The sequence below is a fragment of the Saccopteryx leptura genome, chromosome 1 (assembly GCF_036850995.1).
Source record: "Saccopteryx leptura isolate mSacLep1 chromosome 1, mSacLep1_pri_phased_curated, whole genome shotgun sequence".
In the NCBI taxonomy this organism is placed as follows: domain Eukaryota; kingdom Metazoa; phylum Chordata; class Mammalia; order Chiroptera; family Emballonuridae; genus Saccopteryx; species Saccopteryx leptura.
In genome coordinates, this window is record NC_089503.1 from 97,647,410 (window position 1) to 97,789,567 (window position 142,158).

Sequence of the window (142,158 nt, forward strand, 5' to 3'; positions counted from 1 at the left end):
GGGAGTGGGGTACCCAGGAAATTCAAGGGCTTTCACAACACTATTGGAAACCACTGAACAAATTAAATTCCTCAATCTGCAGATGAAAAAAACAGTCCCAGAGAGGAAAACTGATTGGCAGAAAGCAGCACAGGATGTGAGGTAGTAAATCAACACACTTTTATTAAGTGCCTACCGAGTACCGGTGAAGTTCTAAGTGCTAGGTAGGGAGAAAGCAGAAACAGGACCAACATGGTCCTACCCTAGAGGGGCTGCCAGCCTAGCAGGAAATTAATGGAGTATTATAAGCAACTACTGGAGTGTTTATAAATACACAACGATAGCTGTGAGAGCCTGTAGGTGAAGACTCAACTGGTCCTAAGGGCAGAGTGGGCCACCCTGGGAAAATGACACAAGTACACTGAGCCCTAAAGATAAGTAGCTGGCCAAAAGGAGGAGAAGAGCGCTGGTTCGGATGGAACAGCTTGGGGGAAGGCCAAGGAGGTGAGTTTCTCGGCTGGAATCTAGGAAAGCCCCACAGCTCCTACTCAAAACCCTAGAGCTGCATGAGACAGGCTGCGGAAGCAGGAGCCCCACAGGCCTTGCTGAGGACTCGACAGCAGCCTCAGGGGCTGACAGGCCAAGAAAGGGTTATCAGGTACTTGGGATCATTGAGTTAGGAGACAATCCACTGCTAAATGCAATGTGAAAGTGTGAACTGGATCCAGGAACATAAAATAGACATTAGTGAAAAATGAGAAATTTGAATAAGTTCTGTAGTGTAGTTAATAGTGTTATATATCATGCTAATTTCTTAGTTTTAACAAATGTACCACTTTTATGTAAGAGGTTAACATTAGGAGAAGCTGGATGAAAGGCATACAGAAATTCTGTATCATCGTTGCAAGTCTTCTGTAAAGTCAAGATTATTTCAAAATAAAGTGTTTTAAAAATACATACAGTGCATCCTTCTGGCATCATGACAGAGAGAAGCAAAACTGAACATGGAAAGATTACAGTAATAACAATGACTAACAGTTAAACAGTTCTTCCTGTACACCAGACATTGTTCCAAGCACTTAATTTAATCCTCACAACTCTGTGAGGTAGGTGCTATTATTTCCCCCCATTGTACCGATGGGGAATCCGAGCACAGAGAGGTTAAGTCATTTACCTAAAGACAACACAGCTACTAAATGGCAGAGATGGGGTTTAAGGATTTGAATCCAAGTAGTCTAGCTCCAGAGTCCTAAATACTTGACCATTACGTTTCGCTCCCTCCCTTCAGTGTGCACAGGCTATAGTGCCAGAAGATGTTGCAAGGATCAGGCAGAAATTATGAGTACATGAGTTAAGGTGACGAAAGTACATATGGAGCAATATCACTAGACTTAAGATATATATTGGAAGCAGAAGCAACAGTGTTAGCTTTTGAACTGGAATATGATGGTCAAAGAAGAAGGAAGAGCAAGAACGACCCCTGGACTTCCAGTTTAAGAATAGGGACCAGAACTTAGTCTCCTGATGGCTGGTCCTGTGCTGCCCGCTCTGAAGGAAACCTACTACTAGATAATTCACAGCCTGGCTGTCCCTTTCTCTTATACATCCCCTGAATGCAAAACAAACTGTACCACTTGCTGTTCCCACACAGGCCCTCACCTCTCCCACTTCCATGTTCTTTTACAAGCTGTTCTCTTCACCAAAATTCTCTTCTCAATCTCCTTTGGTTCAAATCCAATCCACCTTTCAGGGCTCATTCCAATGTCACCTCTTCCAGAAGCCTTCCTTGCACTCTACAATGAGAAGCACTCACTTTCTCCTCTAGAGGCCAGCATGTTTTAGTTTTCTTTGGCAGCGACCTTCCATCCTATAATACAGTTACTTGAGTAGGGTCCTGGCTGTTGCTCACGCTCATATCCTCAGCACCAAGCATAATAGATACTCAAAAAGACATCTGTTTACTCTCTGAGTAAATCCACTATACACATATACACGCACATACACACACCCCACCTGATACACATATTGATGCTTTGCATGTTTTAGGGTCTTGTTTTTAAAGATGTTAAGTGGGTGACCATGTTATCTCACTTACTTGCCTCTGTCTTCTCCACCTAATCCACCCCCGGGCAGCCATGCCAATGTCCAGACATACCCTCTCTGGAAGCCCATTTAAGAGCAGAAAATCAAAGAAGCCTTACCCAAAGATGAAGAGGTGGGAGAATGAGAGCCAGAACTGAATGGGCATTGGTGCATCTGGAACTGCCCCCCTCAAATCCATGCATTCAATTCCTCAAGGCAGAGTCTTGAGGACACAACAATGAGCTCACTTCAGCCCTGGCCCTTAAAGTACCAAGAGGCCAGAGGGGGTGGTTCCTGGTTGTGAGACTGGGCTACCACAATTCATGATTAGGCATTCCCCAGTGTAAACTCCTCCTGGTGACTGCCTGGTATTCATGAATCTGCAAGCCTTTCCTTTCCCCAAGTCAGTCTCAGGCTGCAACCAAACATTTTGGGGCTCTACTTACTCAGCTGTTGCTGGCCTTTGTGCCTTTTTTTCATGCTGACCGAGCTATATTAAATCTAGTTTCCTTAATGCCTTTCCCCTTCCAGTACATGCCTTTGTCTGATAGAGCAGTGGTCCCCAACCTTTTTTGGGCCACAGACCGGCTTAATGTCAGAAAATATTTTCACCAACCGGCCTTTAGGGTGGGACGGATAAATGTATCACGTGACCACGACACACGTCAAGAGTGAGTCTTAAAAAATGTAACAGAGGGAATCTGGTCATTTTTAAAAAATAAAACATCGTTCAGACTTAAATATAAATAAAACAGAAATAATGTAAGTTATTTATTCTTTCTCTGCGGACTGGTACCAAATGGCCCACAGACTAGTACCGGTCCGCGGCCGGGGGGTTGGGGACCACTGTGATAGAGGACTGACTTATCCCCTGTGAGGACCCCCACCACCTCTCCAATGCAGTGGGCACTTTCTCTGAGATCCAACAAATGTTGTGTGCACGCACATCTCTGCAACACGCAGCTATGCCTGTTTTCTCTCCTATCCTCAAATTAGACTGAGTGCCTTTAGGACAATGACGAATTCTCCGTATCCTCAAGCCTGGCACAGTGTTTGGTAACAAGAATGTACGGTTATATTGGTTAAAGAGACATATTATACATCAGTGTGGGAGTGTTCCTGTGAGTGCTGAATTAAACTGCCTCAGCCAGAAAGCAAGAGACACTCCAGGGCCAGATTTGAACTAGTGGGAAAGTGGTGCCCTGCTTACCTGCCCTCCTGCTCCTCCTACTTTTTGAAACTAGAATTTATATTCTATGAGGAACAGCCACTTGCCCTCTGCTCCTGCTGGCTGGGCAAAGGGCAGCAAAGGGCAGAGGGCAGCAATGGGCAAAGGGAGCATCCTCTAGCCAGGCGTCTTGGGAGAACTAGGTTCTCTGTGGGAAACCCTGTTTGTCTGCCTCTGTCTGTCTGCCTCCTCCTGGTATAGAGATGGGAATTGGAGGTCCGGAGAGAGGAGAAGAGGGTAAGCTTCGGTAGGCCACTGATACAGAGCGCTCAGCCGCTTTGGCAGGAAGCCAACCACACCCGGATGTGGTGGGTGATGAACGGGATGGGGTGGAGTGCCTGCTCCGCTGCGTACACTGGACGCTGAGCGGAAGGATCACTCTCTCCGGAATCCCGCAAATCACTCAAAACAAAGGTGCCAGCAAAGGGAACAGAGCTCCATTTAACGCTCTACTTGGGAAGGGACGGGTTCAGTTTTTGGAAAAGGAACCCCCGAAGGGAGCTGGTTTAGAAAAAGCCAGTGGCCCCATCTCACCTACTACTGCCCACCGCTGACTGCTCTAGCAGCTTTCCATAGCTGCCTCTCCATTCGGCGTTCAGATGATGCAGAGGAGCTCTGGCTCTGGGTTCTAATTCGAGCTCTGCCACTCTCTGCCTTTGTGCCCCTGTGCAAGTCGCCTTACCGTTTTTTTAGGGCCCTTTGTTTCCCCGTCTGTAAAATGGGACCAGGATTGGAGTAGAGGGCCTGCGTTAGTCCTTTCGGCTTGGACATTGATAGATCCAGTGTTCCGCAGACTGCACGCTCGCTCCTCCACAGCCGTCCCCCACCCCCGCCTCGGGTCTTAACTCCACCCTCACGGAGCAGCTTCCTCCCCGAAGCCGGCCGCTAGGGGTCACTGCCTCCCTGTTTCAGAGACTGAGGACCGCAGCTGATCCTCCCGCCCTCTCCAGAGCTGAAATGCGAAGGAAGGGGCTTCTCCAGAGCCAGTGGGCCGGAGTGGGACGCCACAGCCGTCGCTAGGGATCCGCCTCTGCCTGCAGCCGGAAGGTGTGTGTGGACAGGCGGAGGCAGGGCGGGGCGCGGGCCCCGCGGCCGAGCCAGGAGGGGTTAATGCTAACCCCTCCCCTCACCCTGACATCACCGGGCGAGTGGGGGAGAGGCTGGCGCTCGGCGAGTGAGAGAAAGGGAGCGAGAGGAGGGAGCGCGGCACCATTCGGTGCCCGGCAGGTCCACATTGTTACGGATCGCCGGGGCCCGGCTGAGTAGCGGCGGCGGGAACTCCAGGCGCACCCGGCTGGCTCTCCTCGCCCAATCTCCGGTCCGAGCCGCCCGGGCAGCTGGCCGCCGAGCTGCACGCCTACCGCCTGGGCCCCGAGCCCACCGCGCCGCCCGCGCGCCGCCTGGGCTCGCCCCCCGCCCCCGCCGCTCACCCCCTCCCCACCGCCGCCACTCTCGGAGGACGGCTGGCCATGGACGCCTGCAAGTTGGAGCCGAGCGGGAGGGTGTGAGCGCGCCGGGGCCGGGAGCCCGCGCAGCCCGGCAGCTGGGCAGCGGGGCGCACCGGGGGTGGGTCCCTCTCTCCAGACCTCTCTGCGTGGAAGAAGAGGGCGGGGACCCGCGCGGGGAGGAAAGCCGAGGAAGAAAGGGGGCATGAGTCGTGCAACTTGCGGCGGGCATCTGCCGAGTCTCTGAGCCGCGGGCATCCCCGGACCCGGATTGCGGCCACGCCGAGCCCACCCAGCCCACCCGGCCTCGGCCAACCGCTGCGGCTGACCTGGATCCTGGGACCGCGCACTGGCCGGCAGTGCTCTGCCTTCGTCTTCCTGCTGGTTTCTGGAGCGCGAGGAGCGTTCTCCTCGCGGCCCATCTCGCCGGACCTTCCGCCCTCCCGATGGCTCGGATGGGGCTTGCGGGTGAGGCTGGACGCTGGTGGGGACTAGCTCTCGGCTTGACTGCGTTCTTCCTCCCAGGTAAGCTCGTTCCGCCTCTGACTTCTTCTTCTTATTATTTTCCTTCCAGTGCCTCCCCGGGGCTGGGAGCTGGATGGCGGGCACATCTCTGTAGTAGGGAGTGAAAGGAACCAGAAAAGTTGGGTCACGGCTTAGGTAAGGGGCGGGGGAGGGAGGAGGCTCCGCGGAGAAAAAATGAACAGCCGTACTGCCTGCCCCGCAGGGAGGCAATCGGATGCAAGTCTCTGTGCAGCAAGGGAGCACTTTCTCCTCCCAGTTTTTCACAAAAATAATATATTATAGCGTCCTATTTGTTTAATAACCAGCTCTCAGCTCGGGAAGCAGTTTGGAAACACTGCTTGTTACATAAATGCAAAATAATCGCCGTCTCTGGGAATGAGACAACAGCCCCAGGGGGGAGGGCGTCTGTCTCGCAGCCGGTGGGTTGTCGGTTTGGAGGATGGCAGGAGTGCCTCGATTTTTTCTTCCCAGGCCCTCGCCAGGCTGTGTGGGGCTCCCGGGCCCCTCCCACACCACGCAGCCCGCCAGCGGGCGCGGAGAGCCCGCTACTGCGGCACGGGCAGCGGGTCGCTCACCTGCGGTTCCTTCCCGGGACTGCAAGGCCCGCCGGCGCGTGAGCTCAGCCTCCAGGCCTCTGCCGGGCTGGGCTTCCACTCCGAGCTCTCGCCCGAGGAGGCGCCCGGCGCGGGCTCCGGGTCAGCCAGGTGGCTGCATGACCCACTTTCCCAAGGGTGCCTTTCCTCGAAGTGCCGGCGGCCGAGGAGTTAACCGGACGCTGGACCCTGGGGGTGGCCTGCGGTGGCCCCTCTGACGGGTAGGACGGGGGCGGAGGCGGGGACCAGCCTGAGCGTTTAGTGCTGGGGAATGGACTGGAAAATGCGTTTAGGAGGCAAATCCGACCGAATCCCCTTGCCTGGATTTAACCCTTTGTGTCCCTGGGGAAGCTTCCCGGTTCCCACGGTGGCTGGCGACGCCAGCGCGGGTCGGGTAGGGGTGAGGATTCCTCCGGGAAGAAACCTGAGATCACCTCCCGTTCTAGCTAGGTGGGGGTTAAAGGGGTAGGGTGAGGGTTTGGCTGGAGCACGTGGTCGTGGCTTTAAGGTGGCAGAATGAGGGATTGGAGTACAGAGAGACCAGCTTCACATGGGGCAAGACTATGAGATGGCGGGCATTGCTGGCTGCGACCGAGATAGGACTCCTGCGGTGCAGCAGACTCTCGGGCAGTTTGTTTGAGGGCCAACCTGAGGCAGGAACCTGGCTTCGTTCACCTCCACACCCCGTCTGCCACCAGCTCAGTGCCCGATTTTCGCAAATCTCAGGGAGTTGCCATTGGTACCTAAAGCACTTTGCAGACCGGCCACCACGGTGCCCCCACTCCTGCAGCCTGTGGGTGCTGCCCTGCTAGCTGTGTGGGGGAGAGGGACAATCCAGGGCATATGTGTGTCACTACCCATTTCAAAGCTGCTTGATTGGGATGAGAGGTCTTTGTCTCACACTGGACCTCCTTGGGAAGCTGGCAGGAAATATTTCTGACCACCAGGGTTTAGGCTTCTGGAAAACCTTCCATTTCTAGTTGGTCCAGCACACAAAGGGTTAACCTAATCTTGGGTCAGATAAAGAGATGGGAAGGTTTGGAGGAGAGGGAACAACTCACCCCCATTCTCCCCTCCTTTGTTTATTTCTCCCCCAGATTGGAGTGCATAGTGGTTAATTCTTGTTTTGGTGGCCTGGAGGCCTGCCCTGCTCCATCTCACTCAGGAAGTAGGGGCAGAGAGGTGATAATGTCACCTGGCTCTAATATGGACACACCCCGAACCAAAAATCCAAATGGAAGGAAGGGGTGAGATGCAGAGAAGGAGCTAAAGCCAGAAAGGCACTTAATAAGCGCTTGCTGGATCCATGATTGACGGTAACTGTTATGGCTGGGTAGCATTAGCAGCTGCCAAAAGTTCCTGGACTCACCATACCCCACACCCCGTGCCTGTGCCTGTGCCCCTGGTGCCTCTGTGAGGCACGTGGACATGGCAGTGCCTGTCTGACACTTGGACAGACAGGCTGGGAGACCCAGAGGTTGCCCCCACCCCCTCTCCACCACTGCCAGGCTCCCTCCTGATTGCCTGCTGCTGCTTCTCTCAGGGGATTTGAGAGCCTGATGCTATTTTCTGGGTTCTCCTGAGCATAGAGGGGTGAGGAGCGGAGCCCACAGAGGGGGAGAGGGTAAGGGAGCCCCTGTGCGTGTGATGGCCCTGACTTCAGAGCATTCTCAATGTGGCTACTGGAGTGTAAACACAGAAGTATGTTTTCAGCAGCACAGACTTTCCCAGGCAGGGGGGTTGGTGAAGCCCCATAGGCCTTTGAGATGACAGTCTCCCTCCTGTTAGCACAGAAGAGCCAGTAAGAAGACACAGGGGCTACATCTCAAAAGAGGGATAGGAGGAGCCCAGGGAGGAGCGTCAGAAGCAGGTGCAGAGCAAGTGTCCCACCACACCCTCCCTAATTGGCTTCCCCAAACCTTTTGTCTGGAAAGAAAACACACCCCAGGTGTCATGCACACCCTCAGAAGACCTGTCTGGCCACAGCACACCCCTTCTCTGCAGCTGTGCAGAGCTTGCTGTTATGGTGGCTTCCTTTGAAACTCAGAATGTCAGGGTTATTGGCTTATCCTCCTCTGTCCCCATTTCTCACAGTGATGTACATGGCTACTGTCTGACCCAGGATCCAGTTGTATGCTTCTAGGGTGTCTGCACAGGCCAGAACCCATGTTCTGATGGCTAAGTCAGTGGGCCAGGCTCTGGGGACAGAGGGTAGTAAGCCCCAGTTGCTGTGTCTATCATACTACCATTGTTAAGCAGCTGACTAATTTCCATTGTTCATCACAAACAGAAAACACCCAAGGGAGGTGTGAATTACCTTTGATTTTTCCTGATTGCTTCTTTCCTGGTTAATCTGGTAAATTGAATGGCTCCTACCTGGGAGACAGACAGAGAGGGCATATGTGTTTTGCTGATTTTTTTTCTAAATTTGAATGGCAGAGAGTGTGCCAGGCTAACGTACATTAGCCAGCTGTGGGGCTTAGGCTGTAAACATTTCTGACATTCTACATATAGTCTCACCTTCAGGACAGAGTGGGTACAGGCACACACACATATGCAAGGCTCTGTGTGCTTCTGTTACCTGCACTTCTCTGTGCATGTGTAGGCCTGTGGGGACTAGAACAGGGAGGTGTATGCACTGGTATCTATGGATCACCACAGGACTGGGGCCGTAAGTCAAATGTATATTCTCATTTAACTGATTTCCTGTGTCTTTCCAAGTAGGATTCTGTGAGTGACTCTGAGCCTTCATAATGTTTGTGTTTGTGTCAGCATCAGTGAGGATGACTTTGGGAGGAGACTTAGGATGTGCCCTTAGCCAGCCCCTTCCAAGATGGGCTGCCAGGTCCTTAGGGGGTAGTACGCTGGAACACTGCTTTCTTTTGTTCCCTGCCCTTGGCTTTAGACTGGGCCTCTGCCTCCTTGTGGGAGATGCTTACCTGGAGAGACTTTCCTCTCTTGTCAGCCTCAGAAATGTGCTGGAAACAGATGTTGACTGGGGCCTGGCTTGCCCCGAGGCTTCTCAGATCCCTGAATGAATGGGAGGAACCTCAGGAGAGGTTTTCAGCTACTAATCTCACACCTTTGCTTCTTTCATGGATATATGGAGAAAAGCATCTTCTGAGGGGAAAGGTGGCATACCCTGAGCATGTAAAAAGGGGTATGAGCGTGGGCTTTGGTCCTCCATGAACAGCTCTCCAGAACCATATATGTGTCCAGGTGGTCAGCATACATGTTCCTAAAAGCATCCCTGGTCCGTGCAGCAGAAAGTGGCAGCTCCCTTGTTGGAAAAGGAAGTGAGAATGAGGGGAAAGGAGTAGGGAAGAGAGCTGCCCTGGGAGCCTATCACCCTCTACTGAAGTTTAGCTGGCAAGTGTTTCTCCCCTATGATGCCCACCCCGCTCCATAGAGACCAGGTCTGCAGAGCCAGCAGCAGATGTGCTGGCTTGGGCAGGAGGTAACTTAAGATCTGAGCAGGGATCATCTTGCAAAGGAAATGCCCTGAGCTGAAGATAACACCCCTTGGTCCAGTTAACCCTTTAGGCTCTGGATTCTATTATGCTATTTGGATTTGGGAGATGGGGAAAGGGAAGAAATAGGAGAAAACACATCTTACCTAATATCTGAACCCTGACCCATTCCACAAGGAAAGGTGAACTCAGTGCAACACTGGGACCCAAGAAGGATACAAAGAAAGACTTCTAGACAGCACAGCAAACTGGAGGCTCTTCAGGGAAATGGATAATTGCAAGGTTTATCTTGGGGTGAGGAGGGAGCAATAGGTTTGTAATCTCAGGGGCTTCTGGCATCTGCGCCTTTCATAGTCTTTCAGGGCAGAGCAGCAGTGGTCCTTGGCCCTAGTCAAAAGGGAGCAGCAGATAGCTTGGTTCCTCTCCCTACAATCTGAAGATTACCCCTTTTGACTGTCCAGCATAGTGAGACAGCAAAGTGTGGCCTGGTAGACTGGGATTAAATCCCAGTTCTACCCATTGCCAGCTGAGTGGACTTTGTTCAGTCACCTTGTAGGCCTCAGTGTTCCCACCTGTAAAATGAGTTTCTGTTAATACAGACTTCAAAAGAGGTTTGTGAAGACTATATTGACGATAACGTGTGAAATGTGCTTAGCACATTACCAGGCATGTGATAATGTGTGGTAAGTGGTAGCTATTCCTGTTCCCTATGCTTTTCCTCTGAGTGGTACCCTCTGCATCTGCCAACTAGGCAGTGCCAACTTTGCACTACCTTGAGAAATAGCTACTTAGCTGCCTACCCACTGCTACCTCACTTTCCTTGTCCCGGGACTGCTTTGGGCAAGGAGCCCCTGCCCCGACCGGACATTATATTAGCGGCAGCAGCAGCCCTGAGGGGCTAAGGTTCGCCTGGCTGGCTGTTGGCACCCAACCATGGTGCCTGCATGAGCGTCAAGTGCTGTGCGACCTGTCTTCTGCCCTGTCACCAAGGACCCTCCCCCGCACCACCTCACCCCTACCCCCAGGCTGCGGCCCAGCTGGGCACCGTTGCCCATCAGGAGTGCTCATGGTGGCAGCAGCCTGGGGATGGCAGGGAGGGTCTGGGATCAGCTCCTGTTTTTCTTCAAATTTTCACTTTTTGGGGAAGGGTGGGCAACAGGACCCTCTCCAGCAGTTCAAGGTACCATCTCATTCAGTGAGAGGGTACAGCCAGGTAGGTTCAGAATCCTTTCAGAGCCTGGCCTATGGTGGCGCAGTGGATAAAGCATCAACCTGGAACACTGAGGTCACTGGTTCAAAACCCCAGGCCTCCCTGGTCAAGGCACATATGGGAGTTGATGCTTCCTGCTCCTCCCCCCTTCTCTGTCTCTCCTTCCCTCCCTTTTCCCTCTCTAAAATGAATAACTAAAATCTTTCAAAAATTTTAAAAATAATAATCCTTTCAGAGTCTCCTCATGCTCACTGGCAGCAAGTCCTTCTCTCGGTTTCTCCTGTTGCAGGTTGAATCCTTTCACCAATGATAAAAATGTCTGTGGTTCTCTTCACAGCTCCTAGTCTCAGCTGACCCACTCAGTAACTCGGCGTGAACGGGTTAGTAGAACTTCCATTTCACAGATGAGGCGGGTGAGACAGCTTTCGTGATTTGCTAACCACCACACTTCAACATAGACAAATTAGATGCCAGCTCTCTGACTGCAAATTTAGTAGACTAGAGGATGATAGGCTGGCTGGATGGCACAGAAGAGGCTGAGCTTCTGGTCGGGCTCTATAGACCTTGTCTGGGAGACAGTCCTTGGCTCCACCAGCCCCCCACCACTCTCCACAGTGTAGCAGCTCCCTGGGCAAGTAGGGGCTCAGTTGAGGACATAAGTTGGAGGGTGATCCAGCCAGAACCAACCATGAAGCCCAGGTCCTAGGTTGGCAAAATACAATACATCCAACTACAGAATGGTGGGGGCAAAGGGGGAGAGTGTCCCCTCAGGAGCTGGAGCATCGCCCCCTGGGCATCTGGCCTGAGACAAAGGCAGGGCCCTAAATTGTGAGCACAGAGCTTCAGAGCTTCAGGACACAGGCAGGCACCGGGCTGGGGTGTGGACCTGGTCCTGGGGTAGAGAACAGTACCAAGAAAGTGCTGTGGGACAGATGGAGCAGGGGGTGGAGGGGGATGAGCTCTGGCCTGCAGAGCCAACTCCCTCTCCTGGGCCACCCTCACTCCCCTCTATTCTATGCAGACCCCAGTTTTATTCCTAGTTTATGAGGAGTCTCATTACCAAGCCACAGACAATAAAACCTGCCTTGCCACTCTGTCCCGGATCTCATTAGAGAACATTAGTTCCGCTGGCTGGTGCCTCCGTTGGGACACAGCTGCAGGCGTGGCCCAAGCAGCAAAACAGGCCAGTGGCTATGGGCACAAGAATGTCCTATTGGGAGTTTGAGTGATCTATGGGCTTAAATGGAGCTCTTTCTCCCTCCCCCACCCCCCTTCCCTACCCAGTCCTGGAATTCGAGCTTCAGAGCTGGAAACATGGGTTCCTCTGTCCACTTGGATCCTCAGTCCTGTCCCTACCTGAAGGCGACAAGAACACAGCTCCCTCCAGAGCTATTCGTAAGAATCTGCCGTCACAGAAAGGAGCTGAACGAGAAGCTTAGCAAATCACCATTTCATGGAGGAGAGTCTTTGGGCATGGGAGACAGCAGGCCCACCCCTACCCACAGGTCTGGAGAAACTCTGAGGGACATGTCCTAACCGCAGAGATAGAGTCTGGCATCCTCACAGCGGCCTTGCCTCTACCTTGGTCCATCTTTCTGTTCAAAAGGTGGAGATGGAGACCTGGGGACCTCGTGGTGGAAGCATTATCCTTCCCCTAGAGACGCAGTTTCACCAGCCGGAAGCCTTGGCCAAGGCCTCCTGGTCCCATCCGCTCCCCAATGTGCAGTGACTGACCCACAATTACTATGGTGGAGCCTTAGGTTCCATTTGGGCTTCTTCCTACCAAAGACAAAGTTGTTCTTTCTTAGCAGATTCCAACGCCTGTGACGACCAGGCTCCTCTCTGCACATACTCTCCGCTCTCTGCTTTAGCTTTCTTCCCCTGCAATCCTGCTTACCTGCTGGTGACCAGAACACCAAATGCCACCACGAAAAAGTGAAGCAAGAGCAAAGGAAAGCGTGCCCCTTCTCAGAGCCTCAGTCTTGGGGGGGGGGGGGGGAGTGCCAGTCCAAACAAGTGGTTCTTGGTGCACAGGGGCTGACTTGGTCTGCTCCCATGGAGGGGGTCACACAGTCCAGCCCACAGTTTGGCACAGGAGCTGGTATTCTGCCAGCGGAGTCTAGGGGTGGGAGCACTGGTCTGCAGGCAGGAGTCTGTCTCGCCCTGTTCTGAAGAAAAGAGAACTGGAGACCAGTGAGGCCACTGTCCGCAGCTTGTTCAGAGACAAGCTGAACAAGGCGAGCCCCAAGTGGGCTGGGGAGGCGCCTCCATGGCCCCCTTTCTCTGGCCCCAGATCGGCATCCCAGGCACTCCCTCCCTCACTCCCAGTGTCTTGTGGGCAAATGCTGCCAACTGCTAGGACAAAGGAAGTAGAGAAGGTACCTCTGAGCCGAGCCAGCCTTGCCGCCACTTGATGTGGCTCCCACTGCAGGAGGGGCTGGTAGCAACACCCTTGTTGTGGGACTGTCGCAGCAGCCCCTGGCTCCCTTCTCTCCCTGACTCCTGGCACTCTGCCTCCAGTCTACTTCTTGAACAAATCTACCTAAATCACACCTGAGAAAGCCACTCACAGGCTTGGAAGGATTTGGTGGCTGCTCCTCCTGGCTCATCTCGCACTGCCCTCTCCAACGTGGCCAGCCCACGCAGCCGCACACCCTCGTCCATGCCCTGTGCACTCATTCCCACTCCAGTGCTTTTGCACATGCAATTCCCTCAAAAGTTCCCCCTATTTCTCACATCTAAATACTGAGGTCATACCCACTTCCAGCATGAAACCTTCATGAACCCCCAGCTGGGGATAACGCCTCTCATCTCAGAGCCCCACCCAGGCACCTCACCCATGCTACCCAGTGGCAATATAGTTCTGCGTCTTGTTACATAGTTATTTGGGCCTGGGATTCATCTATAACATAGAGTCAGCCCGGCATGGGCTGGTTGTATATGCTAGGTGGCTACATGGTTACTTATTTGGACAGTTGATGATTAAATAATAGTAGTGAGCTTTTATCAAGAGTCCTTGGACACTCAGACACTGTTTTAAACATCTTACAAATAATAATTTATTTACTCTTCCTAACAACTCACATGAAAGGTACTTCTGTTCTCCCCATCCTTACATACAGAAAAATGAGGTCCAGGCAGAGCTTAGGTTAACTTGCCCAGGGTAAAACAGCCGGTAAGTGGCAGAGCCAAGATCCAGATTTGGGAAGTCAAGTTCAGTGTCCATGATCGTACCACTTGGCTAAACTGCCTCTCTTCTGGGAAGGTGGGTGGATGATGGAGGAAGACAACATACTAAACCTGTACTAATACACAACATTGCCTCCAGAATGCCCACCACCCCTGCATAACTCCTTATCCTTACCCTCCTGTTTCCTTTGATGCCACAGAAATAAGCGGGTGCATCTCTGGAGTATTTAGGAAGTTATTAGCAGTTATCATCAGAGAGTCTCAGTGGTCATTACTGCCATGCCTTGTGGATACCTCACAAGTACTAAAAGCACCATCATTGCGTTCCTGGCATATTCTCCCAGCATCACTGTTGTGTTTGGGGAGTATTAATGTGGCTATGCTGGAAGGAAATGTCTTGATATTATTATTATTCTTTCATCCCCTGAGCCTTTAGGCATCACTTGATGCCATTTGGGGTCCCCTTACCATGGTTCACTGTGACACTAAAAGCAGATGTAATAGCTTTTGTCAAAGAATCTGCGTGGAAGTGCCCTGAGCAGATGTTCCCAGGCTGGCTGCAGATCCTGGACGGGTCCATGGCTCAGTGAGGTGCCCGTAGGCCATGGCCTGTCCTAAGGTTTTGGGTGGCTTCAGTCTTTCTTGCCCTCACCCAGAATCTCAAAAGACAGCAAGGGAGGGGTCCCTACCTGGGGATAGAGACAAGGAAAGGATTTGGGGTGCTCACTGGTGCTGGCTGCTTTGATCTTGGGTTGAAAGGACTGGTGCTGCATCTGCCCTAGTCAGGTGTGGGGCACGGTGCTAGGACAAAGGCAGTGGTACCCTTGCAGCTGGATTAGAGAACTGGCCCAGGTAAGAGGATCATGGGAGCAGAAAAGTCAAAACCCATTCCCAGTGTTGTGGCTGAGAACTAAGAGTAGATTCCAGATGGTCCTGCAGGTCACTATGTGGGCTCAGGCCTCACAAACTCCCTTACTTAATTAGGAAGGTAACTCGGCTGCAGAATAGTCATCTGATATGTGTTGACGCCAAAGAGAAATTCCCCCTAGACCCTCTGCTGTTCTAGATTATCCATGCTCCATTAGCTTGAATTACAGTGCAGCCTCTGTGGCCCAGACACAGGCCAGAGCTACGCAGTCGGTTCCTGGGACTGGAATGTACCCTGCATCCAAGAACTGCTTGGAAAGAGGGCTTAAGACCCACCTGACCTCCATCCAAACCTAAGGATTACCATTTCAGTACAGAGGGACCAGCTTTGCCCAGAGCCTGCCTGCCCCAGGATGGAGCTCTTGAGATAAGTCACTTCAGTGCTCCTCTTCTCTGCCCTCTGGGCCAGGTCTCCTTTGAGGGTTTTGAGTCAATGGCAGAGGCTTCTACAGCAGCTACTGGGTAAGAATTGAGTGGAGGCAGGGACAAGCTTTTCCCCAAGTGTAAATAAAATCAGAGCCGAGCAGCCACACTGCACTGTATTATTTTATTATGCTTGCATTCTCCCCCACCCCAAACTGTCCTGATCTCACTGGCCTCGTATCGCTGCATCTCTCAGAATGATGGATAGGCCTCCTCTCCCTGCCCGAAAAGGGTGGCCAGCCCTGCTACCAAGACACCCTCCCACTCAGACCATTCCCAGATTTATTCCCTGTGTTTATGGTACCCAGAGAGCAATCAGCGTCCTGGACTGGCTGAGCACCCTGATTATCCCCATTCAGTTAATGAATGGGTCTTTGGAGAGCACACAGTCCCCTGCCCCCCCTCCTCCCCTGCCTGCCCCCAGCACCCCTTCCACTCTTGTCACCTCCCAGTAGTCAGATAATGTGCCCTCAGGGGTCAGTACTGAAGGCAGCAGTGATGGAGGAGGAGAGACAGTGACACTTCTTGGCACCTACCTCTTAGCCCTGCTTTGGGGAGAGCTGAGAGAAGTCTCTGAGGCCCCCTTTTCCCTCCAGGGAGCCTGGGGCAGGGGACAGACCGTGCCATCAGGCAGCTTCTCTGGAGACCAGCCCCTAGCTCTGCTCTGCGGCACCCTTCCCAGGGCATGACCCGATTCTCCTCTCCCACCTTCCATCACGCCAGCGCTCCTGTCCCTCTCATTTGTGTGCAGTCTGTGCGGTAATGATCACTTACACTGGTCTATGTGTTCCTTTACAAATGCTTTTATGTACTTTGTATGTGTATGAGAGGTATATGGTTTATGTGTGTGTGTGTGTGTTTATATACACGAGGTCACATGATTGGGGAGGGACGCCTGCTCCTGATTAGAGTCTGAGAGCCACTTTCACCCCTGCAGACTAGACCCAGGCAGATTAAGGTCGGTTGAGGCCCCGAGCACAGAAGAAAATATTGAGCCCCTTATAAAAAAGAGAGAGACAGGGAAAATAAAAATACGTGTTAACCATATTTTTAAATAAATAAAAATATTATGTACTATTAATGTTAAAATTGCACATATGAGCCTGGCCTGTGGTGGCACAGTGGATAAAGCATCGACCTGGAAATACTGAGGTCGCTGGTTCGAAACCCTGAGCTTGCCTGGTCAAGGCACATATGGGAGTTGATGCTTCCAGCTCCTCCCCCCTTCTCTCTCTCTGTCTCTCTCTCCTCTCTCTCCCTCTCTGTCTCTCTCTCTCCTCTCTAAAAATGAATAAATAAAAATTAAAAAAAATAAAATAAAAAATAAAATTGCACATATGAAACCAAACTTGGTGTCATTAGAAAAAAGTGTAAAGCTGAGGTTTTGCGGGCCCTTCAGAAGTCGGCGCCCAGGGTGCGCGCCCAGTGCGTCCACCATTAAATCGGCCTCTGCCCATGGAGGTGAGAGCTGAGGGAGAGGCAGGCAATCAGAGATGATGACTGTTCAGGGCAGAGTCTGCACAGCCCCCAGCAGCCAGTTAGAGAATGGAGAGTCATTCTTAGATCATTGTTTTGTCTATAAGATCAAAAACAACCAGTTTGACTATTTTCTCCCCAGAACATTGACAGAACCCATCAGTTTTTTTGGAGCCAGTGGTCTCCATCATTTACTACTAAAATGTGCTTCTGTGTATATCTCTTACCTTTTCTAAACATAATTCTCTTCACTGTAAAATGGGGGTGTGATAGTTGGACATTTCAAACAAGTAAATAATGCAAGTGATTAGCACAGTGCCTGGTATGAGCAAGTCTGCACACCACTTGGCTGGTATTAACTACTGTGCACCTGGGGACCCTGCCTTGGTTCCCTGGGGCTGGAAAGCCAGGCTCAGGAGCCCTCCCTGCTGTTCCTGACCCAGCATGCTGCAGAGGGAGGGAGGGTTCTCAGCTGGGGTACTGAGACTTCTCCAGGGTGATCAGCTCCAGCAGAGCACACCAGGAACTCGGGCCCATGGGCCCCTGGAAAACCAGCCCATTGCCCGGAAGGTCACCTGGGAAGGTGCATGGTGGTTCTTGGGAGCTATCCTGTGCTCCCTTCCTAAAGGGCTGTTGGAAGCAAGAGTTATACACCCTTGACCAGGGAGGCCCAGGTTCAGGATTACAGCTGCCTTGAGTACTTGGTGTCAGTGTTTTTTGGAAGTCCCCTTCCCTGGTGTGGAATGCTGGGAGAGGAGCAGACAGTTTCATTCCCACACTCACTCCACAGTGCGTGCACCAGCCTCCTGGGATCCTGGCACTGAGTGGAGAGCATGGGCTGAGCAGTCAACATGACGTCCCTGTCCTCCTGGAGCTTCTAGTCCAACATGGAATGACATCAGACATCTGACCTCACATAGAGCAGGTGACACCCGAAAGTGCCGCCTCTTAATGCCCACAGGGCAGTGGCTCGGCTGGGTGATAGGGAGAAGGAGCTGAGGGCTTGTGGGGTAACACCCTCATAAGCATGTCATTCTTCCTGAGCCCTCCATGTTTTAACACTAAGTGACCAGGTATGGCTAGGCAGAGGGCTGCATCCTCCTTCACCCTTAAGATGGGTTATACATACGAACCTACTTGTTCCCCTCCCAGTGGGGCCCTCAGCTGAGAGTATGCCCCACAGAGGAAGGGAAGAGAGGGTAGAAAGGGTAAATCAGGGAATCGTAGAGTCTCAGCAATTGGCAGGATAGTCAAATAATATAATACCCATTCATTTTTGAAAACCCCTCTTTTTCTTGCACTGAGCTGATATCTGTATCCCTAAGCTCTGACTCATTAGTCCTGTTTCTATGCCCTTGGAATCAGGTGGAGCACGTTGGATTTTGCATATCATGTCCTTCAGTCATTTAAAGATGGCCTCTGGCTCCCAGGGTCCTCTCTCCTATTAGTTCCTTCAGTCAGGTCTGACGCACTGACCATCGCAGGAGCTCTCCTCAGAACCAAACTGTCTGGATCCTAGTCGCAGAGGTGCTGCTCCAGCATGGGCTGACTGGCCCAGGGACTCGATCTAGGATTTCCTCACCCCCACAACTGCCCAAGGACCCAGGAGAAGGCAGAGTGGGTTGGCTGCCTTCCTGCTTCCCCACCTCCACCTCACCCCTTCCCAACCCTGTTTGCCTCTGGAGTAACAATAGTTTGCAGTGAAAGTCCATTTTTCTCTGGTGGAAATTCAACAAGTAAGTTGGTCAAGGGAAAGAGGGGCCCGAGAGAGGGAGCAGACTGCAGAGATGCAGGGCATGGAGACAACAGTGGGGGTAATGGGGGCTGAGAAGCAGGACCTCCTGGAGGCAGTGTGGCAGCCCCCTAACTCTCCACGCAGACTAGACCCAGTAGGGATGGGTGTGGTCACCTGGTGGGAGGTCACAGGTGGGGTAATCTGACAGTCCCTCATGTCGCCCACTGATGCTTCACGACATGATGGAGCGGATCTGTGGCAATCACAGCACTGGGCAAGGGAGCCAGGGCACATGGCAGGGTGAGGCACCCCTCTGCCTGATGTTGATAAAGGATCTGCAGCCAGAAGTCCACTGCCACAGGCACTGATAACTCCCAGACAGACCCTTCTGGCTGCTGTGCTTCTTTGGTGAGACTGGCTTAGCTATGGATTCCCACCCCCAGTGATTAAATGAGTCTTTCACCCCTGGAGAGTCTGGACTTCCTTTTATCCAAAGAATAACCCAAAAGCCTCCTTGCTGAACCCCAAAAATGGTGTTATAACTGAGGCTCTGCACCCCCAAAGTGCCTTCACCCTACTCAGCTCCAGGTGGCTCAGCTGGAGTCCTTTTTCCTGTGTCCCCCCGGCTTCCTTAGTGGGTATTCAGACCTAGCAAGGGGGCATACTTCCACGCTTCCTCTTCCCTCCTCCTGGTACCCCAGCCTCCCCTTGCCAAACCGGGAGGTTGAGCAGGGAGAGCTAAGTAGCTGGGGGAGGTCTCTAGCGTTGCCTCCAGGTCACCCAGACCAAACAAGCCCCAAATAACAGTTTAAATCTCTGTCATCCCAGTCTCTCCTGACACTCCCAAGGGCTGGGAGTAGGGGTTGATATTCCAGAACTACAGCCACTGAGAAGGGGAGGGGCGGGGAGGGGGGAGAGGAGGGGGAGAGGAGATAAAGAGCAAGGCCAGGCTGGAGACAGTCTGCAGGGAGGCGGAGGGCCTGGGAGACAGGCTGGAGGTGAGGAGTTGCAGAGGTGCTTGGGATTCAACAGCAATGAGAGATGAAGCCAGAAATTGGGCCCTCAAGTCCAAGAGTCTAGCGGGTTAATAATTAGTAACTCTGGTTAATAAATCATTGGTGTTTTCCCCTCACTTTTATCTCCCCCACTTTCAACCCGGTAGACACTTCTAGGCTCTTTCCAAGCCTCTGAAAAGGAGTCCCCACCTCCACCCTTGCCCTGGGCCACCCCTCCTCCTTCCCCCCACCCCCCTTTTGGTTTCTGGCCTCCAGAGCCAGCCTGGTATTTAATCTCCTAGAGAGATTAGTGACCTGCTTTCACTGGCTTCCCCCCATAGGCTCTTTGGAAGCCCCTAGATATTTTCTGCTGGGAGAGCAAGCCCTAAGACCACCCCAAAGAGCATCTCTAGTTCCCCCCTTGGCAGTGCCAACAGCACTGTTGACTCACTTGGCTAGTCAGATGAGGTCCTGGGGTATGGCTGGGGATAACTCTTTCCCCATCCTTTAGATGAGGTTAGTTAGTCAACAGATATTTTTTAAGCACCATGTGCCAGGTACTGTGTGTAAAGAAAAAGCACTTTAAGCAATGTAAATTAAGGTTAAAGGCTTTATATTCAAAAGCTGGTGGGGAGGGGCACTGAAGACCAAGTAACTCTCTGTATCAAAAGAAGAACTGGAGGTTTAGGGTTCGGAGGAGGAGAGGGGCCCACATGTCCTTGAGGTTTGGCCTTCGGATGGCGTTTGTCATCTCTAACTGCTGGACAGCTTCCCATCGGAGGTTGTTCAGGTTTCTGTGCCTCTTCCTCGGGGTCCTTGGTGCAGCCCACTCCTGATGGCTGTCAGAAAAGTTCTTTCTAGAGCTGTTTTATAGGTCATGTGGTCAGGGGAGGGGGCGGCGGCAAAGAAAGGGCAAAAAGGAAAGGAGGCGAGGGCTGGAGGGAGCAGCACGGGAACCTCTCCTGCCTGTTCTCATCTTCTGTAGGAGCTGGGGCTAAGACTCCAGTGGTGATGCCCCGTACTCAGATCAGGTGTCATCCCTGTTCCCTGGGTGATGCAAGGGCTGTGAAGGAGACACTGGCCCTCACAGGGGGGCGTCCCTGAGGGGAGTGACCTTGATACTGAGGCCTGGAGGATGCTGCAGAGGCATGTGACCAGGACAGCCTGAGGGAGGCCAGTCCTGGGCACCTGCAGAAGGAGACTAATATCTCCTGGAATGTTTTCTAGGTGGGGGAGGGGGAGCATGTGGCCATGGGAGGGTCCTGGAGGCCATGTGGAAGATTTGGGACTTAAGAAAACAAGCCCCCAGTCTGTTCAGTCCAATTCCAGCCAGATCTGCACCCCAGGCCGGCTCTTCTGACCTCTGGCTGCACGCTGCAGCTTTGTGCCATCTGTGAGTTCCAAAGCGGCCTCATCCTTTTCCCAGGACATGGTCCTCCGTAGACTCCTCCATTTTCCCTTCCTGTGTTTGGAACCCCGGTACTGCCGTTCCCTGGAGCTGTGACTCCTCCTTTACCCTCCGTATCTGATTCGTTATCGGTTTTTATTGGTTTCATTTCTGCAGGATTCCTCCCCAGTCCCACCACCACCCCACTCTGAGACGTCTTCCTATGGAGCCTCTCCCTCTTCCTATGTAGCCTGCACACCACCGTCAGAGCAAGAGGTTTAAGTGTGTCATGCTTCTGCTCTGTCTGAGCCCATGTGGCCTCCCCAGTCCTGCTCACTGAAGTACAGACCCCATGATCTAGACCAGGACTTCTCAACTCCAGCCAGCGCCGTTGACATTCGGGCCAAGTGCATCTTTGTTGTGTGGGGCTGTCCTCTGCATTGGAGGGTGTTTAGTGGTATCTATAGCCTCTACTCTCTAGATGCCAGGAGCATCCTCCATCCACCCCCCACCATGAAACAATAAGAAATATCTTTACACATTGCTGAATGTGCCCTGGGGTGAGGGGAGGGGGGAAGTCACACTCAGTTGAGAACCACTGGTCTAAGCTCTTGCTGTGCCCCAAACCTACTTGTCCAAAAATATTTCCCACTATTTAACATGGGCACATTCTAGGTTCCAGCCAAAGTTAGCTGCTCCCAGCTCCTCCACCCCTGCCCCTGGGCCTTGGCTCCTGCTGCTGGCTGAGCTCCAATCTCCAGCATGTCCCCCTGTAACACACCTAGTTCCCAAATAGCTCCCTCCCCTGAGGCCGCCCCGTCTCCTGCTACTGTGTCCTCTGGTGCTGTCCCTCCTCCTTTCCTTCACCCTGGACACTGAAATCTTTGAAAGAGAGGGCTCAGCCCTAAAATCTCTGCGGGTTCTAGCTTAGTGCTTTGTACATAGTAGGTGCTCCATAAATGTCCAGGAGACTGATGAGAGCTGGTTGGCTTCCCATCCTTCTCAACCTCAGAGAGCTATGAGGTTTCCTTCTTCTGCACACATCTCTCTTTTCTTAGCACATGGTTTAACCCCACAAAACCAAGATGGCAAAACTTCTGAAGGTTCCCTCTCTCTCAACACCTCCCATACCCAACTCATATTATTTGCAGCAAACAAAAGCATCTTTTTTCCATGTAATCAGCACTGAGCCCTGGGGACCAGGGGCTCCGTGGCTGTGTGTGTAAAGTTATACGGGGATGTGTGGCTTTGTGTTTGAGTCAGAAATTGTGCCATCCACACCAGGCGTTGTTCTGGGGTGTTCCCTTCCACGAGCCGCTCTGTGGTCCAAACCCACTCCCCCTGGGCTTGTCCCCTCTACATGCTGCCTCTCACCTCTCATTCCACCAGGCCTGTGCTCTCTCTGTCCCCTGTGCTTGAAGGGCCCTGCTTCACTGCCTGGCAAACTCTCAGCCTCCAAGGCCCTTCCTTCTCTAATACCTCTCCAAAAATCCATCATTTCCTCCCAGTATCGTCACGGCACTTCCTACCGTGGTCTTAGTTCATTTATCCTGTGTCCTTGAGTCTGTGACCATATCGCTTGTGTGTGTATGTGTGTGCGTTGCTAATCCCTACTTTCAGGAACTGGATGGATTCATAATAATTATTAAGTAAATTGTATTAAATTACTTGTTTTCCAAAGCATTTTCTTTGTACTGTTCTAAGACAGCTTCTCTGATTAGTGACTTTAGTTAACCTTTCTGCACATGGTCCCATGTGTTTCTTTCTGTGCACGTAACATGCCTGTGCATATCCACACATACAGCACTGTTTGCACACATGGACTTGAGTGTGCACATATGCCTGCAGGTGTCTCTGTTTTGGGGTTTCTGAAGCTCTATATGTATGCCCCCCCAACGCTGCCCTTCTCCAACGTAGTGTTCTCTCAACCTCCAGCCCCACACCTTCGGGAATTGAAGAGGTGTGGGTAGGGGTGACGACATGGTACCTACCCCCCCCACACACACACACACAGGCAGCATTCTCCACCCGCCTGAGATCCCTTCCCCTCCAGGAGATCCTCTGACCTAGCTCCTGGTAGCTGCAGGTGACCAGAGGCTTCCTGTCCTCTCTGCGGTGGGCTAGGTTGTGGGGCCGAGTCCTCTGTGACCTACTCACATCACACCCCCTTTCTGATACATCTCTGCCCTGTTTAATTGGAATTTGGCTAGTGGAGACCATCTGTTCTATTCCGGTCTGTTTCCATGACAACCAAGTGGCTTGAGACTGAGGTTTGTGGTGAGAGAAGTGGCCTGGGGGATGCTGGGAAAAATCAGCAAAGTCCTTCTCAGAAGCCTGCTCCGCCTCACCTGCTCCTCTCTGCTCTGCCTTCACCTCTAAGCCCATAGTGAAAATAAAGTTCCTGCCTGCCAGGGAGTGCCCCCAGCATCATCCTCCCGCTCTAACCCCAGCGCTGCCAGCTCCCGGGCTCCTCTGAGCTCCCCACACACCACTCCTGCACCCTCCGTTCATAAGGTCTTGCCACCATACAGACTGGGGAGCTAGCCCTGCCCCTCTGCCCACACCTGACACTGGAGGGCAACCCTTGGCATGAAAGCCTATAATTTGTGCCTAGACTTTCGAGCCTCAGCTACCCCTGCCTCCAAACCACTTCCTCACTCTATCCAGGCATCTCAAAACCTCCTTCAGCTAGGCATCTCTCTCTCACACACAGACTAGTTTACAAGTATAGGAAATTTCAACCCACTGTGATGACTGATATAGCTATCCCCCCCTCCTCGTCCTGTGTCCAGGGAACCCCAGCCCCCACAGACCTTCCAGGTGACAAGGTCTGGAAAGTGTGGTCCCTTGCGTCCCTGCCCTGAGAATGGATGTTCTCTTACAACACAAAAGACCCTGTCTGTCTGAGCCGCGTGCCCCAGGACCCCCCCTGCCCTCCAGACCCATGAACGGGGTGGGCCCGGCACATGACGGGAGCTCAGCAGGTAGGAGAGCTCTGAGCCCACAGAGAAAATGTGGGGGCTCTGCAGCTGGTGGTCCCTGGATCCCTGTGTCTTCGTCCTTCCCCACCCAGGACGATTCTGTTGGGATGGGGAGCACTGCAAAGATCCTTGCCTGCCCCCGGGCACCCGGCTTGGGGAGCTCCCTCGGCCCCAACGTGCTCTAAAAGGCCCTGACACACTGAGGTGTGAGCAAGGCTGTCCTCTCCTGTCTCTGAACAGACAGCTCTCCTTCCATGGTGTTATTTTCTGCCCTGATTCCCTCTTTAATGGCAAAGCTCTATTACCAGGGGACCCGCCTGTCTTCAAAAATAAGTGACGTGGCTTGTCAGGTGACCTGTTTTTCTTAGGTCTTAGGCATAAGGTGCCACCACACCTCTGACATGTGGGGACAGGAGGGAGCTTGCCCCAAGCTGGGGGCCTCAGGATCTCTGCAGTGCTCCTGTCCCAACAGAATCAGCCCTGGATGATGGAGGAAGGAAGACAACTGTCCCGGACCCCAGGTGGTCATTGCTCAGAGCAGCTGTGCTGAGTGGGGACCCCACGCCTGGGGAGTGAGGCAGCCTCGCAGAGGTCTCCAGTGGCCTGCCTGCCTCCATTAGGAGTGGGCTCCAGCTCCCCACCATGGCTCCTACTTCATGCGCCTCTTCTTTTTATATGGAGATATAACCCGCACCATAAAATCCACCCTTTTAAAGTGTACAATGCAGTGGGTTTCAGTACATTCACAGACTTGTGCAGTCAACCTCACTTCCTAATATTTACATTTTTATCACCCCAGAAGGAAACCGTGTTACCCATTTACAGTCATTCCCCAGTTTTTCCCCCTCCCAACCCCTGGCAACCACGAATCTCCTCTGTATCTGTGTCTTTGCCTGTTCTGGGCATTTCATATAAATAGACTCAGATGCTTTGCGGTCTTCTGTGACTGATGTCTTTCGCTGAGCCTCCCATGCACTTTTTTCCATGTCACTACCCCGCTTTAAGGGCACCAGTGGTCCCCAGTTACTACAGGTTGGCATGCAGACTCTGTCTAATACGAAGCCCTTGTTAGGCCGGTGCCCACCTCTGTCGCCATTTACCTCTGCACCAAAGAGCCAACGCTTTAGCCACATCCGTTCTTTTAAAGACATTCTTTCTTATTCCTGTTCCTTCTTCTCCCTCTGAGGGATTCCTGCTTATTGGGCAAGACCCAGCTAAAAACCTCCTTCTGCGATTCTTCCATCACCCTCAGGATCGCTCCTCCTCCTGAACTCCAATTGCTTTTGGTTCATACTTTAAAAAACAAACAAACAAAGCACAGCACTTGTCATTCAAGAATTATTTGTGTTCGTGTCTGGATCCCCTGCCAGACTGAGTTCCCAGAGAAAAAGAAAATGCCTTATTTTTTTCTGACTCCTCTACCTTCCTACCTCTTGCCACTACCGCCGTCACCTCTCCCCAGAGGAAGCTCGCACAGGGTTGGGCACATGGCATGTGCTCAGAAATGCCACAGATAAAAATGAGGACTAGAAAAGGCAAAGTCAGTGGATTTCATCAGGGAGATGTGACCCCGAAGAAGGACCTGGAGGGAGGGGAGGCTTGGGCAGCTGGGCAGAGAGACGAGGTGGGAGTGGGGGTGGGGGGTGCTGAGCCTGGGCGCTGCCTAATGGGCACTCAGAGGTGAGAAGAGCTGTGGAGGCGTTCCCTCGGGCAGCCTCTGTGGGTGGAGTGCCTCAGTGGTCACTGGTGGGGAGAGATGGGATGGGAGGTTCCGCAGACGAAGTGGCAGGGCTGGGAGCAGAATGTGGGAGCGGCAGCAAAAAATAGAGAGTGAGGGGGTGACCTTAGCCAGAAAAGTAGAGTAGTAAGCGCAGAAGAAGATGGTACTCCCCAAAGTAGGCAAGAGCCACTACGTGCATATCCTGGAATCGAGCCCAGCATGGGCGAGGCAGAGGGCAGCACGAGGCTTAGGGTGGTGGGAGAGCAGGAAGCCGGCTGCCCAGGGAGCTTTAGGACACTGTGAAGGTGGTGGCCTTTACACTACGTCTGATAAAAACATCCCCATCTCTAGGGTCATTTAAGGATGGACCTTAATGGTCAGGACCTTCCCTGACCATGCCAGCCAGCAGGGGTGTCAGTGGTCCTGCTATCTTTGCCAGATGGAAACTAGTAGAAGGCAAATGGTGGATTCTAAAACCCTGTCCCTCCTCACTCAGCCTCATGGGAAGAATTGAGGGATAAGGATGGACTTGAGTTCCCTGCCGCTTACTAGCTTTGTGTCTGGGACCATGTACTTCGCCTCTGACCCTTAGTTTCTCCTCTCATGAATATTGGCCACCTGAGTATAACAGGGGGATTATACCTATTCTAGGAGCTTTCATGAGAACTAACTGAGATAGGGCCCACCAACGCCCTGAGCGGGCTGGGTGAGCATTTATTCTCACATGTGCAGCACAAAGTAACTGAGTGGAGTGAAAGAACTAGAAGTCCAGAGTGTCTGGTTAGAAGGAATCACCAAGGCGCCTTCTCTTGTTGTCTTCTCATTTCCAAGGGATTAGAAACCCTGCTGGGGACAACGCCATGCTGTTTATTTGAAATAAGCTTGAAAGCAATTGGTCCTGTGCTTTCTGTGAGGGGGTGGGGGGGTGGAGTAGGTGACAAATTTAGCCTCCACTCTTCCTCCCAGGGTGCAATGTGTGGAAAAAAGATATGGTGGCACTTGGGTGGGGGCTTTTCCCTGGGCCCCCAGCAGTTCTAGAGCAGAGGGAATTCTCTGTCTGTCCTGCTGCTGGCGCATGGGTGCGGAACCGGAGTGGGGCTGAGGCCAGCGGCCAGCCTTCTCCGCAGGGAATCACCAGAGCCACTGGCCCTCCCCACAGTGGGATCCAGTTCCCAGGGAGGGTGCCAGGAAGACCTTCTGCCCCTGCAAAAACAAAGTCTTCTAATTGCTTTTTAATCTGGGGATGTCGGTTGCTGGTGTTGGTGCTGAATTGTGAGGGAAGATAATATCTTCCCCTTTGAGTGAAAAGTTATTTGATCTCTGTGTGTCAGAGGAAAGCCTGTGGCCCGGGAAGAGGTGGGACAGAAGGGGAAGGTACAGAGAGGGGCTCTGGCTCTGGCTTCCAGCCAACAAAGGGGAGCCCCCCCCCCCCTCGCAGAGCTTGACTTCTCCCAACAACAATCATAAATAAAAAGGAACACGCATCCCTCTTTGTCTTGGCTCAAGGCCATTGTTTTGTGCGGGTTTCTTCCTCACCCTGCACCCCTGGCCCCAGGCCTCGCTTTCAGGGCCTGGACGGGGAAGACAGCTTGTCTGCTGGGAGAGGGAATAGGCTGCCAGCTGTCCCACCTGCAGAGGCGGGGCAGGTGAAGAGGTAGGCTCCTGGGACCCTGATGCACCACCCACCCACCCACCCCTGCCCTGTTTCTGGTCTTGGCTCTCTCTCTCTCACCTTGCAGTGGCTGCTGAGATGTCCCAGGTGATGGCAACAGCCTCTAAACTAGCCTCCTGCCCCACTCCCTACAATGTGTTCTCAGCGGTCTCAGCAGTTGATGTGTTCCTCATGGGCTCACATGCTCCAGGGGCTCCCACCTGGCTCAGAGGAGAGCCTGGGCCTCGTCCCCTGGCCCCTGCATCTCTCCCCTCCAGCAACCGCAGCCTCTAACCAGGCACACTCCCACCCTAAGGCCGGGCACCTTTGACTCCCTCTGCATAAAATATTCTCCCAGCCAGCCACACGGTTGACATTTGGTTCTTTGCTTAAATGTCTTCTCTCTCAGTGTGACCTTCCTGGCGACCCTTGACCTAATATTAAATAGTCCCCTGTAGCCCTGGCCGGTTGGCTCAGCGGTAGAGCGTCGGCCTAGCGTGCGGAGGACCCGGGTTCGATTCCCGGCCAGGGCACACAGGAGAAGCGCCCATTTGCTTCTCCACCCCTCCGCCGTGCTTTCCCTCTCTGTCTCTCTCTTCCCCTCCCGCAGCCAGGGCTCCATTGGAGCAAAGATGGCCCGGGCGCTGGGGATGGCTCTGTGGCCTCTGCCCCAGGCGCTAGAGTGGCTCTGGTCGCAACATGGCGACGCCCAGGATGGGCAGAGCATCGCCCCCTGGAGGGCAGAGCGTCGCCCCCTGGTGGGCGTGCCGGGTGGATCCCGGTCGGGCGCATGCGGGAGTCTGTCTGACTGTCTCTCCCTGTTTCCAGCTTCAGAAAAATGAAAAAAAAAAAAAAAAAAATAGTCCCCTGTACACACACACAGTCTCCTTCAATTCTGCTTGCCACAGCCTGCCCATCCCTGACAGTGCCCCTCTTCCTGAAGGCGTGATAACATATAAAGAGCTCTCTCACCTTGTCCTCCTAGCAACCTCCAAGGTCAAGGTGGTAATTCCTGTTTCACATTTGGGGAAAGTTCAGACAGGCTTCGAACCTGCTAGAGAATTGCACATGGGAGTGTCAGGCCCTTGGCCAGGGCTTTCCACATTTTCCACTGAGCTCCCCTTGGGCTGTCAGTGAGGAACCTCCAAGACCTCCCCTGGCCTCAGGTTCTGTGCCCTGGCCTGAGCGCGCGCACTGCCTTGTCCGTAGCTGCTTCGTACCCACAACCAAGGACGGTCCGGGTCTTGCCCATGGTCCTGCTCACCCAGGCCCCCTCCTACATCCCTTCCCTTCCTCCTTGCCTGAGAACAGGTAGACACAGTTGATCTGTGCCCTATTCTGCATCTGCCCACCTGGCTAGAGAGAACCTCTTGGTAGTGCCAGTGCCAGGGCATTGGTGCCCCCATGGCCTGTTCTTACCCCTAGGAGAAGAGTCCGACTGACTTTGAGCCCTCACAAGCTTAGTTACAGATGGAGAGGTGAAAGCTGGGCAGGCTCAGGGGACCTCTGACTATGCTGGGGGTGGCCCTCTGCTCTCAGACGACCTTCTCTCACAGTCCTGGGCTCTCTGTCTCAGAAACACTGAGGTGGTCTGGGAAGACTCAGAGTGGGGAGGGCCGCAGCCCTGCTCTCGGGTACACTTGCCTGGACGTGATGGCTCCCAGGGAATTCCAGCTCTGTGGCCTTGGGCACGCCACCAAGAGGGCTCCTTTCAACCCAGATCCCTGCCTCTGGGTCCCTGAGCAAGGAGCTGGCAGGCTCACTGGAACAGACTTCCTGGGGGAACCGGGACAGTCTTGAAGGGCCAAGCACGCATTGAGTTAACCTGGCAATGAGCTACCTTGCATTTCCGTGATCCTTTTCAGACCTCACTTTAAGTGAGAGGGAAGTTACTTTAACAATAACCCAGGGTGATGGGAATCAAATGTGGGAGTCAGACAGGAAGCTGGTTTGTGACCATGGGCCAAATGGGCTGTGAGGAAAGAGCATCAGCCTCAGAGTGAGGCGTCTTGCCTCAGCTGCTGGTTGGCCAACTCACCCTAGGCACTGTCTGGCCTCAGTGTCCCTGTCTGGGCAGAAAGAGGACTGGACTAGTGGTCCTCATGCTGTATCTCCTGGCTCATCCTCAGTGCAGAGTGGATATGTGCTGGGGACTGTCTTCCACTACGGGGCCAAGTCCAAGGCACTCAGGTACCAAGAAGGGCACAGGAGAATAAGATGCTGTGACTTCCCAAGGTCCAGCTGGTCTCTGAGCTCTGGAGATGTCTGAGTGCCCTTGCTGTAAAACATTTCTTTGTCCCCTTGGCAACCAACATGAGGCCTTCTCTGACTACCTTTGAGCCCCCAGCATGTAGGACGTAGAGTGAAATCAAGAAGGGGAAGTTTATGGTTGGACCTGGCTCCTCTGCCCCTGCCCAGAAGCATTATTCAAACATGTGTGGGTCGCAGATCCTGTCCAAGGAGATGAGGGGAGCTTTGAAACACCTTGGCACCCCAGTCGTGCCAGGCATGAATTCTGATGTGATAGGTCACTCTGGCAGGGCAGCGGGGGACTCTGCTGGAACAGCCAGGTGCCATTTGTGTTTTCATGGATCTCGTGGTCTAGTGAGGGACAGATGTTGAACAGGTATTATGGACCAGTGGAGACGGCCTAGTGAGATCAGGCAGCAAGGAGGTTTAACCCAGTCTAAGGGGCATGAAGGATAAGGGGCCCAGGAGAGAGGACAAAGGAAAGGGAAGAGCACATCGTGGGGGCCCTGCATCAACAGAAGGCACAGTGCCCGGAAGGGTCGGCACCACACGCCAACACTGACGCTCTGTCTCTCCAGAGCCTGCTCTCAGTGCTTTGCTTTAGAAATTCACTTACTCTTCCTAACAATCTACAAAGAAGTTACGACTATTGCTCCACTTTTATATATGAAGAAACAGGTACAGAAAGTTTAAAGTCACACAGCTAGCCAGTGGCAAAGCTGGGATTTGAACCCAGAAGCCTAGAGTCAAAGCCTCTATGCCAGTGCTGGTCAACCTGGTCCCTCCCGCCCACTAGTGGGCGTTCCAGCTTTCATGGTGGGTGGTAGCGGAGCAACCAAAGTATAAATAAAAAGATAGGTTTAACTATAGTAAGTTGTTTTATAAAGATTTATTCTGCCAAACTTAGCGAAAATCCAACATAAAGTACTTGGTAAGTAATTATTTTTATATGCTTTAACTTGCTGTAACTCTGCTTTATAAATTTTATAAAGTAAAGGTACTTCCCTACTCTATAAATCACCATTACTGTGGAACCGATGGGCGGTTAGGAAATTTTACTACCAACAGAGATACAAAAGTGGGCAGTAGGTATAAAAAGGTTGACTAGCCCTGCTTTATGCTATGCAACTAGAGAGAACATAGGTCTCCAGCAACGCCCCTGGTGGGGTAGCACAAGGAAGGGGCAAGCAGCAGGGCCAGGCCCAGCCCCGCCCAGCCCCGCCCAGCGAAAATCAAAAGGGAAGAGGAGACACTTTCTCTCAGCACCAGAGCTGGTGTGGCAGTTCACAGAAGCCTCTTTCCCCAACCCTGGACTGGCGGGATGGCATCCGGTGGTAGCACTGACCCTTTCCTGCGCTCTGTATCAAAAGGCATGAGGAAATGCACTTGCTCCTCAGCAAAGGGACCAAGATTAAACAGCAGGAATAATTTCCCAGCTGTTATGACCAAACGCTATTAAAGCAGGCAGCCGAGGGAGATGGAGGCCCTCCTGGAGAAGGGCAGCGCCGTTCTTGCTCAGAGCTGCAGAAGACATAAGTGGAGGCAAGAGTACAGGACAAGTCTGCCTGCTAGGTCGCAGCTTGGCACTGAAGGTGAAATAGTGTCACCCAAAGAGAAGATGCCGTCCCATAGAAAGAGAAGCTGTCAGCCATCCCCCAAGCTGGTCCCACCCTCTTCCTGGGACCCTGCCGGCCCCAGCCCTGACATCAGACTTCGTTAAATTGCATTTTCCCAGAGAAAGGCTGGCTTGTGACAGGATGACTCACGCCAGCTTGCCACAACTGTCGCTCCTGGAGCAGCAGGCGTACAGGGAGATAATTGGGAGTGGTTTGACAGCTTAATGTCTGGGGATGGCTTCCTGGAGCGGTGGGGGGCGGGGTGGGTGTGGGCAGCCAGCCAGGAGGAGCACGCTGGTCCGGGCGGAACCGGTCTTCAGACTGACCCACCACCACCACCCCCTCCCCCCCCCATTTCTCTAGCAGCAGCGTGTTGGGCAGGAAAATAAAGCTCAGGGAAGGAAATTAGATTTAGAGAATAAATTAGGCTCTCTATTAATTTGTCAGAACTAATTAACATCTCCCCCAGATTTATCTCCTCTTCGGATCCCTCCCTGAGCAGGAAGAAGGGAGAAGTCTGGAAGAAGCCAGATTTCGAGCTTCGGGGTCCCATGCTAGGGACTGCAATCTGAGAGGGACCCCACAAAGTCATCTTGTTCACTTGCTGAGGTGCCGAATCCCATCCTGGATGGCACACCTCGGGGGTGGAGCCCCAGGTCACCTCCAGTATCATGTCTCAGCTACTTGACCTCTCTGAGCTCCCATCACTCCATCAGTGAGACCAAGGCCATGCCTGCCTCATCCAGGGGTGTGGGGAGAAGGCGAAGCAACAAGTTACCTGCCTGGCGCGAAGGCAGCTCTTTGGGACTTTACTTTGGGATATGGAACTTAAGTAAAGTACTGGTAGGGTGTTGGGCAAATAAAATGTATTATGCTCACTTTGTTAAAGTGGAGCTGCCCACGTGGAGGCTGTTGCCCAGGTGATATTAATGTGTTTGTAGCCTGGGGCTTGGTTTTGGGATTAAGCCTTTCCCACCGGTTTTGATGTGGGGTGGTACAATCCAATCATGCCTCAGAGAAGTGACTTTGTATTAGAGACTTCCCTATTTTGTATATTGGATTAAGAGTTTGGATTTCTACACTATAAAATGGGGACGGAGCGGGAGCTTGTGCTCTTGGTTCCTGAGATTATCATTAGAGGAGAGAGCAGAGCAGAGAGCAGAAGGAGGCCACGTGGAGGAGGCCAGGAGAAGCAGCCAAGATGGCGGAATGCTGAGTGAGATGCCAGTTTGTGTAGAGTTTGTATCTGGGATAAGGAAGGAGATGGGGAACTGTTGGGCAGATAAAATGTATTATGCTCACTTTGTTAAAGAGGCCGTTGCCCAGGTGGTATTAATGTGTGTTGGGGTGGGCTAAAGGCAGGCAGAATCCTTTAGCCTGGGGCTTGGTTTTGGGATTAAGCCTTTCCTACCCTTTTTGATGTAGGGCAGTACAATCCTATCATGCCTCAGAGGGTGACTTTGTATTAGAGACTTCCCTATTATGTATATTGGATTAAGGGTTTGGATTTCTACACTATAAAATGGAGGCAGAACGGAACTTGGCTCTTGGTTCCTGAGGTTAGCATGAGAGAGCGGAGAGAGTAGAGCCAGCAGCTAAAGGAGGCCACGTGGAGGAGGCCAGGAGAAGCAGCCAAGATGGCGGAGTGCTGAGTGAGATGCCAGTTTGTGTAGAGTTTGTATCTGGGATAAGGATGCAGATGGGGAACTGAGGAGAAGAAGGCTGGTGAGCTAGAAACCTTTGATTCTAGGAAACTCGGATAAGTCAGTGGCTTTGTGAGCACTGAGTGTGACTGGGTTTTGGAGCCCAGTGTGTATTTTTACTTGCCCGCCGGGTGCAAGGTAGGATTAAAGGCTATGGCCCATCAGTTTTTGGCTCCGCTGTTTCTTTACCGACTGTCCGAATCCAATGCGAACCTGCATGGGCCAGGCGGCTGTGATAGTGGCCCTGGCCTTGTTTACTGGCTTTACATTTGGCGTAGTCTGTGGCAGGATTCGATACAGATCGGCAAGGAACCTTTGAGTGGTGGAGTAGAGGACTGGCTAGTGTTAGGGTTCCCCATGGCTGTACTTTTGGGGATTGTAGGCTGGCTGACTTTTACAGCCATGCGTGAGGAAACTGAGAGCTCTGTAGAAGAGGCTGCCCAGGACCTGCAAACCGAGCAGCAGAAGGAGCTGGAGCAAACGCAGGAGAAACCGATGCTGACCCTGGAGCTGGAGGAAGTGCTGGAGGAGGAGGCCGACCAGGTGTTCGAGATTCGCCTGGAAATGGAGCAAACACTGGAGGAGGATTCAGAGGTTCGTGAGTTGCAGCTTGCCCTGGATGTTGCGGAGAGCCAGCAGCGGCAGGAGGCCGGGGCTGAGGCTGAGGCTGAGGCTGAGGCTGAGGCTGAGGCTGAGGCTGAGGCTGAAGCTGAAGCTGAGGCCGGGTCCGGAGCTGCAAGGTCTGTGGAGCAGAAGGCGGCGGCAGACGGAGGCTTGAGCCCGGCAGACGGAGGCTCGAGCCCGGCAGCCGGAGCTGGTGTTTTCAGTCCCTCTTTGGAGGATGAGGAGAATCGGACTGGAGTTGCAATCCGCAGTCTCCAGAAGGTGAAAGCGCAGCTGGAAGGAGCACCTACTTCGGCCCTGGTAGGTCTGCGATTTTGGGAAGTATGGCTGGACATGCTTTCCGGAGCAGAGATGGAAATGCTGACTGCCATTGCCACGTGCCCCTCTTTGGGACAGTGTAAGACCTGCCAGGACGGCAGGAATGAGGGGGGTGGCTGATGACCCACGTGCGTGGACTGATTTCCTGGACTACGACCGGAGTGGGCATTGGCTCCTTTGTTGGATGGACTTTCGGATTACGGATTTTGGACAATGTAAAATACCCTGATGGGGGTGGGGGGTGGCTTTGCTGGAAGCACTCCCCTACCCCGGGAAGCTTTTCCCGTGGCTAGAAAGAAGACCGAGGACATTTTGCGCTTTGGGCAAAGTGCTCAGAGACTGGTGAAGTGTACCTTTGTAATTGTTGAAACTGTATGATTTTTGCTGTTGTAATCTGTGTAATGTTCTAATTTCCTTGCACAGGAATGCTGGTGATGTAAATTGTGGGTAGTAAAGTGAGCATAGGGGTGGATTGTTGGGCAGATAAAATGTATTATGCTCACTTTGTTAAAGAGGCCGTTGCCCAGGTGGTATTAATGTGTGTTGGGGTGGGCTAAAGGCAGGCAGAATCCTTTAGCCTGGGGCTTGGTTTTGGGATTAAGCCTTTCCTACCCTTTTTGATGTAGGGCAGTACAATCCTATCATGCCTCAGAGGGTGACTTTGTATTAGAGACTTCCCTATTATGTATATTGGATTAAGGGTTTGGATTTCTACACTATAAAATGGAGGCAGAACGGAACTTGGCTCTTGGTTCCTGAGGTTAGCATGAGAGAGCGGAGAGAGTAGAGCCAGCAGCTAAAGGAGGCCACGTGGAGGAGGCCAGGAGAAGCAGCCAAGATGGCGGAGTGCTGAGTGAGATGCCAGTTTGTGTAGAGTTTGTATCTGGGATAAGGATGCAGATGGGGAACTGAGGAGAAGAAGGCTGGTGAGCTAGAAACCTTTGATTCTAGGAAACTCGGATAAGTCAGTGGCTTTGTGAGCACTGAGTGTGACTGGGTTTTGGAGCCCAGTGTGTATTTTTACTTGCCCGCCGGGTGCAAGGTAGGATTAAAGGCTATGGCCCATCAGTTTTTGGCTCCGCTGTTTCTTTACCGACTGTCCGAATCCAATGCGAACCTGCATGGGCCAGGCGGCTGTGATAGTGGCCCTGGCCTTGTTTACTGGCTTTACAGGAACTGAGGAGAATAAGGCTGGTGAGCTAGAAACCTTTGATTCTAGGAAACTCGGATAAGTCAGTGGCTTTGTAAGCACTGAATGTGAGTGGCTTTTGGAGCCCAGTGTATGTTTTTACTTGCCCGCCAGGTGCAAGCTAGGATTAAAGACGATGGCCCACCAGTTTGTGGCTCCGTTGTTTCTTTACCGACTGTCCGAATCCAATGCGAACCTGCATAGGCCAGAAGGCTGCTGTGATAGTGGCCCTGGCCCTGGCTTCTGGCTCTACATAGGGTCTTCAGAGTTCCTTCATACTCACAAGGTCATTTTGGTTTAATCCTAACAATAATCTCAGGAGGAGTTAAAAAGTAGTCGTTGGTATTCCCATTTTACAGATGCCAAAAAGAAAGCACAGGGTGATAAGTACATTACTGAAACCACACAGAGAATTGCTGTAGAGGTAGGATCAGAAATCGGTTGGGCAAGAGCTCCGCTCCCTGGCCTGGGACTGTCTCCCTTCCTACCCACAACCCTGGGCTCTGCAGAGAGTTGACTCAACTGCCAGAGCCTCACTTATTAACAGACACCTCACTTCCTGGGTGTGAGTTTGAGGTCTCCAGCCAAGGAGCCTCTCCCTGCTCCTTGCTATCAAAGTTTGGGAGCTTCTGCAGACTCCACTTGATTTGGGCAAAAGCCTGGATTTTTTAGTAAAATTGGTACCTACCCTCCTGCACACACCCCACTCCCCCACCCCAGCACAAGGCAAAGCCTTGTCGTTTCAGAGAATCGCCCGCTCTGAAAAAACGCCTAGCTATGCAAGGTACATGGGAAGCCCTTGAGAATCAGCCACACCTTATTTGTAAGTTTCAGAGAATTGCAAAATCCAGTGTGTTCTCTATCCTGCCAAAATGTGATAGCATCTCAGAGAGTCCATTTCTGCCAGCCAGAAGCTCCCAGATCTCTGGGGGGAACATGGAGACAAACACCCCTGACCCCAACTGCCATGAGCCAGCACAGCTAGTAATTCCAGGTCTTGAGTGGGAATGGCGGGGCAGAATTAAGAAAAATAGGCTTAAATAGAAAAAGATGGGATTGGGATGGCGAGAATAGAGCCGGGCTCTCCACACCCGCTTCCTGCTTTATTTATAAGGCAAAGTGGAGGGCTATTAGCAAATCAAAGAGATCTCTGATCACATTTCTAAGGCAATCCAAGAATTCTACCAAGTGCAGAAAACCCCCACCATACATAACATCTTAACTTCACAAAACAAAGGATTGCCCCCCAGTCTTTCTGCAAGCATAAACAATCCAGCACCACAGCTAACATGAAGGTGTGGGAAAAAATAGCCTTTAGCAACTTCACAAAACAAGTGAAGTGGGGGGTTGGGCAGACTGTCAGCTTACTGCCAATTCCCCACACCTCTGTCCCCCCAAAATCTAAACTGTTGGCTTTGGGTCCCTGACACCCAGCAGCATCTCCCTGATGCCCAAGAACCCACTGCTTCTGCACATGCAGCCCATTGGGGGCCGATACAGAGCAGTGCCTCCCAGACTGGCCAGTTGATGTGTTTTAAATGAGGAAACTGAGGCCCAGGAGAAAGTCACATGCTTGCTTCTCTGACTCATGGCAGCAGCACCAGGATTAGAACCTGAGTCTCCTGACTCCTAGCCCAGCCCTTTTCATGAAGCAGGAGTTAGTGCTTGGTGAATTCATCGTAACAAAATGAATTTGTCACTTCAGGGACCCTCAGAGCCAAGAACGGGCTGAGAGGCTAGTGGCAGCCAGACAGTGCAATGTCCTGGGAAGGTAGAACATATGCCCAGCGGGGCCAGATTGCAGGTCCCACCCCCTCCAGGCCTCCTGGCAGAGCTCTCAGGGGGGGCCTCCCCAGCACAGGGGTGTGCAGTCCGCTTCTGTGCATTGGGATCATGAAATGGGAGTGGCGAGGCACCTCTTCTCAGCAACACAGTTCTCTTCAGAGCGATCCCATTTGACGCCGCCACAAGCCTGCAGTGCAAGTGTGGTAGTGGTTGTAATTCCCACTGTACAGAGGGGAACAGGCCTTGGAGAGGCAGCGAGTCAGTGGGCAGACCTGGGTTTTCATCCTGGCTCCAGCGCAGTCCTTGGTGCCACTGAGCCTTGGTGTCCTCAAGTGTTTCCTGATGCCTGCCCTGGAAGGTCATGCTGAGGACTCATGAGCTAGGTGAGTCAATTCCCAGTGAGTCCACTCAGTGTCTTTCAAAAAGCCCTACCCCAAGTTTCTGCAACTCTCCATCACATATTTGTGGGTGGTGAGGGAGAAGGGAGAGACGTTAGAATAGGGCCCTCCCAGCCATCCTGCGGCCCCAGCCCGGCCCATGACCCAGCCAAACCTGCCCTCCTGAGGTGCCAGGGTGCAGGGGTGTGGCACGCAGCTGGAATGGGGACCTCTGCTCTTCAGGACTCGGGGCTGGGCACTGACAGAGCTGGGTGCGGCTGGCCTGGGGTGGCAGAGAGAAGGATGCAGGGAAAGGGAGGAGCTGTCATAGTTGGCATCTGCTGCTGGATGTGGGAAAGAGCTCCAGAGTTCCTGTGAGGACACTCAGAACTTTTCTGAAGTCCCCAGAACTGGGAAAGAAGGTTGGTGCAAGTCCCTCAGCCCACGTCAAATCTGTGGCATCTCTGGTCCATTTCCCTGCATCCTCAGAGCCCACAGTGTGAATACACATCTTTGCGGGCTCTCGCCCAGGAGGTCAGCCGTTAGGGATACAGGGCTCTTCCCTTTCCCACTTCAGGCAGCACGCCGCAGGACTCTGTGAAGTTCTGCTTGGTCCCCCTAGCCCACTTGCCATGGGACTCCAGGACCAGCCCAGGCAATGAGAGTACTACTTTGGGAGGGAGGGAGCAACCAAGCAATCTGAGGCATTATTGTGGAGCTTTGAGGCTGCTCATCCTTCTGCAGGAGGGTACAGAGCAGCTTCTAGAATCCAGACAAAGTGTAGCCTTGGCCTTTGGGGAGAGCCTGGAGCGCACTTTGAGGTACAGGAAAGGGCCCGCCCCAGTCTTAAGAGATGGTCTCAGCTCGTTGGCTCCATCCACGACCTCCAAGTACCTACATAGCAGTGGCTACCTCCTGAGCAGTTACCCTATGTCGCACTAACCACGGACATGCGTTATCGTATTGGATCCTTGCAGCCATTTTGTAATGAAATACTAAGTCCATTTTACAGATGAGGAAACTGAGGCTCACTGGGGCTTGCTGTCAGGGAGTGGAACTGCCCAGCCCAGGTCTGTCTGCCACCCAAATTCCCTTCCTATGCCTCCTGTTCTCTCCTTAAAAGGAGGACTCGTCTGATCTCCAGCTCCGGTACCTGATCCAACAAGCCCGAGCACATCACAGGACGGAGTGTGCTTCCATCGCAGCATGCAGAATTGAGTGAGGACTGACATCAGGAAGAATTATAGAACATTTCAACAATTTCCCAGGGGAAATGGTAGACTCCCCTACTGAGAAGGAGGACTAGATTTGTGTGGTCCTGCCTGGGTGGAGTTGTTGGGGTAAAACCATGCTAGAGGCAGAGGGTAGTTTATGATGGTTCTCTCTAACCTCTGGTGGGGCCGTTTGGAGGCTCAGGCCCCTCAACTCCGGCCAGGCATGACTGCCCTCTGCTGCTGCCACCTGGCCCAGAGGATCAGGCGTGGATGTCGCCTGTCCAAGCACATGCTTCCTTGTCCAAGTCCACTTGGGAGCCCTTGCCAACTGGTGCCTGGGGCGGTATGTCAGGCAGGGCAGGGCCTGGGCAGGTGTGGTCCCAGCTGCCTGTTCGGGCACCAGTTGGCTTCATGGGCCAGAGCTCAGCCTCTCCAAAACCCCAGTCTTTGCTCCCTTTCCCTTTTCTGCTTCCAGGACAGGGCTGGGAGGAGATGAGGACTGGGCAGGTCACCAAGGGTTTCAGCTGCTAATGCTCACCTTGTCCTCTGGGGAAATCCATCCTATTCACTTGAGCAAATCTATGGGCAACCTAAGAATGGCAGCCAGAGAGTTAGGTGCTGTTTGCTTAGGTCTTAGGAGAGGTTCTAATCAAGCAGGCAAAAACAGAAGGTAGTCTCGTTTTTAAAGCAAGTGCAATGCCGAAGCAAGAATACTATATAGCTCAGGGTCTGGAGTTGCCACTTTTTAGCTATGCAACTTGCAAATTTCTCAGCCACTTTGCCTCAGTTTCCTCCTCTCTAAAATGAGAATATCAGTACTTGGTCCAAAGGAGAGGAGTAAAAATGAGATAGATCCTACCCGGGAGAACCACCCCAGTGCCTGTTACGTAGGAGCTATTTAGACAATATTGGCAGAAATAAAATAACTTGCTGCTAGAATTCTGGGAGGCAAAAAGCACAAATGCTGTTTACCCGTGGGGTTTTTTTCAGGGATGATGGAACCTAAAAGGAGGAGTCTGAGTCTTGTTAGAGTTTAGGGATACACTCAATCTGACTAATCACTTTGAAGATAAAAAGTTGCTGTGAAATACCAATCATTCTGTTAGGACCAAGGCTGGAGCAAAGATGAAGGGACACAGCAGGGCCGGTTGTGTAAAATAAATGCATATTTTAATTGCTTGAGTTCACATCTCATAAAAGATAAAAATAATAAAGAACAAGCCCTAGCTATCCCCTCCCCCCTTTTCTACCATGAGTCAAGAACCTGTTCCCTTCAGTGTTTCTTGGGTTCAAAGCATCTCCCTGCCCTAATCCTCACCTGGACCTCCCCACTGCCCACATCCACTGTGGATGGGAGGGCCTGGGCCCAGCTCCTCGCCAGGCTGGCCTCTGAGCATGGTGGGCAGCACCCAGCAGCACCCAGAGCTGTCAGCTTGATGGGCGGCAGGGAGGGGGCTGGGAGGTGGGAGGTGAAGGTAGCCACCACCCCTGCCTCTGCCTATCAGGCCTCCTGTTGATTGTAGCTCATTATGGGGTGAACTGCTGCTGCTATCTCACTACTATCAGGCCTTGGGGAGGTTCTGCTCCAGACAGTGGAGCGAGATGCTGCTTCCCACCTTGCTCTCTCTGCAGCCAGCAGCCCTGCCTCCAGGACCTGTCTGAGCCTGTCACCAGGGAGGCAGGGGACTTGGGCCAAAGACTCTCTGAGTCCACACTGCTTCATTCTGACCCCGGGAACCTATGCTCTTTCCCGGTTTATGCCGGTCACAGTCCCCACGTCCTCTGAGGCGGGACAGATCCCCCAGCCCCTGCCCGTCCCTCCCTGTCCGCCCCCTCACTCCGCCAGCCCCCGGCCCACACTCACTCCCTCACTTCACACTCAAGCTGTTTCTCTGGGACGTGTCAGGACAGGGAGCCCTGTTCTGGTCCTGCAGGCTCTGGCTCTGCCCGCTCTCGGCGGTAGAGGTGGGGCACGTGGGAGTATTTGCTCTGACCTGATTTTTCAGGCTTCCCTGCCTCAGCCACCTCCACCCCACAGGGCAGGCAGGGGTGAACACCAGAGCACTTTCAGATTGCACCCAGAAAGGGGCTCGGCCTGGGGCTGCTGAGGCCCAGGGCAGAGGCGACAAGGCACAGGGGTGCTGCACGCCTTCCCCTCAATCTCGGCCAGTCTGGGTCTCCGAGGACCGGGCATGGGACATCAACCTGCCCTCCAAAGAGCCCTCCAGAAGGCTTCACTCACCAGGGTCTGTCTGTGCCCACCCTCTTCCTCGTCCCTTGGGGACCAGAACAGGAAAATAGCAAGAGACTCAGATTCTCTGCTTGGCTTTTTAGTTAATTTATTGTATAGCCTCAGGTAAGTTGCCTCACCCTTCTGGGTCTCAATTTCAACATCTACAAAATGGGTGGCACCTTCCTCTAGATCGATGTCTTTCACCCGCCAGTCCCCAGGCCGGTACCGCTCTGCCAGAAATTCCGAGCCGGTCCACGAAAGAGTTAACCCACCCTGATGTTGCGTGAAGATTATACTCTATAATACTCTATAAGCTTTATACAGCATCAGTTAAAAAGCACTGCTCTAGATTATTCCAGAATCTAGCATCATCAGGTTAAGTGGGGCTGGAAGAGCAGGGTATAGGATTAGCCTGGCGGGCTGACAGGGTAGTGCAGGAGCCATCTCCCACCTCCCACTGGGGGCTGGAGTCAAACGCAGGCCCCACATATGGAGCCTCTCAGCCTTTCTCTGACAGAGAAACCCTCACTTTTTACAAGTCGCCATGACATTCTCCAGGGAGTCTGCTGTCCCTTTCATCATGAGGTTCCCAAGGAGTCTTGATAGAAAGTGTCAGTGACCGAAGAAGTCAACAGAGTTCGCCTTCCTGAGTCAGTTCTCTGAGGCTGGACTGTCTAGCCTGGCTCCAGGTCTATTGAGCAAACACAAATCAAGGTCCTACCATGTGGCACGTGTTGGGACTTCAAAGGTAACATGTCTCCCGGCAGAGCTCAGCACTGTGCCCAGGGCGAGCTGGAGCTGGGGTTGAGCACAGAGCTGGCAGCAGTGTGAGCCCTGAACGTCACATAGGAGTTTTCCACAGGGGCCACTGTGGAGGATGGGGACATGGGGGTGGGGTGGAGGTGACATGAGAAGCTGAGAATATAGACAGGGACAGACTAGGAAGGCTGATTAATAGCTTAGATTTGCCCCAAGGCAGTGGAGAGCTGAGACTGGTGTTAGATCTGACTTATATTCTAACCTACTTAATCAGTGTGGCTTAGACCAGTGGTCCCCAACCTTTTTTGGGCCACGGACTGGTTTAATGTCAGAAAATATTTTCATGGACCGGCCTTTAGGGTGGGACAGATAAATGCACAAAATAAAATTATGCGACCGGCGTAAAAACTGTGGTATTTTTAAATATAATTGTCGAACTTACGAGACAAGCGTCAAGAGTGGGTCTTAGACAGATGTAACAGAGGGAATCTGGTTGTTTTTAAAAATAAAACATTGTTCAGACTTAAATATAAATAAAACGGAAATAATGTAAGTTATTTATTCTTTCTCTGCGGACCGGTACCAAATGGCCCACGGACTGGTACCGGTCCGTGGCCCGGGGGTTGGGGACCACTGGCTTTACCTGTCTGAGCCTCAGTTTCCCAGCGCTAACTGCAGGACCCCTCTTGGAGGATTTTTATAAAAATGAAACAAGATTTGGTGCCTAACAGCACCTCTTATAGAGTGAATGCTCATTACTGGTTCCCCAGTGCCATCAGTGCCTGGGTTCCGGACAAGAAGTGGTGGGGGCCTGAACTCCTAAGTTGATCTTCAATGAAGATCAGGAGATCAAGGGAGCTGTATTCTAGAAACTGAGGAAAAGAGCATCAAATGGATATAAGGAGGTAACTGATGTGATTGTGTCCTGGGCTGGGGATGGAGGTGAGGGAGCAGCTGGAAAAAAAGAGCTCTCAAGAGCTCAGTGTGGACACCTGCAGAGGGAGAGGCCCCTTTGGCAACTGAACACACGAATTTGGGGTCTTCTACATGGAGGCATTCTCGAGGCTGTGGGGGAATGTGGACCCAACCTAGGCTGGACCAGTATTCACTCCCAGGCAGATAGTCCTCTCTCCCCCATTCTTCTCTCATACTTCTCCCCCCATTCTCCTCCCACTCCCAAAAAGTACAAACTGATAGGCCACCATGAAGTTCCAGAAGCAGATATCTTACCCACCTTCATCCTCATCACTTCAGGAGGAGGCGGGGCGGAGGGGGGGCAACCAGGAAAGATAAAAGAGATATTTTAAGAGACGCTTCGTCCAGCCCTTCCAGCGTGAACCACAGTTAGAGGCAGTGTCGGGCGGTGGCCCCACTACCCACCCCTCGTCCAGCCCTTCCAGGGTGAACCACAGTTAGAGGCAGTGTCGGGCGGTGGCCCTCCACTACCCACCCCTCGTCCAGCCCTTCCAGGGTGAACCACAGTTAGAGGCAGTGTCGGGGCGGTGGCCCCACTACCCACCCCTCATCCAGCCCTTCCAGGGTGAACCATAGTTAGAGGCAGTGTCGGGGCGGTGGCCCCACTACCCACCCCTCGTCCAGCCCTTCCAGGGTGAACCACAGTTAGAGGCAGTGTCGGGCGGTGGCCCCACTACCCACCCATCATGCTTTCTACACCTGGCTGCCTCCTGGCTTGATGAGCTACTCGCTTATCTACTGACCCAGAAGCTCAGCCTCTGTAGCCATAACAAAAGAAACCAGCCCAGAAATGATTTCTGTGGGCTGGTGTCTACCTGAGAACCTTCCCCAGGTGTGCTCTTGCTCATTATCACATTATTAAGTCAATAACAGGCTAAGGTCACAGGATCCCACCCCTGTTGTTCCAGGACCCAAATCTACCAGTTAGTTCCTCCTTCCACATGCCCACCAACTCCTTGGCAACCTTGGATGAGCTGCTTTTTTTTCTGCACCTCCTTTTCCTCATCTGTACATGGGACTGCTGAAGGAGTCTCAGCCTGCCTTCACTCCACGCTCTTTCTTGGTTCCACTGGGAGTTCTCTGTCCCTTTGACTTTCCTATCTATGCCATACATAAAATTTACCCACAACATTTCAGTTTTCCAATAGAATCATTAATTACACTAGTAATTAAACCCAATTAGCATTTGTAGGGGACTTTCTGAGCGAAGAGCCATTAGCCAGGGAGAAAATGCATGTAGTGAGAGAAAGGAAACTCACATTCCCAGCGTTTACAAGGTAAGCAGGAGATGCCACTGCAAGGCAGAGGGCCCCAGTGAAACCTGGGGCCTCGCTCAGGAAGCTATTTTGACATGCTACCCCAGCAGCCTCTGGTGAGAAGCCTGCTGGTGGAGCGGCCTGGACAGTGTGTCCCGGGCTCCCTGCTCACCTGGTGGGCCTGGCCCTGTTCAGGAGTGGGGGATAAAGAGTCTCTGCACATTTTTCATTCGTCCCTGCTGTGCACTTACTGGGCTCCAGGGCAGCTAATAGCCCCGAGTGGGTGGGCGCAGTGGGGCTGGAATGGGGTTCGGGCGGTGCATACTAAGTAGGAGAAGCTGGATGAAAAATTAAAAGGAAAGGAATAACAACCTCACATTTCTGGTGTGTTAGGAAAGGGTAGAGGTTGTGAGTCACTCGACTCTCTGGGCCCTCCTGGATTCATTGTGAAGACTGAGATCCGTGTAAATGACTGACACGCCAGAGGTGCTCAATCATGTCGTCAGCCCTTTGACATCTCCCGTTTCCGAAGGGCCTGGGCCTACCCTGTCGTTCCAGCCCCAGAGACCTGGAGGCATGAGGGAAGATGTGACGCCCGCCTTTCCCAGGGGGAAAGCCCCGGGGACAGACAGGGAAGAGCCACAAGCAGATTGGCAGAGTGTGAACTGAAAATCAAGTTTCTTAACTCTTGGACCAGGAAGGAAAGGGAGCGAGGTGGGAATGGAGGTTTTCTGTGTTTGGAGTACCCCGTAATACCCCCTTGGCGGGGCTGCCCTGGGCCCAGCGGCCCTGTAGTCCTACAGCAGAGGGATGGGGATCTCGGCCTCACCCAGAGCCAGGGTGAGAGGCAGGGGGGCGTGGTCTTCCCTCCGCACAGGAGACCCTTTCCACCCCGTCTCCATGGCTGCTAGCAGGCAAGGGTCCTGCACGGTGTGCACCCTCACCATGATTCTGGGGCTTGGTAGGGCTGTGCCAGCCACTTGTGTCCCCAGGAAAAGAAGGGGAGGCCATGAGCAGCCAGTGTAGTGGTGAAGAATGTAGCCTCTAGAGCCAGACTGTCCCTTGTCCAAACAGCTTCACACAGACTATGTGGCTTCGCATAGGTTACTTGACCTCTTTTTCCTCTTCTCCAAGATGGAGACGATAATGGGACTGGCGCTCCTGGAGTCATGAGGATTAACTGAGTTAGTATATGTAAACATTCAGATCTGGCCCTAGCACAGATAAGTATGTTAACTGTTCTCACAATCCATTAGCTGGGGCCAGCAGGGAGCATCATCCTTCCTCACTCTCTCTCCTGGGGAGGCAAGGGAGCATGTGAGGTCTCTGGCTTCTGTTGCTAAAGGACTCAGCCCCATCCTGGGGTGGTTGAAGGAAGTAGGCAGCACCCTTCCCAGCCTTGGAAGAACATGGGGATCTGCTCTTCTCCCCACACACATGCCTGCCACCAGTCAGTCCTGGGCTTTCAGAAGCCACTGTGGGCAGTGTGGTAGGCAGAGCAAGGTGTTGCATGGGAATGGGGCTGAGAGGGATGGAATGGAAGGAGGAGAAGCAGGTGGCCCAGAGGTGGGGCTGCATCCCTGCAGCTGCACGCTGGGCCCTGGTGCCTACGTGCTTGCTGTTTCTGCAAGGCAGGACGAGAAGCAGGTCTTGGCATGCCGAGCCCCTACCCAGTGACTCCTAAACCCCAACAAGTTTGAGCTGGAAGCAGGGCTGGGCAGGGCTCCTGATAGATTCATCATGTTGGGCAGTAGGAAGGCAGGGAGGAGGGGCCAGGTTGGAAAAGACCCCACACTGGAGAAGATGACACTGCCAGTGACCAGGAGAACTGGGGGGAGGGGGGCAGGGCTGGGGAAGTGACCAGGGCTCAGGGTTTTCACTTTCTCCCTCTTGGGTCCCCTCAACCCACATGCTTCTTGCCCAACGGGGCAGAAAGAAGACAGGCTACAACATAGGCAGGGACTTGCTCCGCTCAGCGTTTGCCAAGAAGAGGGTGATGATCTCAGTGCTTCTGAGAAAGGGAAAGGAGGAGAAGGGAAGGAGGAGGGAGGAAGGATGGCAGCCTGGCAATGGGAACACATTGAGACCAGGCAGGAGGGGTCTCAGGAGACCTCAGGACCATGGAGGTCACTATATACAGATGCCTTCTCTTCCTCGCCCCAGCAAATGAAGTGGCTGATTTCAGCCTATTTTACAGGTGAAAAGACTGGGTTCAGGGACCGTGGCAAGACTTGTTTGTGGGTCCTACCATTAGTAAGTGCAGAAGCTGAAATTAGCAGGACAAACTAGAAAGCCTGTGCCCTCCCACCACCCATTTCAGCCTCCTGGGTGATGGGGAAAGGGCCAGCCAAGAAGGGCTTTCCTGAGACTGGACGCGTTCACAGGCTACTGTGGGGCGGCAGGTGGAGGAGCCTAGGGCCCCCAGTCAGGGAGGACCCCCACACACAGGGACAGCCTTCCAGCTCATACAGCCTCTCCCTGCACACAGCATCAGGGCCCTTTGAAGATCGCACCTTCTCTGGCCACCCCGAGGGGGAGGACTATTAGGTAGAAAGAAAGCTGTGAGCCGTGACTGCCTTACTTCTGGGCGCCACCATGCTGTGGCTGAGTTCAGCCCTGAAGTGAGTTAAGATTAGGGCTGAAATTATGGCCACACGTGGAGTTTTAACCTCATGGTTGAAACCAGGAAAAGGTTAGCCCTAGGATTAGGATCATGACCCCAGTTTTGTGGTATAGGTTGGCTACAAGACCTAGATTGACCTTGAAACTGGGCCTAGGCTGCTATTGGTGGTTGGAGAGAATATTTTCAGGATTAACATTGGAGTGTGTCCAGAAAGGTTGGGAAGTTTGTGTGATCCAGTGCCTGTTGCTTCTATTTGGAAGAGAAATGTTCCTTTTTCGCTTGAGCCTTAGACTGGGCAAGAATTAGGGGTGGTAGCCAAGCCAGGTTGAGTGTGGAGTTATGTAGACGAGGTGGATTCTGAGTGTGATAGGAGGACTGTTGAAAGACTTTGCCTTCCCTTTTCCCTCAGTTCCACTCACTTCCATCTCGTCCTATGATCCATTTCACCCCAGCCCACTCAAATGCTACTGAGGCCTCAGCCTGAACTTCAGAGGCATTGGGAGGTACCTCCTCTGTGGGTTTAGGTCCTCGCATCAGCCAAAGACCAGTGAGGACTAAGGGCTTGCCTCTGCCTCTCCACCCTAGCAGTCCTGAGACCCTGATCTGCGGGAGCCCGGGGTGGCGGGGGCAGGGGAGGCTGCTCTCTTGGCCTACCTCCAGCCCCCCCCCCGGAAACCATTTAGAGGAGGCTCCTGGGGCAGCTCTAGCTAAGGAAAGCCAATCAAAGAGAAAATGGGGTGTCAAGCCTTTACCCATACCCTTTTTCCTGCTTCCTCCTCTTGTCTGCTTGCTCTACCCTGCCCGTTAGAGAGGTTTAATGCTGCCCAGAGTACATAGATAAAGACTGCCACCCTCCCTCCCGAAGTCCAGCAGCAGAGCTCATAGGGTTGCAAGGAAGGCTTTTAGGAAATGAACACAGCCCTGAACCAGGAGGAGTGAGAAAGGAGGCTGAACTGCTGGAGTCTGGGACCAGGCTGAAGCAACTACGATATCCTGGGAGGAGCTTCGCTAAGGAGAGGCTGTGTACCATTGCTCTCTCTGCTAGCACCTCATGAGTCCAGGGCCGGAGGAGGCCGCTTGACAGGCCCGAGAACACCCTGTTGCACTGCCCCCTGCAGAGTCCCAGGAGCTGGTCCCCAAGTCCTGCTTCAGTTCTTGCATCATGTGTACAGTGAGGGTTCAAAAAAGACTCAGTTCTTCCAGCCCCGCCTGGCAATCTTGTTTGACCCAACCTTGGGCTGCAGTTTGATTGCAGTATCACTCATTGGGTCCAAACCAGTAAGTCTTATCCTGAACGGAAACAGCAGTTTTGGTGCCTGCAGCAGACCCCTTCTCGTCTTGGGCACCTTCGCTTCTGAAGCTGCTTCAGAAGCAGGTGGAAGGGAAGAGATTGCCTTAGGCTCTGATCCACTTCCCTGTCCGAGAGTCCAGGATCACTGTGCTATGGCCACAGAGCATCTTCACGGAGATCCCTCCATTTCAGCGCTTGGGACTGGTGAGACCAAGGCCTTCTGGAAGGGTGGGGTCAGGAGGCAGTCTCTGCCACCCTGTCCCAGTCCCCGTCCATGGACCCTCACACCACACTAACAGTGCGGATCGGGCCCGAGCCCCACTGCTTTGTTGGACTCTGTGGCCATGGCGTCCCAGGCTGTGGAAGTCCTCTCCATTGTCTCGGCGGCAGCAGCGTCCCTCCCGGCTCGCCCCCTGAAGCCTGCATGGCCCCGCCCACTCCAGCCCTACAGCCCCTCCTGGCAGGAGGAATTCTGACCAGCAGCCTTGCCCAGGAGGAGCCCCCAGAAGCAGAAGGTGGTGGGATAGGAGGCTGATGCATGGACAGAGAGGTGCTAAGAGCAGCAAACACCAGCCCAGGGTGGGACAGGCCCAAGGGCTGGTGCTCCAGGGTTCGAATGCCACAGGGAGGGGCCGGCATGTGTGTGTGAGGCTGGGATCTGCCACCTGCGTTAAAGGAAAGACAGAGGAGAGCCAGGCCTGGGGTGAGAAGAGCAAATGTAAAACTTAATGACTTTAATATGAAAGGATTTGCCACTAATTAAGCACAAACACTCCACTAATGCAGAGAACACATGTTGTGGCTTTCATTTAAGCAGGAACCAAATGAGATGAAAATCCCTCCGAAATGATAGCAGTTTACCAGCCGAAGGAAGATGCTGCCTGACCTCATTTTTGCTCTCAGAAACAGCCCCCTTGTCCTTGCAGCCCACTGCCTTCCTGTCCCTGGGTTCCAGCCACACTTCCGCTTTGCGTCTCTCTGTCTGCCTTGTTCCCCACTCTTCCTTCCCCGTGCTCTGCCTCCTCCGAGGACAGTCATGCCACTTCATAACCCATTCAAACAGCAGCCGGTCCAAACTCCCTGGGGCGTCCTGGCCTCTCAACCTGTCTTCCCCAAAGCACCCCTCACTGCCCTCCTCCCGCAGAGCCCAGAGCAGGAGATCCAGCAGGAAGGCCTGCGCCCCTGCCCTGGGCCCGCCTCCAAACCCTCCTCCCCTCACGGCCTGCCCCAACCCCGCTTCCCACTCACCTCCTGCACCCAGCCTGCCCAGGTCTGCCCTCTACAGCTGTCATGCCCTCCAGCACCCCCGCCTGAGCTTCGTGCCCCTTCCCCCAGGCCAAGGGTCTTAACCGGATGCCCTTTAACCTGCCCCAGCCCCACCCCTGAGCACATCTGGCAATGTCTAGAGACATTTTTGGCTGTGACGACTGAGGGAGGGTGCTGTTGGCGTGGAACGGGCAGAGGCCAGCAATGGTGCTGCACATCCTACAGTGCACAGGACAGCACAGCAAGAATTATCCAGCCCCAGGTGTCAACAGTGCTGAGCCTGAGGAAGTCTGCCCTAGCAAAGTGGCCTTGGGACATACCAGGGACTTGCTCAAGATCACATGATATACTGGTAGAGCCATGACGGAGACCCATTTACCTGGTTCCTAGGCAGCTTCTTTCCTCGTGACTATAATACAGCCACTTGAGTAGCATAAGCATGTGCCAAGCACTGTGCTAAGAGTGTATACGAGTTATCTTATTTAATCTTCATGTTAGCCCTAGGAGATGGCACTATCTATAATTGACCCTATTTCATATGTGAGAAGACTGAGGCACAGGAGAGGTGGATACCGTTTACTCGGTCACCCAGCTAATCAGTAACAGGTACAAGCCAACTCTATTTGAATCAAACTCAGTCCTCATGGATGAATTATTTTATTCACCACCACCCTTCCCTATTCGTTTTCCACCTGACCCTTTCCTCTTAGAATGGGCCTCTAAAGCAGGTGCCGTACACCCACCTGACGACCCTCCCCCTGCTGCACAAGCCTAGCCCCCTGCCACTGTGCAGACAGCCGCCTGGAGCTGGACATGGCCCTGGCAGAGGTCAGCACGAGTTCAGCAGGCCCCTCCTGATCGGGGGTAGATCAGGAAACCTCCACTTCCCACCAGGCAGTGAGCATCAGCACAGAACCCGCTGGGGAGGCCTAGGGAACCCCCCTCTGCTTTCTCCCCACCCCCAGCCTCTCCCACTGCCTCACAGGCCTTCGGAGCAGGGTGCTGTCTGCAGTCCCCAAAATGTGTCATTAGAAACTCCCCCTTGCTGACACACAGGCTTCCACATGTATCTATGTGAGACAGGATCATCTGCTGCAGCTGGGGTGGAGAGAGTTGACATTGGCTGCAGAGATAGGACTTGTCTAAATCCTGGTCCTAGAGCGAGGCTTTCTATGTCATCAAGACCTCAAAGAGCCAGGCCAGGAGACCCATAAGCTGTGCTAGGAGGGGCTTGGAGTGGGGGAGGGTGCAGGCTTTGCCCGCTAAGACCTTGGGAGCAGGGTCTTAACTACAGCTTGCTTGGGTGAGCCTATGGTCTGGAGTGAGCAAGGAGGTAGGCCTGGGAGCTGGGAACTGGGGCAGAGGAGAAAGGAAAGGAATCAAGAAGTGGCAAGTGGGAAAAAAGCACTTGGGAAGGGGGACAGGCAAGAGATCAGACAGACCAACACCATTGTGGGCTGTAGCTTTCTGGTTTCAATCAAGGAGTAGAAGATTCAGGGCCCTGGCCTGCTTCTCTGCCATGCAGATATGAAGCCTCACCTCTCCTCTCTGTCTTCACACCCTACCTGCTCATACAGCGCCATGTCCTGTTGTATAGGCCAGGCCTCTGAGCTAACACGCAATTTCCAGGAAGCTGCAGTCAGACCTGAGAAATGGTTAACCCTGGCCCAGGACCCCAACTGGCTCACAGTCTTCTCCACCAACCACTTGGGACCCCCTTATGCTTGCTGCATGCCAGGCACTGAGCTGAAGTCCTGGCCTTTCCCCTCAGCAAGGGAAATGCAGGGATAATGTATGTGGCCCTCAGGGTGCAAGAACACCTATGGGAGGAGGGTTCCCAGAAGGTCAAGAGTCGAGGCTAGCATCATTCAAGACAGATGAAGAGGACTAGGGTGAGGGACTGGGTATGTGTTTTCAGCAGAAGGAATTGATGGCATTGTTCCATGTGGCAAGAGAGAGAGCGAGGAGAGCAGATGGCTGGGACACCCCAGATGAGGTCTAGAGCCCAAAAGGACTTTGAACTTGATTTTGAGGGCTGCAGGGAGCCCTGGAAGAATTTTGAGTAGAGAAAAGTTTCTGTTTTAGAGCATGGAGAATGGGTTAGAGCAGGGGCGCCGGGGGCAGGTGTGTACGCTTGGCATTATTCTACCTCGGACTAGGTAAGCGATGACTGTGCCTGTGCCGGGGGCGGGGCCTGAGAGAACAGCGTGAGAGGGATGAGATGGTGGGTGCTAAGGTTCTAAGGGAAGGAGCCAGGAGTGACTGAACTGGGGTAAAGTCCTGGCCCAGAAGTGTTGAGAAAATAAGGAAGTGAAACTCTGTGGGGGGGATGGGAGAGCTGAGCTCCTGGGAGAGGGCTGAAGAGGAGTCTAGCTGGAGGCCAGTGGAGATGAAGAACAAAAATGAATTGGAAAGCATTTAAGAGCCAGCATCAGCAGTGCTTGGTGAGCCCTGTGCACCCCGGCATTTCACTTACTCTGGGAGGTCTTCCGAGAGCTGTGGGGCAGTGTACCCAGGTGGAGCTGTGGGGCAGCGTACGCAGGTGGAGCTGTGGGGCAGCGTACACAGGTGGAGCTGTGGGGCAGCGTACCCAGGTGGAGCTGTGGGGCAGCGTACGCAGGTGGAGCTGTGGGGCAGCGTACACAGGTGGAGCTGTGGGGCAGTGTACACAGGTGGAGCTGTGGGGCAGCGTACCCAGGTGGAGCTGTGGGGCAGCGTACCCAGGTGGAGCTGTGGGGCAGTGTACCCAGGTGGAGCAGCCACTTGGCAGAAAAGTTCCAAAGGCTGATCCTGGGAAAGTGTAGAGCTGGGACACAGGGAGAGCTAGACAGTTGACATCCAAAGTATAGTCCTCTAGGGTCATGTGGTCCAACACTTCCATTTTACAAAGAAGTAAACTGAGGCCAAAGAGGGGAAATTGCCCAGCCTAAGGCTATAGAGAGGAGAGCGGCCACGTGGCGGAGACCAGAGCTTGCCTCTCCTAAGGTTCTGTGGTGCCCTTCCTCCAGGCCGCCTGGCCTCAGGAGAGGCGGCAGGTTCAGGGTGCGCAGCCCAGACAGGACCAAGAGCTGGAGCCCAAAGGCTAGAGAGGGAAGGGGCAGAGCTCAGAGGCTCTCTGTCCCGGGGCGGGAGGTAGAGTCAGGCCGCTGAGGACCAGCCCTGTCCTAGCCTTGGGGACGGAGCCGCCAGTGTGGAGCAGGCCTGTGGGAGAGCACTCCAGGTGTCCCCAGCCGCTTGCTCCCCAGGGAGAGAAGGCAAAGCCTAGCCCCGCTGATTCATCCCTGTCCCCCAACCTGTCCCGCCAGGTTTCAGAGAGAGACAGAACTTGCCAGAGCAGCCCCTACTGCCACCACCACCCTGGGGCTTCCGTGCCGCCGGGAGCAGGTCCAGCCCAGCCTGTCTGGAGGATGCTGGGCTCCCACTCCCGCTCCTTCTTGGGGCTTTTCCCAGGCGGCCGCGCCCTTTCCTCTCCCACACAGTGCGCTCACCCACCTAAGGCGCCAGGCGCCAGTCCGTAGCCCATCATTAACCAGCTCTGTGTGGGGGTTTGGGGGTGGGGGTATCCGCCAAGAGGAAAACACTGGCAGTTTCTGTGACCCCAACTGAGAGTTAGAGGTGCCTCGGTTTGGACAGTAGCAATTAGCCCCTGACTATGGGTTCATGGGATGAATCACCTCTGCTGGTAAGGTGGACGTGGAAGGGATTCAAAGCCCCAGGATACCTGGAGCCATCTAGCAAGCACTGCTCCCAGAGAGAATCCCCAGGCTCCATTCCCGCCAAGCAGGAGGGAAGGGGAGCAGTGCTGCTGGGCTTACCCTGGCACAGGGCAGGGGCACTCAACCCAGACTCCGCCCTCATGCCCTCTTGTCATACCCAGCCCCAGCGAGGAGTGTTTGGAGGTGCAGGACAATAGCTGGGTCAGCTGCTCCTTCTTTATCACTCTGGCCTGGGTCCCCTTGGATGCCATCCTGGGTGCAGAGGGGAGTCTGGAGGCTGGAGATGCAGCCTGCTCCCTTGGGGAGCTCCCCAATAATGGGGAGCCATGCCTGCGGTGTAGAGAAGAGACAGGACAAGTCCGAAGGACTTTAAGTGAGAACCCTGCTCATGTGGGTTCTTGCTGGCAGAACACTTGAGTCCCAGCGACATTGACTGACAAAACTTTCCCGAGAAGGGGACCCTAGAAGGGAACTTCCGACCTGATCTCACCCTTTTCCTTGATGGCCAGTCCTGAGTGTTGATATTTGCAAAGGAGCTGCATTGGGAGGAAGGACCTATAACCTTTGCATTGCTGTGGTTTCAGCTAGAGTCCCACCCCCTTCTTCACCGTGAGTCATTTCCACTTACCACTTAGCTGGTTCTTCACTTGATACCCTGTTCCCTTCTGCCAGTTTGTGGGCTGTCGGGGGGAGCATGTAGCATCCTTGGAAAGCCCTAGAGATGGATGCCATGCCAAAGGACTTTGGTTTCAGAGAGGCCCTTTCTTGGGAGCTCAGTTCATCTCCCCCAGTGCGCCCCACTTCTCTCCAGGCCAGGCTACTCTGCTGCTCTGCCCACCCAGCTGAGGGAACCCAGGACAGAAGAGGTGGTCCATGCCAGAAATTCCTGAGGCCCCCTCCCCTGGACCCTTCCTTTCCCCCACACCCACGCAGGGGCTGTTCAAGCCTGCTTGGCAGGGAAGAGGGGTCTGAGGTTTCAGATGGCAGGAAGAGGGACTCCTCAAGGTGGCTGTGGGAAGCAGAATGCCACCCCTCACACTCTGGGCTGCACCCTGCTGCGTGGGAACCCCGTGGCCCAGGGATTAGCTCCCTGGTGGGCAGGGCAGGCGGGCAGGGCCCTGGGGAGCAGGTTTGTTGGCCATAACTGAGGAGCCTTTGTGTTTTATTGCTGAGCTCGGGGTTTTGCAGGTCCGTGATGTCTCAGGGGGCCAGTCCAATGCTGTTGGCTCAGCACTTCTGGGAAGCTATGTAAGCAGCCTGAACTGCCCTACCCGAGCTCTAGTGGGGAAACTGAGGCACTGTACACAGGCCCCGAGAGCCTGGGCCCCAGATCCTGGAGCTTATAGGGTGGTCAGGGAGAATAAAGGCAGTGTTTAAAGTAAGGAAACAAAGGAAGTCAGTCTTTGATATCCCCAGGATGCAAGAACCCCTCTGCTGAGAGCTTCCCGTGGGTGTCTCCACCCTCCAGTCCTCACCTCTCTGGCTCCTTCCTGCTCTGAATATAGCAGCTTCTTACAGGTATCCTGCCCCTGGGCTCTCAAAAGTCCCTGATTCTGACCCATCACCTGACATCCAATCACAGGACTCCAGCTGGAGCTCCATGGCTGGCCTGCAAGCACTATGGCTGTGGTATTATAACTTATTCATGTGGTTTCTCCAAAGGAGTGGATGGAAGCTCTGAGATTACATTTTGGGAGGAATTCCACCCGGAATGAGTATGAAACTGAGAAGCTGAGTCTGTTTTTATGGCTGGGGCTACTGTTCTATGTCCTTGAGCAAGGGGCCCAACCCCTCGGGACCCTGGTCTCCATGAAATGATAGATTGCCACTGAGCTCCAAAGTGCTGCCATCTCTGTCGTCCCATTCTCACCTCTGGGACAGCCTCAGCACCCCATGTAAGAGGGAGCCTGTGGGCAAGGAGAGCTGGCACCTTCTGTGGACCAGCCCTGACTACTTGGGGAACCAGGGAAAGCCAGCAGGGCCCTCACCGCTCTTTGGACCCTGCCAGTGTCAGCTGTGACATGATCAACTCAACCCAATGCCAAGACTGCTTCTTCCCTCCTCCACAGGGGCCTGCAGTCTGTTGGGAGATAGGAAACACAGTAGACACACATTCCAGAAAAAAAATAATAACAGAGTACAAAGTCAGGTTATATGTGATCGGGATGTAAATAAGAGATGTCAGCTAAGTAGGAAAGGATGAGAGTCAGGAAGGGCTTCCTGGAAGAGGGGTATTAGGAGCATCCAGTGGAACTGGGGAGGGGCTCAGTAGATATTTGTTGAATGAAGTTCCAAGAAAGACAGCCTACTGCTTCATAACGGAGAGATGGTTATGATAACGATGATGGTGGTGATGGTGACGGTGATGGTGATGACTAATGATAGTGATGATGACAAGGATGGATGGTGGTGGTAAAGATGGTGGTGGTGATGATGGTGATTGTGATGATGGTGGTGATGATGATGATGATGATGATGGATGATGGTGACAATGATAGTGGTGGTGGTGATAATAATGATGGTGATGATGATAGCAACTAACATGTATTAAGCATCTAATTTTTGCTAAGGGCTGCTTCTCTAAGTTTCACACATACTCTCTCATTTAATCCTTACAACAATTTTATCGGGTGTTATTATAATCCCCATTTTACAGATGTGCAACATTTGTGCAAATTGAAGTACAAAGAGGTTAGGTCATGTACCCAAGTTTTCACAGATGGCAAGTGGCAGAGGTCAAACAGTGCAAACCCATGCTGTTTGGCTCTTCACAACCCCACTACACTGCCTGAGAGAAATGGTGACTGAACAACCCTTCAGAAGGTAGGGAGAGCTTTGACAATGTGGGTGAGACACAGCATCGGTTTTCAGGTTGTCAGCCAGAGCGGCTGGTGGAAAGGACTGGACCTGGGAGAGAAGCTATGATGGTGCTGATGATGCTCTTCATCATCAGTCTCCAAGGGGCTTCTCTCAATTCCCATCCCATCTCCCAGGCTTCCAGATAAGGCTTCCTGCACACCTCTTTCTGCACAGAGGAGGGTCCTGTTTCTGGATTCCTGCCCCCATATCAGCCCTATCTCTCCCTTTTCAGTGATGAGCCCCATTCCCTTATTGACTAGCATTTTCACCCTGCATGTCAGAATCACCAAGGGTCTGCCCCCATCTCTGAAAGCCTCCCAGTCTGCCCAATGTAAAAAAGAGGGACATTCTCCATGATCCTGCATTGACAAAACAAGACAGGCAGCCCCAAGCCAGAAGCCTGGATTCTAAGTTCCTAAGCATGGAGGGTGAGGGTAAGGGTGGGTCTTCAGACCCTGCCAGTCTTCCCAGCCTAACCCAGTTCCATAACTCTGGATCCTACCCTAAGTGACCCCAATGATCATATTCCAAGAGCTTCCTTATGCCCAACCCCAGGTCCACATCCCCTGGCTCCGCTAACAGTGGCTGTGGGCACAGAGGACAACATCCAAATGAGTCTTCCTGCTCCTTAGAGGTCCTCCCACCCCCCTGGGCCCTGCCCACCCATCACTGGGGCACAAGGGACAAGGGCCAGGAGAATCTACTTTTTGTGCAGTGAGCAAGCCCATCAGGCACTTCCTTCACTGCTCCACCATAGGGTTGCTTCTGGGAAAGTTCACCAGAGACAAGGGAGCAGCCTCACCCTAAAACAGACACGAGGGTGGGGAGAGCTACCTTTGTGCCTGGTGAGGCTTGTTTGCTTATTTATTTATTAATTTATTTATAAGAGAGAGAGAGAGACAGACAGACAGACAGGAAGAGAGAGATAAGAAACATCATCTCATAGTTGCGGCACTTTAGTTACATTGATTGCTTTCTCATACATGCTTTGACTTGGGGACTCCAGATGAGCCAGTGACCTCTTGCTCAAACCAGTGACCTTGGGCTCAAGCCAGCAACCATGGGGTCATGTCTGTGATCCCATGCTCAAGCTGGTGAGCCTGCGCTCAAGCTGGAAGAGCCTGTGTTCAAGCCAGCGACCTCATGGTTTCAAATCTGGGTCCTCAGCATCCCAGGCCAACTCTCTATCCACTGTACCATTGCCTGGTCAGGCCTGGTGAGGCATTAATGGATGAAATGTGGTCTCTACTATGCCTAAGCCCCTTCAGTGCCCTCCCCAACCCACACCGAGGCTGCTGTCCACCATCTCCTGGCACTCACAGCTTTCTGAAGAGTGAGGCCACTGCTGAACATGGCACAAATGAATGTCAGCCTGTGTGCCAGACACTGGACCCTGCCTGTCCCCACATCTGCAGGGAGATAAGAGGAGATGGGGTCCCAGCAGACTTGGTGTCCTTGTCCCACTGCAGGCCCCGCCATGCCCTGTCACCAATCCCAAGATGACTCCTGGTATCCACACCTCATCCCCACCCCCCAACCTGCACCCATGGCCCAAGCTCTCCCAACTGGCTCTTCCTGTTCCTGGCTTTGTGTGGTGAAAGTTCCACAATTATACCCACATTATCTCAGCTGCCGGACAAGCTTGGTGAGTGGAGGCTGGGGGCAGCATACAGGGAGCACCCACTTATTCTGCTGGGAGGGCCTAGGGCTTAGCTGCTTGCCACCTGGCCAGTCTGCTGGAGAACTGGGTTATCTGGCCCACTGACCTGTGGGACTGTATCTGGGGTGGGTCACAGCTGGGCTGGGCTACACTTCAGGGAATTAGATGCTTAAGGCCATTGAGATTGGAGAGCTAAGCCTGCTCCCTCATGGAGAAGGAAAATGGGGCTCAGAGGGGAAAGTTCCTGGCTAAGGTCCCCAGGTGAGATCAAGATGGAATGGCTAGCACAACCCAGCCACCCTCACTTCCTGGTGGGTGCTTCTCCATCAGACTCCCATCAGCCCACAGGGCGTCCGTCCAGGGGGCGTGTCAGAGCCCCTCAGCTGGGCCAAGGGAGCAGCCGAAGGGGTGGAGTTACGGATAGCCCAGGCGGCCCTTGAAGAGCCGTGGAGCTGTGTGTAGGCGTAAAGAAGGGGGAGCATTAGGCAAGTTTTCAGAGCGTGGCATGGGCCGGGCTTGGAGAGACCAAAGAGGTATTTATTCAGGAAACATTTCTGTAGTACTTACTCTGAGTCAAGCACAGGGGATACCTCAGTGACCAGTACCCTCTTAAGGGGAGAGTGAGGGGCACCCTGCTTCACTGGTCCTGGGTTTTGGAGCCCTCAGAACAATGTATGTGGCCTGCTCCCCATGTCTCCCCCTTGCAGAGGCAAGTGAGAACCCCAAGTTCCTACTCTTGGACCCTAGACCAGGGGTCCCCAAACTCCGGCCCACGGGCCACATGCAGCCCCCTGAGGCCATTTTTCCGGCCCCCGCCACACTTCTGGAAGGGGCACTTCTTTCATTGGTGGTCAGTGAGAGGAGCAAAGTTCCCATTGAAATACTGGTCAGTTTGTTGATTTAAATTTACTTGTTCTTTATTTTAAATATTGTATTTGTTCCTGTTTTGTTTTTTTACTTTAAAATAAGATATGTGCAGTGTGCATAGGGATTTGTTCATAGTTTTTTTATAGTCTGGCCCTCCAACAGTCTGAGGGACAGTGAACTGGCCCCCTGTGTAAAAAGTTTGGGGACCCCTGCCCTAGACTTCCTTGGGGAGCCAGCTAGGCCCTTCCTTGGCCTCTGAGTTAGGACAAGGCCTGGCATTGATATTACTGGTAGTACCCAACAAACTGACTGACTGAAGTAAGGATGCAAGGACATGGTATATACCAATGCACGGCCAATGACCGAGCTCAGGAATGAGCTCAGGCCGGAGAGGGCTGAAGGCACCCACTAGTGGAAATGGCTGCCCAAAGGTAAGGGAGCTAAGCCAAGTTCAGTGTTAAAGGAAGCTCAGACAAAAGCCATTTTTAGGTGGGATAAAACAACTGGTGGGGAGACTAAAGGGAATATATTTATTCAGTTTCATTGGTCACTCCTTTCTTCTTACAAATCTTCACTCTCACTGCTTCCATGGTAATCTATAAAAATTTTAAAAACAAATATTTACTGAGCACCTACTGTGTGTCAAATGCTGGGCTGGGCATTGAGGATACAGAGATGTAGAAGTCAGGACTCTGGCTTGGCCTGTGGTGGCACAGTGGGTAGAGCATCAACCTGGAACACTGAGGTCACCAGTTCAAAACCCTGGGCTTGCCCAGTTAAGGCAAGCAGTCAGTGAGCACTAAAGTGAAGCACTATGTGGATGCTTCTCACCCCCCCCCCACACACACACACACATACTCCTCTCAATAAAATCATTGAGTAAAATATTTTTTAAAAAAAGTCACCGACCCTGCTTTGGACAAGTTCAGTCTTGTGGAGGAATTGGAGGTGTTAAAACCAATTCCAAGATAGAAAGGAATTGTAATGGAGGTGGCTAAGTCAGCACAGCTGGGAGGATTGGGGAGACTTCCTAGAGTAGATGGCCCGAGTTGATTATCCACAGGTAGAGGAAGGGAAGGGCCTTCTAGGGAACCACTTGGGTAAGAGTCAGGAAGTATTGCATCGAAGGGCTCTTTGCTCCTTGGGGGCTGGGGCTGAATTGCTCATTAATATGATTCAAGTGCTGATGAACAGACTCACCCGTGGGTTGAATAATGGGATAGGAGGGAAACAGAAACATGGGCTGGGTAAGAGGGGTCAAGCCAGGATATCCCAGGGTACGGGTCTAGCTGTGAGGGGAAGAGAGCAGGGCTGGCACAATGACAGTCCCTGTGGGCCCGTGGGCTCCCCCAGCGCTTTCTGCCTCCTGGCACACTTTCTCACCCATCAGACCACTTGGCTCTCCTAGCAGCCCTGTGAGGTGGAGACACTGGATTGTCTGCCCCACTTGTCAGAAGAGGGAACCACAGCCCAGGAAAGGGAAGCAGCACATTCGACCCTCCTCATTAAAAATGAGGGTGTGGACACACACTTACTGGCGTGAAGCAATACTGATAATATATCACCAGGTGAAATGCAGCGCATGGAACAACGTATATAATATGGTTCTGACTTTGTAAAAGAAAACTTTAATTAAACAGATGGCTCCACAGATATAGAGCAAAAAGTAAAAGGACACTTCCTATAAGATTATCAGTGATGTTTCTGAGTGGTGAAATTGTGGATTTTTGTCACTTTCTTCTCAGTATTTTTCAGTGTTGCCCAGAGTGTTTTTATAACAAGGAAATAATTCGTTTTATAACCAGAATAAACAGAATAGTACCTGCTAGAAAAGACAAGACCAGTGCACAGGGAGTTTGGGTGGGAACTTGTGACAGCCGCTGACCCCTCCCTGTCATCTGCCCTGCCCAGGAGCCCACACCCAGGTGGTCCAGGTGAACGACTCCATGTATGGTTTCGTCGGCACAGACGTGGTGCTGCACTGCAGCTTTACCAACCCGCTACCTGGCGTGAAGATTACCCAGGTCACGTGGCAGAAGTCCACCAATGGCTCCAAGCAGAACGTGGCCATCTACAATCCAGCGATGGGCGTCTCCGTGCTGGCTCCCTACCGCGAGCGTGTAGAATTCCTGCGGCCCTCCTTCACTGACGGCACCATCCGCCTCTCCCGCCTGGAGCTGGAGGACGAGGGTGTCTACATCTGCGAGTTTGCCACCTTCCCTGCCGGCAATCGAGAGAGCCAGCTCAATCTCACTGTGATGGGTAAGCTGGCCCAATCCCTCCCCCACTGCTGTGGAGAGGCCGGTGGCCTGGGCTGGCCAGCCTCGGTGTGTGTTTTCAAAGGCCCCATTCTCCTTCTGCTGGCGTGCACCCAGAGCCCCAGGAGTGCCACTTCCAGTCCCTCTAGCCAGGCCGTCCCACAGGTCATAGGGGCTGGGGGCAGAGCCTTGGCTGTGGGCAGAGCTGAGGATCAGTATTCACGTGGTAGCTCCACCCTGGGGCAGTTTGTGGTGGCCAGGAGGCATGCAGAAGCATCAGACACTATGGTTAGGAAAAGAGCTGATTGAGCCATTTGCCTTGATCATGACAAGTCTCCAAGAAGGCCTGCGCGTGACACAAAGGGATGCAAATAGCAGAACAGGAGAGTAGACATGACAAAGTTTCTGTGAAAATTGCTGGGTGGGGGACTTCGATGAAGCACAGCTGACAGGGATGGCCAAGGTCACCTGAAGCAGGGCCTGGCAGGTGCATACCCTCCTGGGCTTGTGCAGCTTTGATCAGGCAGCAGAGCCAGTCCCATGGCTCTCTCTGGTTCCCCGCAGCCAAACCCACCAATGGGATAGAGGGCACCCAGGCCGTGCTTCAAGCCAAGAAGGGGCACGATGATAAGGTCCTGGTGGCCACCTGCACCTCAGCCAACGGGAAGCCACCCAGTGTGATGTCCTGGGAAACGCGGCTGAAGGGCGAGGCAGAGTACCAGGAGATCCGGAACCCCAACGGCACAGTGACTGTCATCAGCCGCTACCGCCTGGTGCCCAACCGGGAAGCCCACCAGCAGCCCCTGGCCTGCATCATCAACTACCACATGGACCGCTTCAAGGAGAGCATCACCATCAATGTGCAGTGTGAGCGGGGCAGGGTGCCAGCGGGCTGGCCTCCTGGGGTGGGCACCCTGCCCTGCTGACTGCCCCGCCCTCGCCAGTTCCCCCTTCTCCTTTGCTTCTCGTCCCCTGTCGCTCTCCTGGCCCCCTTTCTTCCCTCGCCCCCTCCAACCTTCCTTCTTCCCTCTTTTTCTTCTTCCTCCCTTTCTCTTTCTGGGGGTGCTTTTTCCTCCCCTCCTCTCTTCCCCATCACCTCCTTTTGCTCATCCTTTCTCTCTTCCTTCCTTGTTCCCCTTGTTGCTTCTGTGATCCTCACCATCCCTCCACTGTCTAAGATTCCCCTGCCCCACATCCTGCTCTCCTGACCTCATTCTTTTTAAACATCGTCCCTTGCCCCACAGACGAGCCTGAGGTGACCATCGAGGGGTTTGATGGGAACTGGTACCTGCAGCGGACGGACGTGAAGCTCACCTGCAAAGCAGATGCCAACCCCCCCGCCACCGAGTACCACTGGACCACGTGAGTGCCGTGGGGCTGGCCGGTCACCTTGCGGGGCCCCTTGCTAGTCACAGAAAGACCCGCCCACCCTACCTCCAGGAACCTGAGGCAGGGAGGAAGTTAGGTTCTAGGTTCAGGTTTCTCAATGAGAAGGGGATGGGCCGTGAGAAACCCCACACACCATACACCCACATGTGTGACAGCGTCAGGGTCAGTGGGACAAACCACTCTGCCAGAGGAGGCTTACTTTGTGATCTGCCTCCCTTCTGCTCCCTAATAATTTTGTCATTTACCATGGGTGATTCAATCTGAGTCACTGCCACCCCAGCCTCAGTATTTATTTTTATCAAGGTTTCCCTAGGGAAGCTGGCTTTTGAAGCATTCCAGATCTTTCTTTGTTCCTATTTCTTCTCTCCAACACCCCCAGATTCTCAGGGAGAAGGCAGCAGTCAGCCCAGAATACCTATATTCATAGATCACTCATTCCATGTTTCATTATTCCATTCATTGGCTTCCCTGTCTTTAGAATGGGCCCCCCAAGTGTTCTGTGTCCCCTCCGGCCGTACTGAGGGCTTGAGCTGGAGCTCTCCCCAGAGAAGGGCTGGGTGGAACTCTCAGAGAGATGGGGGTGCAGGTGAAGCCAAGAAGAGTGACATGGCTGGCCAGAAAACAGATTAGACACCTACCCTTCTCAAACTATTTTAAAAATTTCAAGAGAAAGGAAGACTTCCAACCTCTTTCTATGAGGCATGCATTATCCTAATTGCAAAGCCAGGTAAAGACATTGCGAAGAAAGAAAACAATAGACCAATATCCCTGATGAGCATAGATGCTAAAATTCTCAACAAAATATTAGCAAACTGGATCCAGCAATACATTAAAAGGATCATAAACCATGATCAGGTGGGATTTATTCCTGAAGAAAGGCTGGCACAATATTCATGGACCAATAAATGTGATTTATCACATAAACAAAATGAAGGATAAAAATTACATGATCATATCAATAGATGCAGGAAAAGCATTTAATAAAATCTAGCACCCATTTATGATAACAACTCTCAGCAAAGTGGGAATAGAAGGAAAATATCTCAACATAATAAAGGCCATCGATGACAAAACTACAGCTGACATCATACTCCATGGGCAAAACTAAAAGCAGTCCCCTTAAGCTTAGGAATAAGACAGAGGTGCCCCCTTCCACTACTTTTATTCCACGTAGTACCAGAAGTCCTAGCCACAGCAATCAGACAAGAAGAAGTAAAAGCATCCAAAATGGAAATGAAAAAATAAAACTGTCATTATTCACTGATGACATGATACTGTATATAGAAAACCCTAAAGTCTCTGCCAAAAAAACTACTGGACCTGATAAATGAATTCAGCAAAATGGCAGATAGAAAATTAACATTCAGAAATCACTGGCATTTTTATATACCAATAATAAACTGTCAGAAAGAGAAATTAAGGAAACAATTCCATTTACTATTGCAGAAAAAAAATAAAAGTACTTAGGAATGAATTAACCAAGGAGGTAAAAGACTTATACTCAGAAAATTATAAGACATTAAAAAAAGAAATCAAGGAAGATACAAACAAGTGGAAGCATATACTGTGTTCATAGATAGGAAGAATTAACATCACTAAAATGTCCATACTACCCAAAGCAATCTATAGATTCAATGCAATTCCTATTAAAACACCAATGGCATACTTTATAGATCTACAGATCTAGAACAGATATTCCAAAAATTTACATGGAACCAAAATAGAAGCCAAATAGCCTCAGCAATCTTGAAAATGAAGAATGAGGGTGAAGGTATCACACTTACTGATACCAAGCTATACTACAAGGCATTATAATCAAAACAGCCTGGTACTGGCATAAGAACAGGCATACAGATCAGTGGAACAGAAGAGAATCCAGAAATAAAACCACATCTTTATGGTCAATTACTATTTGACAAAGGAGGCAAGAGTATACAATGGAGTAAAGACAGTCTTTTCAATAACTGATGTCAAAAAATTGGATAGGTATATGCAAAAAAAAAAAAAGAAAGAAAATGAAACCAGACCATCAACTTACACTATTCACAAAATAAACTGAAAATGGATAACAGATTTAAATGTAAGTTTTAAAACCATAAAACTCCTAGAAGAAACCATAGCCAATAGACTCTCAGACATCTCGCATAGCAATATTTTTGCTGATCTATCTTCTCAGGCAAGTGAAATAAAGGACGAAATAAAAAAAATGGGACTATATCAAACTAAAAAGCTTTTGCACAGCAAAAGACACTATTAACAAAATAAAAGACAACCCACACAATGGGAGAACATATTCACCAATACATCTGATAAGGGGTTAATAACCAAAATTTATAAAGAACTTCTAAAACTCAACACCAGGAAGACAAACAATCCAATTTAAAAAATGGTCAGGCCAGCCCTGGCCGGTTGGCTCGGCGGTGGAGCGTCGGCCTGGCGTGCGGGGGACCCGGGTTCGATTCCCGGCCAGGGCACAGGGGAGAGGCGCCCATTTGCTTCTCCACCCCCCCCCCCTTCCTCTCTGTCTCTCTCTTCCTCTCCTGCAGCCGGGGCTCCATTGGAGCAGGGATGGCCCCGGCGCTGGGATGGCTCCTTGGCCTCTGCCCCGGGCGCTGGGGTAGCTCTGGTCGCAGCGGAGCGATGCCCCGGAGGGGCAGAGCATCGCCCCCTGGTGGGCAGAGCGTCGCCCCTGGTGGGCATGCCGGGTGGATCCCGGTCGGGCGCATGCGGGAGTCTGTCTGATTGTCTCTCCCCGTTTCCAGCTTCAGAAGGATACAAAAAAAAAAAAAATGGTCAGGCCCTGGCCAGTTGGCTCAGTGGAAAGAGCATCTGCCCGACCTATGGACGTCCCAGGTTTGATTCACAGTCAGGGCACACATGAGAAGTGACGACCATTTGCTTCTCTCCTCCTTCTCTCTTTCTTCTGCGGCCAGTGGCTCAATTGGTTGGAGCCTGAGCCTCAGGCACTGAGAATGGTTTGGTTGGATCCCAGTCGGAGTGCGTGCATGCGGGAGTCTTTCTTAATATCTCTCCTCTCACTTAAAAAAAAAAAAATGAGGCCCTGGCCGGTTGGCTCAGTGGTAGAGCATCGGCCTTGCGTGCAGGAGTCCCGGGTTCAATTCCCGGCCAGGGTACACAGGAGAAGCGCCCATCTGCTTCTCCACCCCTCCCCCTCTCCTTCCTCTCTGTCTCTCTCTTCCCCTCCCGCAGCCAGCCAAGGCTCCATTGGAGCAAAGGATGGCCTGGGTGCTGGGGATGGCTCCTTGGCCTCTGCCCCAGGCGCTAGAGTGGCTCTGGTCTCGACAGAGCAACGCCCCTGGTGGGCGTGCTGGGTGGATCCCAGTCGGGCACATGCGGGAGTCTGTCTGACTGCCTCCCCATTTCCAGCTTCAGAAAAATACAAAAAAAAAAAAAAAATGAGCAAAGGACCTGAATAGACACTTCTCCAAAGAAAACATACAGATGGCCAATAGGCAATGAAAAAATGCTAAATGTCTCTATCAGAGAAAAACAAATTAAAACCACAGTGAGATACCATCTCACGCCTGTCAGAATGGCGCTCATTAACAAATCAACACACAACAAGTGCTGGCGAGGTTGTGGAGAAAAGGGAACCCTCCTACGCTGCTGGTGGGAATGCAGACTTGTGCAGCCACTGTGGAAAACAATATGGAGTTTGCTCAAAAAATTAAAAATGGAACTGCCTTTTGACCCAGCTATCCCACTATTAGGAATATACTCTAAGAATACCAAATCACTGATTCAAAAGAAGAAATGCACCCCCATGTTCATTGCAGCATTGCTTGCAATAGCAAGATCTGGAAACAGCCCAGGTGCCCATCAGTGGATGAGTGGCTAAAAAAGCTGTGGTACATATACACAGTGGAATACTACATGGACATAAAAATGAAAGCAGTCTTACCTTTTGCAATAGTACGGATGGACCCGGAGAACATGCTAAGTGAAATAATGCAGTCAGAGAAAGACAAGTACGATATGATCTCACTCATATGTGGAGTCTAATGAATACAATAAACTGAGGAACAAAACAGAAACAGAGGCAGGGTCACAGGGAACAGATAGATAGACCGCTGTCAGAAGGAAGGAGGAAGAGGGGACGATCAAAGAAGGTGAAGGGATTGGGCAAAAACATGTATACATTACACATAGATACAGACAATAGGGTAGCAATGGCCGGGGGGGGGGGGGGGGTGAAGTTAGGGCGAGGGAGGCAAAGGGGGAGAAATGGGGTGGAAAGAGACTTCGCATGGGGTGTGGGGGGACATGGTGTGGTGGGTAGAGGGTGTTATATTGAGTGGGACACTTGAAACCATGTCAACACACAAATTAGAAAGTAAAAATTATTTCAAAAAGAAAGAAAAGAGATTATATTCTTTTTTCCAGGAAGTAGAGGGCACTGGATACCCTAGCTATTAGCCTCTACTTCTTGGAACCAAAGGTGCTTCTAAAGGTGTGAATGGGCAGGACCTGCTTGCCAATTTCAGCTCTGTGGACCAAGGGCCTGCTAGGTCCCTCAGAATAACTGCTTTGTGGCACTGGGGATCAGAAGGAAGGAAGAAAGTTCCCTATGTTCTGGAAACTTTCAGAGTGCTCCTGACATGAAAAGGGCCTGTGACATGCCCAGCAAGAACATAAGGTAGTGAAATGGAACAATTCCTAAGCATGGGTCACGTCTCATTACCTGATTAAATACAGATTCCCAGGCCTTAGCCTCAGTGGTCCAGCTTTAGTAGATCTGGGGTCAGAACCCAGATATCTGTGTCGGTAACCGGATACCCAGGAAACTAAAGATCAACAGCCAGGAATCATAAGCATTAGCAGGAGCACTGTGCCAGGAGTCCAAAGATGATCTGGCTAAAGCTCCAGTTGTGCCGCATACCAGCTGTTTCCTTGGCCCTCCATCTCAGGTGCCTTATCTGTTGGGTGGACCGATATCTACCTGTCCTATTGACATTTCAGTGCTGTGATGATCAAGTGTGAAATGACAAATAATATAAAACTGCCAAATGCAAGAAATTAGTATTGTTACTGTTCTCACTTCTTCCCAGGCAGACCTACCTATTAACTCAGAAGAAGGGCAGGTGGGCTTAGAGCCAGGTGGGTGACCCAGGTGAGTCATAACCCTCTGCCATGTCTCCCAATCCCCGCAGGCTGAACGGCTCTCTCCCCAAGGGCGTGGAGGCCCAGAACCGAACCCTCTTCTTCAGGGGACCTATCAACTATAGCCTGACAGGGACCTATGTCTGCGAGGCCACCAACGCCATCGGTACCCGCTCGGGCCAGGTCGAGGTGAATATCACAGGTAGGAAGATATGCCCTCCCCTGCCTCTCCCCACTACTGCTTCCTCTGCAGCCGACATTCCCCACTGTGGGATTGCAGCTTGTTTCTCCTTTTCCTGCTTCTCTCATCCTCCCTTGAGCTCTGGCGAGTGGTCTGACTTCACCTTTCTCTTTCCTCTGTGAGATAGACAGGGTAACCTGCAGTCAGGGGGGGGAAGTCAGTGCTATTTACAGCAATGTTGTTGGTAGCGGGGGTGGTAGAGCCTGCCCACGGGTCTGTCACAGGAGCCACCGTGTGGTGCTAGCTTGGTGGCGGTGAGTGGCAGGTGGAGCCTATCTTCTCCAAGCTCTGCTTCTGCAGTTCAGGGAACCCCCGTGGGCTGGAGGAGGAGGCTGACCTCAGCGGGGATCCCAGAAGAAAAGCAAGGACGTAGCCTAGCGCTGTGGCAGTTAGTGTGACTCGCCTCTGAATCCACGTTTCCCTGCAGACAGGAGGTTCAGCCACTTTCAGGGCAAAGGGAGGACATAGCCTAGGATGTTCTAGAGGAGACTTCACACGGGACAAGAAAGGAGCATGGCTTCATGTCAGGCAGTTGGGATTCTGGATTAGCCCTCATCTATAAAATGGATAATATGAGGTAACTTGAAGGGTCAGATTGATACATAACATCGGCCAAGTACTTCCTACCAATAGGTGGTCCATCCTCTATGGTTATCTCAACCTCTGTCATTATCATTATTAAGGGAAAGATTAAAACAAGCCAGCAGAGGGGTAAATTGCCATCGCAACTTTGCAACAGGAAGAGGGTGTGTCTTTAACATTGTATCTAAGCTAGCCGCAGGGTGAGCAAGTGACAGAAAGACCCTTCTGGAAGAAAAGCGGCATTGGCATCATGCTTCTGCTGAGATGAACAGGAGGAAGTGACATAAGAGGGTGTGTTTTATGCACAGGAAGTAACCTCAGAAAATTGACCCAGGCTCAGGGACAGGAGACGGGGGCAGGTTACAGGGCTCCAAGTGCAGGGTTTGGGCAAACGCTGAGGATTTATTAGCTCAGAGCCTGCCTTAGGATCGCATTCGTGGGTATACTCAAGGCACAGCTGCAGAAAGAGCCACCCAAAGCTGCTCAGGGGCGGCACTTAGCTAGCCTCAGGGTGGTTCTGTCACTTCTTTGGGGGGTAAAAGGTGTGTGGAACCACTTGTCACTTGCCCTTTCTTAAAATTCTCTGCCCTTGGCCTTCAGACTGCTTAAGTTATAGGAAGTGTCGGAGGTGGAACCTGGGGAAAGCTGAGGCAGCCCCTCCCTGGGCTAGTGTTTAGGGTTCACAAAGTTTGGCAAGGAAGGGGACTCAGAGCCACACGCTTCTCCCTTCCTCGAGACAGTTTGAATAATTCTCAATCAGAGCCTCATAGGTGCCTGGGCGCGGCCCTGGGGCTGTGGAGGCAGACAGGGTGGGAGTAGTCACGAGGGAGCATGACCCCCCAGAGAGAGGCCTGTCACACGAGGGATGGTAATAGTACCGACGTGGCCTGAATGTGTTCACACACTGGCCCTTCCTGGCTGGTGGCCTTGAACAAGTCCCTCACCTGTCTTAGACTCAGCTTCCTAGTCTGCAATATGGAGATAATCAGGTTTTTGATGGTAAAACTAAATCCGTATTCCACTGCCTGGCACATGGCGGGTACTCCCGACATGGGGCTACCCTTCCCTCAATGGTGGACTCCCGTACCACCAAGGCACACCTCATCCCCCTCCACTGCCCAGGCTCGCCTGGGAAACTACTGACTAGAAAATAAAGGGAGGAAGCCAAGAAACCCAGGAGCAACTGCTGACCCTAGTCCCCAATGTGAGCGAACCAGCCGGAGCCAGAGCCCCTGCTCAGCCCCAGAGGCAGGGCTGGGGCAGGAAGGCCAGGCCTCCCTTTTCCCGAAGCCCAGGAGGGTGCAGGACGACCACCACTGCAGGCTGCTTGTCCGGAGGTCACACCAGGTCTGGGAGGAGGGGAGAAGGCGAGGGGCACTTCCCAGGCCCTGGCTACAGAGAAGAAAGGAAAGGAAGGGCGGGAGACCAGCTCTAGAGATGGCCATCTCCTAAGGCCGGGCCTCGGCAGCTGGTCGGGCCTTATGGGCAGGTAGGCGGGGCTGCCCAGAGCACACCACGTGCTGTCCTGTGCTCCCTGGAGCTACAGAGTGGGACAAGGGTGGAAACTAAAGATGCACACATGGGTGGGAGAAGGGCCTTGCTTAAGGGGACTCTATTGTTGGCAACCCAGTTAGGGAGCCATGGAAGCATGACACTCACTGAATCATTGATGGGCCCAGGCACTGTCTGGCTGGCCGTCCTCAGCAAGTGTCTCAGCACCGTCAGGGGACTCAGCCCGGCAGCTCAATCCTTCTCAGAGACACTTGTTCTTGTGCAGCTCATGAGCGATTTCCAGGAAGTAGCCAACCCACTAGCCTTCACCCCACATTGACTAGTGCCTGCCCATTCTCCGGGGGCCCACTCTTGAGGGGCACAGCCATGCCCTGTGCTCCAGCCTTACTGGTCTAGAGGAAATGCATAATAAGCAAAGACAGATAAGTAGAAATTTACATTTTCATCCTGTTCATCCATTCAGGTAATAGCTTTACCCTGAGCACAGGTGGAGAGGGAAATGAAGAGTAAATGGGGCTGGGACAGGACAGGTGTACAGCAGGAAGTGTGCTCCATGTCCCTGGCCACGGCAGCATCTGCACAGACGCACTTCAGCACAAGCTTCTCAAGGTCCCAGCTCCCGGAAGAGGTGGTATTTGAGTTGCCCCTACAGGAAGAGTAGTGGGCAGTGGTGGAAGGTGGGGGCTCCCAGGCAGGGGGAGGGCGTGGAGGGAGCAGACCTTTCTCTCGGTTGGCCCCGGCGCCTCTGAGATTCCCTGTAGAGAAGCAGTGTGGCAAGGCTGGTGGGTTTAGGTGAAGCATTTGGGAGGTTTTGTGGATGGCCGGTACAGTGAGGGTTTTCCTGCTGGGAAACAAGAAGCTAAACCTGGGCTATGGTCACGGGGATGCGACAAAGTCCCCAGGAGTTCCATAGGGCCTGGGGGCCCTCCTGCTGAGGAGCGATTTCATGGGGTTGGCCAAATAGTCACAAAACAAACCAGTGAGCTCCCTTCCTTCTCCCTGTGGGGGACATGCTGAGGGTGGAGAGCAGGGCTCAGGGTGTGGCCTTGACCTGACTGAAGAGGCCACGTTAGGCAGCGTCTGTCCTTGGGACTGGGGAGGACAGGAGGAGAGTGTCCAGGCCGCTTCCAGAGCAGGGCAGGGAAGCCACTGGGATGTGGGGTGTCTACCCCACTTCCCACTTCTGGTGAAAGTAGCAGGGTTTGCCCGTTAGGCAAGGAGTTCTTCAGACCAGGGTTAGTAGGGCTCCGAGGTCCCTCAGGAAGGGAGGGAGTGTGTGAGCCCGTGAGTGTGGGTGTGCCTCTGAGCGAGTAAATGTGCACCAGCAGGCAGGTGAGCGACTGTCTGCATGCTGAGTGTGCAGATGGGAGCCGTGGCTGTGCTGTGGGCAGATGGGCCTTTCTGGGCTGGCAAATAGCAGTGTACTGGGGAGACTGTGAGAAGCCAGCTGCACCTGCACCTCTGGAAGATCCGGTTCTCCTCCAGCTTGATAAGGCCCGTCTGATGGCCTGACAGACGCACAGCTGCTGCAGCTGCAAGCGGACTAGAAGGGCTTCCCAGAGTTTGACCTCAGCCTTCCCACTCTCCCTGCGGCTCACAGCACTGCATGCTGGGAGGTGTAGTTCTTGCACTTCCTAGCCTATTCTTCTGAAGCCTGAGCACTTCCTGCCTCCCTGTGTAGGTTTTAGAAGCAAGTCCAAACATTCTTTTTGACTCCAAGCCTCCTCCAGATCCTAGATCCAGATTGAAACCCAAACCCTTTCCTCTGCCTCGAATACATCCAAAGTCCCCACACAGTCCACTACCTCAGCCAGGACACTAGACTCCAAAGAAATGCAGAGTCCCCACTGCCCCAGAGGGAGGCTGCAACCCTTCAGGAGTAAGGGCCAAGCTGCCCCTTTGTAAGAGGATATGAGGGCCCTGGCTGGTTAGCTCAGCTGGTTAAGAGTGTGTCATCCGAAACAACAAGGTTGCAGGTTCGATCCCCAGTCAGGGCACATGCAGGAAGCAGCCAATGCATGCACGACTGAGTGGAACTACAAATGAATGCTTCCCTTCCCCTTCCCCTTCCCCTTCCTCTCCCTTCCTCTGTCTCTCCGAAACAATAAATCAAAAGAAATCAATCCTTGGCCAGATAGCTCAGTCGGTTGGAGTGTCGTCCTGGTGCGCCAAGATTGCCAGTTCGATTCCCCGGTCAGAGCACATACAGGAGTGGCTTGATGTCCCTGTCTCTCTCTCTCCCTGCCTCTTAAAAAAAAAAAGGTCTGAGGGATGCAGGCTGGACTCCTGACAGCAAGCTCAGTGACCCACCACTCAGCTCTTTTCTCTCCTCCCAGCTGCAGCCATTGAGGCTGTGTTCCTGGCACAGAGACAGCAGCTACTGGCTGAATGTGACAGCTGGAGGGACAGATTGGAGGGGTGGGTTCTCCATTCCCCAAGCACACGAGACAGCCCCCTCTGCTTACAAATTAGTCAGGTCCCTATGTCTACCACTTCCCTCTGCGCCTTCACTTAGCATCTTCGCTCTGAAGTCTGCTGGGCTGGGAAGTCCTCGTACCTGTTCTTCCTCTATACAGACCTGATCCTAAAGCTGCCAACACAACCAGGCCTCCCATTGGTCCAGAAAGTTCCCTAGGGTAGAGTAAACCTCGTTAGGACCTGGAAAAATAAGAAAGTTAAACAGAAGTTAACCTAGAAAGGGATAGAGACACAGTATCACCTGTCCCCAAGCTACACTCCATTCCCGCTGTCCCCTGCTCCAGGGAAATGAGGTCCCCAATGCGTGCTTTTATTTGAGTGTCTCCTGAGAATTTGCTCTGCCTAGAGCAAGGCTTACCTGTTAGACATGCCCTTGCCTTTATACAATTCATGCAACTAATTCTTGAACTCCAGCCACATGCCAGGCAACCTAGGTGCATGGGGTCCATCACTGAACCAAACAAAGTCCCTGTCCCAGTAGAGCTTACATTTCGTCACAGAAGGACAGACAACAAGCAATAGATAAAATGTATTTTAAAAATTACATAGTCATTTTGCAGGTTATATGGAGGAAAAAAGAGCAGGATAAAGAGGTCCCAAGTGTTGGGGGTGAGGGTCCGTGAGCTGCAATTTTAAGTAGAGAAGTTGGGGAAGGCCTTGGTGAGAAGGGGACATTTGTGCCAAGCCTGGCGGAGGTGAGGGAGTGACCATGGGACACCTGGGGGGAGAGCCTGCCGGGGCTGCAGAGCAACCTGAAGGCCCCTGGGCGGAGACAAGCAGGAGACAGGGCAGCGGTGGAAGACAGGGGCACAGATTATGCGGAGCCTTTAAGCTCCCCAGATTTAAGAGGATGTGTGGCTGTTGTGTTAAAAATAGTCTCTAGAGGAAGAGAGTGGAATCAGGGAAGACGGGGCTATTGCCGTCATCCAGATGGGAGATGGTGGTGGTGATGGTAAGAAGTAGTCAGTTTCCAGACTGACTTCGGGTTCCAACATACAGACCAGTTTAGAACACCAGCCACTCACGTGAAACAGGTAATACTGTAAACTGTACCACACTGTGATGAGTAGGGTCCAAGAAATTCAATCTAGTCAAGTAAAATGCAGGAGAGCTTTATTTTTTGTTGGGTCTCAGCCATCGCAGAAAGCATGAAAGTAAATGTAGTGGAACTTGCATGTATACAACCATAACACACTACACTGAGTCAACCCTAATTACCATGAGACTGCCACTCCCTCGGCCCCCTCAGCGTCCCTGCAGCAGAAAAGAACTTCAGCCGTTTGCACACTGGCAGAAGGACTGGAGCCAATCATGGCTGATTTGCATTTCTTGCAGATTCTATTATAATGTGTCCCTATATGATTAGTGGAATAGAAGTAACTACTGTTTGTACCAGAATGAGAAGTGCAGACCATTGGTACGTAAAAAGTCCAAAGAGCATAGGTGAGTGTGAGCTGGAGAAGAGAAGGCCGCACAGAGAAGGGACTGAAGAACTGAAATAGGCAGAGGTGGTGACGAGGGGGCTCCTGGCGGAATGAACAGCGTGAGGAAAGGTGCAGGGAAGAGTCAGCTTGAATGGGAAGGACGGTGTGTTAGCCAAACCCAAGATCAAGTTACGAGATGGAAGCTTTGAAGACCAGACAAGCATGTGTAACAGGTAGGAAGAAGTCATTACTAGTCTTGAGAAAGGGAGTGTTCGTGTCTACACGGTGAAAAAAGAAGCCTAGTGATTGTGGATGGGATGGTTAAAGAGGGGCTGAGAACAGATGGAGGCAGGAGATGCAGGGATCTACTACAGCCGCAAAGCCTGATACATAGATACATAAGATACTGAATAGGAAGAGTCAGCAAGATTTGATGGCAGATTTTGCTCCAAGAGATGAAGAAGAAAGAGTCAAAGAGAAATGAGGTTCTGAGCTGGAAATGTAGACAAATGGTGGTGTGAGTTGTGTTGAATGGAGAGGGTTTGGAGGGAAAATGGTGAAGCAGCTTGGGACAGATGGGGTGACATGATGGAGAGTATTCTAAGTGAGGATACGCTAAAGAAGAGTTTTCAAAGTGTGTGCCCAGATGCCAGTCCTAGGAGTGGCGCTCGAGTCTCGAGTCGGGACGAGTGGGGTACGCACTCCAGCAGGTCGGGAAGCGCTGCATCCTGCACGCTCCTCTTAGCGTTCACGTGTGAGTGGAAAAGGGGAAGGGCTCTGGTGCTTTGTCTAAACCAACATTTCCCAGAGTGTTTAGTCCCAGTATTTCTGCAGACCCTCTGAGCCAATGCTTGAGGTCCCATGGGCCACAGTTTGGGAAATTTTGTCTGAGCATCCTTTAGAGATAAAGTCCCAGAGTCGGTGAGAGCTAGATACCTGACATATTTGGAGAGTCAGCAGGACAAAGGTAACTCATGACCCTGGGCCAGATCTGTCACTAGGAAAAAAAGAGAGGGTTAGGGTGGAAGATGGAGTCCTCAGCCAGGCAGCTAGAGCGGAGCAAAGGCCCAGCTCTGTAGCCAGAAACAGTCCTCAGAGAGGAAAGCCAAGGATTGAGGAACCCTTGTACTAGAAGGCAAGGGAAGCCTCTTCTAACTGCAGGCCACGGTGCCTTCCTTCTGCGTTCCTGGGGCACTTCTCTGCCAAGGCCCTCGATGTCTGCACGCCACTTTTTCTCTAAGTGTCATCTGGTTCCCCAACTAGGCTGTGAGTTCCTTAGAGCCTGTGACTAGGAGCAAAGTCGATGCTCAGTACCCGTGTGCCAGTTGGGTGGAAGGGTGGGTAGATGGGTGGGTGATGGAGAAGAAGAAAGGAGCAAGCCTCCAGTACTGAGTGAGAACTGGGAAGGTAACAGGCAGGTGGAGTTGCGGAAGAGGCAAGCCGCCTCCCGGGCTCCCCTTGGGGAGGCCATCCTGGCGCACAGCCCTTTTCCAGGCAGTGAACAGGAGAGCTGGTAAACCAGAGCAACCTTGACATTCCAGAGATACTGTCCTGGAAGCGGCCGTGAGGACAGATACTCAGTAAATATTTATTGGACAGGCCACTCAGGGAGCTTCACTGAGGACACAGTGGTGATGAGCGGAAAGCTAAGTCCTCAGTGGGTGAACTTTTCTCTGCCCATTTCTACTCCTTCAGAGGCCGGAAACGGCAGCGTCTGGGTGGCCCCAGCCCAGCCATGTGCCTGGGCAGATCACCTGCCCTTCCTCGACCCCATTGTTTCCATTAGTCCTTCCAGCCAGAACTCTTGGCAGGCCTTTTCTCTTCTCCGCTGGAAGCTCTGCCGTGCCCCTGCCCCTGCCCCTGCCCCCGCCCCCGCCCCCGCCCCTGCCCCTGCCCCTGCAGGCAGCACCGCACACTCTCACACTCTCACACGCAGGGTCTGGCCCCTCCCCTGGGAGAAGGGAACGGCTCAAAGGAAACAGCAGGGTTCCCATGGAGTGAGTGAGGCTAAATCAGGGTTGAGCTGGCAGAAACCAATTCCCAAAGGCTAGCTAGAACATATGCCCAGATCAACCCTTCGCCTTGACCTGAAGAGAGGAAGAGTGCATGAGAGCCTGAGCACTGAGCCGCCAGGTTTGCCCTGGTGGACCTGCCCATCTGCACCTTCTGACCAAGGCCAGCTGTGGTCTCTGGTGCCACCCTGTGGTAGTGTTAGGAACTGCCTCCCTCAGCGTCACCTTGGCCCCCTCTGGCCTTCAGCCTGGCGCCACTGGCAAGAAAGTCACCCACCCAGCCTTCTCTTCCTTCCCATTCACTTCTTTTCTCTTTTTTTCACCTCTCCTGCCTTCCTGTTTCCACTCTGTCCTCAGCGTGAACATATGTGTGCACACACACTCGTCACAGGCATATGGGCTCACCAAGAGCATAGGGAGTGTGTGCCTGTGTGTGTGCTCACTGTGTATACACATCATCTTTACTGCATACACCCATGCTGTCATGCCCATTCCTACAAATCCACATCGAGCATGTTATGCACATGGCCCTGGCTGGCAGCTCCCCGGGTCCCCACCTTGCCCTACAAGGCCAGATCACAGCCAAGAACCACGGCTCTGGTTTCTGACACTCATGGAGCACCTATGAGGCTAGCACCTGAGAACCTGCCCTCTTCCCTGCACCCTAGGAGCAGTTAAAATTAGGGGGGCATCCAGTGAGCTGCAGGTGTTGGACAGAGGGGCAGCAGTGATGTTTGCACAGGCTTGACCTGCAAGAGGAACCAACATTGCATCGTTGGCTGATGGCCCTGGCTAGTTAGTTAACATCTCTAAGCCTCTTCTCCCTGTGTGTTAAGTGGAAATTAATCACACACTTACTTTACAGGGTGTCACGACAGTAACTGAATCTAGTGAACCCTGGGTCCCGGGTGGGGCGGCACCTGTGCCTCTGCACTCGTAGTGAGGGCGGCGGCTGGAGCCACATCCAAGGAGAAAGTCAGCACGGAGGCGCTGGGGCTCTGCTACTCTCTCTGCCTCTCTCCTCCCGCTCTCGCGTGGGCCCCTGGAGGGGTGGGTTGCCGAGGAACTGGCCTTGGACCCACCTCCTGGCCGTTCCCTTCCCTGCCTCCCTCTCTCCCTGCGCCTGCGCAGACACTGACACGGCCCCTCCGTCTCTTTTCCTCACCCAGAGTTCCCCTACACCCCGTCTCCTCCCGAACACGGGCGGCGCGCAGGGCCGGTCCCCACGGCCATCATCGGGGGCGCGGCGGGGAGCATCTTGCTGGTGCTTATCGTGGTTGGCGGGATCGTGGTGGCCCTGCGCCGGCGCCGGCACACCTTCAAGGGTGACTACAGCACCAAGAAGCACGTATACGGCAACGGCTACAGCAAGGCGGGCATCCCGCAGCACCACCCGCCCATGGCCCAGAACCTGCAGTACCCTGATGACTCGGACGACGAGAAGAAAGCCGGCCCACTGGGAGGGAGCAGCTATGAGGAGGAAGAGGAAGAAGAGGGTGGAGGAGGGGGTGAACGCAAGGTGGGAGGCACTCACCCCAAATACGACGAGGATGCCAAGCAGCCCTACTTCACAGTAGATGAGGCGGAAGCTTGTCAGGACAGCTACGGGGACCGGACCCTGGGCTACCAGTATGACCCTGAGCAACTGGACTTGGCCGAGAACATGGTTTCTCAGAACGATGGGTCTTTCATTTCCAAGAAGGAGTGGTACGTGTAGCCCCCTCTAGAGAGCCTCTATGTGTGCCCCTCTCCCCGACACCCACCCGCACGCCCCCACCTGCCCCTCACTGCCTAGTCCTCCAGGAGCTCAAAGAGACTCACAGAGCTGCCCAGGGCCAGCCCCACGCTCCCTGGGAGCAGGGAGTCCGGGCATGTACCACCTGGCTTTGTTTGGATCTCCTCCCTGTGCTCTGTTCTCCCCGTGGTGCTGTGCTCACTGTGGCTTTGATGTTGCTGTACCTCTCCTCCCCGGCTGCAGCCTCCTGCCCTCTGCGCAGCAGCCCCGTTCTGTCGTGTGCACCTGGGCATCCGGCCGCTCCCCTCCCAACACTGGAATTTCTCTGTATTCTCTCCACTGGGGGTAGGAGGCTGAAGGGCCTCCGAGGGGGAAGCCTCGCCCTCAGATGCTGCTCCTCTTCCCGAGAAGAGGGAAGCTGGCGCCCCTACATGCACTGACGCAGCCAGGAGTTTGAGCCCGGGTCTAGAGAGCAGTTGCACCGAGAGGTAGGGGCGAGATGTGGCTTCTCCGAAGCACCAGCGTGGTCGGGGCGAGTCCAGCTGAACAGAGTTGAGTTCCCTCCCGGCACCCCGGGCAGTGTTTTCCTGGTGAGGTTTGTTTTGCCTTTTTTTTTTTCCTCCTTGTCCTAGAGTAACGTTGTATGTGACCCTCCTCCTCACCGTCCACTCCCTCCCCACGGTGGGACTCCAGGTGGACTGTGGCCCACACTTCCCATACACCTCTACCGACACGTATGCGTACCCATATACACACCACTCATGTCTGCTGTGCCCCCCGCCCCGGGTCCACCTGCCTTCCCCGGGCTGGACACTGCCCGAGGCTCGGCCCCTGCTCCGTTCTGTCCCTTCGCGGCTGACAGGGAGGCAGCCTTCAGAAGCGTCCAGGACACCTGGGGCTAGGCCCCCAGTGCCTCCACCGTACACTCTCAAGCTGGCCCTAAACTACTTCTTACAGCATGGCAGTTTCTCAGATTTCTTTCTTATCGATCAAGTGACAGCAGCTCTTATTCCCTTGGGGAGTCAGGGCTGGTATCCCAGAAGAGAGATGCCCCCAGGAGTTAGAGGTGAGCGAGCCCCAGTGTGGAGAGCGTGGAGCAAGAAGCTGTGTGGTCAAAGCTCTGCAGATAGTCGCAGAGGCTGACGGGTGCAGGGAGCACCTCACCCCCCAAGGTCAGAAAGTACAAGGGGCATAGGGGAGCCAGGGGTGCTGTGTCAGGAGCTCCTGCCTGGTCCTGCCCATCACTCTGCCCCGGCTCATTCCTCCCGTCTCTGTCCCGGAGGAGGGCGCCTTGGAGAAGCTTTCCCGCTGAGTTGGAGGTTTCCTCCTTGAATAGGCCTCTGAGTTCCTGTCAGCCACCCAAGATGTGGGCTTCCCCTCTCTACAGTGGAGGAAGGCCACTCCCGACCCTCTTGGCTCCCCAAGCTCAAAGTGCCTCCATTCCTCCGTCTGTCCTCGCATTGCTACCCACTCCACCACCCAACCCTGGCATTCTAGATGGGAAGGACCCTGGGGTGGGAGAGGCAGGTTCCTGCCCATCGGGATTCTGGTTAACTCAGCCCAAGGGTGTCAGGAGCTCTTTGGGATGGCAAGTGTTGGGAGGGGACGGCAGACCACTCTGTGCCCCGTGGGCACTAACCTGCCTGCCATAGGCTTCCCAAGGGAGCCAGCAGCCCCGCCCTGCTTCTCCCCTCCATGGTGCTGCTCCGTCTCTGCTCTGGCAACCCTGGGCCCACCAGGTGGGCTACTCTCGCCTGGCCCCCACTGCCCTAGCCCCAGCCCAGACCACCCAGTAGCCACGTAGCAGAAGTCTGAAGCCATGCCAGCCCTAGGCCTCTCTCTTGGCATTAAGGGCACTGGATGGAGTGAAGCTGGGAGAGAAAGTTCTGGTTCTTTCTGACCACGGTGGGGGGTGGAGGAGCTGGGCTGCTTCTCCCAGCATTATTAGTGTCACCGGGACAGAGGACCTTTCTCCATGTTATATCACTGTCCCAGCCCCTTCATGCCACCCTGACCCCTTTGCCTCGGCCCTTTGCCCCCAGGCAGGAGGAAATCCCAGGGAAATCCCAGGAATGCCTGCCTGACAGAGGCATTCTCTGCCCCCTTGAAACCATAAAACGAAAGCGATCCCTCCTGTGTTGATCTGGCCCTGCACTGCCACCCCGTGTTTCTCTCTTTCTGATGGACTTAGGAGGCCCCTGGGCCCAGCCAAATCACTGAGTCCCCCTCAGACTTCTCCACATCCTCCCCACAAGCAAAGCACAAAGCGGAGCCTGAGCCACTTGCAGGGGCTGAGCGCCCGCCATACAGGAGCCCGGCTACCGCCTTCCGGCAGGAGAGCTGTAGCCAGGGCTGAGCGTGGGTCTGGGAGCGGAGGTAGGGTTTTCTGGGCCCCACGTTTGTGAGGAGGTGGGCACTGCCGCTGGGCCCACACACACAGCCAGCTGGCGAGGGGAAGGTGTGGCCCAGCAAAAAGAAGAGGAGGCTTTGCTTCCTTTCCACGACACCAGCATGAATTAAGCTTCTGCCCTTGCTGGAAATGAAATAAACTTGGTATTCACTGTGCCAAGACCACCCCAGTTGTCACCCTGCCTCTTGTCGCCCTCACTGTCCTTGCCTACCCCCTACTCTACCTACACCCTAAGATTTTGATACTGTTCTAACGAATAACAGACCCATCTGAGTCCCTTTCGTCAGAAGGCTTTGAAAAGCAGCAGCGTGGGCATGCAGGTGCAGCCCCGCGGGCCGCACGCGAGCACACGGAGGCGCGCCCCTCCGGCGGACCAAGCACAGCACCCGGCACAAGCACAGGCGCGCGCGCGCGCGCAGACACGGCAGAGGCCTGGCCGGTCCTGCCGAAAACCCCGGGGGCGGGACGAATGGTCTCCCCGTGCTCGGGCCACAGAGAGACTCATTCAGGCCATAACAGAGACTCACGGGAGCTCTGTCTCCTGGACATTTGCCCCCCTCTGCCAACCCCCTCCATGTGCCCAAATCACTGGTGCAATAAGTTTTCTGCCATCCTCCAAGCAGAGGAGCCAGGGACTGTGTTAAGGGGTGTGGCGGGAGGGCTCCCAACCCCCGGGGGGCCAGACGGAGCCCTCCGGAGTCTGACTGCCACCGGTAACCTCTCCTACTGAGCAGCAGGCGGCCTTCCCCGGGCCCACCAAACCCACAGGGCGCCAGGGCAGCCCCCAGCTGGAGCCCGGGTGAGGGACGGAGGCCCTGCTGCGCCCCGGCCGCCCAGAGGAACCCTGCCCACGGCTGCTGCTGCTCTTCCAACTACTGCTGTGAGAAACGGGATTCTCGGCCTGGGAAAAAAAATTTTTTAATGGTGTTCCTTTTTGTACAAATGAAAACAAAACCCAGGAGAAGCTGCGACCCCTCCCCTGAGTGTGATGCATTAGTTTCTTCGTCGCCATTTTCATCTTTGGTCCTAGGGATGGCCCGGCAGGTTCTCCTGGTTCCGACCTGGGGGTGTTTGCATCACCCTCTTTTACTTGTATTAAAAAAAAAATTAAAATTAAAAAATTAAAAAAAAAACTAATGGGTTGGAAAATGTACTGAGGAAAAAAATAATGTACTTTTTTATAATAAAGTGTTTAAAACAGTGCTGGCTGCCTCGCATCACCCCTTTCATTTCCCGGGAGAGGCTGTGCCCTCTGCTGGGCAGCCAGGGCCGTGGGTACAGGGCAAAGCGGGGTCCTGCCCAGCGCTGTGTTGAAGGCAAGGCAGCCAGGGGCGTGGGGACAGGGCAAAGCGGGGTCCTGCCCAGTGCTGTGTTGAAGGCAAGGCAGCCAGGGGCGTGGGGACAGGGCAAAGCGGGGTCCTGCCCAGCGCTGTGTTGAAGGCAAGGCAGCCAGGGGCGTGGGGACAGGGCAAAGCGGGGTCCTGCCCAGTGCTGTGTTGAAGGCAAGGCAGCCAGGGGCGTGGGGACAGGGCAAAGCGGGGTCCTGCCCAGCGCTGTGTTGAAGGAAAGGCAGCCTCCGCCCACTCCAGATTCCATGGCTCGGCCCAGTGGTGCAAACCCCTGCCGGTGTCCCCGGGCACACGCCCAAGGAACCCTGCCCACCATCTTGCAAGAGCCCCAAGGGGGAATGTGCGTGTCCAGCCTGGGTCCTCACCTACAGTTTGCAGGTGTCATCAAACCGCCTTCCACACAGACTGGAGAGTGGCGTTCAAATGGCATGTGCAGGGAGAGCTTTCAGAACACATTTCCTGAGAGGTTGGGGGGTGGGCTTGCACTGGCTGGAGGCCTCTGCCCTGCTGAGTTGGGGGCCTTCCTGGCCCAGAGCTGCAGAGCTCCCCCTCAGGCCCTCTCCAGTTTCCCCTCTCCTCCCCACTCCCCACTGGCCTGATCCCTCCTGCCGAGTCCCCTCCTGTGGCCATTTGGAGAAGAAAGCAAGCAGTGTCACCCTGCTGTGTTAGGTCCCTTGGACAGGTAAGAGCTGGGAGCGTCACACTCCCGTCTGTTTTGAGGATCCTGCCAGGCCCCATGCCTGCAAGCTCCCTCGGAGACCCAGCCCCACCCTTCCAGGGGCTGCTTATGGGGAAGGTTTTGTAGTCCCTTCCCTCCGCCCTCTGCAGTCCTGCACCATCTGCTTCCCATCTCCTGGGCTGGAATGCAGGACAAATCGATCCTGGGCTGGGAGTGGTGGGGGCTTCAGTGGCTGCCCCTCCCAACCACCCCCAGTAGCATAGCATTTCCTTTCACTGAAATTCACACCATACACCCCTGAGAAAAGGGGGTGGGGATGTTGGAAGCCAAGGTGGCTAACATCAGAAAGCCCTCCTGCCCATCTGGGGCAAGGCCACTTCCTCTACACCTAGGATTGGGACAGGATGGAGAGACCAGGGCAGGTGGAATCAAGCATGAAGAAGCAGCCAGCAGCTGTTGGCAGCTGGCTGGACCCTTCCCTGGAAGACCAAATCCAGCGCCCTCCACTGTGTTTAGATGTTGATACCCAAATGAGATACAAATTGGTTAAGCGGTTACTTCCCCAGTTTTCCAGGCTGTTCGCGTGAGTTCATTTTTAATTTGCACAGGCTATAAATGCTAATTGCATTATTAATATATTGGAAGAAAGCAGTGGACAGAACGTCCTAATTGGCATTTAACTAGAGTGTTTCAGCAAATTAACTAAGACTTCCTCCCGCAGTAGGAGAGCAAGCCAATTAATCCCAGGCACAGCCTCCCTGGGCTGGAAAGCCAGACCTGGCCCCTTCCCTCAGGATACAAGGAGTGCAGAGCACACCTTGCTTCTAGTTGAGCTAAACTTAGTAAGAACTTTCTGCTAGTCACGCTCCTTCCACCCAAGTCTCAACCCTGTCCCCAGCCTCCGCTATCCGACCCTCAGCAGCGCAGAGGACCAAATGCTGGATGTCCTGGAGACAGGACCCACCTGGGGTGTGCCTGTCATCACCCTACCTTAGCTGGGGCCTCCTCGGACCAAGACAGCTGGGTGACCGCTGCAAATCAAAGGTTCCCACAACCCCCTTTGGTGTTCAATTAATTTGTTAGAGTGCCTCCCTGAATTTAGGCAACCAGATTACTCACTAGATTACTTTATTAAAGAAGGATATTACTGGGGAACAGCCAGATGGCAGAGGGGTACAGGGCAGGGTATGTGGGAGGGGTGCGGAGCTCCCCTCACAGCACCTCTGTGTGTTCACCCGACCCAGAAGCTCTCCGAACTCTGTCCTTTTGGACTTATATGGGGATTTCATAGGTATGATTGATTAAATGATTGACTATTGGTAATTGAACTCGATGTCCAGTCCCTCTCACATCCCTGGATGTTAGAGGTGGGGCTGAAAGTTTCAGCCTTCTAATCTTCTGGCTGGCTCCCCTGCCGCCAGCCCCATCCTAAGGGGTTTCCAGAAGTCACCTCATTGACGTAAACTCAGGTGCGGTTGGAAGGGATTTCGTAGGACTGTCCAGACACCTTTATGACTCTTAGGGCTTAGTAAATTCCGAGGGTTTTAGGAGCTCTGTGCCAGGAACCAGGACAAAGAACAAATATATGCTTTCTACTGTAAATCACATTGTCACGGTTGGCATCTATGATGTTTTTGAAGACGGGAAGGCAAGTGGATTGGGGGCAGAGATGGAGGAGGAAAGCCCTCTCAAAGCCCCAGTAACCAACCACCTCTGCTCTGGAGAGAGCAGCTGGACACTTCTGGAGAGCAGTCCTTGGATCCACCTTGGTACTGGTTTCTGTGGCCCCCAAACTATTTTCTCGCTGGTTTACAGGCTCGATAGTAGAGCCAGGCCAATTCCACTTCCCAGCCCCACCACCAACTCCCAGAGGGGAAACCACAGCCGCGGCCCTCGTCCCTCCCTCCCCTCTGCCAACCGCTCTTTCCCTGTGTGTGCAGTACACACGCACATGCACAGAGTCCATTGCCTAAGGCTCCCGTGAGCTGGCCCCTCTGGCCCTGGCGCACTCAGGCTCATCTTGAGCTCCTCCCTGGGAAGGGCACAGGAATAGTCTTGCATCAGGGCATCATCAAATGCAGCCCAGGTTCCACTGAGCCAGAGAGCTAAACCTTGGGCATGTGCCAGAACCACCTGGGGATTAAAAAAACAACAAATGGACAGTAGGGTCAGAGCCTTTGGGGTTGGGGCCCAAGCAGGTGTGTTTTCAACAAGCTATCCAGGAGAGGATCCAGAGCCCCTGGTGTGGAGGCCGAGGCCGTCCCAGGAGTCAACCCTGAGGAAGAGATGGGTCCTGAGATAGGAACCTGGGACTGAGGGGTATACAGTTGGGGATTTGAAGAGTTAATGCACATAGGAGTGTGAGTGCAAAATACGCTATTCATTGTCATCATCATCAGTCATTTTCATCATCACCATCATCACCTTGGAGGTTTGGGATGCTGGATGATAGGGACCACAGTGGAGGCCAGCACCTGCAGGCAAGGGCCAGGATGGAGCCATACTTGTGATTCTAATGAAACTGGCCTTCTTGTTTTAGACGATTCCCGGGCTATCGATTTCCGGCACCTGTGGGAAGGGAAAGCGGGATTCCGAGTTAAATATCCAGGCAGGCAGCCCTGCAGCCCCGCCCCGGACGCAGATTCTAACTCCAGAGTGCTATCACCTTGGAAGAAGTGAATGTGTTTTATGAGGACAGCAACCATCTCCTTAGAGCCCTTCTAGGCAGATGAGGGAGAGGCCTCTGAGAGAATCAGTGTAGAGGGTGGCAAGCATATGACTTGTAAGCTCTTCTCTCTGCCTAAGGATTGCTAGAGAGCCTTCTCTGAAGGAGGTGTTCTATCCACAGGGAGCAAAGATCTTTGGGGGAATGCCTGGCTCAGAGACAGCAGGCTAGGGTTCCCTCCTCATGCTGACTCTCCTAGGTTAGTGGCCAGCTTCTTTCCATTTTACAACATTCTGGCAGCTTCAGCCCCGAGAGAGCTTCCATGGATAAGTAGAGTCCAGAAGTAATAGAACCCTAGGCTGTAAGTAAGTCCCTTGAGGGCTAGGATCACATCTTATTCATCCCAAGCACTTAGATTAGGGTGAGCACAGAGCAGGTGCTCAATAAAGGTTGAACCAAATTGAATTTATCAAAGCAAGACTCAAGCCTGACCAGTGGTGGCATAGTGGATAGAGCCTCGACCTGGAACATTGTCCCAGGTCCAAAACTCCAAGTCTTGAGCACAGGGTGGCCGCTTGAGCATGGGTTCATAGCAAAACCCCATGGCCCCTGGCTTGAGCCCAAAGGTCACTGGCTTAAAGGCCAAGGTCACTGGCTTGAGCAAGGGGTCACTGGCTCGGGCCCCCCGGGTCAAAGCACACATGAGAAAGCAATCAATGAACAATCAAAAAGTGCCACAACTATGAGTTGATGCTACTCATCTCTCTTCCTTCCTGTCTATCTGTCTGTCTCTTGCACGCACTAAAAGAAAGAAAGAAAGTTTGAAAACCCATTATCATGCATCCATGCATTCCCTGGAGGAGAGGTTGGGGGGGGGGGAGGCCAGGATGGGTGGAGCCAGAAGAAGGGGGAGGATGGTGTGTGCTCTGGAGGAGTCCCAGAGTACCAGAAAAGCAGAACTGTAGATCAGGAAACAGGAACTCCAACATAAATCAGAGAGTAATGCTCTGTGGCTATGGCGAGGTGCTGAGGTGTCAGGATGACCGCACTGGATGGGGTCACTGGGAAACCTTTCTCCATTTCCCGGATTGGTTCCTAAGCAATGCAGATTTCCTGGGGTTCCACAAAAAGAAGGGCAAGGGACAGCGAGCCACACCTAGATGGGGTTTTCACTGATGACTGTAATGGTTTGGAGGGGAAGGGCAGGTGGTCAGGGCTGGACCGCGGGTGGGAAGCCTGCCCGAAAGAGGTCTGCCCTGGGAGTTAGGAGGCCGGGCCTGCTTCTCTGTCACTTCTCACCCAGCGAGCTTGAGCAAGGCCCTTAGACTTTCTGGTTCCAGATGGACAGTCTGTATATGGGACAAAGAGCCTGGGCACGGCAGCCTGGAGGCCTTGCCTGGGCTGCTCCCAGAGGCAGAGTGGGCTGGGCGGCAGGCCCTTGGGGCACCCCCAGCATCCCCGACAGTGAGGAAGCACCACACTCCATGCCATCCCCTCAGTCTACTGCAACTGAGCCTGCAACCACGTGCCTGGGTGATGGTGGCCAGGGCCAGCTTCCAGGAGAGTCTGTCTGCTGCAGCAGTGGGAGTACTGCACGAGAGTGGGCAGCAGCCAGTCAGGCTGCTCTTACCCTCTTACTGGTGAGAGCACCCCACACTGCCGTCCTCTGCAGGGAAGCTGAGGCTCCGCCCTGCTAACAGGGCAAAGACCCGAGCCCCCCCATGAGCGGAGAAGAGAAGCGGTCCCAGCGAGGAAAACCACAGTGGGAGTGAGCTCCCCATTTCTCTTCTGACAGCTCACGTAAAGAGTCCTGGGGTGGGGGGAGGCCAGACCTCCCCCCTATGTAGTTCCAGGATTTTCTTCCAGGGAAAGATTTGGTGTTTTGATCTTTCGAACTCAGGGATTTGGGTGTAGATCTCTTATACATAGCTCTTTTAGGAGACACCCCAGGCCCACATGGGAATGGAGGCCTCAGCAGGTTGGTACTCTGGATAAAGAGAACATATGGCCTCCCTGACTGGGAAGGTTCACCCTCCAACATTGCTGCATTCCCTTGGGTGTTTCCTTGCATTCTCTTTCAAATATCAGATTCTCCTTTCTAAAGCCTGGACCCTGCGTGTCCCACCCTGTGCCCTGTTCTTTTGCCCCCATGACACAACACACGAGGATGCCAGGCAAGACATTTATAACCCATTTCAGAATCACAGACCATTAGAACCTCAAAGATCATTTGTCCCAATCCTCAAGTGGGGAAACAGTCTCAAGAAGGCTGACAACAGCAAGAATTTCTTAAATTTATACAATGTTTGGCCATTATAAAGTGACCCAAAAGCTTTTAATAATAGCTAAGGCTTACAATCACTCACTATGTGCCAGGCACTGTTCAAAGTACTTTGTGATATTAAATCCTCACCTCTGTCTTGGGAGGTAGGAATTCTTATTACCATCATCACAAGACACAGAGAAATGAAGAAATGAAGAGAGTTACCCAAAATCACACAGTTATCCGATAAGGATTCAAACCCAGGCAATCTGGCCCCAAAGGCCATGCCTCCAACCACTGTACTACACTTCCCACTATCTGCAATCACAGAGACCCTAAAACGCAGAGCCATGTCCTGACAACAGAGTGGGAGGAGAGCCAGGAAAGGGGGCCACACCAGCCTAACTTGTGGGGGGCCCTGAACCTGGTACAAGTTTCAGTACACCCACCAAGGAACAGGGGCCCTAGCGAGTCCCACAGCTGAGCTGTGGGAACCATGTCTGACATCAGCTGGAGGCATTCAAGGCAGGAAGGGCTTCCTGGAAAAGATGGTATGGGAGTTGACTTTATAAAATGAAAGTGACCTGGCCAAGTTGTAGCACACCGGCACGGGGGAGGACCTCCGCGTACATTTCTGCAGCTAGAATCAAGTAGACTAAGCCAGGCCCGGGCTACAGGAGGAACCTCAGCGGTCCAGGAGGAGGCAGGTCTTCCAAGACCCTGACAACTCAGAGATGTTAGATATCTTACCCAAAGTTACGCAGGGGGTGAGTCAGCTCATAACTTGGACCCAGGACTTCTGACTCCAAGACCAGCACTCTTTACATTGTACCAAACCTTCTGTGAAAAAGAAATAAAATGCTACCGTGGTTCATAGGTTTACAATAACTTATAGCTCCAAATCTTGAAGCATAATCTAGATACCCACAAACACTGGTGTGTGGGCCCCGTTTGGGAGTCAAATAGGCCTAGGTCCTGTCGCCAGATCTGTCTCTTACCAGTGTGGTGATTTGGGGCACGTGGTGTAAAATGGAGACGATGATGCCTACTTCGCGGCTGCAGTCAGGGGCAAGTGAGATTCAAGACACATTGCTGGGGCAGAGGAAGCTCCGCCTCCATGCTGCCCTCGTACCCCATCGAATGCTCACTCCCACTCCAAACCAGACCTTCCAATACTTCTCCCAGAGGGACCTAGAGTTCAGTGTCCTCGACTCTCCTCTTGAGATTGTCTTCCCTCAACTTGAGAGGAGTCAACAAATAAATCATCTTTCTGAGGCTTCCCATGGTGCTAGTCATAGAACTTGCCAGAACTGAACCACCATTCCTCCTCACCTCCCTAAATGTGTCCAGGTCCTGAAGTCTTCCAGGTTCTTAAGGCTTCCACACACCCGATCCCAGGGTCTTGGAGCCCATCCCTGCCCCACACCCACCTGCTGCTTCTTAGAACCAGAGTCCCTCCTGAGGGCGGTGGATTTGCTCCTTTAACCTCCTCAAGGTCCAGGGAAATACTGTGGAATTCAATTGCATTTTAACATAAGTATTTCCATGTCCCCTCTCATTTGCATACCACTGGTCCTGCTGAGGAGACCTGACTGAGACCTTAGGCAACACTGAGCCCAAGCCAGTGAGGTTTGGTTTCTGCAGAGACAGAGGCTGGGACCCCTTGCTCCACTCAGCAATCCTTCTGCGTGCAGGACAGTGACTCCAGGGACAGCAGCAGGGGTTGATGAAGAAAGATCTTACTGTGCTGGAAGAATCTAGAACTATATACACAACTGGCCCCAACACAACTGCCCAGACAAAGGAAAGAACCCCGCCGCCACAACCCGCCCACCAATGCTATACTTTAATATTAGGCCACTAGTGATACTGGTACTAATAGTAGTGCTAATGGTAGGATACTTCTACTGCAGCTACTGAGACTTATAGAGGGCACTTTGTGCCCGGCGTTTAATGTGCATTATCACACTTATTTCTACTATTTCTCCATTCTACAGAGGAGAAAACTGAGGCTCGGAAAAGTTACAGTCACACTGCTAGAAAGTGGAGAATGCAGGCCATCATTGTTCCCACTGCATTGCGTGCCTGCTCAGATTTGGTCCCTCTCTTCTCAACTCCAGAGCAGCCCCGTATGGGAAGGAGAGGCAGAGGGAAGAGGCGGGAGGAGGGAGGGGAAGTGCCCAGCCCACAGCGGGCGTGACTGACAGTGAACCGGCTTCCCTGTGCTCCCAGCTTTCCCCAGCTGGCCCGGCAATATCCTCACTCATTTCTCTCCCTCCTAGAGGGCTAGGGGTCAGGTTCCTGCCTGGCAGGGTCTCCAACAAGAAGACAGTCCCTCTCCCCAAAGGAATGTGCGTGAAATCCCAGTAACTCCTTCCAGCTGGGCCAAACCTAGATGGGGGCTGGAGCACACTCCCTGTGGTTGGGGGGCGCAGGTGGGGGGCTCCTGGGAAAGTCAGGCTCCGTCATGTTCCTTTTTACACCTAATGAAAACTCAGGGTGTAAAGGACTGGGTGGGAGGGGCTTGGAAGCCCAGGGACATTGGGGGAAAGCATTTTAAACGGTGGACCACTGAACGCAAAACGGGAAATGAGGGAAATGATTGCCCTCAGCCCTCCCCAAGGAGTGTCACAGTCCACACACACACAAGCAGGCACGCACTCACACACGGGTGCCCTGATCCCTGGTCCTAAGGTCCATGCAGGCCTAGACAAGTGGAATTTATTTCTGGATCATACCAGCAAGGGTCTAGGGAAACCTGAGAGCAGGGATGAGACAGAGCAACAGGCCAGATTAGAGCAGAGGACCCAGGCCCCTGTCTGGGATTTGCAGGGAGCAGACATGTACCTTCCCTCCGACAGCCAATGCTTACCAAGCACTGATTAGGCACGGGCACTGTGCTAAGGGCTCTAACATGCATTACCTCATTTACACCTAACAACAGCCTTGTTGTTATTCCCATTTCACAGACAAGTGCTCTGAGGCCTAGAGGGTCTGAGTGACTTTGCAAGATTATATAGCTAAGTAAGTGGCAAATTCAAGAGTGAACTAGCCTGTCTTCCTCTGAAGATGACCTGGGAGACAGAGCGGCAGGAACCATCTCCATCAAGGCCATTCAGAGCTCTGCACTGAGGATCTTAATGTCTGGGTTCCCGTCTCACCTCCATCATCACTGAGCTGTGTGGTCTTGAGCATTTTACTAAACTTTTCTGAGCCTCCAGCTGCACCTGTACAGAGCAAAGGGGTGAAAGCATCAAATGAGGTAATTTAAGTAAAAGCACACGTAAGATGTAACTGATATTATATTAACGTGACCACAGGTATGATTTGGCCCAGAGTGCTGGCGTAGGTGCAAAAGCCAAGCTTCCAGGCAGGAAAAGCATCACCATCATCATCAACCACCATCATCAACGTCATCACCACCATCGATTTGCATTTACTGAGTGACTAATAACAAAAATAGCAACCATGTATTACAAACTGAGTACATGCTGGGCACAGTGCTAAGCACTTTCCATAATTTATGTCTGCTCCAGACAAATTAAATGGAAGTCAGGGCAAGAGAGAAAAGACGGCAGGTGCAGAGCCCAGAGCCCCCAGCCACCATCCAGAAGGCCTGAAGGACTGCAAAGTGACCCCCACCTGAGTTTAAAACCAGAGCAAATTCTGTAGCCAAAGAGAAAAGACTTCCTGCACTAATACTAACACATCAAGGCAGAAAGAAGGCTGAAGTGTGATTCAGCCCAGGGCGGAGGGATTGGCCAGGAGCCCACCCCGGGGAACAAGCAGGTTGAGGATTCTGGCAGATTCGGTCCCTAGGGCAAAGCCTCCTAACCCTGTAGCCCAAAGAAACGAGAAGGCAGTGGCCTGGCCAGGTCTGAGCCATGTGACCAGGTAGTCACTGGCGGCATCCAGCCAAGCAAAGAGCTCTGTAACTTCTCCTGCTCCAGGCTCTGGTGTGTTCCCAGAGGCGGATTCAACAGCAGGCACACCGGGTGTGAGCCCTGGGCCCCGACTTCTAAAGGGCCCCGCAAAACCCAACTTTACACTTTTTTCTAATGACACCAAGTTTAGTTTCATAGGTGCAATTTTAACATTAATAGTACATAATATCGGCCCTGGCCGGTTGGCTCAGCGGTAGAGCGTCGGCCTGGCGTGCGGGAGACCCGGGTTCGATTCCCGGCCAGGGCACATAGGAGAAGCGCCCATTTGCTTCTCCACCCCCCCCCCCCTCCTTCCTCTCTGTCTCTCTCTTCCCCTCCTGCAGCCGAGGCTCCATTGGAGCAAAGATAGCCCGGGCGCTGGGGATGGCTCCTTGGCCTCTGCCCCAGGCGCTAGAGTGGCTCCGGTCGTGACAGAGCGTCGCCCCGGAGGGGCAGAGCATCGCCCCCTGGTGGGCAGAGCGTCGCCCCTGGTGGGTGTGCCAGGTGGATCCCGGTCGGGCGTATGCGGGAGTCTGTCTGACTGTCTCTCCCCGTTTCCAGCTTCAGAAAAATACAAAAAAAAAAAAAAAAAAAAAATAGTACATAATATCTTTTATTTATTTAAAAATATGATTAACATGTATTTTTATTTTCCCTGTCTCTCTCTCTTTTTTTAAGGGGCCCAATATTTTCTTCTGCACCCGGGGCCTCAACCAACCTTAATCCACCCCTGTGTTCGTTCCCTCACACCCCTGGGTCAGAGGAGAGTGCCTGAAAGAGTGCCCCCTCTATGGACTGAGCTGAGGCGAAGAGGATTATGTCCTCTCCTAGGCTGGGGAAGAAGAGATTACCACACCCCAAGTGTGATAGTGCTGCAGCCACCCCTTTGGAAGCCCTGGGAAGAAGGAATTGACATGAGAGAGTAACAGAGACAACAGAGGGCGGAAGCAAGCCCAAACACACAATCATACACTTGCAGAAAGGGGTGCTGACCAGGCTGTGAGCACATGCAGGCCCTTGGTGGGCAGGCTGGGAGCTTAGTCTTGATGCTGAAGCCACAGGACTTTGGGGACACCACTCTGGGTCCCCAAGCACAGAAGGCTGTTTCAGAGGACCCGCTGCCTTCCACAGTCCCCAGCTCCCAGCCTCAGTGCTGCGCTGGCCTTCACAGTAAGAAGCTCCCTATGGCCTGTGGCCCAGGTCCTGGGTTCTCACAGCTGGGCTTAGCTACAACAAGATTAAAATGGGTCTTAGGAGCCCTGCCTCCATCTAGGACTTGGAGATGCAGCGTACCCAGTGAGACTGCTGGACTCTGCCTTCAGGCCCTCTAGAGCGAGGAGAGTTGGCCCAGAGTGCTCCCACTCAAACCCTTAGTGCCTGCCTCTGGCCAGCAGGAAGGAGCCGCTCCAGCGTGCCTGGACTGGGAAATCCAAACCTCCAAGTCAGGTCTGCCCCCTACCTCGCCCCAACTCTAGATTCCTGTTCTGTCTATTCCCACGTATAACCCCACTCCCCACCTCCACCAGAGAAGACCAGAGTGTCTGGGGCTTCTCCCTCCTCAGGTCTTGTCATGCTCGTGAGAAAGAATTCAGGCGAGAGAAAGGGTGCAGAATTCAAGGAAAGCAAGCAGTTTATTAAACAAGGCTATACACTTGGCACAAGGCACAAGCGGGCAAATTCAGCTAGTCTGAATGCTCCACCTGTTGGGGTTTTAGGACTTATACACTCTTAGCTTCGAAGTTTTGTTACCCTGTTATCAGGGTGAATAAACAGGGTTTCAAGTTTCCCTTTGTAGTTTGTCTTAAAACTTTTGGGACACCCAGTTACCGTGTTTTGTCTGGTCTCAGGACTGCTGACTCCCTGATTCAGTGGGTAAGATATACCCCTCACTTCCCCCTCCCCTTTTGCCGCCCTGGTAACTGTCTATCCTAACTAACAGCTATATCCAATACTTGTCATTTCCTTCATGCACCCCACATTTTACACACACATCCCTGCAGCCCTCCTCATTCTGCCTAAAATGTTCTCCCTTTATTCTCCTGGTGAACTCCTACTATACTTTCAAAACCCTGCTCAGAAGGCCCCTCCTCTGTTAAGACATTCACCCCAGAGCTGACCACTCTCTTCTCTACACTCCCCTTAGGCCTTGGGCAGACTTCTCTCAAGGCATGGGTCACGACACAGGTACTTATATGTGACCCTCAGCACCTGGCACAGTCCTGACACACAGTAGGTGTTTGGGATGTTAATTTAATTGAATGGGGGACAACAGCCAGGGAGAGAGCGTGCTGTGAAGCAGGATGTCTGGGTTCACTTTCCACCACTGAGCCGCGGTGAGTTCAGGACCGTGAAGGTCTGGCAGAGAGTAGGTGTTGGAGGGAGAGCACACTGAGATTGTTGGTTACCTGGATGGGATCCAAAGCTGCTCCCACTCCTCACCTGGGGGTCTCCATGGAATGGGCAGTGTTAGGTTCAAGTCCAGGACCAATAGCCTCAACTCGCCAGGTTGAGCTCTCAGTGACGCAGGGCCCAGGCAGTTCCCGTGACTCTCCGCCTGAGCAAGCCTGACCCTGAGACATCCTGATGGTTAGTCATTGCCCATCGCTTATCTCAGGGGTCCCCAAACTTTTTACACAGGGGGCCAGTTCACTGTCCCTCAGACCGTTGGAGGGCCAGACTATAAAAAAAACTATGAACAAATCCCTATGCACACTGCACATATCTTATTTTAAAGTAAAAAAACAAAATAGAACAAATACAATATTTAAAATAAAGAACAAGTAAATTTAAATCAACAAACTGACCAGTATTTCAATGGGAACTATGCTCCTCTCACTGACCACCAATGAAAGAGGTGCCCCTTCCGGAAGTGCGGTGGGGGCGGATAAATGGCCTCAGGGGGCCGCATGCAGCCTGCGGGCCGTAGTTTGGGGACCCCTGGCTTATCTGAACCTTCTTTCCTTAGTCAGCACTGCCCTCCCTCCCCCACTGTTTAAACCACATGAGGTAACAGAGGTTTTTCACCTGTGATGAGAAATACAGCCAAACTCAGTGCTGTATAGGATGAGCGTTGCATCCTCTCACTGCTGACCCCACTAAGGTCTCAGCCCATCTGTTCGCAGATGCATAAACAAACTTCTTATAAAATTCACCGGGCCTTGTGCGTTCTTCCTTTGGCAACCTAACAGGCAGGTCTGGTTCCAGGAAGTGCCAGGAAGCCCTTGACTGGCTCTGGCATCAAGAGCCCCCAGATGTTCTCTGAGGCTTAGGGGGTATCACTGGTGTGACCCCAGAAACAGAGAGGAGGGAATTGGTCAGAAGCCATCCCTGGGGTGGGCCTCAGCCAGGAAAGACGCTGGCTTTGCCCAGAGAGAGGAGCCCCGGGAACATGGAGAGTCAGGCCGTCCTGACAGTGGAAGAGGAAGAGAGACCTCAGAAGTCTACCCGGACCCAGTCCCAGCTGCAGCAGTCCTGGCTATGGTAAGCTAGGACAAGTGGAACAGGGAAACTGTGGCAAATAGTTAAACAGTCAAAGACCCCTTACCATCTAGTAAGCAATTCACAGCCCTCTAGTAAACCCCCAAATCCTCTCTTCCCTAACCAAGGACACAAGAATAAATGGTTTACACTTCTCCCCAATCAGAGGGTAAATGGCTTAAATCGCCCTACTCAGGGGGATAGACAGCAGAAATCGAATCTGCCATGTGTGCCAACCACAGCCAGGGACGGATCACATTAAGGGAATAAATCCCATCTTTGTGCATCAGCGTAAAGCTAATGAATATTCTATTGAGATCTCCCCCTAAGACGTCCCTTAAGCTTCCAGCCTTTAAAACCCTCAAGAGGGAGGACCCAGCTAGCTCTCTCCCTCCTGGTAGCACGCTCATCCCATGCCTTTCCCTTTCCCCTCCCCCTTTCCTTCCCCCACAGGCGTGCATCCCCTAAACTAAGGGTCCTCATGAGACTGCTCCAGGGGAGCAGTGGGCAGCGGCAGCTCATCTCAGGTTTCCCCCCCTGAACTTGGCTCTGAGCCCCGCCCCCACTTTTCTCTGACTTCCCAGCATGGACTCATTTCTTTCCCATAAGGCAGGAGTCCCCAAACTACGGCCCGCGGGCCGCATATGGCCCCCTGAAGCCATTTACCCAGCCCCCGCAGCACTGCGGGAAGGGGCACCTCTTTCATTGGTGGTCAGTGAGAGGAGCATAGTTCCCACTGAAATACTGGTCAGTTTGTTGATTTAAATTTAATTGTTCTTTATTTTAAATATTGTATTTGTTCCCGTTTTGTTTTTTTTACTTTAAAATAAGATATGTGCAGTGTGCATAGGGATTTGTTCATAGTTTTTTTTATAGTCCGGCCCTCCAACAGTCTGAGGGACAGTGAACTGGCCCCCTGTGTAAAAAGTTTGGGGACCCCTGCCATAAGGTTTCTGAAGAGCCCACAGCAGCCCCACCTGGCCTCTCTCCTGTTGCTTCTTCTACTCAAAGTCCTTCCTTTGTCTCACTGTCCCCAGCTTTAATAAACTTACTCTCAAGATCACCTAGACTCATGTTGTGACATTCTTCCTGCGTGAAGTCTAGAACCCACACACTACCAGTGGCCCTAGGCAGGCCCAAAGGGCCAGATCCCCCGGCCAGTCATAGTGGGACTCCAGACAACTGACTTGACCTCTCTGAGCCTTCTCAGTAGAATGAGACCAGCATGAGCAAGCCCAACCCAGAAGCCAGCCTGGCTCACAGGAGGCTCATCTCCTCCCACATGATTTCCAGTTCACCCTACCCTACCCCCAGCCTGGCCCCAGTTCTCCAAACCCTAAAGCCTATGAAACTGGGGCTGGGGCTGGGGCTGGGGCTGGGGGTAGGGTGGGGTGGGGGGGTGGATTTGTCCTAGCGTAACCGTAACCGGAGAGCATCTGGGGGCCCGAGGCCAGAGCTCCAGCTGGGGCCAGCCCGGGGCCCCCTCCTCACAGCTGCCAAGCGGAGGCTCAGAAACAAAGCAACCAGGGGTGAGGTGAGGCCTAAGCAGGGCTGAGTCTGGGAGGGTTGAGGGGGGATGGTGGCTCCATGCTGTATGAAGGACCAAGACTAGAACACCCTGAAGACTGATCGAGAAACTTCACACAGGTTCAGGTTCCTGGCCCGCTCTGCCACTCACTGTCACAGCCTGCACATGCTCCAGGCTGCCGCACGTGACTGAGCTCTGCCTCCAGAGCAGCAGGGCCCGGGCTGGGAAGGGCCTCCAAGCCTCAGAGCTCTGGCGCGTCTCTGACGGCTGCAAGGACCTTTTGGAGGATTCTAAGCAGGAACAGGGTCTCATCAGGTTTGTTTTTAGAAAGGTCACAGGCTCAAGGGTGAAGAACACCTTGGAAGGGACAAGACAGTTAGCCTGTTGCAGTAGTTAGGGGATGCCACTGGCTCGGACCAGGGTGGAGGTATGGGAGACAGCGGGAGGAGCCATGCCTGAGAACTGTCCAAGAGGCAGAAGTGAGGTGGAGTTCAGAGGCACGTTTCTGTTGCCTAGAGCCAGATCAGTGCCTGGAATACAGGAGATGCTCAGTAAATGCTTGCTAAACCAAGGGACAAGCAGAGTTGGGAGACTGCAAAAGCGGAAGCAGGAAGGTTTGAAGATAAATAAGAGAGAATGGAAAGGAGATTAAGGTGGGCACTAACACGCTAAGGCTTAGATAGAGAGGACACAGCTTGTTTAATTGACTGTGGTATCCCAGCCCAAGAAGTGTATGAAAAGAGAGAAGAGAAGGCACTGACAGAGCATCAAGGGTCCAAGGAGGAGCCTGAGGTTCCTGAGTCCCAATGACACACACACACTACTCAGCCCTGGAGCCACGACTCTCCCACTAGACCAAGCCTCTCAGCAGGTACTGTCCTCCCAACAAGGCCACAGCCCCCAGCTGTGGATGGATGGATGGATGGATGGATGGATGGATGGATGGATGGATGGATGGATGGATGCTGGGGCCATACCTCTGCAGTGTGCTCCCTGTGGTACTCAGATAGGGGCTTCAGACTCACTGGGGGCCAGACACCTCTCATTCAGGGCCTAGGGATGGAGCAGAGAGACAGGAAGGTGTTTGTCAATCCTGACTAGAAACAATGCTCCTTGCGTTTATTGCAAACTGCGATTTAGCACCTCCATTCTGGTGCTCCCTCTGTTCAGTTACATATAATACGCTGTGGGGAGGAAGCACAGGAGGGAATGAATATGACTTTCTTCTCAGTCTCTTCCTCCTGGGTACCGTAAAGGTCAAAGGTGAGACGTGGAGCCCAGCACAGGGAGTCAAGGGAAAGTTCTGACACTGTCTCATGACTTCGCACGCTAAGCCCGGGCCAGCGTGGTCAGCCAGGAAGCCGCTGTGCCCCCGGCCGCAAGCTCAGTCCAGCAGCCCTGTGGTGCTCTTGTCCTCGGGGACAGCCAGCTGCTCCAGCTCAGACTGAGAGACCAATCAACAAACCTTCACAAACCTCCCAGGCTCTTTTCTTTCTGAGGCCCAGAGCGATGTAGTGACTTATCCCACTCATCTTGGAGTAAGTTGAGAGGGGCTCCCCTGTGTACCCCAGCTCTATTTCCCACCCATGAGGCCACTGCTCCTGGGGCAATGGCCAGGCATATCCAGAGGTGGGCTTAGACCACAGCCCTCCAGGGTTCAGCTCCTCAGTACTGGATCGCCTTGGTTGCCCCCAGGGTCCCGATCCAATCCTCCCATCTCTGATCCTTGCTCTCTCTCCAGAGCTGGTAGGGCAAAGCAGCAGTTAGTGCATTTGCTTATTTAATTAGGCAGGAAGGGAAGGAAACTAACCTCCTCAACAGAAACCTCCCCTGCAGATCCAGGGATGAAATGAAGGGGTAGGGACCCCCATCTCTGAGCATCCCTCTGTCTGCCCTGTGCTGCTACCCTATTCCTACCTTCACGCCCCAGATCCCAAGATGAGAGAGAGAACAGAGCATGGGTATGTAGGCCCTGGGGACCCAGAGAATGAAGTCTGCCCACCCCAGCTGCTACAGCCGCTCCCAGACTGAGTGCGGTAAGGAAGGGGGCAGAGGGGAGGTCCAGGGGGTCAGGGTCTCACCCCCTTACTTTTTGCCCACCTCTCTGACTCCCTGAGACCTTTGCCTCTCGCTCTTCCACTCTTCCTTTTTCCTTCTGTCTCTCCCTCTACCATTCTCTGACTTGGTCACTTGGCAGAAATGCCCTTCCCCCAGGAGAGCCCAGGAAGTCCAGCCAGGTTCCTGGAGGGCCACCAAGGCTCTTTCTGTCTTCTTTCTTCATCACCTGCAGCAGAAGAGCCGACCAGAAATGGATGATGGCAGGTGAATATCAGTAAGCTTATCCATCTGCCGGCCCAAATGCCCTTCCCTGCCGGCTCAGAGTTGTCCCAGCCTCCAAGGTCTTATTGTCTCCCAGCCCCTGTGAGGTGGAAGGGGCACTAATCCCTGAGTAGGAAGAGATAACCCTTAAGTGAGCCAGCTTGCTGTGTGCCAGGCTCCCCCAACTGTTTACACCGGGTTGCTAAGGATGCATTGTATCCTCTCAACTCTGAGCAGCAGGTGTGCGACTATCACTCAGTTTATAGATGAGGAAACCGAGGCACAGAGAGATTAAATACCTTACACAAGTTGACCTCTTAGCCACTGAAAAGTGGCGAGGGCAGGACCCAGACCAGGGCACTTGCCTCTGGCACAAAGTTTAATGAGATGCCAAAAACCTCCGTCATCGTGACGAATAATATTTAATAAAGGTGAGATTAGTATTACTGATTATTCCTTTTGCCGCAGGCTCCGATATGACTTGGCATGGCACCATTACTGATCCTGTCTTTACCTGAAATGTTGGTATTTTGTTCATCATAGATTTTTGCATTAGTTTTAATTTTTAACATATTGTATTAGAATATTATTTATTGTGATAACGGAGACTTTCACTGTCCTCATAAGCTTTGCACCTGAGGCCTCACTTCCCTCACCCTGATCCTGGTGAGGGCCCACATGTACCCTCTGGACGTCCCACTGTCCTCCATCCTGGGACACTGGAAACTCACGTGGTTCCTGTACCTGGGCTGGAGGAAGGGCTGGGCTGGCCGGGGCAGAGACACCTGGGAAGGAAAGAGAGCACTCTCAGCCACCACTCGCTGGGCTGGACAACCACACCCCACGCTCTGGCAACTTCAGGGGCCACCTGGGAGCGGAGTTCTGGGGCCGCCCCTGTGAGAGGGGCTCAGGGACCAGAAACTGTCGGGCGGTCTGGCTAGGAGACCCTCGTGTGAGCCTCGTTCTGTTCCCCAGCACTGCCCTTTCCCTCTCCCAGAAGCCGGAGCTTCCTCCAGACAGGCAGAGCCACTTTGTCCCTGAGGACCTCCAGGTGGGCCTGAGTTCCTGGAATGAGGGGGAGGGAGATAACGATGGGAGATGGCCTCAGGGAGGGGACAACCTGAAGCAGAACCCTTCCTCCTGCATGGACCCTTGAACAGGCCCCAGCACACCAACAGCCCTGACTGGTTCCCACAAGTCCAGTGCTCAAGCTTTCCCCTCCCCAACCTGGAGAAACAAACGAGGCACCTTCCCACCCAGGGCTCCAGAAGCACCTCTTCCTCCACTTCCCACTGCATTCATTTACTGAAAGAAAATCAAGCCCTGGCCAGTTGGCTCAGTGGTAGAGGGTCAGCCCCGTGTGTGGAAGTCTCGAGTTTGATTCCCGGTCAGGGCACAAGGAGAAGTGCCCATCTGCTTTGCCACCTCTCCCTTTCCCCTTCTTTCTTTTTCTTCCCCTCCCAGTTCAAGCAAAGTTGGCCCCAGATGCTGAGGATTGCTCCATGGCCTTGCCTCAGGCACTAAAATAGCTTGGTTGCCGAGCAATGGATAATGGCCCCAGATGGGCCGAGCATCACCTGGTTGGGTCCTTGACAGGTGGATCCTGGTCAGGGCGCATATGGGAGTCTGTCTCTGCCTCCCCACCTCTCACTTAATAATAATAATAAAGATGAAAGAAAAAATAAATAAAAGAAAAAGAAAATCACTGAGGACCCAGCAGCGGCCTGGCCATGTGCTCCCAGCAGGATAGCCTGCAGAGCTGAAGGCTCAGCTGCCCTTGCACCTCCCAGATGCTCAGCTGTGCAGCTAGTCCAGGCCGGGTGCATAGGAACCCAGGGAGAGAACTCCAGTCAAACTGGGGTGGTCTGAGAAGGCTTCTGGAGCAGGGGCGTGGAAAACTCTGTGGAGCTGCTCACCTGCTTCTCTTCCAGATGCTGCACCTGAAGCCCAGAAAGCAGCCACTATAGCCCAGAAGAGGAGGAACTGCAGGAGCTGTCCCTGCAGGCCCTCTGCTATGAGCTGGGGCCTCCGCCTCTCAGTAAGGACCACTGAACCTCAAAGATGGAGCCCCCAGCCCAGCTTCTCCCCGCTGCCTTAGAAGGAAAGAGGACAGAGCAGGCTGAGAAGGCAGGACAGGGAGGGCATAGGGTGTGGGGAGGCCCCCGAGCTGTTCCACAGCAGGCACTCTGGGGAAAGCGGGTGTGGAGTCCTGACACACCAGGGAAGGAGGGTGAGGTTTCTAATGAGGCAGGACCCCAATCTGATGCCCAGCTCTATCCCCAAGCCCCTCTTCCAACCCTGTACCCAACACCCCAGTCCCCAGCCCCAACAGTGACCACCAGAAAATCGGCCAAAGCCCCTTCTTTTGGCTCCACTCCCAGCTGCTCACAGGGCCAGCGTCCCCTTGAATGACTGCCATCACTGCCTGTAGCCCTGGCCTGTCGGCATACTCGAGGTGAGGGTGGCACCCGACGGCGCTGGCCTGGAGCTCCAGGACAGACGGCCTGGGCCCCCAGGTAGCACAGGCCCTCCTGGCCCTGGTGGGAGGGCCAGGCCTTCCTCCCCACAGCACAGCCCTCTTCTCTCTCACCTGGACGTGCCAATGTGAGCCCATATTGAGATGCAAATCCTGCCCCCAGAGGCAGCATCCTTATCCCAGGGTGCCAACATCGGAGGACCAATTCTGGGCAGGGGTAAGAAGATCACCAGCTGTTTATGATTCCTCAACCAACCTAGAGACTTGGAAGTGAGTTGAAACTCACTGAGAACACAAGGTCCATTCTTCGAACAGCAGCTGGAGAGCCCCCTCCCCATCTGAGAATATACCTCCCTCACCCACCCACCCCTGCATCCCAGGCTGGACCCCATGGCCCTGTCAGTTCCCATGAAAGGGGTCATAGTGGCAGAGCTGACCATACGCTCTGCACCAGGAGCTGACTTCAAACACTATTTCATTTAATCTTCACAACATTCTAGGTATGTGGTGGTAAGGCCTGTCACTACTCCCATTTTATGGATGAGGAAACTGAGGCTCAGTGGAGCTAAGAGGCTGCCCAAAATTACCCAGCAAGGAATTGGGGAAAGCATCATTCAAACCCCTGGTCCTCTGGCTCTCAAGTTTAGGCCCTAAGCATACGGCAGCCACTGATGACCGGGGATTTATCTGAAGACAGAGGTAGGCAGTGAGGCTTGAAGAGCCTCAGGGTGGGCACTGGCAGGTGGAGAGCTGTCTTTGGCCACAGGTTTCTTGTACTCAGGAGAGGGTCCAGCTCTGCGACTTGGCTTCCCATCAGCTCCAGGGGCCCAGAGGACAGGCAAGACAGCCCTGAGAGTTTGAGTTGGTGTCCTGAGTTGTGGAGCAGGTGTTACTTTGGGCCACATAAGCACTAGGCAGAGTGGACTTTCTGGAAAACCTCATCTCACCCTGCCTTGTTATTGGAGACCAAAAACCAACAGGGTCTTTGCAGCTTAGATTTTTGGGGACAGAGGTGTGGGGAACTGGCAGTAAGCTGACAGTCTGCCCAACCCCCCACCTTACTTGCTTAGTAAAGTTGCTAAAGGCTATTCTTTTCCACACCTTCATGTTAGCTGTGGTGCTGGATTGTTTATACTCATCATGCCCCCCATGTCCCTCGGAAAGACTGGAGGCAGTTTATTTTTATCCTTTATTTTAGGAAGTTAAGATGTTATGTATGGTGGGGGTTTTCTGCACTTGGTAGAATTCTTGGAATGCCCTGGAAATGTGACTTTGTTTTAATAATCTCTTTGATTTGCTAATGGCCTCACTTTGCCCTATAAATAAAGCAAATAGGGGGGTTGGGTGAGATAGGATTGGGCAGGGGCAGAGATCCTGATATTTCCAGAAAGGAGAAAGCCATGCCCACTTAGGATTCCCCAAAGCAGCCCTCTCCCTCAGCTCAGCCCAAAGTCAAGCATCAATAACCTTGTCAGAGCCCCAGGTTGGAGGAGAAAGGGAAAGAACAGACCTGAGGACAAAGAAAGAGGTGAGATGATAGAAGTTAGCAAGTTTGAAAGTCATGAAAGACTCCTATGTGATCCCCTGAAGAGTGGGCCTAGGCTCAGCATAAAAATCACTGTGATGTAATGGGACAGCTGCAGCTGGCCCTAATCCCCACTAAAGACTTCTCTCAGTCTCCTCTGACTGCTGGCCCCTCAAGCCTGGCATGCACAGCCCTCCCAGGGGGCACAGGAGGAACCAGGCCAAGCCTGGCAGCTCTAGCTCAAGGGCAGCCTCCACCACTCCACCTCCCCCATGCACATCCCCCTCCGTTCCTCTCATACAACTCTGTACCCAAGGGCAGCCCCCACCACCTCCATCCCCATGCACACTGCTCCCCACCTCCTCTTATACAAACCCCAGACCTAGCACATAGCTCTGACCCTGTCCCCTCCCTAACAGCCCTCTCTTCCTGGTCTCACTTGTATTAGATTGATGAAAACCCTGACTGAGCTTATGCATTCAAGAGACACAACGTCATTTGAGACAAAGAAGAGAGTGAGCCAACCTCTACCCACCAGCCCTGGGCAAGCAAGGTGATGGGGACATTCTATGTCCTGAACTGGGGGCCATGTGATGAGGGCACCGGGGTGGACAGGTGCATATGAGCATGGTCGGTGGGGTAGTATAATAAAGGTCAGCTCAAGGCCTGAGGAGGCACTGGTGTTGTTGCATAGAGAAGTATAATTCCTTTTGGCTGGCTTACACAGAGCAATTTCTGGGCCAGGAGAGGATTTACCCCCAGCACTCAGGTTTGTCAGTGGTGCAGCTTGTATACAAGTCACATTATTGATGTCGTCATCAATTCTTCTTCCCAAGAAGTAGTGAGAGGGAGCCAGGCAAAGAGAGTGCACCATTCGTCAAAGCAGGCCTTGGGAGAGGGGTGAGAAGGCTTCAGGGGTCCGAGTGGGCCATCAACAAGAGCTCACCCAAGCTTGGTGGGCCCACGCCCCACACATATCCAAGGGCACCAACTAAGACTATGGTACAGTCCTAAGGTTTCTGGGCTAGGAGTCCACTCAGGCAGGTACAGTTTGAAGAACTGGGTGGCTCTAGGCTAGCTCCCAGGGAGAGTTTCCAGAGAATCCAAAACAGATGTCTAGAAGCGGGAGAAAGAGGAGACATTGCCTTACCTTTAAGGAAAGGGGCTTCCATCTCTTCAGTCTTGTGAGGACAGACAGCCCAGGCTAGAAGCAGAAGACAACACAGTGACCATTGGAGGGATGGAGTTCTGAGGCTCTTATGCCTATTCAGGTCTCCCAAGCAGGAGATGCAAGATGGAATTACATGCAAAGCCATTGGGGAAACACCTGCGAAGGACCGAGGAGGGAGCAGGAGTGGCAGGATAGCCCTTAGCACATGACCCAGGTCTGACAGCGAAAGAGGGAGGGAAGGAGGATCGGGTGGGGAGAGTTTCAGACTGCCATTCTACAAACATTTGGGGCAGGCCACAGAGAGTCCCCAAACCACAGGTGCCCTTAGAGGAGTCGTGTCCTGCAGAAATGAGCCTGCACTAGATCCTGTCATGGTCAGTCATTAGCGGGAGCAGTGTGGGGGGCATGGTCTCAGCACAAATGCTGTAGGGCATCCGGAGGGAAGCAGTCTGGGCAGCAGGCGATCATGCTGCCCGGAACATACCCGAGCCGTGCCCGTCCACAGCTGCGCAGTCCACCCCGACACCACAGGGCTCTGTCCTCTGTGTTTGGTGGGCCCCTGCCGCAGTCCACCCCGACACCACAGGGCTCTGTCCTCTGTGTTTGGTGGGCCCCTCTTCCTGAAGGGTGTTGCTCTAGTACAGCGGTTCTCAACCTGCTCAACCTGTTGTATTATTATACAATACATTTTTAAATAAAATATGTATCTTCGATGGCTTTAGGCAACCCCTGTGTTTTGGTCGTTCGACCCCTGCCGGGGTCGTGACTCACAGGTTGAGAACCGCTGCTCTAGTAGATCTCAGGGCCACAACTGTCACTCGTCCTCTCTTTTCCACAGCTCCTGTGAATTCCCCTTACTCAGCTATCCCTTCAGCAGGTCTTGGTTGCTTACCTGGTGCTAAGACAGAAGTCTACATTCCTAAGTGGTCTGAGCCCTTGATCAGCTACTGTTCTCAGGCCAGGGCTGTTGCACGTGTTCATTCACCATTAAAGCAGAAGGCCAAGTAGTAACCTGTGCCCTACACATCTCTCTTTACCCCATTGTCTGACAGCAACCTGACCTGCCCCTGCTGATCAGAGCCAATTACCCTTGCCAAGAGTTGATGCTTTACCTGTAGGCCCCTGAACGCCAGGATCCTAAGTGCCCTGGCAGCAGCCTGAGCTTATAGCTCCACGGGGCATTCTCCCCTGCACATGTCAGAGCTGTGGGATGGGAAGCACCAAGTTCCCCCACTGAGTCTTTGGGAGTGACGGAGAGTGGGGCCACTCTTGTTTTCACCCTTTGGTTCCTGGACCAGTGCATTCTTCCTATTGAGACACAGCTCCTTATAGAGGCCTTTTCAGAGCGTTGTCATCGCACAAGCACTGCTGGCATTAAGAATACTGTTCCAGCCGCTGTGGTCAGGGCTGCCATTTGATTAAGCCTATAGTGGCCACGGTCATTGTCTGGGGTCCATTCAGCTTCTGTAGGGGCCAGACTCATAAATTAAATGGAGACCAGTTAGGGAGCACCACCCCTAAATCTTTTCATGATGGCATTAATGGCTTTTAGTGATCGCACTAATCTCTTGCCAACCCGGGGTCTGACGTCACTTTGGTTTACTCCTTTGGCTGTTGGGGGCACTTTTGGAGGTTTTCACTTATCTCTTGTCCCTCAGACCCAGAGCCCAGTGTGGTGCTAACATGTCAATCCCAAGTCCTCACTTGTGACTAGTGAAATGTCGTGCCTTGTAGAAGTGAACCTGCCCTATTCTCTGGGGTCCTGGCCAGGGTGTTGAATCCTAGGTCCTAAGTAAGCATTCCCAAGTCAGTGCATTCTTACTTATCCAGTCCTTGTTCTGGCCCCCTTGATCAAAAATCCCCAAAACCTAACCCAGGAGAGCTCACTTGGCTTCTGCTGGAACATGCCAGATAATTACCACCACTTCTTGCTCCTTGGGTGTGATCCCTCGTCCCTCATAAGGTCAAGCTGTCCGAAGCTGGGTCACGCCGGGCTTTCTCCTCGGTTATCAGCCTGGCAGCCAGGAGCCGAGGTGAGGCTCCAAGGGGGGCCCGACGCCTCACCAGGGGTGGGCCTCCATGCTGCCTTCCAGCATGGAATGGTGTCAGCTCTCGCTGTGAGGGGACAGGCCACCTCTGCCTGCTCTGAGGGACACATCCTCAGGGGCTCCAGCCACTCCTCCTTACCTCACTCTCAGGGTCCAGATACTCCAGCAGGAGCCCTTACCTTACCACCTCGAGCCTGCCTCAGCTGAGCAGCTCCAGGCTCTGTGACTCGGGCTCTCAGTCCCCGTATTTGCTCCTCTGCTGTGCCCACTCCTCTGCCACAGGGGAGACAGGACTTTTTTGTAAGCTACCTAAGGGGACATCTGGCTCTCGGGTTGAACCTTAGTTGTTGATGGCCCTCAGTTTTTCATTATCTCTCAATGCATGCCAATATAACTAAAGACAGTAACAACCAGCCAAACTCCTGGCCTCCTGGCGCTGTCTCCTGCACATCTCAGATGCCGGAAGGGACCTGAAAGTGCAGTCTCCTCAGCCAGTGTGTCCCCCCAGGCCACCACTGGGGAAAACGTCACCGGAGGCTGCCCCCTCGTGCAGGACTCTCCAGGCCTGGCTCTCCAGCAGGGTGGGTCCTTGCCACGAGGCCGTGAGTGAGCCAAGCCCAAACTCCATTTTACCTTCGGCTGTCTTTCTCTCCAGACCACCTCTGGCAGCACTTGTGTCAGGTCAAGGCCTCCATGATGGGACAGCAAGACAAGATTTGATATACCAGAGCTTCACTGGGGCAGACACCGTGAAGGGTAAAGGGGAGGGGACAGGAGAAGGCTTTAGGACACAGGCCTGCCCCTGAGGGTGGGGGGGAGGCAGGAAGGAGGAGCACGTGGGAAGAGCCTCAGACAGTGGTGCAGCTCTGGAAAAGCTCCAGGCGGGCCAACAGGGAGTCTCCACGCCTGAGCTGCCCACTGGGGGACTCCTGCCCCGCAGGAACGGGGCTACACTCGCGTCCCAGCTATGCTCATTATAGAAGCAGCTGGGGGAAGTGTGGTCTCAGCGAATGTCATGGTGGATCCAGCCGGGCGGCAGCTGGGGTGTCAGTCAGCCATGCTTCCCGTGGAGGGTCTGAGCGGTGCACGTCCACGGCTGCTGCAGCTACAGACACACCGAGAGTATGGGAACCCTCGCAGCGGCGTTCGCTAAGGGACACTCAGGGTGTGACTTCCACCAGCTCCCTGAATCTGTGCTGGGAAATGCGTGCCCTCTGGTGTAAAATGGAGTCGCAGTGAAGCTAGTGCTCAGGGACACCCTTGGCCTACAAAGTGCCAGCTCCCTGACCCATCGCCAGGGCTTCCCCAGCTCCAAGTGGGAGTATCAAGTCACGGCTCACTTTCCACCTTTGAGACAGGTTTTATCAAGGCTGAATGCAGAGCACCCAGGGTTCCCCTGGGCAGCACTCTATCCTCGGAACCTACAGAATGAACTGGAAGATTCCCCTCCACCCACGAGGATGAGATGATCCCTAACCGCCTTTCACCAGCACTTCCAATCTCTCAGGCCTCCCTAGGGTCAGAACCAAAGTTGCTCCAAAGATTTGGTGTTCAGGTGAGCAGGGCCCATGAAGACAGGTGTTCTGTACACGGATGGCCTCCCAGCATCTAGCCTCAGTGAGAACCCAGAGTGTAGGCAGCCCCAGGGCACCCCTAGCCTCCCAGGTACTTAAAGCACCTGTCCCCTAGCACCCTTATGATAATGGGAAGGACAAGAGGCGGACCCATTCATCCTGCCACACCACTGGTATAAAGAAGGAGGGTCGGTCAATGTATTCATCCCCTGCCTCTGCACGATAGTCTTCACGCCATCCCAGATGCGCTGCAGGGGGAGCCCAAGCTCCTCCTGCCTCCAGGGACCTCGGGGACCAGGCAGGTCTGGGATGCTTATGGAGGCTCTCTCCTCTCAGCAGCTCCTACTCGCTACTGCTCTGTGTGCCTTGATCCCGACTTCATGTCCCTCGGCCACCCTCACAGACCCTCCAGCTTGTGGCTTGGGAGCCAGACCTATGGTCTGTGCAGCCCCCTTCCCCATTCTTCGTCCTCTAACCTAGTCTCCTCTATGCCTAGTCTCCTTGTCTAGCCTCCTTCCTCTGGAAAAGAGAAGTTTCTGTTGCCCTCGCCCCCAGGCCAGCTCTGGAGACCTGCAGGCTGGTGGAGAAAAGGTGCGAGGGTGTGAGTTTCACCTCTGAGAAATCAGAAGCTAAGTGTTCTAATCGTAACCCTGCCACATGTCCCCAGCTGGAGCTACTGATGGGGATGAGATGGGCATTGCTGAACGGCAGCTGAACTGAGCATATTTAGCCCTTCTGCTACACAGGCTGCCCAGCTTAGAGGAAGAGTGGGCACCAGCCCAGTCGCAAGGGTCTGCCACCCATCACAGGGATCGCTCCTTCCTTCCTGTACTCCGCCCCCATCTCCCGCTCTCCTGGCTCAGAGAAGACATCTCTCTCTCCACTCCTGCTCTGCAGACAGGTCCATCTGCCTGTCTGCCTAAACAGTGGCATTGAGCTGAGGAGAAGCTTGTACTGGGATATGTGGTCTCCCTGCTCTAACCTGTCCTCCGGCTCGGTGAGGAAGAGGTGCTGTAGGCACAAGGAAGCGGCTAGGTGCCAGGTGGGGGTCCCTGGCCTCCCCACACCCCATGACCAAGGGAATCGTGCCTAGCTTTTTATGAGGTCTGGGTCCCTAGGAGAGGCCCCCCAGGAGGTCATGAGGCTTGCAGTGAGGAAGACAGGCTACCGGGTGGTGTGTGTGTAGGGCGAGGGGGGGGGGGGGGAGGAGAGAATCAATCCTATTAATCCTAATTTGGAACCCTTCCTAACCTCTTTTAAGTAGGGAGTTGGTGCGGGTATAACCCTCGGTGCTCCTGGAGGAAACCCGGACAAGGAGGGGTTCTGCTGCCTCCTTCGCGGGCTTTCCCTTGGCTCCTTCCCCTCAACTGTGCCCGGCATGTTCGCCATCGGCAGAACTAAGAGGTGCCGTCCTGGGTCCCACAGAGACTTCTGTTCGGATCTGAGTGGTGATGGGCCAGGATGCCTAATACAGGACAGAGCAGCTTCTGGGGAACCTGGGCAGGCGGGGTGGCTCGGGGCTTGGGGCTGCGAGGGGGGTGGGCGGAGAGGAGGGAGGCAGGGAGGAGGGGATGGGGGAGGTGGGCAGAGGGGAGGCAGGAGGGGGGCGGGGAGCAGGGAGGCGGGGAGGGGCGGGAATAAGCCTCTCCCAGCTGCTGGCCTGTTCCCACTGCAACCCTCACTTGCCTGCTTGTAGCCGCCCCCCAGGCGGGAACAGGTGTACTGCCACTCAGGCTAACCCTCCCCCTCATCTCCAGCCTGGGCCCGGGACCCCAGGGAAAGTCCTAGATGTGAGCCCCTCACCTCCCTTTCACCCCATCCCTGGGCCACGTGACACCGTCAGTGAGGCCTGGGTCAGAAACTTGTTGGAACCTCCGGGACATTAGACACCAACAGTGAGCCCTGGGCAGAACTAGCCAGAGAGCGGTGGCTGCCTGGGAGGAAGGGGCTCGCAGGTGAGGGCGAGGCGGGCTCTGCTGCGTCAGCTCACCCCCATTCCAGGCAGATGAGGCTGGGAGCTGGGGCCCCATGACCTGCCCCCCCACAGCCCATACACTCAACTCTCTCTGCCCAGTCTCTAGCCCTGGGCCTGGCGGCCCCTCTGTCTGCCCCCAGACCTCCCCCCTTCACCCTCCCTCTGCCCACCAGCCATTCTCTCCCTCTCACCAGATGCCTCATTCACGCATCTGTTTCTCTCTCCCGTCTGGTTACACTCCCTTTCTATACCCCCCTTCTCTCTCCTACCCTGGCTTCTGCTGCCCTTCTGTCTCCCCTTCCCTGCGGTCTCCCCACTAAAGTTGCCGGTTCAAGAGGCCAGGACTTCAAAAGAAGATCAAAGCTGGGCTCCCCCATCAAAGACCAGGCTCTGCCAGGAGCACCCGCCCCTTAGACTGTAACTCTCCTTGACAGGCCAGAGTCTCCATCCCAGCACCTCAGGAAGCACATCCTGGGTCAGAGCCCCCAGCTAGAAAGGCCAGTGCCTGGTGGAAAGCTCCCAGCACTTGGATTCAAAGAACCAGCTGGAAACCTAATATAGCCAGCTCCTTATTGGGCCTTGGGCAGATCACTGAACCTGTCTCACCCACAGCCACATTGTGTTTAAGTGGGACTGTTGCCTACCTTATAAAATTGCCGAGTGGATTAAAAGAGAGAGTACAGATAAAATATCTAGTACTATGCCTGTCTTAGTAGGTGCTCAATATACTGTTTCTCTTACTATTCCTGCTATGACAAAGTCTGCCAGGAAGAGTAGTATGTAGTGATGACAGCAGAGGTGTCCAGGGCAAGAGGCCTGCGGCTGCTCCAGACAACAGGAGTCCTGACATTCCATGTCCAACCCCCCCAGGAGCCACTCCACCTGAGCCCTCTCTCTGGGCCTGGGCCTTGCCCGGAGGCAGTGGCCACTTAGAAGCAGCCCCCATCAACCCGCCAGATGCTCAGCTCTGTCCCCAAACTGGGCTCTTCTGCCCAGGCGGCCACCTCTCCCTGAGCCTCTGGCCCGAGTTTCACCCCAGCGTCAGCCCAGCCCCATGTCCCTCAAGGGGACGATGGCATTGGGATGGGGTGAAGTGGGGCTGAGAAGCCAAAGTTGCATTTATGGAATTTTCTTGACTCCAGATATCAAGGAACTTCAGGGACAACACGACTGAAGTAAGCCCCTAAACCTCCTGAAGGATGTTTTCTCATTTTTAAAATAAGCAGTTGGCTGCCTCAAATCCTCCTTTGGTCGCAGACTCTGTATACATTATAATTTTTTTTATTATTATTAATTTGAGAGAAAGAGAAGGAGGAGAGAGACAGGAAGGGAGGGCAGAAGGAAAAAGATAAGCATCAACTCATAGTTGTATAACTTTAGTTTTTCATTGATTGCTTCTCAAACGTTCCTTGGGGGGGGGGGCTCAAGCCGAGCCAGTGACCCCTTGCTCAAGCCAGCGACCTTGCGATCATGTTGATGATCTTGCACTCAAGCCAACGACCCCCCACTCAAGCTGGCAAGCCTGAGCTCAAACCAATGACCTCAGGGTTTCAAACTGGGGACTTCAGCGTCCGGGTCCACACTCTATCCACTGTGCCACCATTGGTCAGGCCATTATCATTTTTTTAATTTTTTTTATTTACTCATTTTAGAGAGGAGAGAGAAAGGGAGAGAGAGAGACAGAGAGAGAGAAGGGGGGAGGAGCTGGAAGCATCAACTCCCATATGTGCCTTGACCAGGCAAGCCCAGGGTTTCGAACCGGCGACCTCAGCATTTCCAGGTCGACACTTAATCCACTGTGCCACCACAGGTCAGGCAGACCATTATCATTTTAAAGAGCCAAGGAAGCAGGGCTCAGGGCTCTGTGACGCCCGCCCGTAGAGACTAGAGAGGAGGAGCTGATCCTCAGTCTGCACTGCTTCCCACAGCCAGCAGCCATGGGCGCTCACATTCTCTCCATCTCTCCAGCACCTCTGCAGTCCACTTTTACCAGTAAGTGACTGACGTGCTGGGAGGTGAAGGGACCTGCCCCTAGGTCACACAACCAGTAGCGACAGAGCCACAAAGCTAGCCCAGGTCCCTGCCAAGCTCCCTTCCCTATGCCATCTGACGGGGATTCTTCTTTCCAGGTTGTAAGTGGCCGTGTGGAAGATCAGAGCCAAACCCCAAAGCCAGCAGAGTGCTGCCGGCCTGCTCGGCAGCCTGACACCCACTTGCCTCCTCCTCACTGCCCAGCACTGGTCCCTCCCCTGGATGTCTGCCCTCCTTCTCTTGAAGTCCCTCCCTGACTCCCTCATTCCGTTCCCAGGCTCCAAATGGCAGCACCCGCCCTCCAGATCAGCAGCCTGACACGCACTGTGAGAAGAGCAACCTGCTCTCCCCAGCCTCCTGGCTCAGCACGCTCCCTGACGCCAGGGTCCCCAGGCACGGAGGGGTCAGGCGAGAGCTGTCCAGTGGGACTGTCCGCAGTGACAGAAGCAGTCTGCCTCTGGGCTCTCTAGCACATGGCCACTAACAGTATACTGGTTTGTCGATGTAATGCGATTTCATTTCCATTTTAACTTAGACACACATGGTCAGAGGCTGATAAAGTTACCACCCAAATGTCTGGCCTCTGCTCTTGTCCTTAGCAGGCACGTTCAGCTCAGCAGTGGATACTTCTGAAGCCAGCCTGGGAAATGTGTCAGGTGGGCAGGTGGGCAAGAAAAGTTCTTGGCTCATGAATTCCCCTCCCCAAGGCTGAGCCCCAAGTTGCCATTGCCCAGATGTGGCACAGGGTAGGGTGGGCCAGTGGAGAGTGGAGAGCTGCCCTGAGAAGCTAGTTGCCACCTTCTCTGCAAGTCCCTGAGCGGTGGTGTGCAGAACAGAAGCCCTGCTAGCCTGAACTCCCCTCCAAGGCCTCTGGTTAGTCTCTCCTTCCCTTCCTAAGGCAGCCTTTCCTCCTGGGGCCCCTCAGCATTGTAGCCTTTCTCCCTTCTCTCTAAACCCGGAGGAGGCGGGAGGCCCAGACTCACCCTGCGAGAGGCTTGGGAGCCCAGGGTCCTGAGTCTCAGGTCCGACCTCATGTGAAGTCTGCTGCCATGCAGGCCGGGCAGCCCTAGAGACAATTAGACGCTCTGTAGGAAATGTGGGCTGGTGGGGAAGGGCTCCCCCTGCTGGGAATCTCCAGAAATGTGCGCCAGCCACACCCCGTACAACTTCAGGTGGGGAGTAGGAAACAGGATGAGGTGACTGGAAGGAGACTCTGAGACATCCTAACTAGGGCTCAGGGATGCGGGGAGCTAAGTGAAGGTCAGTTCAGGATCCCAGGAGTAATCTCTTTGCCCCACTGCTACTCACACCCCTCCCCAGAGAAACCCTTTTTTTCCCTTCCTCCCATCTCTCCATTCCTCTGGACCCTTCCTACTGCAAGAGAGAGATTAATGGACAAACCTGAGTCCAAACCCTGCCCCGCCACATACTTGTATGTGACCTCAGGTGAGCAGGTTAGCTGCCCTGGGCCTGCTGGAGTGGGGAGAATGAGGACCACCTCTCGGCACTGTAGAGAGGATGAGTGGACTAGAGGAGATGGACCGTGAGCGCCCGGCTCACAGTAGGCTTGGTCACCACCAGTTCTCTTTCTCCTTCTCTGTTTCCGTCGAACTCCAGGATGAGACCCAACAGGCCACTGGTTCTCCAGAAATACCCTTACATCTGGTTGCACCACTGCCTGGATCTGGCTGTCCACCCATCACCCCCATGACCACTTTCTCCAGCTTCTTTTCTCTGGCCTTCCTGGGCTCTACACCTGTTTTTAATGGCCATCCATGTAGAGGACAACTATTCCCTTCCCATGCTCACCCGGCCCCTGCTACTGCTCTAAGCCATATCCTGGAACAGAAGCCACACCCTACACCCCAGCCCCCACCACTCAGACTGCAGAACCCACAGACTCCGCTTCCTTCCAGCTCCATACATGGTTAGGCACAGGGGTGACGTTGTGTGTGAACCATTGAGCATGACCCCCGCCATGAGCACACACAGTCTGGGTAGAGTGAGTGGGTGTGCCTGAGTGTGTGCAAGGGTGCATCCCTCCCCACCACCACACACTCCATTCTCTCCGAGGCTTCCAGACAGAGCTCCACCCCTAACCCCTACCTCAGCCACCTGAAGCTAGGCTGGAGACTGCTGCCCCTCCTCACGTGCTGGGAAGCTGACCATTAGGGCGCCTGGAAGAGTGCAGCAGAGCTGATCTTACGAGGTAGTCCCCCTGCTTTCCAGAACTCCCTAAATCACGTCCAAACTTATATACCAAGTTCCTTCTTCCCATTCCCTACCATTTCAGGCATTGTTGGAGAAAAATAGCCAAGAAACCACAGCCTCTGCTGTCCACTCAGAGCCTGGGATGCCTCTGTCTGGCCAGGTCCAATTGCCACCATCAAAGATGATGAGGTCCAGGAGATTTGGAGATTATGAGATTCTCCTCCTACAGCACCTTATAAAGCTTGTAGGCCAGTCTAATTCCAACCTGGCTCTCTTCTGGCTGAGAAAGGGCCAACCCAGGGACCCAGGAAGGTTCCCACCTTCTAGCAATCCCAAACCCTTGAGCCTGGCACAAGTACATCTCCAGAGTGAACTGGTGTGCCATTGACTGAGAGGGCCTTGGACATATCAGAGCTGGGCCACCTGCCCTCACTACTAACATCTGCCATAGCCTAGCATGCCCTGTGAGAGCTGGGACGGACAGGCAGAACCTGGCAGTCAGAGTGCCCAGAGCACTGGACCAGGAGGCAGTCACCTCAGAGTCAACCTTCTCCTTATTCCCAGGCCAAAGGATGCAAGAGAGTACAAGACTGCTTCATGTGGGCAGTGATGGGTGGAGAGTAGGAGTAGGTCACTCCAGGGTAGCTCAGGAAAAACCCTATCTCCCAGCTAGGTAAATCTCCCCCCCCCCCCCCCCCGCCTCACTCTTTCTCTCTTTTTTTTTCTGAAGTGAGAATCAGGGAAGCAGAAAGACAGACTCCTACATGCATCTGACCAGGATCCATCCAGCAAGACCACTAGGAGGCGATGCTCTGCTTATCTGGGACATTACTCTATTGCAACCTGAGTCATTCTAGCTCCTGAGGCGGAGGCCATGGAGCCATCCTCAGCGCCTGGGCCAACTTTGCTCCAGTGGAGCCTTGGCTGCGAGAAGGAAAAAGAAAGATAAGAGAAAAAGGAGAGGGGGGAAGGGTGGAGAAGCAGATGGGCGCTTCTCCTGCGTGCCCTGTCTGGGAATCGAACTCTTTACATGCTGGGCTAATGCTCTACTACTGAGCATCTGGCTAGGGCTATAATCTCTCTTAATTACCAGTCTTGTCTAGGCCCTTATAGGCTAAAGAGGCCTCATGGAGCCTCCCTCTCCCCTGCCAATGCTTCCATTCTCAAAAGCCCCTTCAATATCTATTTTTGGGATTAATAAGATTGAGCTCTACCCTGACAGAGGGTCAGGGAGCTCTGGACGAGAAAGGCTCAGTGGAAGGCTATGACAGCATGAGTGAGTGTGTAGCTCATCTGATGGGGTTGAGGACCTTTCTAGCCTTTGACAAGAAAAAAGCATTTCAAGCCTTTAGCCCTGTCCCTGCCAACCAGATCTTAGTCCTCATCCCCAAGCCAGACTGTGAGCACAGAGAAAAGAGATGTGGAGAAGGGCCACAGACTGACCATCTCTCCACATACAAAACCTTGTATAGATAGGTCACAGTCCTGGGAACACAGAGATCCAGCATTGGTCTGCTAATTTTCACTCCAGTTGTATAAGGCAGGGTGGATCAGTGTACCACGGTCGCTACAGCCTGATTTCAGCCAGGCATTTGTCCAAATGTGGACAAGACAGAGAAATATGGGCTGCAAGTTCAGCTACGTGAGCTCAGAATGTCTGTACGTTGGTACGCTGAGGTTCCTAGTGCAATGTTACAGAACCCTCTCTGCATCCTGGCTTCTGCTCGCCCATCTTTTTTTTTTTTTTTTTTTAGTGAGAGATAAAGAGACAGAGAGAGGGACAGACAGACAGGAGCAGACAGGAAGGGAGAGAGGTGAGAAGCATCAACTCATAGTTGCATCACTTTAGTTGTTCATTGATTGCTTTCTCATGTGCCTTGACTGGGGGCTCCAGCTGAGCCCCTGCTCAAGCCAGCAACCTTGGGCTCAAGCCAGTGACCATGGGGTCAAGTCTATGATCCCACGCTTAAGCCAGTGACCCCTCACTCAAGCTGAGAGAGCCCACGCTTAAGCCAGTGACCTCAGAGTTTCAAACCTGCTTCCATCATCCCAGGTCGACACTCTATCCACTGTGTCACCACCTGGTCAAGTATCCCATCATTTTTTTGAATGAAGAAATTGTACATATTAAAACTTTATGGATAAAGCAGATAAAGTAGAGCACAATTAAGAATATTTTCTATAGTTATATTAGTAATCCAAAAGGCCTATTAAAGATGGAAGAAAGTTAGATCAAAACCAAAAAAATTAACAGAGATGAATGTAAAGTCTTGTATTGAGGTTCAAAACTCAGTCACATACATTTAGGATGAGAGATTCCTGGTTTATTTTATTGACTACCTGTTTAAAATGAGTAAGCAGCTTTTGGGGTTTGCTTAAATCGGTAGACACAATCCCATGGACGGTTAATTTAGCTGTTCGACTACATCACTGCCCATTTCTTTACTTGTATGTTTGTCTTTGTTTTGTTTATATTATTTTGTTTGTTTTGTTTTGTTTTTGCATATTTCTATGTTGTTAGTCTCAGTCTGTTCTTCTTGCCTTCAGGTTAGCTCCCTTCATGGTCACAAGATAATGGCCACAGTTTCAAGCATCACATGTAGGCTCAAATTTCTAATAGAAGAAGAGGTCAGATCTTCTTTTTAAAATGGTGAAAACTTTTCCCAGAAGCCCCTAGCTGGTTTCTTCTCTACTACCCATAGCTAGAATTGTGTCACATGCCCCTGCCCATGTCGAAGTCGTTCAGAGTCCTTGCTTATTGGCCCAGTGGCTAGAGAATCAGCCCAACATATGGACATCTCAGGTTCTATTTCCGGTCAGGTCACACTAGAGAAGTGGCCATCTGCTTCTCTCCCCTGCCCTCTTCTTCTTCCCCTCCCACAGCCAGTGGCTCAATTGGTTTAAATATCAGCCCCAAGCACTGAAGATAGCTTGGTTGGTCCCAGTGTCAGTCTCAGGCACTAAAAATAGCTCAGTTGATTCAAGCATTTGTCCCAAACGGCAGTTGCCAGGTGGATCCCAGTCAGGGTGCATACAGAAGCTGTCTCACTATCTCCCTTCCTCTCACTTAAATACATAAACAAACAAACAAATAAATAATTCATCAGAAATGGAAATAGGCTCACCACAACTCCTTAGATCAGTTGTGATTCTCCCTGTGGCACATGGAGGAGGATGGATACTTGATTAAAATTAGGTTCTGATTTAGGAAGAAGGAAACGGGTGACAGATATGATTAGGTAACCAAAAGCTCCTGCTCTGATGGTAGAAAACTCTCCATCACTAGAGGCATTCAAGTAAAGATTGAGTAAAACTTGCCAGAGATACAAGAGGCGGTTCTGGCAGTGGGTAGAATTGGATGTGGTCCTTTCCAGGCTCGAAGATGTCGGTCTCCTATATTTCAGTAATTCCACCTGGTTCACATGTAGACACATTTCCTCAACAAGGGATCATGTCTTCAGCTGAGATTTCATAAAGTTTTGTAACTACAGTAATTGAATGCAACCTTCAGGCCCCAGGCTGTCCCTCTATTCACACTGCTCACCCTTCTCTCTTAAAGACCCTCTTCCTGTCTCCTTCTCTCCACCACGTCTGGGAAGCTCAGACTGTTCAAGAGACTGAAGTGAAGATAGGCAAAGACAGAGCAGGAACTTCTGTGCCAGTCTCCTGCCCGGTTGTGAGCTCCCTGGGCCCAGTCAGGGATGGGATTAATACCCACAGCAGCAACAAACATCTATGGAGCCACTATTGTGTGTAAGACAAAAGGAACCAAAGGAGAACTGTCCATTTGATTTTTAACTCAGAGAGCTTGCAGTATAATTGGAGGAAGGACACAGAATATATGACGGAAACAAAAAATAGTAATTCTAGAAAGCACATGTGAAACCACAGCCAAGTTTCTTATACCCAAGTAGAAAAACAGTAACCTAACATTAGTACTCAGCATCAGAGGAGTGGAGACAGACAGTAAACACCCTGAAAACAGTGTTAATCATAAACAATCATAGCTGACAATAACAACAACAAAAATGTATACTCCCAGGTATGGTAGGGCCATCCCGTGCTTGGAGGGTGTCCCCAGCAGTTGTGTACCCACACCAGGGAGACTTGGTGCCAAGGGAAGATACAGGGCAATGGCTGCCCCTGCTCCTGTGATTGTGCATACACCCGACTCCTAATGAGATGTTTGTATCCTTGCTATACATAAAACAGGGCATTACAGTGTTTCTTTTTTGTTGTTGTTGTTTTTTGTTTGTTTGTTTGTTTGGACTTTTCTGAAGTTACAAGCGGGGAGGCAGACAGACAGACTCCTGCATGCGCCCGACTGGGATCCACCCAGCATGCCCACCAGGGGGCGATGCTCCGTTGCAGCAGGAGCCATTCTAGCTCCTGAGGCGGAGGCCATGGAGCCATCCTCAGTGCCCGGGCCAACTTTGCTCCAGTGGAGCCTTGGCTGCGGGAAGGGAAGAGAGAGACAGAGAGGAAGGAGAGGGGAAGGGGTGGAGAGGTAGATGGGCGCTTCTCCTGTGTGCCCTGACCAGGAATTGAACCTGGGACTTCCACACACCACGTCGATGCTCTACCACTGAGCCAACCAGCCAGGGCCTACAGTGTTTCTTTAAAATACTATCTCTTAAATTTCTAAGAGTATTTTATGTGTTGAGTCCTGTGCTAGGAGCATAAAGTACATTATCTAGTTTAACTCTCAATAATCCACATTCTCTCTCAAAGTCCCTTTAAGCTTTCTGGAGTCACCCTTTCCTTTAATATTCAGATAAAAAAGGTTCCATCCCACATACTTTCCAAGAGCATTTTCAGGGTTCCTTCTCATTCTTATTTCCTCTTCTTTCTCAGTTCTGTTCTGACTCGGCTCCGAAGCTCACACCTGTTTCGTCTTCTTGTTGACCTACAGAAGTGGGGACACCTAAAGCAGACTTGGGATGGGGTGGGGAACGTCCAGACAGGCTTCCTAGAAGAAATGACACATGAGGCGACTCTGCTTTTTCTTTAACTTCACCCCAAACATGACTAACATAAGGCAAAACTTATAAGAGAATTTTACCAAAATTTGAGGATAAATTAGGAAGAGGTGGGGTTTTCCTACGCCTAGTAAACAGTTTGAAATTTGAAAGCCAGACCTCCTAACCTTGAAAGTTCCCCCTCCACCAGCCTCATCTCCTGAGTTCTCCCTTCAGCCTCTGTCCTCCAGACCCACTGCTGGGCGCCCCCTCACACCTGCCCCACTTTGGTCCTCTCTTCCCACATTTCACTTTAGGGTAAGCACTGGCTGGGAAGCTTTATTTGTCATAGTCCAAAGGGTCGTTTCCAAAGCAAAGATCCCTGTTGCTCCACCAGCAACTAGCACCTTTTTCTAGAATGCAAAAGCATATACAGACACACACTTGGTGCACAATAATCTGTGACACAGCGACCATCATTTACGCAGGGGGAAACCGAGGCTTAGAGTGATTAAGAAATTTGCCCAGAATCACAAAGCTAGTAAGTGTTGACATCTGGACTTAACCAGGTATGTTGGCTCTAGAACCACCTCGTTTAACCGTGGGAGTAACCTTCAAAGAGGTGAAGCTTGAGGGAAATGTGAAGGAAGGGGACATGTCAGACAGAAAGCAGAGGCGGGAGGCAGAGCTGTGAGCAGGGGAGTGAGCAGAGGAAAGCCTGAAGGCAGGGGTCCGGGGGCGGGGGGGGGGGGGGGGGAGGCTGGACCCGGGAAGGCCTCCAGGCCAGGGCGGGGCCACGGGACAGGAGATCAGTGGGTGAATCAGGTGACTAAGTCGGAGAGGAAACCCAATGGACAAGTGGGCCAAACTCAATAAAAGGACTGGACTTGGAAGGGGAAAGAGAGGGAAGGGCCAAGAATCACATTCAGACTTCTAACGGGCAGAACATAAAACAGAAGTGACCATGGTGGAAAGACAGGGAAGAGCCGTTCAAAATGTGCTCAGGTGTGCGCATGAGAAAAGGGGGTGCCTCCGCGGCATCCAAGCGGAGACGTTCCCAGCTGCTCCAGGTAAGAGTTTGTTGCTCCCGAGACAACCTGCACCGAAGAGGCAGTCCCAGGCCTGTAGATGGTAATTCCAGCCACGAGGAGGGGGAGCTCACACAGGGAGAACGTGTGGAAGGACAGGAGGCGACAACCTTGCATACAACCTGAGGAGCACCCTCGGGAAAGGGAGGGGCCTGGCAGAGGAACCGGAGAGAGGCCAGGTAAGTTGGAGGGAAAGGAGGGGCCCCGCATTAGGGAGTCCAGCAGGGCTGCTGACAACATGGACTACGAGGCAGTGGTTTGTGTTGTCAAGTGCTGTTCAAATCAGAAACATCTGAAGGATGCCTAGTGGAGGGCATTAAAAACAGGCTGTGGGGGTATTGATGACCTCAGAGACCACTGGAGAGTCTCAGAGTAACATCTGGGAGCCAATTCTTATTGGTTTGAAAGTGAGTGGGAGGAGAGAACATAAGACAGCGAGATATGGAGGCAAAAAGATAAGATGTTACCTGAAGAGACAGGTGCAGTGAGGGAGAGAGGGTTTTGTTGGTTTTGTTTTTGTTTGGAGAGGAGAGATAGTTGAGCAGGTCTAGTGATCGTGGGAAGGAGCCAGGCAGTGGGTGGAGAGGCTTAGAGGAGGCAGAAGTGGAGATTCAGAGGAAGACAGACCAGAGACTTCTGTGGCTCAGGGACAAAGGGTTCTACTAGCGTCACCTAAAGATGCTTATCAGAAATACCTGCAAATCTGTGAAAGATTGGACCTGGGCACAAACCACGGTCCCAGGAAGCTCATCGAAGGAGCAGAGATGGCTCCTGGGAACATCCTGACCCCTTGTGAGGCCTGGTGGAGGAGGGAGGCAGTACTCAGAAAATTCAGTGGCAACCTGGGTTCTTCTGGGCCCTCTCTGACCCACAGCCCCAGGACAGGGCCACAGCTAAGCTCTCTCTGCTTGCCCTCCTGGGGGCTGGCTCGCTGGCTCTTGGACCACTCACTTGGGCTGCCTCTGCCCCTTCTGTCTCCCTCTGCCTTCTGGAGTTTCCCTGTGTGCCTACATGTTCTGCATGGGTGCAGAGTATCCTGGTTCCTGGCACCATGATCCAGGCAGATACCCCCGAGCCCTGGTGCCCTAAGAACCCAGCTCTTCCTTGAGCCTGCTCTCCCCACAGCCCCTGGAAGATGTCTACAGACCCAGCTCCTCCAACTTCTCCGCACCCCAACCTTAGTTAGCCCCACCAATGATCTCATTTTACACCACAGTTACAGTGGTGGTCATTTATTGAGCATATGCTGCACATTTATTCATCCATTTAATGAATTCTTATAGAACACCCACATGTATGCAGCCCTTTACAGATCGCTGGAGGTACGATGGAACAAGACAAGTAGAAGCTTGCAGCCTTCTACTCTTGTATGGTGCCTGATACTAAGCTTATCCTGCCCTATTTATTCTTATAGCAACCCTATGAAATAGGCATTGCTATCTCCATTTTATAAAAGAAGAAACCAGACCCAACATAGTTAAAAATCAATCACACAACTGGTATAGCACAGAACTTTAATCCGCCACCCTCGGTGGCTCTGCCTCCTCCAAGCAGATCTAACTTTGGGCTTCTCCGAGTCTAGAGTCTCCAAATTCCCTTCTAGAATGACTCCTTCCCCTCCCTCCTTTTCTCCTTTCTTTCTCCCTTTGGAAGAAAGGGCAGCTTGTTTGAGTCCGGAACCCAGGTCTGAGGCCTGGCCCCCTGCTCACGAGCTGGATAACCTTGAGCTGGCTGTTTGTTTCACTGCTCAGGGCCCAGGGCCCCTGTCTGTGAAATGAGGGTGATCATCGGGGCCCTGGCCTCTCCCGAAGCCCCGGGAGGATAAAACAGATCAGAGATGTGGCAGTGATTTCAAGGGCGCTCCCAGGCACGGGGTTATTCTCAGCCAGACCCTCTCCCAGCAGAAGCCCTGGCATCAGCAGCAGGTGTCACATCCGTGTGCATTGTAATCTCTGTACTTCCTTTTCCAGGCTGTTTACACTGCAAGCCCTTCTCTAGCCGTTTAATAAAAGGGTTTTCCTTTTCTAAAAGAAACTCAGGTGTTACCTAGTAGGGAGAGAAACAAACAAACCCTGGGGACTTCTTACTCCTCTGAAATCACAGGAGAGAAGAGAATGAGAAAATGAACATTTACAGAGCGTTTATTACACACCACACACTGAGCTAGGCATGTGTGCGCGCACCTCATTTATTTCTCACAAAACCTTAAGACTAAAACACAGCTCTTTTTACTTTCTAGGTAAAAAAATTAATTTATCTGAAGTTACACAACTTTGAAGTGGTGAATTTAGGACTTGGACTTAGACCTATCTGATTCCAAAATTCATGCTTTTCCCACTAAGAAAAACCATATCCTGCCGAAATTCCTGCTGACAGTCATCTCCCCCAGCCGCCACCTCAGCAATGTTCCTCCATAATCACCCCGACCTCTCTCCCTGCCTGCCTTGGCAATAGATACGCCATGGATTAAATTTATCTTGTGTTCCCAACCACCAGCCCAGAGACTGGGTCACAGAAGGCATCATCAAGCATTAGCCGAATGTTTGAATGGTCAAAAAATAATTTTTTGCCTGAGGGATAAAAATCATGACTTCCATATATAGAAATATAAAATCAACCTGTTTCAAAATCTTATCTAACTCATTATTAAATGGGGGAACAAGAAAGATGTTGCTATTGGTCCAAAGGGAAACTCAAAGAACCTCAAGTATAAATGTCTCAGTCTGCTCAGCGGTCATAACAAAATAACACAGGCTGGGGGCTTAACAACAGCATGTATTTCTCACTGTTCTGGAAGCTGAAGTCTAAGACTATGGTCAGTTTCTGCTAAGAGCTCTCTTTCTGGCTTATAGATGGCTACCTTCTCACCATATCTTCACGTGGCAACTCCTCAGTGTGAGGGGTGGTTACAGGGAGGTATCCTACCTGCCTCTTAAAAGGACCCTATTCCTATAGGATCAGACCCCAACCCTATGACCTTACTTAACCTTAATTGCTGCCTTAGAATCCTCATCTTCTAATACAGCCACACTGGGGGTTAGGGCAACATAAGAATGGGGGGGGGGGCACACAAACAGTCCAAAACAACAGGCAAATAAGGAATGCTGAAATGAATTTACAAATGGGTATAAAATGGGTCTATCCACCGGACAGTAATCAATGTGTTCTACTGAACATATTTCGGTTGAATTTTTAAAGGCAACAAACATTTAAATTATTATCATATTTCGACAACTTCCAGAGCTATAAAATAGCTCAAAAACAATAAAGTTAAAAAAAAACACATAAGAATGTACTGGTCAGGACACGGATAAGTTTTTTAAGTCAATTTCTGGCTTTTCCAACGTTTCTCTATAGAAAGAGTAAATGAAGTAATGAAAGCAGCTGTCTGGGCTGCCACAGGAAGTGTCCCCTCCGCCAACCACCCCCTGCTCCACCTCTCTTGGATTGCATTTTTGCACACTTCTCCCATCCCTCCACTGCCACCAAGCAGGGGTGGTCCCGCAGCCTGGCCCTAGGCCTTCCAACCCCCACCCGCAGTGATCACACTTACAGCAACCTGTGGAATATCTCTTTCGTCTATTCTGGGGAAAGAAGGTTGCATCACAGTGTTCTAAAAAGAGGGGTGCCTCTCATGCTGAAAAGCCAACAGCAAGAGCATGGGTGAGCTGGAGACAGGGGGACCCTATGTGCTTAGACTCCAGCCCATGGAAGACCCCCTTAGTTCAGTTCTACAGGAAAGGGGCATGACCAGGCTGCGTAGACCCCAAGGGCTCCTTTACCAATGGGGCACTGTCCAAAAGTCTGGATCTTTCCAGAAACTATGCCTGACAAGGGACAGAGAATGTAAGAGGAAGCAGGCATGTGGAGGAGGCTCCATGGGAAAATCAATGGGAGGCAGACCCTGGAGTGTCTAAAGGCCAAATGGAGCGGACAAGGAGATTCTGCCTTGACATCAGATCTCCCGGAAATCCAACCCTGGCTCTTGGAAAACAATTTCTGATGTCTTTCTCTATCTTCCTTTTATGAAGATCAACTTCTACCTGCAAAAGAGAGTTTGTGATGCAGGACCATGATACTAGTCTCTGAAGAACAGTCCATGCAAACTGGCCAAGATCCTCATCAGCAGTTGACAGCCTCATATTTCTAGCCTAAACTACAGCTTATAACCAGTTTGCCAGTGTTTTAGTCTGTTCGGCTTCTGTAACAAAATACCATAGACTAGGTGGCCTATAGGCAACAGGAATTTCTCACCCCTTTGGAGGCTGGAAGTCTGAGATCAGGGTGCCAGCCTGGCTGAGTTCTGGTGGGGACTCTTCCAGGCTGCAGACTTCTTACTGTATCCTCACATGGTGAAAAAGACAGAAAAGAGAGTTATCTGGGGCTCTTTTAGACAGGTATTAACCCTATTTATGAGGGCTCATGACCTAATCCCTTCCCAAAGGTGATTCTAATACAATCATTGGATGTTAGGATTTCAACATATGAATTTTAGGGAGCCAAGTATTCCAGTCCCTTGCCGTCTCACCTCTCCATCCCATTCCACACAGATACCAGAGCCATCTTTCTAGACATACTTGACCTTCTCACTTTTCTGCCTAAAACTTTTTGATGGATTCCAGTACCTATGGGATAAGTCTCACAATGTATAAGGTGCTCTACAACCAGCCCTGCTCACCTGACTAGCCTTGTCTGTCATCACTTCCTGCCCCCTCCCCACTCAATGCTCCAGCATCACCAGCTCCTGTTAGTTCTCTGCACACTCAGTTTATCTCTCCATGTCTTTGTTCATACTGTTTCCCCTACCAGGAATCCCCATCTCACATCCTTTCTTCACCAATTTCTATCCCCCCAAGAAACTCGGTTCAGATGGCCTCTTTCTCCTCCTTGCTCTCTCCCCTGCCATGAGCTTCCTGCTCCAAAAGGCCCTTCTCTCCGTCATTGTATCAGTCTTGTTAGCATGTCTGCTCCCCTTCCACCAGACTATGGGCTCCCTGAGAGCAGGGATTATCTCTCGTACTTGGGTGAATGGTGCCCCCCAAACTCGTGCTTACCCAGAACCTTTTAATGTGACCTTATTTGGAAATAGGGTCTTTGCAGATCCAATTAGTTGAGATGAGGTTATATTGAAATAAGATGGGCTCTAAAACCAAAATAACCAGTATCCTCTTAAGAAAAGGAAAATTTGGAAACAAAGACATCCAAAAAGAATGCATATGAAGACAGGGACAGATGGGAGTGATAATTCTTACAAATCAAGGGACACCCAGGATTCCCAGACCCTACTAGACAGAACGTGTTCTGGCCACAGTGTAGAAAACAGACTAAAGGCAGAGAAATTCTGACAGTTATGATGTTACTGAAAGAGTCCCGGTGAGAGATGATGGCGACCTGTTCAAAGAAAGTGGCCATGATGAAGGAGAGAGGAGGTCAGATTCAAGAAGCAGTTAGGATGAATGTTGCACATTAAAACATATACGGTCTTAACTGAAATATGCAAAAACATCACTTTCTTTATCTCTCTATATTTAACTTTGTTCTTCTGGTGGTTTTTTAAAATGTCCTCAAAATGTGGGCCAAACTTAGTGACTTATTTCTAACCAACAGAATGTGACGAAAGTAATGCTACCTAACTTACAAAGCTAAATTAGAAAAGAATCCTACTCCTTCTTTCTCACCCTCTCGGTTGCTTGCTCTAAGGACCAGCTGCCATGCCATGAGGACACTCAGACATCCCTGTGAGGAGCCCCACGTGGAGAGGAATGAGCCTGCCCGTCAAAGCCAGCACCAACGTGCCAGCCATGTGAGCGCACCACCGTGGAAGCAGATCTTCAGATCCAGTGAAGTCCTCAGATAACTCCAGCCCTGAGCCTTTGGGTTTTCCAGCTGTGAGCACAGTCATCATGGAGCAGAGACTAGCTGTGCCTGTTGTGTCTTCACTGAATTTTTGATCCAAGGAAACTGATAATAAAAGTTATTGCTGTTCTAAGCCACGAACTTTGAGGTAATTTGTTATGCAGCAATAGATAATAAATACAGTTTTGAAGCCCTATTTCTACTGATAGCAAAGAACATATAATATTGCCAAGTAGAGGAAATTGGGTTGGGGGACAGAGAAAACGCCCAACTGCTCCTTCTAACTCCAGCTCTCTGTCTCTTTGTGCTCCCCACTGTTCTAGGAAGAAGTGCCTTCCTGTGTTGTAGGGCAACTGCCCTCTGGTCCTTGGCCCGTAATTAACTTTTCTTCGTTCACACATTCCTTCAGTTACTTATTTCACAGTAAATCCTTGACTTCTACTATGTGCCAAGCATTTGCTACATTCTAGAAATACAGAGAGAAAAAAAAAAATCCACTACTTATGGAGTGAACAAAAGAAGGACTAACATGTACACATAATTATAGTAAAGTCTTGCATGTAAAGTGCAAAAATCAGAGAGCACACAGGTTGAAGTGTGACTTGGAAGAGGGAGTACTTTCCTCTTCCTGGAAGCCTTAGGACAGGGGAGGTTGGATCTCTCCAGGCAAAGTTTCAGTATATACTCCCCAAGAGAACACACACAGAGCCTGGGCTGGGGTGGTGGAAGTGGAAACAAAAGTAACAGAATTTATTTAAAGAGAAAGAGGCCTTGTTACAAGGCATAGTATTAGGCAATTGACATGAATTCATTGTAACCTGGGGCCAATCATGACACCTCTTTATGAGATTGTTGAGTGTATTAAATGAGCTATATCAAATAATGCCTAGCACATAGTAAGCTACTGTGCAAGCACAATGTTGACTACTATAACTTATTAAATCTTCAAACTAATATTAGAAGAATTACATGAAGCATAAAAGTTTAATCTCATAGATTTTCCATGGGGAGAAAAGTTAATTCAATCAATACTTTAGCATCAACTACATCCTAAATACTCTGTGATTAACTTTTTTTTAAATGTATTCATTGATTTTTAGAGAGCAAGAAAGAGAGAGAGAGAGACAGAAACATTGATCTATTCCTGTATATGCCATGACTGGGAATCAAACTAGCAATGTCCTCTGTGTATCAGGACAATGTTTGAACCAACCAAGCTATCCAGACAGGGCTGTGATTAACTTTCTTAATTTTATTTTTAAATTATAATTAACATACAATATTTATTAGTTTCAGGTGTTTTACAGAGTAATTAGACATTTATATAGCTTACAAAGTGACCGCCCAGATAAGTTTAGTGCCCATCTGACCTATGGTTAACTTTTAAAAATTCAATGATCAGCCTCACCAGGTGGTGGTGCAGTGGATAGAGCATCAGACTGGGACACGGAGGAACCAGGTTCAAACCCCAACGTTGCCTGCTTGAGTGCAGGCTCACCAGCTTGGGCACAGGATAATAGACATGATCCCAAGGTCGCTGGCTTGAGCCCAAGGTCACTGGCTTAAGCAAGGGGTCACTAGCTCTGTTGTAGCCCCCCCTTCCCCATCAAGACATATATGAGAACACAATTCATGAACAACTAAGAAGCCGCACAAAGAATTGATGCTTCTCATCTCTCTTCTTCTGTCTATCTATCCCTATCTGTACCTCTGTCTCTGTCACAAAAAATAAAAATAAAAAACTCAATGATCATTTTTGCATTTAAGCTAGGCCTTTTTGGAATTTAAAGCTTGTGAACCCTGGAAGAAAGAGGAGAGAGGAGGACACCTACTAAAAAAGGGTTCCTCACCCTCATTCACTGTTGGTGGGACTGTAAAGTAGTGCAACCATTATGGAGGAAAGTATGGTGTTTCCTCAAAAAAATGAAAATAGAAATACCTTATGACCCAGCAATCCCTCTACTGGGTATATACCCCCCAAAACTCAGAGACATTGATATGTAAAGACACATGCAGCCCCATGTTCACTGCAGCATTGTTCACGATGGCCAAGACATGGAAACAACCAAAAAGCCCTTCGATAGATAACTGGATAAAGAAGATGTGGCACATATACACTATGGTATACTACTCAGCCATAAGAAATGATGACATCGGATCATTTACAACAAAATGGTGGGATCTTGATAACATTATACGGAGTGAAATAAGTAAACCAGAAAAAAACAAGAACTGCATTATTCCATATGTAGGTGGGACATAAAAACGAGACTAAGAGACATTGACAAGAGTGTGGTGGTTGGGTGGGGAGGGAGAGGGGAAGGGGCACAAAGAAAACTAGATAGAGGGTGACAGAGGACAATCTGACTTTAGGTGATGGGTATGCAACATAATTGATTGACAAGATAACCTGGACATGTTTTCTTTGAACATATGTACCCTGATTTATTGATATCACCCCAGTAAAATTAATAATAAACAAATAAATAAATAAAGGGTTCCTCGTAGTACCTGGGCTCAAATTTTAAACAGAGTCTAGCATTTCTACCCAGACACCTCTCATGCAAATTGCACTTCACAGAGAAGCTTGACATGCCAGCCCCTACACTGAACTGCCTGCCTGCACTATGCTCCTGCCCTCCGAGCCAGCACTTATTAAGGAGTTTCAGGAATCCTGTTTCAACCAATAAGACTGAGGCTTTTCCCATCCAATCAGAGATGTGTAGTTCTGGTCAGTAAGCAGCTCTCTATTTTGACCAATTGGGAGAGTGCCTTTGGACCAATCAAATTTGAAGACTTGGAGTCCTCATTTACATGAGAACAGACCAATCAGGAACCAGGGACCAGGATTTCTGTTCATATAAGCCAGCTTCGCTCGGGTTTGAAGAGAGTAGTTTCCTTTTTCACTGAAGACTGGGTCTCTCTGGCTGAGTTAAAACATTGAAGATGTATAAATGTGTATGACGACTATGGTAACATGCTGAAGCACACATGCACATTCCTCGACACTCCTCCCACTGAGAGGTAGAGTCTGTGTGCCTTCGCCTTGAATCTGGATCAGCTTTAGTAAGTTGCATGTAATTGCGAAAATGAAGCAGAGGTGATGGTGTGTGACTTGAGGCCATACAGCTTCTGAGTCTCCTGAGGTACTCATTCTAGGGCCAAATGGGATATCCAAGTATTCGAACATCATCATATTGGAAGGATCACATGTAAGCACTCCAATCAACGGCTTACCTGAGCACCCACACGCTGACATCTGCTGATAGCTGTTTGAGCAAGCCATCTTGGTCAACCCACCCAGTTGAGTCTTCCAATGACCACAGCCACAGCCAACATCGGATTGCAACTCACTGACCAACAGTGATTCCATTCCATTTGCATGAATCTCAAAAAACAAAGTCAAATAATATGAAGACAGAAGGCACAATAGCAGTTACCTCTCAAGGGTTGCCCAATAAATAGATTGGGAAAGAGAATCAAGCAGCTTTCTTGGGTGTTAAAATATTCTCTATCTTGATCTGGGTTCACTGAGTTGTATACAGGATTTATGTACTTCACTATGTGCTATACCTCATTAAAAATTGTTTAAATGTCCTGCAAAAAAAAATTTAAAAAAACATTGAAGATGTCTGGCCAGAGGACAGCAAACCATCAAGGATCAGAGTAAGCTGTCTAGCAGAAGGGGCCTGGCTCCAGGGCTGCCTTGCAGCCATTGGTTTCACAGCTTTGCTGTATCACAGTTGAGCTGTTTTGCACTGAACAGAGCATCCTTCTTCACTGCACCCAAATTAGGGATTCCTGTTAGTGTTGAATTGGCATCAATGACCATAGGTTGACAAGCTAAACAGTTGTCTCTTAAGCTCTGGATCTTGCCAATCAAAATTGCTTTGCTCATACACTATTGTGTCTGTGTCTGTCTCAAGTTGAGAAACTCATTCAGCGACTCAGTTGACTTTCTTAGTTCTGGGCTATAGCTGCCCTCCCCAGAAGCACTGATGCCATTGACTCAGTGGGTACAGGCTACCCTGCAATAAAACACATCAGTTTTATATTTCAGAAACATTATTCAGCCTCTGAGGTAACTGGCAGGATTTAAAAATTAAGGCTTGGTGGATGGGTGAGAGGAGGCTTTGATCCAAGAGGTTTGATTCATAGAAAGGTTTGCTTACAAAACCAAACAAGGGTCTGCCCACCCTATGTACAGCAAAGCCAAACACTGAATATCGAGGTTGGCGGCGGAGAAATGAAAGCCGTTTTATTTGCAAGGCGCCAAGCAAGGAAAACAGAGGCTATCTCTCAAAACCTGAACTTCCTGATGGCTTTTAATCAGCAAAGGTTGAGGGTTAGGGGTTAGGGCTAGCAGGCAGCACTCACGCCTGTTTTAATTGGAGAGCTGGGAACTTGGCTATGTATGGTAAGATATAGTAAGGGGCTTCAGCAACAGATCCTCTGCATAATGAACCTTTCTCTTCTGAAAGGTTTCAAGTGTTCAAGTTCCAGTCAAACACCAGTCCTTTGGTTCCGTGAAGGGGAATGAGACTGTGGCTGGGTTTAGCTGGAGGCCAAAGTTCTCTCCTCTGGACTAGTTTCAGCTGCGTGACTTGCGGTTTTTGATCTGTTTGTTTTGAAAAGCAACTCAATATCTTGTCAGAAACAGGATTGGACTATTTTGAGCTAGTTCTGTGGTTACAATTTGTCTTTTGGGGGGCTTTTTTGTTCCTCCTAGGAAAAAAATAAGACATCCTGTTAAACTATTCCACTTAGTGGGAAATATGATGGCATATATTTTCTGAGTACTTATTCCGTGCCAGGCTCTGTTAGAAGGTATTCTCACAAAGACTGGACAGTTCTGCTTCTGTGACTTTCACCTGAGGCAACTCATGCGGACCTAATCTGGGGGTAGAAGCTCTCGGGATGTTATTGTTTTCTTTAGATTTTATAAAAGTATGCCTGTACTTGCACCAGGATTCCTAGCATTCAGAACCTGCCCTTTGGACAACTGATTCTGCTATTCATATAGTCTATTCTTATTTTTTTTAATCTTTTTAAAATACAGTTAAATTTTAAAATATCAACCTGTAGTGGTGTTCAGAGAACCAGAGAATGGGTTTAATTTTAGTCTCGTCTGAGGTTAAAAGAGAAAAGCTGTCTCTTCCCTCTGGGTGCTGGTCCCCAGGGCTTGAGAGACAGAAGGAAGGAGTCTCAGTAGATGGAAGGAGGATGGATGGGTTCCTGATTCCTCTGGTGTGTTGAGTGGCTCGGCTGTGATTCCTTTCCTGCCCTGGGGGATCCTTGAAAGCCCCGTCCTTGTCCTTTTATCATCTCCCTTGTCGCTTGAGCTAGTCTGAGAGGCTTTCTTTCTGTTACTTGCAAGTCACCATCCCTGACTCAGAAGATCTTAATGCAACGGCATAATTTTAAGAGTGAGAAGTATTCTGGGCAGAGAGATAGAAAAAAAAAAAAAACAATGAAAAAATAAAAATAAAAAAACACCCTCAGAAGCTTATGATCCTTCCAGTCTTCCTCACAGCGGGCTACTTATTCCTTTGTTCATTCCTCAAATATTTATTAAGTGCTTACTGTGTGCCAGGCACTAGGGATAAAAGAATAAAGACACAGCCTCTGCCCCAAGAAGCTCCCTACTGATGGGGAAGCAGATGGATCAGTAGGCTGGGCGAGCCTTAGAGGGGGGTACCAGCAAGAGCTCCAATTCTGGAATCCCCCCTTCCAAGGCACCTGCTAGGCCAAAGGTTAAAATTAACTCCACCAATTAAAGACATCTTAGGAGACAATGCTACCTGTCTTCCTCCTTATTTTTAATCATAGGGTCTGTCCTGAAGTCATCAAACCATTTATAATTAGAGCAGAACTGAGCAAGAGGCCTGGAAAGAGGAAGAGAAGAAGCAGTAGAAAAGATGGGACTCCCTGCCCAGCCCCTCCCCAGTACTCTGGACTTGGCCCCAGGCTCACTGGCCCCAGCGCTGTGACTGGCTGCTGCCCCACTAATGGACGGGGGTGGGGGGGAGGCACTGTCCACTCGCTCTCTCCCCTCCCCACTTCTCAGAGCACACCTTGATTATAGTCATTAGAGAGTCACTGTGAGTGACAGGAAGACAAGAAGATGGTGCATGGGTTTCCTGGAAGGTGGGAGGCAGCTGCAGGTGTGGCAGGGCCGGCTCAGGCTGGGAGCAGAGCCTGGACAAAGTTCAGGGGTCAGACCTCTCTGGCCCTGTCCCTGCAGGAGGGCTTCCAACTCTACGTAAAAAAGCCCGGAGTGGGCACAGTAAGAACTGTGTGAGTTCAGTGGTGAGAGGCAGCCAGCCCCATGCATGGGGCTCTAGACAAAGTGGGGCGCTCCTCAGGTTGCCCTCTGGGCACCAGCTCGGCTTCACTGGGCCCTGCGACCACAGACACGCAGCAGGGCCCAGTTACGCACCCTTTCTGTAGGCCAGCAGCCAGGGAAGGGCTTGGGAGGAACGGCTAAAGGAAGCATGCTCCCTAGACAGGGAGTGGTCTATAAACTTGACTTGGTGGGATCTGAGCTCCCACTTCCATCTTCTGCTAAAACTTGGAGGGCAGGGCTCTACCTGTTGCTGTTGTTCAGGGAAGCACCACGTGGCAAACAGAGAGGGTAGTCCAGGTAATGACCCAGACCCTTAAGGTCCCAGCCCCACTGTCTACCTGGGTCAAAGGTAGATATGGCGGTGAGGCCAAGAAGTCTGTAAACTGTCCAGCACCACGGCCTCCATCTCACCAGGCAGGACCATGTGCCAATGTGCACCCCATCTCCACACCCCAAGCCCTACATGCCCAAATTGGGAACCGGGGGAGTCAGGGGCCAACCAATGTCCTCTCTCCGTCTCTCACCCCAGCCTGCAGTAGCCAGTGACAGTTTTACACTTGCCTTAGACCTGTGCTCTGGAGGGCAGTGAGGGTTCAGAGATCCCCCTTTTGTGTTCAGGAAAGGCTCACTGCACAGACCCACACTCCTCATAGGAGTTAGATCAGACTCCAGGATGACTCGTGACCCCTTGTCCACCTATGACGCCAGACACAGACCCTGCAAATTTCCACTCTTTGTCTCGTAAATGATGGGCCAAACCATTTGTCCTCTCTGGCTAATTTGGACAAAATACCCACAAACTTGGCCTGACCAAACGTTAGACAGGCTTCTCTGCCCTGAACTTTGATCCACATACAGTGTAAGGCAGGGTAGGAGCTCAGAACAGCCTTTTGTTAGTGACCCTTCCCAGGAACCTGCTGACCTCAGGGAAAGGCATTCGCTTTCAGGCCACCTGCTGAACCCATTCCCCACACCTGCTTTTTTCTAGCTCTGTTTACTTTTCTCTATTAAAAAAAAAATCCTTCCTGTCTGAACTTTGAAACACTAAAGTCCTTCCTATTGCAAGAGCCCGCTCCTCCTATTGCAATTTTCTTTTAGAATAAAGTCTCTTCTCACTAAAGCCTGAGTTTTCTTCATTTGACTCAATACCCCTGGGAATTGCCTCTCACAGGCCATCCACCTGCAGTGAACTCCATGCTTCAGCAGCTCTGCGGGTAACCTAGTTAACAGGAATGGGTTGGAACTCCCCTCTCATGCTCCCCACTAACTTCTAGACTCTTCCTGTCAAAGGCTTATTGGTTAGTAACAGAAGCAAGCAGACCTTGATTAAGTGCCAAGCTAGGTGCTAAGTACTTTGCAGGCATTTCCTTAACTCTGGTGAGCTGGGCTCTACTATTGTCCCCGTTTCTCAAATATGGAAATACACACTCAGAGAGACGGGTAGCAATTAGGGTACAGGAATTGACATAACCATGGTCATCAACCACAGGATGGCAGCTTTATGGGCATACCCCACAAGCTTTAAAATATCATTGTTTTCTCCTTGCTACGTAGATTCCTTCTCAGGATTAAATAGCTCAATATACACACAAGTGCTAAGAATAGTATCTGGCACATGTATTGTAAATTCCACGTAAACACTAGCTATTGTTATTACTCTTACTACTATGATGATAAGAGCACTTAGCACCATGTCAAAAAAACGTCTGGGCATTGCTGGGTTAAGTAACTAGCCCAAAGTCATACAACTAGAATACTTCTAATATTTTATAATTTACTTCTATAAAATCCCTCTTGTTTACTTATTTTGTTCATTGTTTATTGGCTCCTCAACTAGAATGTGAGCTTCACAAGGGCTGGAGCCTCTCTTTTGTTCACTGCTGTAAGTTCACTTAGAATGGGTCCAGAATACACAGTGTTCAATAAATATTGTCGAATGAATGAATGAATTCCAAGGTTTGTGCTCCTAACTATCAAGATCTAAGGCAGCTTTCTGGTTACCTCCTTTGAAAAAAGGTAAAAAACCACTCAGTCTTCTTAGCCCCATTATAATAATCCCTTTACTTAGATACAAACTTTGTGGGTTTCCTGAAAACTTTCATATGTATCACCTGGTTTGAACCACTATGGGGGTTTTATTATCTCCATTTTACAGAAGGAGAAACTGGGGTCCAGAAAGGGAACCCAAGCTGTTGGCCTGTCCCTCCCCCAGCCTCCTCCTCTGTGCACCCTCCTCCCACCACTACTCCACGGTCCCCAATCCACCAGCCTCCAAGCAGATGAGCACCCAGATTCTCTTTCTGCTGCACTAATTATCCTTTTAAATTGAGCTGGCATATTTTCGCCGGGCAATCTGCTGGTTTATTTTTATCCACTTCTCCTTAATGGTATCAGAGCTGTTACTGAGGGAAGCTCCCAGCTCTGAGCTGCTCCCCGATTTACAATTGCAATTATGATATCCGACAGAAACACATGCAGCTGGCATCAATTTTAAGCAATATTTTGATCATAATAATTAAAAAAGTAACTTATGGCATGCACACATTAGATAAATTGATGTTATTCCAAAGCTCTGCTAAAAAAAGAAAAAGGAGTGAGGAAGGAAATGGTGCCCTGGTCTCAGAGGCCTGGAAGCCTGTCTCCAGCACTGGTCTCTCAGAGGCCTGGGAGCCTGTCTCCAGCATTGGTCTCTCAGAGGCCTGGGAGCCTGTCTCCAGCACTGGTCTCTCGGAGGCCTGGGAGCCTGTCTCCAGCACTGGTCTCTCAGAGGCCTGGAAGCCTGTCTCCAGCATTGGTCTCTCGGAGGCCTGGGAGCCTGTCTCCAGCACTGGTCTCTCAGAGGCCTGGAAGCCTGTCTCCAGCACTGGTCTCAGAGGCCTGGGAGCCTGTCTCCAGCATTGGTCTCTCAGAGGCCTGGAAGCCTGTCTCCAGCACTGGTCTCAGAGGCCTGGGAGCCTGTCTCCAGCATTGGTCTCTCAGAGGCCTGGAAGCCTGTCTCCAGCACTGGTCTCTTGGAGGCCTGGAAGCCTGTCTCCAGCACTGGTCTCTTGGAGGCCTGGGAGCCTGTCTCCAGCACTGGTCTCTCGGAGGCCTGGAAGCCTGTCTCCAGCACTGGTCTCAGAGGCCTGGAAGCCTGTCTCCAGCATTGTCTCTCAGAGGCCTGGAAGCCTGTCTCCAGCACTGGTCTCTCGGAGGCCTGGAAGCCTGTCTCCAGCATTGGTCTCTCAGAGGCCTGGAAGCCTGTCTCCAGCACTGGTCTCTCGGAGGCCTGGGAGCCTGTCTCCAGCACTGGTCTCTCGGAGGCCTGGGAGCCTGTCTCCAGCACTGGTCTCTCGGAGGCCTGGGAGCCTGTCTCCAGCACTGGTCTCAGAGGCCTGGGAGCCTGTCTCCAGCACTGGTCTCTCAGAGGCCTGGAAGCCTGTCTCCAGCACTGGTCTCTCAGAGGCCTGGAAGCCTGTCTCCAGCATTGGTCTCTCGGAGGCCTGGGAGCCTGTCTCCAGCACTGGTCTCTCGGAGGCCTGGGAGCCTGTCTCCAGCACTGGTCTCAGAGGCCTGGGAGCCTGTCTCCAGCACTGGTCTCTCAGAGGCCTGGAAGCCTGTCTCCAGCATTGGTCTCTCGGAGGCCTGGGAGCCTGTCTCCAGCACTGGTCTCTCGGAGGCCTGGGAGCCTGTCTCCAGCACTGGTCTCTCAGAGGCCTGGAAGCCTGTCTCCAGCATTGGTCTCTCGGAGGCCTGGGAGCCTGTCTCCAGCACTGGTCTCTCGGAGGCCTGGAAGCCTGTCTCCAGCACTGGTCTCAGAGGCCTGGAAGCCTGTCTCCAGCACTGGTCTCTCAGAGGCCTGGAAGCCTGTCTCCAGCACTGGTCTCTCAGAGGCCTGGAAGCCTGTCTCCAGCATCTGCTCTCTTACATATGACCCATATCACAAAACACTTCCATCTGTACAAATTCACACACAGGCACTTCCATACACAAACATACCTGCCCCTAGCGTACAATTCATGACCACAGATATCCTCGCACCTCCGTCCACACACAAATTCACATGCATATCCACACAAATACACACATGTGCACATTGACATACAGTCACCACATACACAACTATCTGTTCATAGACACACAATTTATAACCATAAACAAGCCCTAGCCCACAATGAAACTCACAAATGTATGTGTGCTTGCATGCACACACACTGACACACACATTCCTTCTCCCATACACGGCCCTGTCTCTGCACAGGCACCCACCGTGCCCATCAACAGTCCAGACCAGGAGGCAGGGTCAACAGCACTTCAGCTTTTCAGAAATCCCCAGGCGGGATGGCTGACCCCACAGAGAATAATATACAGATACACACACTTCTGCACACTGATCCAAAGGACTTACATCTTTTCTGAAATAGACCAGTGTCTCCATTTTAAGCCTGCTGATCTGGGGACCCTGGGCAATCCTGTTCTTACGCTCACCAGAGTGACTACACAGATGACTGGGGATGGAAGGAGGGAAAAGGAAGAGGGTCCCGCTGTCTTTCAGGAACAGGGTTTTTTGCATTTGTTTTGCTTTTTTATTTTATTTTAATGATAATCATCACCACTTTTGGTAAATGATTTTAAAAATAGTAATACTTGTTAACCAATGGTCATTGGCACCATTCCAGTGCCAACTGGAATCCCTAATTTGGGGTGTTTTCAGTGAAGAAGGAAACTTTATTCAGTGCAAAACATCTCAACTGTGATACAGCACAGCTGTGAAACCAATGGCTGTGAGGTGGTCCTGGGGCCAGCCCCTCTGGCTAGATACTCCGCTCTGCTCCTGGATGGTCTGCTCTGCCCCGTGCCGGTCTGCTCCCCTCTGCTCGGTGTTTCAGCTCAGCTGGTCTGCTCCCCTCTGCTCAGTGTTTCAGCTCAGCTGGTCTGCTCCTCTCTGCTCAGTGTTTCAGCTCAGCTGGTCTGCTCCCCTCTGCTCAGTGTTTCAGCTCAGCGAAGAAGACCCAGTCTTAAGTCTTCAATGGAAAAGGAAAGTGTAGTCTCAGAGCCAGAGGGAAGCTGGTTTATATAGACAGAAGTCTCCACCCTTGATCCCTGACTGGTCCGTTTTCATGCAAATGAGAACTTTAAATCTTCATGTTTGATTGATCCAAAAGGCACTGTCCTCATTGATCAGAATAGAGCCACTCTGGTTGGTTGAAGCTGTGCAGCTCTGCTTGGACTGGGAAAGCCTTAAACCTCTCAGTTGAATCAGGATTCCAGAAACTCCTTTATAAGGGCTGGCTCAGACAGCAGGAACACAAGGCAAGCAGGAAGTTAAGTGCAAGATTCTCCCTGAAGTGCAGTTTGTGTGAGAGGTTCTTGTGTAGAAATGGCTGCTAGGCACTGTTTCTTTAAAATATTTGAGCCCAGTTAGCCACTAGGAACCCTTCTTAGTAGGTGTCTTCTTTCTCAGAATTCACATACTAAAAAGATGTCTTTAAAAAAAAAAAGTGCTGGCCTGACCAGGCAGTGGCGCAGTGGATAGAGCATCAGACTGGGAGGCAGAGGATCCAGGTTCGAGACCCTGAGGTCGCCAGCTTGAGCGCAGGCTCATCTGTTTTGAGCAAAGCTCACCAGCTTGGACTCAAGGTCACTGGCTCGAGCAAGGCGTTACTCAATCTGCTGTAACCCCATGGTCAAGGCACATATGAGAAAGCAATCAATGAACAACTAAAGTGCCACAACAAAAAAAACTGATGATTGATGCTTCTCATCTCTCTCCCTTCTTGTCTGTCTGTCCCTATCTATCCCTCTGTCTGACTCTCTCTCTGTCTCTGTAAAAAAAAAAAAAGTGCTGTTATACCCAATAGACTAGAAGGAAGAATTGAGCTTCCAGATCTCTGAGTCAGATGCCTGGATTCAAATCCTGGCTCCATCATTCATTGATGCAATGACCTTGGAAAATGCTTAATTTCAGTTTCTTCATTTGTATCTCTCCTCCTTTATGGAACTGTCATAGGACCAAACAAGAGAAGGAGCTAAGTACAGTGCCTGGCAGAGGCTATGAGCTCAGCATATACCATTTCTAGCTGTTTTTGTTGCTAACATCATCTCGAAACCCAAACTTTCTCCCCTACCTGAATTAGCCACTTCCTTCCCTTGTAACATTGCCCAAGCTCTCCTCTGCTTCTCCTGCTTCCTAAACCATAGCTGTTCAGTCCCTTGGACCCTCTCTGCTCTAATTTTTTTAATTTATTTTTTAATTATTATTTTTTATTAATTCATTTTTAGAGAGAGGCTAGAGAGAAAGAGAGAGAAGAAGGGGAGGAGCTGGAAGCATCAACTCCTGTATGTGCCTTGACCAGGGAAGCCCAGGGTTTTGAACCGGCGACCTCAGCATTCCAGGGTGACCACTTTATCCACTGTTCCACCACAGGTCAGGCAGACCCTCTGTTCTTGCCCCTCCACACACCTTTTTCAGAGGTAACATCCATTCCTATCACCTAACAGGATGGATTTTGAAAAGCTGTGGAATTTGTCCCAATGTGCCAGGGATGCTGGTTCTAACCCCAGTCAGGGCACATAAAAGAATCAATCAATGAATGCATAAATAAGTGGAACAACAAATCGATGTTTCTTGCTCTCTCCCTTCCTCCCTTTCTCAAATTAATTAATTAATTAATTTTTTTAAATTATAAAATTTGAAGGCAAAAAACAAGAGTTCTGACCATGTGCCCATGGAGTAAGTCATTTAACCTCTTGAGAACTTCAGCTCCCCATTGATAAAACGCGGGTAGTGATGACATGCCATCTCCATCTTGGAGGTCTGATGAAGCTGGGAGTAAGCAAGTACTTGGACTCTGTGAGGTCCAAAAACATGTCAGCTGTCACAGTGGCCTTTGTCTCATCATCTCAGAATTCTCTAGAACTGAAGTTTCTCTTCTCCCAACTGCCAATAAACCCCTTCTACTTGCCAGCCCTTCCCTCTGCCTCCACACGCTTCCCGAACCCATCCCAGCTCCCTCCACCACACCTCCCCTTTTGTTCCTATTTCTCCCCACCACTCCACCCTCAAAGTCTTCATCACCTTGGACTCCTCCTTCCATCTCTTTCCTTCAGTCACCACCATGTTCTTTTCTTTTGACTTTCAAACCTTCCTTTTCTTTCCCTCCTTCTATCTCCAACACAATCACTCAAGCTTGTCACTGGGTTTTCCCAGTCACTGTGTCCAGCTTCTCCTGTGTCCAGACCTGCTCCTGACCAAGATACTTCACCTTCTTCAGGCACACCAGATGCAAGATCCAGTCATTCCAGTCTCCCAGGTAAAGTCCAGGTCCCACCATTTGGCTTTTAGTCTTCCCCACTGTAAAGCCAGTAGCCATGGCCACCATCACAGCTGCCTGGCCCATGCAGGTTCGCATTTAATTCGGACAGTCGGTAATGAAACAACGGAGCCAATAACTGGTGAGCCATCATTTTTATCCTAGCTTTCACCCGGCGGGCAAGAAATACATACAGTGGGAAAACACTTCCCTTTCCATTCAGGGCTCCCAAAGCCACTGACTTATCTGAGTTTTCTAGAATCAAAGTTTTCTACCTCACCAGCTTTATTCACCTCTGTTCCCCATCTCCTTCTCTCTGCACAAACTCTGCACTAACTGGCTTCTCCTTCAGCACTCCACCATCTTGGCTGCTTCTCCTCTCCTCCACGTGGCCTTTCTCTGCTCTCCTCTCTAATGCTAAACTCAGGAACCAAGAGTGAGCAAGTTCCTGGTCTGCCCCACTTTATAGTGTAGAAATCAAAACCTTTAATCCAATATACAAACAAGGAAGTCTTTGATACAAAGTCACTTATCTGAGGCATAATGAGATTCCTCACAAGAGTGCACCACCCTACATCGAGCAATGGTCACTGGTGTGGGGAAAAGCTTAGTCTTAAAACTAAGCCTTCCAGGGGTCCCCAAACTACGGCCTGTGGGCCGCATGCGGCCCCCTGAGGCCATTTATCCGGCCCCCACCGCACTTGCGGAAGGGGCACTCTTTCATTGGTGGTCAGCGAGAGGAGCATAGTTCCCATTGAAATACTGGTCAGTTTGTTGATTTAAATTTACTTGTTCTTTATTTTAAATATTGTATTTGTTCCTGTTTTGTTTTTTTACTTTAAAATAAGATATGTGCAGTGTGCATAGGCAGGGGTCCCCAAACTTTTTACACAGGGGGCCAGTTCACTGTCCCTCAGACCGCTGGAGGGCCGCCACATACAGTGCTCCTCTCACTGACCACCAATGAAAGAGGTGCCCCTTCCGGAAGTGCAGCGGGGGCCCGGATAAATGGCCTTAGGGGGCTACATGCGGCCCGCGGGCCATAGTTTGGGGACGCCTGTATAGTCTGGCCCTCCAACGGTCTGAGGGACAGTGAACTGGCCCCCTGTGAAAAAAGTTTGGGGACCCCTGCCTTAGGCTATAACAACCCAGCCTATTTAAACCTGTCCCTCACACAAAATGCAAACTGTAAGCAAGCAAACATATATATCATATTTACAAACTTATTTGACCAACACCCACAATCCACTGTATTTTCCACCTATGAGCAAAGTGAAGGTAGGCATTTTACCCAGAGCCAAGAACATATTAAATGCACCTACATTAAACTTGCCTGAGCCTTTTCCTGGCCATCCCCTCCTCCTGCTCCCCCACCACCCAGCCTGCAGAATCCCTGCCCTGGGGATTTTCCTTTAAAAGCATTTTTATTATGAAGGATCACAGACATACAAAAACCTATAATAATGTAACAAATTGCATGCACTCAGTTTTTTTAGCTTTACATTTTTCACGTATTAATGTTTTATGCATGCACATTAGTTAGAGTTACATAATTCAAATGGGTTTGAGATTTAAAGCAAAACATAACAGCAGTTCCCTACTCTCCACCCCCTACCCCTGGTGGAGGCAACCACTCCCTAGGAGCAACTACTTGCAATGTTTTTAGCTAATTCTTTTCATATTTTCCTCCACATCTCTTTAAAATGTGCTTATATTGCTACTTCTTTGTTTTTTCATTTTTGGCATTATCTATTGACTTCCCACTACACAGAATAAGGATTGGCTATATTCCCCTTCTTGTCACATCTCTCTCTCTCTCTCTCTTCCCCCCCCCCACACTCTCAACCACCCGCATCCTGACAATTTATATTATGATTTTTGTTAGCTTAGAAATTTTACGATATGGATTATAATGATGCCATTCTGATGCCTGATCCTTTGTCGAAAGCTTGTAGAATCGCTTCTGTTCCCAGTGTTCTGAAACTTCACAATGCTGTGTCTTGGTGTGGCCTATTTCCCACTGTTAACATTTGGTGGGCCTTCTCACTCTGGAAGCTCAGCATTTGTTAAGCCTGGACCCTCTCTTGAGCTAGGTTTCCAATTCCTCTCTTCTGTTTTCTCTTTCTGGAAACCCTTTGATTCACTTAGAGTGCTGGTGCCACCAAGCGTTAGACAAGCGGGATTAGACCGGACTGAGTTCAGCAACCTCAGTACTTAAGCACTGGCTATGAAAGAATTCAGAGACAAGACTCAAAATATAAGAGAAAGTTTATTTAGACAGTCACAGAAGTAGAAGAAATGGGCTTTAGGAAACAAGTTACAGAGGCAAAGGAGGGCCTTTGGGGCTTAGAAGAAAGAGAAAGGGAAAAAAACACACATAAAAAACGTGCCTGGTTGAGAAGAGAAGAGAAGAGAAGGAGGGGGAGGGGAAAGACAAGGGCATGCTCCAGGGAGAGAGCCTGCTGGTCCTCCATCCTAAGGGCTTTTAAGGGTGGGGATTTTAGGGAAGGTGCTAGGGGAGGATCTCAGTGGAATATTCAACAGTTCTCTAGATGCATCCTTTCAAGGTCATGCTCTCCACTGATTGGTCCGCAGCAGGACTTAGTCAATGCAGCCGGTCCAGGGTCAGTCATGGCATTGCCTGTCTGGTTTTGCTGCTTTTCTGGGCCTGAAGGAGAAACACAACTGGGACTAGATGTATTTGATGCAAGTTAGAACCTCATTGTCCTGGGGTCTTAATGTTAAAGAACTTTCCTCTGGCCCCTTGTTTATTGCCCTCTAAGGGAGTCTAACCCGCATGACTAGGAACATGCCAGGGCAGGAAAAGTCAAAGAGACAATCTGCCCCTAAGACCAGTGATATGAAAGGTCCGGGGGTCTAAATTGCATGACCAGCAATATGCTAGGGGAGAGAAGGTCACCCTGCGGGCAAAAGCCTTGTCTTCCCAGTTTTGCCCATTACTAGGTACCTGGGGCTTTCCGCCCTGGTGACTCCTACACCTGGCCTATCGTCCTGGCTTTGCTCACATCTGTCTACCTGCCCACCACAAGAGAACCACTTAGACTGCTCTCTAAATTTTCTTGTCTTTTTTATTTTCTATCTGTCTTCTTTGTTTTACTTCCTGGGAGATTTCCTAGACTTTATCTTCTACTGCTTCCAGTGATTTTTTTTGTTTCTGCTATCATATTTTTAATTTCAAGAACTCCTTTTTTTTCTTTTTTTTTTTCTTTCTCCGAAGCTGGAAATGGGAAGGCAGTCAGACAGACTCCCGCATGCGCCCGACCGGGATCCACCCGGCACGCCCACCAGGGGGCGATGCTCTGCCCATCCAGGGCATCGCTCCGTTGCATCCAGAGCCACTCTAGCGCCTGAGGCAGAGGCCACAGAGCCATCCCCAGCTCCCGGGCCACCCCTGCTCCAATGGAGCCCCGGCTGCGGGAGGGGAAGAGAGAGACAGAGAGGAAGGAGAGGGGGAGGGGTGGAGAAGCAGACGGGCGCCTCTCCTGTGTGCCCTGGCCAGGAATCGAACCCGGGACTCCTGCACGCCAGGCCGACACTCCCCCGCTGAGCCAACCGGCCAGGGCCAAGAACTCTTTTTTTTCATTCCTCTTTATCATTTCTATTTCTTATTTCATGCAATTATCTTTAGTTATCTCTTTAAGGATATTAATGATATTTTTTTCTGAAGTTTTCTTCTTCCTGCATAATACTTATTTCTGTTAAGTTATTTCTTTCTGTTTATTTTGGTCCAGATCTTTCATGTTAGAGATTTTCCTCATATAAGTGTTTATCTTTAGTTGTCAATTTGTGTATTAGAGTGGGGGACCAAATGCTCTTAGTAGGTTAATGAGACTTGTTGACTATGAGATTTCTGAAGGGTGGTTGGCTCTTTACTTGGGAAACTGTGACATCTGCATCTCTAAGTCTTTCCTCTTGAGCTTGTCAGACTCCCCAGAGAAGCCCCTTTCAGTCTCCCGCCCAGAGAATAAAGGCCTGGCTGCCAGCGTTCCGGGAAGAGGAACATAGAGGTGTCACCATCCTGCCTTTGTGAGTTCATTTTATCTTCCCTCCTTTCTCAGCATAGTTTATATCCTCTACCTGATACTCCCATTCAGAGTTTCTCTATTTTACCATTTTAAGGAATAAACCTCAGTTTTCTGCTAGCATTGGGAAGGGGCAATTATTCACCTATACAGATTTGGGGAGGGAACCAAGGGATCACAGTTCTCAATTTTCAACAAAGTCTTCTAATTTATCTTACTCCCTTGCCCCACCTCCACCAATACCTAGTGTCAGCAATGCCCAAGACTCTGGAGGAGTTTGGAGTGAAAAGTGGATTTGTAGCTTTTCCCTCTTGGGGTTTGGACTTCAGCATTTCCCAGTCTGTTAAGTTCAATCATTCATTGCTTTCCAGTTTCCAAACTTTTTCTGCTGTTGTTTCCTCTCCATTCTCTCCATCTTTGTAGGTTTCTTACATTAAAAAAAAAAATCCCATTATAGTCCTGGCTGGATAGCTCAATATACTAAGGTTGCAAGTTTGATCCCCAGTCAGGGCACATACAAGAATCAACCAATAAATGCATGAATAACTGAAAAACAAATTGATGTTTCTCTCTCTTGCCCTTCCTCTCTCAAGTCAATAAAT

The 142,158-nt window shown here is 52.0% G+C and overlaps 1 protein-coding gene and 1 non-coding gene across 2 annotated transcripts; both read left to right on the forward strand.

Moving 5' to 3' along the window:
* The first annotated feature begins 4,337 nt into the window (after nucleotides 1-4,337).
* Nucleotides 4,338-79,962, forward strand: NECTIN1 (nectin cell adhesion molecule 1). The gene is made up of 6 exons (XM_066371667.1): nucleotides 4,338-5,259; nucleotides 59,509-59,859; nucleotides 60,420-60,722; nucleotides 61,100-61,217; nucleotides 66,416-66,567; nucleotides 75,784-79,962. The coding sequence occupies exons 1-6, from the start codon at nucleotides 5,181-5,183 to the stop codon at nucleotides 76,329-76,331; spliced, it is 1,551 nt and encodes a 516-aa protein (XP_066227764.1). The 5' UTR covers nucleotides 4,338-5,180; the 3' UTR covers nucleotides 76,332-79,962.
* On the forward strand, nucleotides 64,303-64,378 carry TRNAA-UGC (transfer RNA alanine (anticodon UGC)). Its single transcript has one exon. It is a non-coding gene; the product is annotated as a tRNA-Ala (tRNA).
* Nucleotides 79,963-142,158: the final 62,196 nt, after the last annotated feature.

Bases quoted from the DNA above. Each gene is read 5' to 3' on its own strand.
- NECTIN1 (XM_066371667.1), top strand. From the start codon at position 5,181: ATGGCTCGGATGGGGCTTGCGGGTGAGGCTGGACGCTGGTGGGGACTA. The intron at 61,218-66,415 runs GTGAGTGCCGTG...CAATCCCCGCAG, and splicing joins ACCGAGTACCACTGGACCAC to GCTGAACGGCTCTCTCCCCA. The intron at 66,568-75,783 runs GTAGGAAGATAT...TTCCTCACCCAG, and splicing joins GGTCGAGGTGAATATCACAG to AGTTCCCCTACACCCCGTCT.